The sequence below is a fragment of the Zingiber officinale genome, chromosome 5B, assembly GCF_018446385.1.
Source record: "Zingiber officinale cultivar Zhangliang chromosome 5B, Zo_v1.1, whole genome shotgun sequence".
NCBI classification, from domain to species: Eukaryota; Viridiplantae; Streptophyta; class Magnoliopsida; order Zingiberales; family Zingiberaceae; genus Zingiber; species Zingiber officinale.
The window spans coordinates 81,856,616-82,000,794 of record NC_055995.1 but is presented as its reverse complement, the minus strand read 5'-3'; the positions used below and the strand labels follow the sequence as shown (position 1 = coordinate 82,000,794).

Genomic DNA, 144,179 nt, shown 5'->3' with positions numbered 1-144,179 from the left:
CCAGTTCCTCCTCCACCAGCGGCTAGCTTCGTACAGCTATGCATACAACTAATCAACCTATTTCCTATGCCACTATCCCTGATAGCATATCACCGGGCAGTATTCCGCACTCCTCTAATGGATATGGGATGAGAAGAAAGACCCCAAGTATCATCTTTTGGAGATGCGCCCGCACGGGATTTGCGCAAAGGGAAAGCCCCAATGGGCAATGGCTCTCCTGTATGGATTAGTATGTCATTCTCACAAGAGATATTGGAAGATAAACTGCCAATCATTTTTGACCCTTGACGATCGGAGAATATTGAGGGGACACTGACCTAGAAGACCACTTACTCAAGTTTAAAAATATTGCTATTCTTTATCAATATATAGATGAGATAAAGTGTCAAGTGTTTCTTACTATACTCTTAGGCTCTGCACAGAGATGGTTCAATCGGCTTCCTGCCGATTCCATCTACTACTTCAAGGATTTCCACAAAACTTTCATTCATCATTTCGCTAGCAGTCGCAGGTACCACAAAACTACATTAAGCTTATTTTCACTCAAGCAGGGGCCCAAGGAGACGCTCGGGGCTTATATCAAAAAATTCAACCAGGTGGTCATGAGCGTCCCCTCAACCACCCTAAGATTCTAGTGAGCATCTTTTCTCAAGAGCTCACAGACAGCGAGTTCTTTCATTCCCTGATTAAGAAACCTCTAAGGGAGTTTGATCATCTACTTGATTAGGCAACCAAGTATATTAATGTAGAAGAAGCTCAATTCGCTCAAAAGAAGAAGATCCCCACACCCACTCTAGCGTCTACTCTCGAGCGTCAAGTTCCCCTCCCTCTTCCTCATAATTGTCCCCGGGCAGGGCCCTAGCCGCAATAGCATGAGCCTCGGCCGCAAGTTGTCTAACATGTGGAGGATGAGAGGAGAAGATTCCTTGAGCCCCCTAGATGGGCTCCATCAAAATTATGTACATATCATTGAATGGAGACACACGACACTCAAGATTGTTATCATTACAATCTAGAGAAATGCTAGGTGGGTAACCAAGGGTTCCATCATCGTTTGTCATCGCCTAACTATAGCGCAAATGGACCACCATAAAGAAATTACTAGGGCATCGAGCGACGCCAAAGAATGCCCCAGCAACAAGAGAATTGGGCTCAGACACTCGCCTGAGTGCAGTAGGAGCATCCATCAACGTGGCAAGAGGACAACTATAATAATGTTGCTCTGGGGGATATTGGGATGTTGCTGGAGGCTTGACTGATGGAGATTCCAATCGAATGAGGAAATAACATGCCCGCCGACTGGAGATCCATGTAGTCAGCTGCAGCTAAGAGCGGGCACAAGGGCCCCAAATTAGTTTCGGGCCCAAGGATTTAGAGGGAGTAGAAGTACCCCATGATAATATTTTAATAATTAAGGTTGTTATAACCAATTATAATATATACAGTACCTTTGTTGACATAGGCAACTCAATCAATATCATCTTCAAGGAGGCGTTTGAGCAACTATAGATTGATAACTAAGACCGAACTCCTACCTATGATAACGCCACTATACGACTTCACGAGAAATAAGGTTCAGTCACTCGGCTAGATTAAACTGGTCATATCCTTAGGGGAGGATCCCCTAATGAGGAAGTGTCGATCGACTTTTATTGTGGTCGATGCGCTCTCAGCATACAACATTATTTTGGGTCGACCGATCCTAAATAAAGTATGGACAGTTGTTTCAACTTTCTGTCAGAAAATGAAATTATCTATGGACAACCAGGTAAGGGAAGTTAGAGGAAACCAACTAGTAGCATGCAAGTGCTACATTGATGTCATCAAAATTGAAGCTAACGCCGCCCAAAAAAGCTAGCGACTGGAAGTTAACGCCATTCAGGAGTCACCCCCAACTTTGATCTACGAAGAGAAAGAAGAAGTGCAAATTCGGCCCAATTAATCGAAAGCTACTACTCAAAAAGAAGTTGACATGTCCCTTGAGCTTAAAGTAGAGCTTGTTGCATATTTAACACATAATAATGATATCTTCGCCTGGGAGCCCAAGGAAATCACGGGCATATCACCAACAATTATGGAACATGTGCTTCATGTCCGGTCGAATGCTCATTCGATCAAGAAAAGAAAGAAGGATTTTGATACTGAACAAAATAAGATAATTCGAACAGAGGTAGACAAGCTGCCAGAGGCTAGCTACATCCGTGAAGTATAATCTCTAAGCTAGCTGGCTAACGTGGTCCTGTTATCTAAGATAAGAAATAAGTGGCGAGTCGGCATTGATTTCTGAGATCTAAATAAAGTCTTCCCCAAATATTATTACCCCTTGTCGCGCATCGACCAGGTGGTGGATTCCACCTCTGATTGTGAATTAATATATATGGTGGATGCTTATCAAGGCTATCATCGGGTTTCGCTAGCCAAAGACAACCAGGAAAAGGTTAGTTTCACCACCATGGAAGAGACATATTGCTATAATATTATGTCGTTCATACCAAAAAATATAGGAGCTACGTAACAACTTATGAATAAGGTGTTCCGAAAGTAGATGGGCAAAATATGAAAGTGTATATGGATGACATCCTAATCAAATCACTCCGATTGGCCAGTTTATGTGGTGATATGGATGAAACTTGTCATACCTTATGAGAGTATGAGCTCAAGCTTAATCTCAGTAAATGTTTATTCAAAGCCAAGAGAGGGAAGTTTCTGGGCTACATAGTTACAGAACTAGAGATTGAAGCTAACCTAAGTAAAGTGGAAATTCTACAAAACATGACCAACCCCCCCCCCCCCCTCCGAACAATCTAAGGGAGGCATAATGATTGACTAGGCGGATCACGACATTGTCTCACTTCATATCAAAATAACTTATTAGAGTTTACCATTCTTGAAGATAGATACTTTGTCGGGCTACCAAATTTCAATAGGATGTCGAATGTGATAAGACATTTGAAGAATTGAAAAAGTATTTGTCTGCCCTACTAGTATTCGCTAAAGCAATAGTAAGTGAACCTTTATTAGTATACTTATCTGTTACCAAGAGTGCTGTCAGGTCGGTGTTAGTAAGGAAAGAGGGGAAAGAGTAGCAACTTATATATTTCTTAAGTTATTTATTATAGGGCGTCGAGTGTCATAACACCACACTCGAGAAGTTGGCTTATGGACTGGTTTTAGCTGCTCGAAGGTTATGTCCTTATTTTCTCTCTCATCTAATCACCGTATTAAGAAATAGCACCTTGGGCTGAGTGCTCATCAACATAGAATCTTCAGGATGGTTGATCAAATGGACCATAGAGCTTAGTGCAAGGCATGTGGGGGCCACCCAGGTCTTAATCTACTTAGATTCTCAGTTAGTCGCTTAATAATTATTGAGTAATTTTGAGATTAATAATGAACATCTCAAGTTGTATGTGAAGGCATTTAAGAAATTAAAGGTAAGATTTCAAGAGATTATTTTATAAAAAATTCCCCGATCGGAGAATCAGAAACCAGATGACTTAGCCAAGTTGGGCTCCTCCATAGTTCCATAGATCCTTGACAAGCATTATTGGTAGCCCATATCGAGAGGCAGGCTGACTTGGAATTACAAAGTGATTAGAGAATGCTTTTAATCTCATTTCTTCACCAAGGAATCTTACCAGCCGACCAGGAACATGCACGTGTGATGAAAAAGAAAGCCGATCATTTCACTTTGATTGGGGATAATCTATACAAAAGGAATTTTTCCTGCCCTTTACTTAGTACATTGGACCAAATGACGTGCAGTATATTTTACAAAAAAGTACATCAAGGTTCATGCAGAAGTTATTCGGGCGCTCGATCGCTCACTCAGAAAATCTTACTGGCTAGGTATTTTTGGTCTACATTACAGGTAGCTCCGACCGATTGGTATCAACTTGCTTATCATGTTAGAAGCATGAAAATATTCCTCACCATCCTATAGAGTTATTGAATGGCTCGATTATCTCCTGCTCGTTCGTTCAATGGGGCATGGATATTATGGGGCTCTTTCTTATGGCACCCGCTCAGGAAAAATTTTTGTTGGTAGCCGTAAATTATTTTTCTAAGTGGGTGGAGGCTGAGCCACTAGCCAAAATAATTGATTGGATGATTATCAAGTTCCTCTGGCAGAACATTGTCTGCTGGTTCGGGATTCCATACAAGATCGTCTCTGATAATGGAAGGCATTCTAGGGATGAAAAATTCAAGAATGGTGTTCAAGTTATGACATCACACGAGCCTTTACATTTGTATTATATCCTTAAAGAAATGGTCAAGTTGAGGTCACCAAAATGGGAATCATTAGGGGACTTAAAACTAAGCTTGACTATGTTAGAGGAAGCTGGGTTGAGAAACTATCTAATGTGCTATGGGCTTACTGTAGCACCCCACGAGAAGCAACAGGTATAACTCCTTTTCACCTTGTTTATAGTGGTGAAGTAGTTGTCTCGCTTGAAGTTGGAGTGGAATTCGACTGAAGGTAATATACAACAAAGATAATGTCAGTCGGTGCCTTATGGAGCTGATCTAATAGAGAAGATAAGAGCAAAGGTAGCAGCTTGGCTGACGACATATCACCAAAGGATGAAGTAAAACTATAAGAGAAGGGTTATTTTGAGATTTTTTCAAGTGGGGGGACTTGGTCTAAAAGCGGATCAAGTCAGTCGGGGATGTCAAGAAACTAAAGACATAGTGAAGTGGGTCATAAAAGGTAATGCAAAAGTTCACCTCGGGTTCCTACTACCTCCAAGATGCAGATCGGAAGAACTTGGAGTGATCGTAGAACGTAAATCATCTGTAGTCCTATAGGGCTTAAGAGTATTCTTGTAATGTATTAATGTAGCATGTTGAATATTTGCACTTAATAAAAATGCAGGTGATTTTATCTCAAAAGTCCTATATTTCAGACTCCTGAGTCATTTAGCTTGGTTATAAGCGAGCATGATCTCGCACCCTGTCCTAGACTCCCAAGAAATTCAGTCAAATTATAAGTGAACATGCTCTCGCGACATGTCCTAAACTCCTAAGCAGTTTGGTTGGGTTATCAGTGAGTATGTTCTCATGCCCTGTCGAAGACTCCTAAGTGGTTTGGCCAAATTATAAGTGAGCATGTTCTCGTGCCACGTCTTAAACTCCCAAGCCGTTTAGCTAGGTTATAAGAGGGCATGGTCTCGTGCCCTATACCAGACTCTCGAGCCATTCGGGTGGGTTATAAGTGAGCATGCTCTCGTGCCACATCCCAGACTCTTGAGTCATACAACTGGGTTATAAGTGAGCATACTTTTGAATAATGTCCTAGACTCCAAAGTCGTTCAGTGAAGTTATAAATGAGCATGCTCTCACACCATATCCCAGACTCCTGAGTCGTTCAGCCGGGTTATAAGCGAGCATGTTCTGGCACCACCTTCCAGACTCCTGAGCCATTCAGTAAGGTTATAAGTGAGCATGCTCTCCCGCCCTGCCCCAGACTCCTGAGTTGTTTGGTCGGGTTATAAGCAAGCATGCTCTCATGCTGCGTCCCACACTTCCAAGTCGTTTAGCTGGGTTATAAGAGAGCATGCTCTCATGCTATATCCTAGACTCTCGAGTTGTTTGGCAAGGTTATAAGCGAGTATTCTCTCGTATCACATCTAAGACTCCCGATCCATTCAGCCAAGTTATATGCGTGCATGCTCTCGCGCCCTATCCTAAACTCCTGAGCTGTTCAGACGAGTTATAAGCGAGCATACTCTCGTGCCACATCCCATACTCCCTAGTCATTTGACTGAGTTATAAGTAAGCATGCTCTCATATCCTATCCCAAACTCCCAAGCTGTTTGGCCTGGTTATAAGCGAGCATGCTCTTGTGCTACTTTATAGACTCCCGAGCCGTTTGGTTGAGCTATAAGCGAGCATACTCTCATGCTCTGTCCCAGACTCCCGAGTCATTCGATAGTGTTATAGGAAAGCATGCTCTCAGCTATATCCCAGACTCCCAAGCTATTTGGTCAAGTTATAAGTTTACATGCTCTACCGCCCTATCCTAGACTTTCAAGCCGTACGATCGAGTTATAATCAAGCATACTCTCATGCCACATCACAGATTCCTGAGCCGTTCGGCTGGGTTATAAGCGAGCATGCTCTCGCACTCTATCCCAGACTCCCGAACTATTCGACCGGTTATAAGTGAGCATGCTCTCACACTGTCCTAAACTCCCGAGCCATTCGACCGGGTTATAAGCGAGCATGCTCTCATGTCACGTCCCAAACACTCGAATCATTTAGCTGGGTTATAAGTGAGCGTGCTCTCATACCCTATTCCAGACTCCCGAATCATTCAAATAGGTTATAAGTGAGCATGCTCTCGCACTATGTCTCAGACTCCTAAGCCATTTGGCCGAGTTATAAGTAAGTATACTCTCACACCATGTCCCAGACTCTCAAGCCATTCAGTTAGGTTATAAGTGAGTATGCTCTCGCTCCCTATCCCAAACTCCTAAGTCTTTCGACCGGATTATAAGCGAGCCTGCTCTCACATCCCATCTTGGACGCCCGAGCCGTTCGACCGGATTATAAGCAAGTTTTCTCTCATATTTAAGTATCATATTCACATTCCATCCAGGTTAATTTCTCACCAAGCGCAAGCCACTTGGATGATAGAAGAATTATTTCTCTATTTCGCTAGGTCTAATTATGTTGGTCAGTCAAATCATATGTGTGCTTGCTCACACATTTACATATCAAGTTTTTATGCCGATCGACTTAATTATTCTGCTCATCTTAATTATAGAGGAGATCACTTACGCATCCAAACTCTTAATCTCCTAGTTATTGAACATTTCTTGTGGAATGACATTCACTAAGTCTTTATTTTACAAACCCAAGGGATGCGTCAACAAATTAGAAAAATACACGAAGAGCCAGGTATGATTTAACAAAAGTCAATACATATTTTACATTTTAATTCCATGTCCTTCCCTCAGTGGGCACGGGGCACAAAGATAACCATAGTATACATTTAATCGAGCTTGCTCAGGAGGTCTCTTGGTAGACCATCTAAAATTCTCTGGCGATTTATGAATCACCTCTGTGACTCCGCCGATAGGAAGCCTCCATCACAGAGTTGTTGGACTATTCCTTCAGCTCCATGGGTAAGCATCCTAATGGCGTGCTCGCCAAATTTCATACCAAACTCGTGAGATTCGAGATAGGCTTTCCGTCAGGTCTCAAAACGTTCATCCTCTCCAGCCTAGTATAATGCAGTTCAAACTTAGTAGACTCTAATTCATCCTGCATTGATTCCAATTGGGCTTCTTGTGTATCCAAGTTCTGTTGTTGCTCCAGAAATAACAAATCCTTGGTTGACAATTCTTTAGTTCACTTAGCTGATCCTGAGGTATGAGAAACGTCAGTTCCTCCAACAGGGTAGTTTTTTGTACCATGTCTGATAAGGCTTTGTCTTTTATAGTGGTTTTTACTTGGAGCTTGGATTCACTAGCATTCAACAGGATTTCTAGTTTTTTTCCCGCCTGTTAAAAATCCACTAGCTGTTAGGACTCTCTCAAGGTCCTCTCCATTTCCAATAGTAGCCCAGCTTGGGTGCCCATGCACCTCTTTCTATAAGTTGATCACTTCAGAGTTAGGGATGGTCGCAGGAGAGAATTCCAATTCCTCCACACACTCTCTTAGGATTTTGTTGTCCTGCTCCAAGTCCACCACTAGATGTCTTAGGTTCATCCCGGTAGCATAAAGATGAAAAGAAAAACATTAAGAGGTTTTACTTAATAGAGAGAGTAAAATTGGAAACTTATCATAGTTGCGCTCTGGGCATATTCCCCCACACATACAGAAACAGAGACGTCCCTTGGCCATCTTCTCACACTTGCCCAAGCCTCGACCAACAACCCTTTCAACTTCACCACCCGTAAGATGGCGGGGAAGTGGAAACCATTCTCTATTGGGATAGCAAACCAAAAGTAAAGCAGAATTGATGGTATGGGTCAGAATGGGAGCCTGGCCTTGAAGAAGAGGCACTCGGGGCAAGGCCCCATTGGTGGCGCTAGGTGTGTGGAAGATGAGGGTCTCTAAGTTAGCTCGGTCAGTCAAGGAGGCCGAGCGGATGTTGAAGGCATGGTAATATGCCCAGTGGGTCGTGAGAGAATGGGCTCGACCGAAGGAGGACTAGTTATGAGCAGGTGTTTCCTCGAGTAGGGGGAGCTTGGGGTGTAGTAGCAATGGTCTGCTCGACCCTCTATTTCCCAAATAGAGCCTGTGTGTCCGGTGAACACCTGTTACGCCTAAAGATAAGTGGTGCATTAGAGTTAGGAGACTCGGGGGGTGGGGATAGCCGATACTTGAGGATGGCCGGAGTGTGAGGCTCCCCGCTTAGCTTCCCTCACCTCCAAAATTGCCTTCCCCAGTCAATTCAAGTTAGCTTTATCTATCTTAATGGTTGTCAAGCAAATAGACTTAGATACAATTTCCACTACAAAGAGAAATAGAAGGTTTTAATTATACTTAACATAAAGAGAGAAGTGAGAGTTTCTTACCGAAGAAGCATTCCAACCCCATCGGGGTGGGGCTCAATCCAAAGATATACTGCAAACCCTCCTAGAGTAATCCAGGAATGTTGAACTTCAAGATGGCTAGTTTTCTGGTAGTTGTGATGAAGGTTTGATTAGTGTTGAGGTCACCTATCTTAGGTGTGTTGGATCGTAAAGATGCTAGAGGGGGTGAATAGAGATTATCGCATTTTTGAAATCAAAAGTACGCAGTGAAAATGTAACACGAAAAATCAAATGCTAACACAAGTAGATTTTTACTTGGTTCAGAGACTTCGACAACTTCTACTCCAAGACCTACACATAAGAGTGCTTTCGATAGACAATTACTATCAATTCGAAAATGATTTACAAAGATTATTACAAGAACTGAAACATAAAATTTATCGACAAATAGAAAGGAAATTAGAACTTTAAAGCAGCCTTTCGGTGTCGTCGAAGCCTTTTCGGAGCAGCCTGCAAAAATGAAAGTTGTAGTACTTGATGTTCTGAAACTGCTGGTTGAAGGCCTTTATATACACCCATTTTAGACGCCTCGACCATTGCCGATATGGCAATCTCTCATCGAAATTTGATCCGTCAAGTTTATCCTCCTCCGGGCACCTGGACCCCCTCCGGAGTCCTAGACCGTTGACGTGGGTTCAGCCAATCATCGCGCTCCACCTCATCTTCTTGATGATTTTCTGGTCCAGACACCCAGACCAGCTCCGGGCACCCGAATCCCTTTCGAGTGTCCAGACTCCCCTTTTTTCAGCAGTTTCTTCCCTATAAAGGGGTTAGTCTAGGCAATAAAATAAGTTTATCCTGCAAAACAAAGTTAGCACAATACAACAAGATAATAGTAGTAATTAGATCATGTCTTCCTGAGACCAAGATCAAGTCAAGATCTCAGCTTAGGTTTCCCAAATGAATCTAAGCTGGACCGACGCCTACAGTTCCCTCAACCGGGAATGCGTCCTCACTGGATCTCTCCTCTAATCGCTTACCTTTTACTTATTAACTGCAGTCGCTTGACTTGCCTTTGACCCACCAAGTCTTTCTGCCTGCTGTAGGGCCTGCATACCAAACTAGACTTCAGTCAGTTGTCAGGTTCCATGGACCCAACTGGACTTCCTGTCATATTTTATGTTTCGTCGACCTATCTGAACTTCACACCAGCTATCAAGTCCAGTAGACCTAGGTGGATTTCAGCTTGGTGTCAGGTCCTCTAAAGCCGTCAACTCCTATGCACTTGGTAAAGTAATTAGACTACAAACACTCTAACTTTAATTCACTTGTGTTTCATCAAAAATTGAATTAGATTATTGATACAAATTACACCAACAATTTTTTTCCTTTTTGATGCAATAACAACCTGGGTTAAAGTTAGAAAAAAATAATATTGAAAGATAATATGAAAATGCAAACAAATGATCTAAGTTAGTTTCAAATTTGATTTACTTGATCAAGTTTGTTTATTCTTTTTCTACATTAACCCTTACCCTTCCCCTTTAGCATTTATCAAAAAAAACTAAGGTGAAAGAAAGGCAAGCATAAGTAATGTCAGACATTAATGCAAAAACATAACTGAAAGTAAACACTTTGTATATCTCAGACTTCGGGAAAGATTTGAACAGAAGTTTAGTTTAGCAAAAAAAAGGTTCGCAAATATTTTTAGGAGCATTAAAAATTATTTTCCAAGTAAGGCTTTGTAAAAAAACTTTTTAAGTAAACTTCTTTAAAATTTCTGAATAAAAAAAATCTAAGAAAATATTTACAAAGTAATTTCAAATAAAAATTTTCTAATCAAAATTTTTAAAGTAATTTTAAAAGTATGGATTCAAAATAATTTTTAGATGTTTTCTAGGTAAAGCTTTTTCAAAAAATTGCTTAAGTAAATATTTTAGAATTTTTGATAAATGATTAGATCCTCCCCCGAATCTGATATCGTTATTTAACACAATAAACACATAATAGCTTAAGTGAAAGATAAGAAATATTAAGCATAATGTGATAAGTGAAATAAAACATCTAGTAGCCAAAGTGAATATCAAATAACATCAAGTCAAGAAAACATAGCATAAAATGAATTACTAAGAAGACGGGGAAGAGGCGTCCGAACCCCAAGATTGCAACATGTCCATCAACTCAGTATGATGAGTTTTCTCCTCCTCTCAAAGACTGGAAACATCCTGTTGAAGGATGGAGACCTCCTATCAAAGATTCATCATAGACTCCTCAAGGCCTGTAACTCTGTCGTCTAAAGCAGGAGGGGCTAGAGGTGGGGGAAGCCCAAAAAGAATTCAGTTTAAAATTGGTTTAAAAAGTAATAATAATAAAAACTTAGTTTAAAAATACTCATCTAAAATTGGTTCTTAAATGTTTAATCTTTATTTACTAGCTATCTATACAAAAGATAGTAGTTTTCATTTGGTTAGTCAAGTTAAGTAATATTTTTCACCCAGACTTATGTTAATACACTGATATAAGCATCTGAAGTCTAGACAAAAGACCTACACGTCTCACATTATTCTATGTTTTTGAATACACAATAAATGTAAACCTAGTGTGTTTGTGAGATTCGCAATTCTTAGATCTATAGGATCATACTTTTTATGGGTTCGATCTAGGCTAAGGCCAAAATAATTTTGAAACACTAAGAAAATAAGAATTTTTAGAAAACATAAGTAAATAATTTTCCTAGAATTTAAAAATTATCTGAATAAATATCCTCCCCTTTTACCTAACGTCTTAGTTTTCAAGTAAAAGCAATATACTTATAATTATTTGCAAATATGTTAGATTAATAAGTTTAAAGGAATTAATTATTAAATTTTAGATTGATTAATTAGAATTAATCATTATTTTATTTTATTTATTTTTAATTAATTTAATTTTATTTATTTTGAATTAATTTAACCTTATTCATCTCACCAATCTAAGTTTTCAGACAAAGGGATCCTATGATTTTATGAGATGAGTTAAGTTAAATTTCAAGGTTTGGTTTAACTTATGTTAAATTCAAGTTTAGCTTTAAATTCAATAAACAAATATTTTTTGAATAAAATTCTAAGCTATGGTGAGTCACCTGGACATTATTAGAGTAATCACACCTTCAAAATTTTCTACATAGTCTGATCCACTGAACTTAGTATAAAACTTTAGTCTAACCATGTGGCAAAAGGTGATTCGCTCGCCCCCAACACCCCTGTCAATCCATCCCTAGGCCAACACAGAGGAGGTAAATCATGGGTGGCTACTAGCCATTAGTGCAGGTGGCAAGGCATGGGGTAGCTTCAGTTAGTTCTAACCAGCTAGGATTAGTAAGGGGTAGCTTCAGTTAGTTCTACTAAGCCAAATGCATCAGGTTGAATTCATATCTTCCTAGACATGCATAGACAGAGTTTTCCTAATCTACTATTATCAAAAACTTCTCTAGTGTTGTTTGTCAAGTTAAACTTTTGTCCCTATTTACGCTAGTCTTAATTACCCAGCCAGGTAAACTATTATTTTTGGAGGTGCCAACTAATTTGGTGCCTCCTCCTGAATTATTGAATTTGGGTTTAGGTTTTAGGTTTATGTCAATTATTTTTATAGTTATAATAAACTTGATTGTAACTTGAATTTAAATTAACTTTGTAATTATTTGATTTAATTTTAGTTTTTTTATTTGAGTTTGATTTGTTTGATTTTATTTTACATTTTAGGTTTGAGTTTGAATTAATAGGTTTAGTTAAATTTAGTTTTATGTAATGAATTTTATTTTTGGGTACATAAAATTGATTGAGTCCTACTTGCTTGGTTAGACAAGCTTTCAAAACCCAAGCTTTGATTTGTTTTGAATTTTGACTTATTAACGAGATGAAAGTTTTATTTGTAGAGTTAGACTTATATCTGAGCCCGGACTTATTTATGCAACTTTTTGTGTTTTAAGTATTAGGTCCAATTTTTTTGATCTTGTGGTGAAAGTTTCTAATATTCTTTTGAGTTTATTAATTTCATCTTTAAAATTGTATTTTCCTCCTCAAATTTTATATCTTGATTTGTATTTCTATTTTCAATTTGTTCTTTGAGGTGTTGATTTTCCTTAAGAAGTGTCTCAATTTGTTTTTTAGATTTAATTAATTTTTTATTAAGACATGCAGTTATTCTAAAAAATTTAGCAGTTAAGATGGAAGATACCTAGTCCAAACCTTCGGAAATGAGTGCAGACTTGTGGCTTGATTCGTCTTCGGACTCATTATCTTATTCAATCTCGCTTTTTGATTCTAGTTTGGATGCTATTAGCGCGAGGTAGTTGTGTGCTATCTTCGACATCTGATTCTTCCAAAGACGACTCGTCCCACGTCACTTTAAGTGTCTTCTTTCTTCTGGTTGTTTTGGGTTTGCCCTCTTTCATTTTTGGGCACTCGTTCTTGTAGTGTCCTTTCTTGTTACACCCGTAGCATGTGATCTTCACCTTCACATCATTTGATTTGATTACCTTTTGTAAGTCCTTCTTTGTGAAGTTGTTCTTCCTTTTTGTGAATATTTTTCTGACCATGTTCACGAGTTGTTCTTCTTCATAGGCTTCTGAGTCAGATTCATCTTTTGACTTAGGCTTGACTCGAGCTCTAGTCTTTGTTTATTTTGATGGACCTACAAGAAAAGTCACACCTTTCTCGATGTGCTTTGAGTTAGTCTGTTCGTGAAGTTCAAGTTCACAAAATAGCCCATCTAATTTTAATTTATTCAAACTCCTTGAAACTTTATAGGAATCTACTATAGATGCCCATAGTGCATTTCGAGGAAAAGAGTTTAAGACAAACATGATTACACCCCTGTTCTCTAGTTGGTGACCAATTATGTGGAGCCCATTCAGAATATCTTTGATTCTTGCATGTAGCTAAGTAGCTATTTTTCCATCATACATTTTAATGTTAAACAAATTATTTAATAATAAGTCATGCTTCGTTACCTTTGCATCACTCGTGCCTTTGTGTAGTTCAATCAGTTTATCCCAAAGCTCTTTGGAGTTGTTGAATGGATCAACGTGGTTCAGTTCTTCCTTAGTAAGACCACACTGGATTGTGTTCGTTACCTTCGAGTCGGTCAGGGCTTTTTTCTTGTTTTCTATATTCCATTTTCTTAGTCGACTGGTATTTTTTTTACTTCGTCTACCAACACCCTGTATTCTAGTCGGATGGTGAACCATTGATTGATGTTGGTCTTTAGATACACTTTCATTCACTTCTTCTAATATGTGAAGTCATCCCTGTTGAAAAAGGGGGGATGAACGATATTGTTTCCCTCATTTTGGGCTATTTAAGGATGGAACCTTACGCACAAAGAAGAGAAAGATAGAAATCCCAACACTAGGTCTTGGATTAGCAATGTAGGAGATAATAAATGTATTAAAACTCGATTGGTGTTGTACCAATTCAAAGTATTTTACAATAAAAAAAACTTCTCCAAAGAAATAATTGTACTAATTTAGATTATATCGAAAGACTCAAAATCGAAAAGAAAGAATTAAGATAAAGTTTAAAAGTCACCCCCTTGCCAGATTGGTGGTTGCACCAATTCAGAGCCAACTTGGCTCTAATACCACTTGTTGGATCGTAAAGACGCTAGAGGGGGTGAATAGCTATCGTCACTTTTTAGAAATCGAAAGTACGCAATGGAAAAGAAACATAAAAATTCAAACGCTAACACAAGTAATTTTTTACTTGGTTCGGAGCCTTCGACAACTCCTACTCCAAGGCCCGCACGTGAGAGTGCTTTCGATGGGTAATCACTATCAGTTTGAAAATGATTTACAAAGATTAAGTGCAAGAATTGAAACATAAAAGTTACCAACATACAAAAAGAAAATTTGAACTTCAATGCAACCTTTCAATGTTGTCGGAGCCTTTTCGAAGCAGCGCATATGAATGAAAGTTGTAGTAGTTGATATTCTGAAGTTGCTGGTCGAAGGCCTTTATATAGGCCCATTCCAAACACCTGGAACCCCACCGGGCACTTGGATCATTGCTGATGTGGCGATCTCTCGTTGAAACTTGATCCGTTAAATTTATCCTCCTCTGAGCGCCTAGACCCCCTCCGGGTGCCTAGACTATTGACTTGGGTTCAGCCAATTGTAGCACTTCAACTCAGCTTCTCAATGATTTTTCTGGTCCAGGTGCCTGGACCAACCCCGGGTGCTCGAACCGCGTGGGTGCCTGGCCAGGTCACCCAGGCGAAGTTGGTCCGAGTGCCCAGATACCTTCCAGGCGCCTGGACTCCCCTTTTTTCAATAGCTTCTTCCCTGCAAAAAAGGATTAGTTTAGGCAACAAAAAATAAGCTTATCCTACAAAATAAAGTTAGCACAATACAGAAGGATAGTAGTAGTAATTAGATCCTAACTCCCCGAAACTAAGATCTAGTCAAGGTCTCAGCTTAGGTTTTCCAAATGGACTTAAGTTGGGCCGACACCTATAATTCCCTCAATCAGGAACATGTCCTTACTGGATCTCTCCTCCCGTCGATTACCTTTTACTTACCAACTGCAGTCGCTTGACTCACCTTTGATCCACCAGGTCTTTGTGTCAGTTGTCAGTTCCGTAGATCCAACTGGACTTCGGTTGGCTGTCAAGTCCTGCGGACCCAACTGAACTTTCCACCAGATATCGGGTTTCATATACCTATCTAGACTTCACACTAGCTATCGGGTCTCGCGGACCTAGTTGGATTTTAGTCTGGTGTCAGGTCCTCAAGACTGTCAATTCCTGCACACTTGGTAAAGTAATTAGACCATAAACACTCTAACTTTAACTCACTTATCATTCATCAAAACCTGAGTTAGATCATTAGTGTAAATTGCACCAACAGGGTGGAGGGGGAAGGGACGACTATCACTCGATCGACCAAAATACAAGTGTGGGGAGTCTAATAAAAATATATATATATCTCCACTCTATGTTTTGAAAGGGGATTTTATCAAAGAGGCTAATCTTTGATCGGGCACGGAAATGAAAGAGATTGTTGGTTATTTATTGAGGGTAGAAGAAATAATGAAATACTTGAGGAGTTAAAGAAACTCCGAACAACCGAAATACGATGGTCACTCCACACAGGAGGCGGATAGAGTTGGGGACCAGCTGCTGACGAGGAAGTCGAAAATACTAGGCTTACTTCAATAAAAAAAAAGGGGAAAAATGAGGAATCATAGATAGGCTAAGGCTTGTTCCATGTAAACAGTTACATAACCAGCAGGGGGAAGATGGGGATGATCCTGGTTAATAAGTATGATTATGTGAATGGAGTTGGGAACCTTGTTAGTAAATCGAAAGTCGTCCAAATCTATCCAGTAAAGCTCAAAGTGAGAAAAGTGTACCACACACCAGAGATGTCCATGGTGAGGCTCGAAAGGCATGGTCGAAGGAAAATAAAGAAGAAAAAGATTCACTAGAACCTGTGAAAACAGGGAATCAATTAGCCTCATGGAAGAGAAAGAAGATGAAGAGCTAAAGTCACTAGGGTTTTTAAAGAAGCCCAGCAAGCCCCTTCTCAACGATAGCTGTTGGATCAGGGGTTGTAAAAAGTGAGCTAATTGTAGTGACCATCGAATTGGAAGAAAGGTGAACCGTCTCACGTATGAGAAATTGTATGCTATCAAAGTTATTATACATGTGTCAGAGGTGAGGGAGGCACATTTGTTACAGACACGATGGATAAATCATTATTCTGAAACATCGTCGCTTGCACCAATAACAACCTCTCCCCTCATTTTTAGCAACAAGTATTATTCAAAAGTCGATCAACTTTAACTTCATTTGGATCTCAGGGGCTTCCCCCCCCCCCCCCCCCCCCCCCCATCTAAGCACAATCCTTACCATATGCTTGATCGACTCAAAGCTGATCGGACCTTCACGTTTTTATTACTTGGTTAAGTACCCAGAATAGAGGTCCTTATTATATATCCGATCGACACATGGTCGATCGGTTTGACCTTAGATGATTGTTGCTTAAGTACTTAAGAACGTGCATGGTCTTTCGAGCTACCTAGTATATAAAGTAAGACTAAGATATCATTTAAACATGTGGAATACTTAAAACTACCAAGGAAAATTAGCAGCAAGAAGCGACTAAATGTGGAATAAGATTAAGCATACAACAATAAAAGTCTAATTATGAAAGTTTTCTTAGCACATGAAAGGGGAGAATATAGCAGATAGGTTATATAAGTTTAGGGAAGACATTGGATGGAAGCTCCTTTAAAATCCTCTAGCGATCTAGAAACCGGGCAAGAGGTTCGAACGCTAGGTAGTCCCCACCCCCTCTCACGAAGTTGTGTAATCATCCCTTCTGCTCCAATAAGAAATGCTTTGTTAACAGAGGTGATGACGGGGATATTAAAATCCCGTGATTGAAGGAAGGATATCTTCCTCATCTCAAAGCTCTCGTCCTCCCCTGCCTGGTATCTTGCCAATTTTGCCCGAGAGGCTATCAACTCAGAGATAAGTCCTGTTGGACCGCGGCGGCCGGCTAGAAGGGGGATTGAATAGCCTGACAAAATAAAAATGCAAACCCTTCTCAAACTCTTAAACTAACACTTGCAAAATAAGATTAACAGAAAGTAAATCAGAAAAGTAAAAGGCACAGCGGGATTTACTCGGTTACAACCGGAGAGGTTGTTAATCCAAGGAAAGCGTAGCACTAGTATCTCCTTCAGGCAGAGAAGCCTTTTACAGCAATGAAGCACACAACAGAAGCTAAACTACAGAGAAAGTGTACAAGTGTTGAAAGAATTGCTTGAGTTCTGATTGATGAAAATTTTCTGGACCAAGACTGTATTTATAGCCTTAGTCGGGGCACCCTGAGGGTTCCAGGCACCCTGGAAGGGGATAAACTTTATCCCCCCAACGTTCAGATCGATTCAAAACTTGATCTTGTGTAAGAGTCAACTCTGGGCGCCCTGGAGGGAAAAAGTCAATCTCGTTGACTTTTCCGCCCGGGTCTTCTGCTCCAGCTCCGTTCGCCTCAAACCGAGTCTTCCACTCGCTTAGGTATTCTCTGTCATCCGGAATAGGGCTCACCTGAACCCAACTTCCGATCTTCTCGAGCAAGCTTCCGCTCCGACTTCCGTCCCTCTGAATCGCCGCGTGCTTCCTTCTCGTCCGCCAGCGTACTCATCCGCAGTCTTCATCCCTCGGTCGCACCCCGTGCCGATCTTCTCGCTAGCTACGTCTCTTGCTCCTCGAGCAGTCTTCCGCTCCGGCTTCTCGTCCTTCGGAACCACCGCACGCTTCCTTCTCGTTCGCCGGTGTATTCTTCCGCAGCGCCTCATCCCTCGGACGCACTGCGTGTCATCCTTCTCGCTAGCTGCGTCTTCCACTCGACTACCTGTGTTCCTAAGTTCCTGCACACTTAGATACAAGGTTAAAAACACATAAAACCTAACTTAACTTATTGATCACACCAAAACAACATTGGGGTTCCAACAATCTCCCCCTTTTTGATGTGAGCAACCCAAGTTAAGCTAGGGTAAAATAGACATGAAAATAAACTAACTAAATTTGTAATTAAGTGTAAAAAGATAGAAAATTGTCTAGCTCGCCCTAGACTTATACTTTTTCCTTCTCCCTCTTTGATCACAAAAAAATGGGGTTCCAAAAAAAATCTAAGGGTTTAAAAAAATTTCTAACTTTCTTAAAAAAATTCTAAGTTTGAATAAACTCTAAGTTAGAGAATTTGTAAAAAAAAATATTCTTTGAAAATTTTTATAACTTTAAAAAATTAAAAAAATTCTGAAAAAAAAATTCCTGAGTAAAGATTTTAAGCAGAAATTTAAAAAAACTTCTAACTTTTGTATAAAAGTTTTATGCAAAAAAAATTTCTAAGCATAAATTTCTAATTTCATAGGACTTTTTAACTTAGGCAATGTTGTAAAAATATTTTTGAAAATTCTAAGTAAAAATTTAAGCAGAAATTTTCAATTTCAGAAAACTTTTAACTTAGGCAAAAATATTTATTTATTTATTTAAACAAAATTCGTTCTCAAGTTATTGCTATTTCTTTAATCTCATTATGATATCTAAATTTTCATTTTAGTCTATCATAATTTCTCAAATCATAATTTTTCAGATTTAAAACAAAAAATATTAAGCATGCAGAAAATTCTTTCGACGACGTAAGTGGTAAAAAATCTTTCGATAATGTTTCTAGTTTGCAAGATTCGTTCGACAAAGTATTTTGTAACTCGTAAGAATCTTTTGCCAATGTTTCTAATTTGCAAAATTCTTTCAACAAAATGATTGGTAAACAATCTTTCGGCAATGTTTCTAATTTGTAAGATTCGTTCGACGAAGTATTTTGTAACTCACAAGAATCTTTTGGAAATGCTTCTAATTTGCTAAATTCTTTCAACAAAAGATTTTCTAATCCAAAAAACTCTTTCGACGATTCAATTTCGAATTTGGAAAAATCTTCAAGCAACCTTTCAATTGATTTAACCAATTGTTCAGAAGGTAGAGACCATACCTGACTTACCTTGTCAGCTGTTGATTCTCCCCTTGTTGTGTTGCTTTCTTCCGAAGTCTCTCCCCCTTCATCGATGCTCATCTGGGATGAACTTTCTATGTCCTCGGGATGGAGTTCAGCTGTCTTGCCAATTTCCTCATTCTAAGACTGTTCTGATGGTGACTTGGTGTCCATCGAAGAGTTGGATTAGACTTCAGCTGGTTCTTCGTAGATCTTTAAGAACTTTTCCCAAAATTCTTTTGCGCTTTTGTATTCTCCGACTCTGTCGATATCTTCATCTGGTATTATGCTTAGAAGATGAAATTCAGCCCGAGCGTTTGCCATCGATTCGTTACGTTGCTTATCATTCAAGAGATATTGCTTGATTTCTTCTCTATTCGTTGTCTTTGGTGCTTCATAACCAAATTTCATAATTAATGAAATACCAAAATCTGTGTTTAGATATACCTTCATGTGTTGCTTCCATAAAGCAAACTCCCCCTCGAATGCTGGTGGGTAGATGCTAGCTCCGGCCATCGTTTTGTTGCTTCAGTCGGTGGTTAGTCTTTCTGAGGTGCCTCGGTTCTGATACCACTTGTTGGACCGCGGCGGCTGGCTAGAAGGGGGGTTGAATAGCCTAACAAAATAAAAACGCAAACCCTTCTCGAACTCTTAAACTAACACTTGCAAAATAAGATAAACAGAAAGTAAATCAGAAAAGTAAATCAGAAAAGTAAAAGGCACACCGGGATTTACTTGGTTACAACTGGGGAGGTTGTTAATCCAAGGAAAGTGTAGCACTAGTATCTCCTTCAGGCGAAGGAGCCTTTTACAGCAATGAAGCGCACAACAGAAGCTAAATTATAGAGAAAGCGTACAAGTGTTGAAAGAATTGCTTGAGTTCTGATTGATGAAAAGCTTCTAGACCAAGGCTGTATTTATAGCCTTGGTCGAGGCGCCCTGAGGGTTCCATGCACCCTGTGAGGGATAAACTTTATCCCCCAACGTTCAGATCGAGCCAAAACTCGATCTTGTGAAAAAGTCAACTTCGGGTGCCCCGGAGGGTTCCGGGCACCCCGGAGGGGTCTGGGCGCCCCGGACAGCCCCGGGCGCCCCGGAGGGAAAAAGTCAACCCCGTTGACTTTTTTCGCCTGGGTCTTTCGCTCCAGCTCTGTTCGCCTCAGACCAAGTCTTCCGCTCGCTTAGGTGTTCTCTGCCATCCGGAATAGGGCTCACCCGAACCCAACTTCCGGTCTTCTCGAGCAGGCTTCCGCTCCGGCTTCTCGTCCCTCGGAATCACCGCGTGCTTCCTTCTCGTCCGCTAACGTACTCATCCGCAGTCTTCATCCCTCCGTCGCACCCTGTGCCGACCTTCTCGCTAGCTGCGTCTCTTGCTCCTCGAGCAGTCTTTCTCTTCGGCTTCTCGTCCTTTGAAACCACCGCATGCTTCATTCTCGTCCGCCGGTGTACTCTTCCGCAGCGCCTCGTCCCTCGGACGCATCGCGTGCCATCCTTCTCACTAGCCGCATCTTCCGCTTGACTACCTATGCTCCTAAGTTCCTGCACACTTAGACACAAGGTTAAAAACACACAAGACCTAACTTAACTTGTTGATCACACCAAAATAACCTTGAGGTTCCAACAAGTCCCTCCAGCTCAGATTTAGAGGCAATTAGTGCAGACTTAGTGGCCTCTAATTCCGATCGTAGGGACTCTAGCCTAACTCTTTGAGAATCTATACTTTGCTGTTGTTTAGACTCTAGATGAGTTTTAGTCATCAGCTCAACTTCTTTGGCCTCTATCTCCGAGGTGTGAGCAACCATCATTTCCTCTAATCAGGTAGAGAGTCTCTGGACTTCAGTGATCTTCCCGTCTATATCAGCCATCACTTTGGTTCGCCTGGTTGTCTCAGATCAGAACTTATCTTCAGTTATTTTTAGAGTAGCCTTTGATTTATTTGCCCTCTCTGCCTTAGCCTTCACTGATGCCTGAGCATCTTGGAGTTGTCATTCTAACTCGCTTAGTCGATCTAGGGGAGCCTAACTTTCTCATGGGGATAGAGTGGGGGCATAGATAGAGTTTGCCTCTAATAAATGCTTCTTTAGGGTCTCATTCACCAAGGTCAATTCCACCGCAGATCAAAATAGGTGCATCCCGACTCTCCAAAGCTACAGAAAAAGCATCATTAGCAATATTCTAAGTAAAAGAAGGTAAGTAAGAGAAGGTTAGGAAGAGAAAATTAGAAGGCTAAAACCTATCGTGGTCAAGTCATAAGAATACCCATCCATCATTCCCGCTAGTGTGTGTTCTTCCACCTTGCTCATGGCTAGCTCCCAAGCCTTGGTTAAGGGACCCTTCAATAATATTCTACTGTAAGCCGATGGGGGAGTTGATGGAGAAGATATTGCTTGGACGGACGTATGTCATAAACAGGCAAAAATTGGTAGAGTCATTTTGGCTCATTAGAGGAAGCTTCAGTGGGCAGATCGATGGGAGGGGAGGATGATGAACGTGAGGCAAGAATCAGAGAATCAGTTGGATGAGAAGTGACCTCCTCTTGGGGAGGACTGCTAAAAGGGAGAGCGAACAATGTCCGCTCGGAAGATAGGGCCAGGATCTTTTCCCAAACAAGTTTAAGATGGGGAGAGGGCACATTGAGGGGAAACACCCGCTTCTCAGGGACTTGAGTCACCAGGATGAGTCGGTACCTTTTGTGTCTCCTCTTTAAGGGCGCTTCGAGTTCAAAAGATGGAGAGTCTTCGGGTGTCAGGGAAGGGCGGAGGATAATTCTTCTTCTGTTGCAGGCGTCGCACGAGAATCAACTGCCCGGCTACTAGAAGCCTCGCCTAAAGGATCGACCGATTGTTGTTCTCGCTCAGCTAGAAGCATCTTCTCTTACCGAGTCAGCTCGACCTCTTCCAGTTGAAGACACTCGGTAGCTAATGTTGGAGCAATCACAATGGTCCGTGGGACCATGTGTTTTGGTGTTTGTGCAAAGGCTTTAAGTTAGGTTCACCCTTGTATTTGATATATGTACTTGAGTTGTACAAGACTGCAGGATACACATGTGACTCAGGTTGATGGCTTCGGACCCGGTGAAGGATGGAATTGGGGACGAGCCGCGGGCTTGTATACATCCGAGGGACCGTGGACAAGGCATCAAGGACAAGGGCCGAGGGAAGCGACTTCGAGGCATACGCGAAGGATGACATTGGGGACGAACCGCGGGTTTGTATGCATCCGAGGGATGAGAGCCAAAGAGGAAGTAAACTTGAAGGCAAAAGGTCAAGGCTACGAAGGAAGCGGCAAATGAGTCGTAAGGGTGAGAGTCCGAGTGCTGTGAGAGAATGTACTCGGTACCAATCGACTGAATGTTTTATCAGTCGACTAGTGCAGTCGACTGGGAGCGAACAGAATGCTTCTGTTCGCTCAGCCAGTGTAGAGTAGTCGACTGCTAGTTTTAGCAGTCGACTGGTATCGAGCCGTTGGGATGTAACGGTCGAATTTCCACAAAGGACAGTCGACTACATATTTTGACAGTCAACTGGTAGGTAGGGTTTTCTAACCCGCGGCCTATATAACCAAGCCTTGGAAGCTTGGTTGAGGTTGACAAAATAGAGGTGGAAGCCTTGGAAGCCTCTATTAGTAGTCTACCTGTGCCTTAGCGTCAAAGGAGCACTTGTGAGGGTTGTGGTGAGGTTTCTCCACCCACAAGGAGGTTGAGCTAGCCGGAGTTTGTCGGGGACTGATCCACCGACGGATTGAGGGATCGTCTATCTTACGGACACGCCGTGGAATAGGAGCAAGTTATCTCCGAACCATGTAAATGAACGTGTTAGTGGTTTGCATTTCCTTTCTTAGTTTTAGCCTTTAGCTTGTTTGTTTTATTTGTATTCCGCTGCGCAAGCTAACATCGTAGGAGAAGCGATCGATTTGGGGGCACCGTCTATCCAGCTCCCCCTTCAAGCCGGCCACTGATCCCTTACAAGTGGTATCAAAGCGAGGCCGCTCTCCGTTGGATTAACCGCCAAGGAAGCAAAGATGACCAGCTTAATTGAACCACCAAAGCTTGAAGGTAGAGGCTTATGGGACATCACATATTGGATGATATGGAGGTCTTCTTTGGCACGGATTGGGACACCATGATGGTGGTCAAAAAGACGTTCGAAGTCTCGAAGGACAAGAAAGGGAAGAAGCTCCGACCACGACATTGGACGGAGGAGCAAACCTCACGGTCAAAGGCAAACGACAAGATAATATCTATATTAATTGATATTTTGCCTAATGACATGATGAGCTGTGTAGGTAAATACGAGAACGCCCACGATTTTTGGAACAAGATAAAGAAGGTTCAATGGGAAGAACCTATGCCTACACAAGAAGAAGAGCCCAAGGAGATGAGCTTAATGGCTCAAGATGAGGAGGAGCAACCGGAAGGTGACGAGCACTCAACTTCCGAGGAGGAGAAGGATGAAGAAAGGCCATCCACAAGTGTGGATGAGAAAGATAAAGTAGCATCTACATCCTTAAAGGTTGAAGAAGAATCCAAGACAAGTGAAGAAGAAGAAGAAGTCTTGGAAGTCAACCTAGTGAGCACCTCCACTGAAGCAAAGTCAAAAGATCACATTGTGTGCTTCTGGTGCAATGAGAAGTGACACTACAAGAGTAGGTGTCCAATGGGTAAGAAGAAGGTAAATCCTAAACACATTCAAGTTAATTTAAACACTAATGTGGGTTGTAGGAATGATGGTGCCAAGAAGAAGAAGGAGAAGAAATGGCACATAGTGTGCTTCACGTGTGGTGAACGGGGTCTTTACCACACCAAATGCCCAAGGAAGAAAGAAATAAAAAATTTGGCCATTTGAAGAAGGAGGAGAAGAAGTGGAGGATGAATGGAGGCTCATGTCAAGGGGGAGCTCCAAAGGTAAAGGGTAAGGTAAACCCTAGTTTAAATTTGAAGTCAAATTTAAACTCCTCCATGCATACTAGAAATAATTGTTATTATTTACCCATGCATAATTTTGGATTTAGATATCATGATAGGAATAGGGTAATTGTAGATCATAACCCTAGGAGAATTATTCATGATAAATCTAGAAATGATAGACCTAAGGAGACCCAATGCATTAATCCCAAGAAGGGGAGACATATGCCTAGAAAAATGGGTAGGTCTAGGAATGTCCAATGTGGACATGTTGACTCTAGGGTTATGAACCTAGAAAGGGAAAATCAAGCTTTGAAGGAAAAACTTGATCAATTGGAGAAAATCCTAGATAGATTCAATGTTGGATCTAGAGGGTTAAGTATGGTGTTGGGTAGTCAAAGACCCAACAATGATAGATCGAGTTTGGGATACCGATCTAGTGTCTCCAAAGCTAAGGGAAAGTCTTATGCTAAGGTTGCATATAACTATAGCAAGGAGAATCCAATAAATGACAAGGGAAAGTCATTTAAAGGTAAGAAGAAGTTAACCAAGGACAAGGTGTCCAAGGTTAAAAAGGTTAAGTTTGTAGGCCAAGTGTCACCGGAGGTGCACCGATGTGGCCTAGCTATTGTGGATGAGTCACCTAAGGAGGTGGCTAAGGCTAAGAGCTTTAGGGGGAGCTCTAAGAGTCATGTTGGGACCCATGGACAATGGATCTCAAGTGGGTTTTACTTGGGAGTCTAGATTGGATCATGGAATGTGCCAAGTGGTTTGGAGACGGACTTGAGTCTCAAACCTTGGGATTTGGCACAATTGGGTTGTGTTTCATGCTTAGAAATATGACATAGGGGTCATATTACATGACATTGAGTTTTGGATGTATAGATGTCATATAAACCAATGCTAGGGATGCATTGTGGGTTATTATGAGCAAATACATCAAGAGGAAGTCAAAACTAGGACTTTAGGTCAAGGTTCAATTGAACCATTTAGCTAGTTTTAAGTTTTGTGTCAATCTTGGGATTGGTGATAGATACATTTTTGAATGTATTTTTCCCAAATAGACATGGTAAAACATACCTATCCACAAAATTTGGAGATTTTTGGATGTCTGTGGAATATTTGGTGCATTTTTGAATTTGGGTCAGAAATATTGAAAAGGGTCGAAACAGTGTGCCAGTTGACTGGTACAGTTACCAGTCGACTGGTAACAGTGAAAATCGAACACAGAATGGTTCTGTGTACTGTTTGGATGAGGCCAGTCGACTGGGACAGTCGACTGATACCAGGCTGATTCTATTTTCAGCTTTGGTTTGGGACCGGGTCAGCTCGTATATGTGTATAAGATCTATGGGGGATGAATACATGAGTTTATGGTCAATTTGGATGACAAGTTTTCAACAATTGGGATATTGTTGGAGAACTTTTTGGATGTTAGGCAAAGGGAGAGAAGTAAGGTTTAGTTAGGAAAATCTTAGTGCCTTTGCGTAGGGGAAGTCTTGTAGGTGTTAGGATCGATGATCGCGGCTAGAGAGGGGGGGTGTGAATAGCCGACCCCAAATTGCTCGTTTCTTCCTACGATTAGGGTTAGCGCAGCGGAAATAACTAAATAGAAACGAAAAGAGGAAAGATCAAACCTCAAACTCGAACTCGACGATGTAACAAGGTTCGGAGATGAAACTCCTACTCCTCGGCGTGTCCGTAAGGTGGATGAAGCCTATCAATCCGTCGGTGGATGAGTCCCCGGAAAACCGGCTAATAAGAACTCCTTCTGGGTGGAGAAACCTCGCCACAATAGCTTGCAACAGCAATATGGAAATACAAAGAAGAGCAAGAACAAAATACACAATGAATGTACGAATACTCGCTTGCCTTCTCGTCGACTGAAGTCCCGGATGAAGCACCAACTTCACGGACGAATGCCAACAAGCAACTCAGTCAAAGAAGCTCACATGAAGCTTCGGAGCTCAGCAAAGCTCAAGAGCACAGCAGTGAAGAAGAAGAAGCAGAAGCTTCGGACCAGAAGAAGAGAGATCGAGAGAGTCCACTGTAGAAGCCCTCAGCCCTTTTATAACCTGCACTGTATCTGCTAAGAACAGAAGACAGAAGACTAGCCGTTGTGAGCCAACGGCTAGGGCCAGACCGATCAGGCATCACCCTGATCGGTCCGAGGCCTCCCTGATCGGTCTTGGGGACCGATCAAGACCTATGCTGATCGGTCCCCAGACCGATCAGCACTCTTCTCCCAACTCTCTGATCGTCTCCTGATCGGTCTGTGGACCGATCAGGGTGCATGTGGATCGGTCCACAGACCGATCACCTCCTTTTCTTTTTGCCTTCTGTTCGCTTTCTGATCGGTCTGCAGACCGATCAGATAACCCAGTGTATCACTGGATCGATCCAGCTCTTGGTTTTTGCCCAAACCAAGTCCTACGCCTTCCAAACCAATATCCGGTCAACCTTGACCTATTGGTATCTCATGCTTAGCATCTGGTCACTCTCATGACCTTCTAAGACTCCCTACCAAGTGTCCGGTCAATCCCTTTGACCCACTTGGACTTTTCTCTTCGTGTCAAGTATCCGGTCACTCCCTTGACCTACTTGACCTTCTCAACACCAGATGTCCGATCACCCTTGATCCATCTGGATTTTCCCTTGCCCGGCTTCACTCACCAGGACTTTCACACTGCCTGGCTTCACTCACCAGGACTTTCACCTAGCTTCACTCACTAGGGTTTTCACAACTGCCTGGCTTCACTCACTAGGACTTTCCCACTGCCTGGCTTCACTCACCAGGACTTTCCCACTGCCTGGCTTCACTCACCAGGACTTATCCGTCTGCCTGGCTTCACTCACCAGGACTTTCCACATCCGGTCCAGAGAACGAGCTACCGAGCCCTCTCTGACCACAGTTCGGAGAACGAGCTACCGAGCCCTCTCCGACTTCCATCCGGTCTAGAGAACGAGCTCCCGAGCCCTCTCTGACCACAGTCCGGAGAACGAGCTACCGAGCCCTCTCCGACTTCCCATGTGCCAAGCTTCCATACTTGGACTTCTCCGTGCCAAGTCTCCATACTTGGACTTTTCCCGTGCCAATCTCCCTGCTTGGACTTTTCACCATGCCAAACTCCCTGCTTGGACTTTTCCCATGCCAAGCTCCCTGCTTGGACTTTTCCCGTGTCAGGTCAACTCACCTCGGGTCAACCAGGTCAACCTTGACGATGGATTACACGCACAATCTTCCAAGCTTGTATCCTTGTCAAACATCAAGATACAACTTTTCTGTTCACCTCAAACATTGTCAAACATAACTCGTCAAACATCAAAACACAACTCGAGTCAAGTCAACTCGAGTCTGGTCAACCAGGTCAACCTTGACCTAAGGTTGCACCAACAGTAGGTTCTTAAAAAGCCCTGTGGGAAAATCCTAGTTCAATGGGGAGCATAGGTGTAAGGGGAGCATTATGATAGGTTCCAATGCTTCTTGCATTGTTTCGGCGGTGTAAATCCAAGTGTGTAGCCTTGGCATCGTAAGTCCATTCGGCGGAGTAAGTCCAAGTGTGTAGCCTTGGCATCGTAAGTCCATTCAGCGGAGTAAGTCCAAGTGTGTAGCCTTGGCATCGTAAGTCCATTGTTTTTAGCATATTGTTTTGCTATTATGTTTTCCCTAACTTAAACGTATTGTCAAACATCAAAAAGGGGGAGATTGTTAGAGCAATCCCAATGGTCCGTGGGACTATGTGTTTTGGTGTATGGGTAAAGGGTTTAAGTTAGATTCACCCTTGTATTTGATATGTGTACTTGAGTTGTGCAGGACTGCAGGATACACATGTAACTCAGGTTGATGGCTTCGGGTCCGGTGAAGGATGACATTGGGGACGAGCCGCGGGCTTGTATGTATCCAAGGGACCATGGACAAGGCAGCAAGGACAAGGCCCGAGGGAAGCGATTTCGAGGCATACGCGAAGGATGGCATTGGGGACGAGCCGCGGGCTTGTATGCATCCGAGGGACGAGAGCCAAAGAGGAAGTAGGCTTGAAGGCAAAAGGTCAAGGCTGCGAAGGAAGCGTCAAATGAGTCGTAAGGGTGAGGGTCCGAGTGCTGTGAGAGAATGTACTCGGTACCAGTCGACTGCATGTTTCATCAGTCGACTGGTGCAGTCGACTGGGGCAGTCGACTGAGAGCGAACAGAATATTTTTGTTCGCTCAGCTAGTGTGGAGCAGTCGACTGGTATCGAGCCGTTGGGATGTAACGGCCGAATTTCCATAGAGGACAGTCGACTGTATGTTTTGGCAGTCAACTGGTAGGCGAGGTTTTCTAACCCACGACCTATATAATCAAGCTTGGGAAGCTTGGTTGAGGTTGACGAAATAAAGGTGGTTAATCTTTATTAGTAGTCTACTTGTGCCCTAGCGTCAAAGGAGCTCTTGTGAAGATGGTGGTGAGGTTTCTCCACCCACAAGCAGGCTGAGCTAGCCGGAATTTGCCGGGGACTGATCCACTGATGGATTGAGGGATCGTCCACCTTACGGACATGCCGTGGAGTAGGAGCAAGTTATCTCCGAACTACGTAAACGAACATGTTAGCGGTTTGCATTTCCTTTCTTAGTTTTAGCCTTTAGCTTGTTTGTTTTGTTTGTATTCCGCCGTCAAGCTAACATCGTAGGAGAAGTGATCGATTTGGGAGCGTCATCTATCCAACCCCCCTTCAAGCCAACCATCGATCCCTTACAGCTAAGGCCACATAAAAAGCATCCGCTGTATAAAATAAAAAAGACCTTAGTTAGTGATAACATAATAGGTAAGGTGTTAATGCTTACCGAAAGAGCAAGAAAGGGACACTCGGACAGGACTTAGTTGGAACAAATATAGCAAGCCTTCATGCAACAATTTTGGAGCTTTGAACTTTAAGCTAGCTAGCTTCCCCGAAAAAGAAACAAAGGTCGAATCATGTTTATAGTTTCCTAAGTCAGGAATGAGAGGGAGTTCAGACCACCATTCTGTCGGCCAAGAAAGTGATGCAAGCATCTGAATAAAAAAGAAATGGGATTCGATCCCTTATTAGAGGAGGGTAGGTCATTAAAGAACACTGCTTGGGGCGTGATTGAAACAAGAAGACTCTCGATTATGATTTCTTAGGATAAAAGAAGTAATGGAAACTCCATGGGGTCAAGGGGATGTCATATAGGTGAAACAAGATGACCATGCCACACATTGAGTGGAAGGCGTTTGGTGTAAGTTGTTGTAGTGAAATGCTAAAATAATGGCTTATTTCAGATAGGGTTGGGATAGGAAAGTGTAAACCAGCAGAAAGTTGGTCTTTGAAGAAAGTCACAAAACCATGAGGAGAATGATGAGGATGATCTTGGGCAGTCAGAATACGAATACGAAGGCTTTTAGGTATTTCTAAGGACATATGAATCGTTTCTAAATTGCAGTTGTCAAAATCCGAGCGAGTGAAATATACAGGGAGCAAATGATTCTTGGGCCATGAATGGATGAAGGAAAAACACAGAAAGGTCGAAGGGAGAACTTACTAATATAGGTCGCAAGAAGGAAGGACTCATTGACAAAGATCACCGGAAGAAGGGGTTGAAGAAGATGAAGCACAGATAATTCTTCAATCTCAACCATCTGATCAAATTAAAATGACTTAATCATCAGTAATCATTGGATTAGAAAGGATAGAGCGTCGTTGGTCCATACAAAAAGACATGCATCAATTGTCGTTTTAAAGAATGAGATAGTGGGACATGTGACGCTTACCCATAAATGAGTATTTATGATGGACAAGACAACCGAAATCATTTCTCTAAAAGAGTATCACTAGTACCTTACCTAACGTATCAAGCATCTGACACGCATCTTTTCAATAAAAAATAAAGTTGACTGCTGCATTAATGGGTAAGCTTAAGCACAGCCATCTGGTCGGGCTCGTAAGAAGGGCGGTCGGACGAAAATTAGACTGAGATCTAGTCAGTAGGCTATGAACCTCTTTCGATTAGATTTGAAGGGGAGACTAGTAATACGGGATGTTATGAGTGGACCCAGAGATGATGTGGTAGTTAAAGTCAAAGTGAGATGACTGATAAAGCGTAGCTCTCATCAAGTCTTAGCTCCTCACTCAGTGCCAAAGCCTTTAGTATAAGGGTAAGACTCGAAGGATCTGGTGCTCCGCTTGTAAACAACTGATCGACACAAAGACTAATCGAAATTATGACTCGCACTATATAACTCTGTTATATAGCCAGCCGGCTCAAAGGCTGATCATGCGTATCTAAGTTAAGTATTCGCTCTCAATATATGGTCGAATGGTCCTGGAGTCAGGTAGGCTTGATGGATCTATCTCTTCGTTCAGTGCCAAAACATACAAACTAAACCCGAACGGTCCTAGAGTCAATCGAGCATATGAGATACAACTCTCTATTTCATGTGCACGGAGAGAAAGAAGGCACTCGAAGCCCCTTTTCACTTTAGTTCACAACCTTTTCTCCAGTTCAAGGTCCTCTCCAGATCCACAGTAGTATCACATGTCCAGTGTACTATTTCCATCGCTTTCAGATAAGATCATCAGTCAATAAAAAAACTCTCATGTGGAGAGCAAATACACTTCACATTAAAAGCCTCCGAGGATGCTAGTCGAAAGGATTCTCATTCTGTGAACCCAAAGGCATCAGATCTGCAAAGGATGACTTGGTACGCACAAGCAAATTAACTAAAGATCAAACCTTAAAGAGTTATCCCACATCTAGGGAAAATCTGATGCCAGAGAAGGCTCAGTTCCGTAACTCGCCGATTGTTAATGTGTCATCGGGGAATAATTTCCATGAAGATAATGCCAAACCATATCATTATGCAGGGTATAGCATTTCAGATCTAAGACCTGCATCCGAGTTTGATAATAATCACGATGGGGGCGATGGGTTTCACCGTCTCTATAGATCCTGCATGCTCAAGCACTTGCCACTTGGATTTCTCCGCTTTACCATTATGATAACAGTTAAGTTGATTATTCTGTTGTACATTATGACGACTACAATAGTGATAATGATAATCATTGGAGGCGAAGTGAGAGCAACTTGGATTCATTTTTGCCGCAACAAAGTTATCGACCTTCTAGTCATTTGTCAAACATGGGTTCTTGGAGCCATGAGGAGAATGATGCTCGGAATAGTGAAATCACCTCACAGCCCAACCAAACTGATCATTTAGGGAAGATAGGGAAGGATGAACTTCACTCAGATTCTGATGGCAATGTGCCACCAAAATGTATATTATTTGCCAAAATATCATGACACTGACGAACCAAGTTCTGAGAGCGAAGATGAGATGGAGTACTCCAAATTTTTTGGACATGTGCGATCCAGAAATTTCATAGACACCAACAACAGCTCAAGTAAAAGTTTCCTAGCAGCACTATACCTAGTCATGGAGCACACATCTCATGGATGATACTTTTGCACTTGATGCAAGCAAGCATCAACAAGACTTTTTCCATGATGTGAAAAACCTTGAAGTGGAAAGAGGTTCTAATGTTAAGGATTGGAGATCTGGTCTCAGTGTGCGTATTAACCACCAAACTCGAAGTCTTGGCAAATCTCATTCTAATGGTACAGGGAGAGGATCGACAGAAGAAGAATCAGTGAATGCTTATTTATCAGAAGAAGGATATGAAAGTGGAATCTTGAACATCCGTAGATTGTCTAGTGGAGTTGGAAACAAAGGTTACACTCATCCACCTAATGTAAGAAACTTAATTGCAGCTTCATCCAGGGCATCAATGGATTCAGATGATATTTCTCTCAATGATGAAGAAATTTCCATCAGTACATCTGAATTTTCAACATGTACTGAAGTCACAACTGAGGAAAGAACAGGTGAAAATTTGCATACAGATGCTTTCAGGACGAAATTTAGAACTTCAAGGACACTAGCCTTGGTAGTGAAGAGCAGCTTGCATTAACGAATCTATGTGCTTCTACTAAGGAATCCTCTTTAATCACACGTGTGCTTCAACACGATGATCGTATGTTCTGTGTTTATACTGAGAACCCACAAGTAACGGAATTCTTGACACATCCTAAATTCACTCTCATTATTGATCCGAAGAAGGTTGATATTATCTTGACTAGCATGCAAGTGGATTAATATGTGAAGAAGGCTCTTGAATTAACAATATAAATCAACTTCCTGATGAGATAGAGATGCTATGGAATACAGTTGCTTGCAATAACAAAAAGATTGTTCCAGTCCTTGACTTTTTTATCACTAAAGATATTGAAGATTGTAATTCTAATACATTAACAAAGATAATAGGAGCAATTGTCAAATGATCTTCCTCATGGATTATCATTTGATCCTATTCTAAACTTGAGGACGAGTTCTTTTCAACCTGAGGTGACTGATAAAGGAGGATTCGAGTTTCAATTGACCATAACTTTTAACTCGAGTATCGAACAAGATATTCTATATGTTAAATCAAAACTCATTCATAGATCTATATTTGTTACTAGATGGAACCCAAAACTAACTAGTTTCTAATCCAATAAAGCATTGTTTAGAGTTTTTTTTGGAGACTCCGAATATTTTTTTACTATTTTTACTAATTTTTTATTTTTAGGGTTCAAGGGTATTTTCATCTTTACAAGTTAGGGTTTTAAGTCTATTTAAATAATTGTTTAGTTTTTTTAGAAATCTAAGTATCTAGTTTTTCGAACCGACTAACGTTCTTAGGTTTGTCATTTCACTAGAGGAAAATCCCTACAGTTTGCCACAACTGAGATTCGAATCTTAGATGTCTGGTTAACCACTTGGAGGGTCTAACCGCTAAACCGTAGCCCTTGTTTAGTTTAAGTTAGAGTTAGTTTTTGGATGAATAATATGATCGACTGTGTCGTTTATTTTCCTTTTCCCTATTTTCTAGTATTCTTCTAATTATCAACAAATTTTAGAAGATTATTTCCAGTGTTCAAACCAACAGAATTAATACAGTTCATAGGATAATCTCTATCCTACAAGCATCACATTTATTCGAATCACATTCTACATATGAGTTTAGAAGATACATCCATATGTCTTAAATGCTCAAGATAGACTTTGAAATTGGTTCACAATTTTAATTCTCAAAGATATATACCGTCTATTGTCCCCACAACAAAATTGTTTTAGGTATCCTAACAAATCATTTTATTGTTTGGTTAGCACTCTTCATCACCCTCCAAAAGAAAATTAAGATTCTAATCCAATATTAATTGATTCACTTTCTTTGATGTTAACCATTCAATATTCTCACCCACTCTCCACTAACAACAATGTACCTTGATTTCTTATTTATTAACTAAAGGATCTTACATATTACTACTTTTAATCATTATCGGTAAGACTTCTTGGCTCGAGCGAGTTTTTAAATCTAAGCTCGAGCTCGGCTCGACCATTTAATTATGGGTTTGACCTCAGCTCGAAATAGTGAATTTAAACAAAAAAACAAACTACCTAGACTGAGATTCAAACCTTCAACTTATGCTTATCTAACGAAATACACTAACCACAAACACCTCCTTAACTTATTATTTAATTTTAAAGTATAAATTATTTTAAATATTAAAATACTGAATTAACCTGGCTCAAATAGGCTCGACGAGCCATCGAGCTAGCATTAAATGGGTTCGAGCTCGGCTCGAATATTAAACGAGCCAGCTCGAGCTCAGCTCGAGCTCGGTCAACTCCGAGCTCGGCTCGAGCTCAGTCAACTCCGATCTCGACTCGAGCTCGGTCAACTCCAAGCTCGAGTCAAGCTTTGACTGAGCTGCTCACGAGCAGCTCGGTTCATTTGCACCCGTATGCTTAACTAGAGATTGTTACCTCTCTTGATTCAATTTGGTCATAGAGATTTTTTTTTTTTTTTTTTTTTTTTTGAAATCTCCTTGATGATCAATTTGAATTCCTTCTGGCTACAAATTAACATATACTTGAGCTCCTTTTACTATGAACTTGTATCAGTTTCTTTTATAACTACTTGATTGCATCTGTTAAACAAGTATTCTCCATTGTATTGTCAGGAGCAACATCTTGAAAACCAGAACAGAATCAAAGAAAAGGTGGTGCTAGATTAAATTTTTGTTCTAATTGCAGCTCGATCATTATTCTATTTCCATTAATTTTTGTTCTTTTATGATAAAAAATTACTTGTTTCAGTCTGAAGGAAGTAGCTCTCTTAGACCCATTGAAGGATGCTGCTGGAACTGCAAAGCCATGGTTGATGGAGGTGTTCCCTTACCATTGCGCGCTTGCCCTCTCAACACCAACACCAACACCAAGCCTTCTGAACCATCCTTGCAGATTGGGTACAAACATGAATGACCTTTAAAGTTTTCTCTTAACTGTTCTCCTGGTTCTGATTCATCCTCTTCTCCAACCGATAGGTATTGGAATTTCCCCCCTCCTGAAGCTGCCACAGAAAGGGAGAACACTTCAGGAGAGATCAACTTCACAGCTGTTGGTTGGATTCCCTGAACTAAAATGCATTTATATTTAAATATGTAGGAGGATTTGAATCTATCCCGAGTATCTTTGCATTTGGTCTGACAATATATTAAGTACTTCCTTTATGCATCCTATGTCATAAAATGCAGTAGTAACATGTAGCCAGCTTTTTGCTGGAGAAGATTGGTAAACTAACCTTCAGTAATCATGATATGTCTTATATATTAACTAAAATGGTTGGAGCATATGGCTTGTTATGATCTGAAAGCATACCCAGAGAATAAGGCAATTAAAGCAGCACTGAATGACATGATTGATTTGGCATCAATTGATCTTTCATTCAAATGAGTCTAGCATTACATTTATCACATCACAGGCACAGGCTCAGATATCATCGACAACTTGACATTGCATAAGCTGCTGGAAATGAAATTCAATAAGAGCATTTCACTGGCAGAAGAAGCAGAGAAAGGAATGCAAAACAGAGACGAGAATTCCTTCAAGTGGATGCATTCACATAAAGTGGACGCAAAATTGTTTCATGGACAAAACTAGTACTACTTTGTATGAAAACCCTCTTTCATGGCTATTGGATCCGAGTGCTTTGCGAAGAACCAATTCTAATCCTTGTTCAATTAGTAGTTGAGATCAATTTCATTCGATCTCTAGCTATCAAAGATTCATGTCTCTCTCTCAGTGAGTTTTTTTTCACAAATATAGCATGAGCTATGCTAGAGGAGTATATAATCTACTCTCCACTACATAGGAACTCTTTTTGCAAGATGGCTCTCCTTCCACTACTATTAGTTGGTCTTCCAAGAAACAACGACCTAAGCCACCACAGTTGTTGCATGAACTCTAATTAAGTTCAAAATTTGTTATAAGTCATGATCTAGTTTTCACAACCAAATGAATCAAGTTAAAATTGATTTTTCATTTTGTTGAGTCTCAAGTTCAAGACAAGTAGTTTCTTGATGATTTTCATATCATCTTGTTGGATCGATATTCAAGAATATGTTTATTAATGGAAATGGGTGCAGTACCATACTAAATATATATTTATTTATATATTATTTGTCTATAAATTAAAATGAAACTTGGATCAATCAAACCCCTCTAGTTCATGAGTGTAATTAGTAAAATCAAAACATTCTAAAGAATAGTGTAATTGTAAGAACAGATCAATAACGATACTTCATATTTATAAGAAACATAGGAAAAGTTAGCAAACAGTAGCAACATGTTACTATCGAGCAATCAATGCCAAAGCTTTAAATAATGGAGTAGCAATTAACAAAAACTAAAAGCATCATATCACTTAATTAGCACCATGCATGACATGAATCTCTCTCAAACTGTGTATTAAAGAACTCAAGCACTTTTACTAGCATTAAGCCAAGAGAGGAAAGAGCAGAAGAATAGAGAGAGTAGGAGAGCTCACGTGCTTCTTGATTTTATGCTTCTTTCAGCGATGCAGAGAAAGTTGCAAGAGTTCCGTACGCTGTTGTGAGAATCGCGCGCTGCAAAGAAAGAAAACAGATTGATCACATTTTTATTTTTATTTTTATTTTGTATTTGTTCCTCATTGGGAATTCAATCGCAATGGATTATGGATGTAAGAGATTTAAAAAGTGGTGGTTTAGCAGGCAGATTCATATGTTATTTTGTATTGAGTACGATTGAATCGAATGGTTTAATACAGAATTAATTATGTTGTTTGCATTCAGAAAATCGAATATTAATTTAAGGTTTCATGATCATGATCATGATCATGATCTTCTTCTTCTTCTTCCTTCTTCATCCTTCTCCGGGCACTCCAGATTCACTCCGAAAAGCCTGACGAACTTCCCTCTGGCTTCCGCACCGCCGACGACCACCGGCACCGAGCCGGCGTTGCTGGCTGGGCGTTCTTGCACTCCGACGTACTGCTCGCGGGGGGGAAACACCGGCGGAGCAGCACTGGGCCTCGGGGTATCGAGCCATCCCCAGGATGGCATCCCTATTTGAGGGCCCCGTGCTTCGGCGGCGGAGGAGAAAGGAATTATGAGAGGGTAGAAGTGCCTGCGGTGGCGCAGGTCGATGAAGAGGCGGCGGCCGGGCCCGGCGCCTCCGTCCACAGTAGTGCGGGAGAAGGAGACGGTGTCCCCCGAGTGGAGCTGCTTCTCCTTGACGAAGCGGCTCCATCCCTTGGTCATGACGTAGCTCTGGCTGCTGTGCCAGTAGGAGTACCGGAAGCTCCACTGCTTGCCGCCGGCGTCCTCGAAGCAGAGCACCAGTCCTCTGCCCGCCGACTCCGCCTGATCCAGCAGCGGGAAGAACCGCTCCGCGTACTGCTTGGGGATCACCAGCCGGTTCAGCTTCCCGACGTCGCTCGGCGTCACCACCTTATCGAACATGTGCTCCCGCTCCGCCACCGCCCACTCCGTTCCCACCATCCCTCTCCGAGAAGAAGAAGAAGATGAGGAAGTCGTAGACTGCACAACTCTAAATGCTTCCATTAATTAACCAGATGCAAATTCAACCTACTACTCTTTCTCACAGATTTATGAAAAAGGCACACACACACACAAAACACAAAGAGATCGAAAGGAAGAGGAAGATCGCAAGTGAGTGAAGATCGATCGATCGAAGAAGGGAATATATCGATGGAAGTTTACTGATCAAGGGGTGGAGGAGAAAGATAGAAGGGGGACCATGTCAACTAAGCCTAGCTATGCATGCATCCTTATCATCTTGAGATGAATGTTAGTTCACAATGTAATTAAGCACAATTGACACTCCATTTAAATGTAAAACTAATAGATTAATTAATTAATCCACAAGTTGTTTGCTAGGCTACCAAAAGGATATACATAACTATGATCTGTTATATAACACATGTGAGGTGAAGATATGGGAGGAGATCTTTTTTCCATTGTCATTAATTTGTGTTGTGCAACATGAAAGATGAGTCCATATTTTAAATTCTATCTGTCTTAATATCGTGCTTAATAATCTTAACAATCAGGTTTGAGATAGACAGATATATATATATATATATATATATATATATATATATATATATATATATATATATAGATGATCAGGTGAGATAAGCAGATCATGAATGCATTAATTGGGAGTTGTAGCTTTAGTTGGATTTAGGTTTTGACTTTGTGTCCATGAAAACATAAAGGAGAAGAATTTGCATGTAAGTAATGTTCAAGCAGACACAAAGCTCTCCGTACGTAGAAACAAAGCATCCTCTTATCAAGTGCATGCAGTGCAGTGTTATTAATTCTGTTCTCGCTAGGAAACCAAATATAATGCACTTAAAAGTTGCATCATATCATTATTTTATGTTATATATAATTTAGAAGATTATATATATATCTAGCTATTAAGCTGTGAGTCGATATATAATACGTACAGAACACAATATATATGAGGCATATAATTATGGACTTAGGATGCTGTCCATGCTTTCGTCAAAGTAAAAGCTATAGAAGTACCTATAGCCCTAGGACCACCCTTTCAGCCATGACAAGCTTATCAAGATGCATGCTCGATTAATTAGTGTGGAAGGACCGAGTGATCGTACTGGTTAGCTTATTAAATGAAGCATAAGAACTTGTGGTCCTTTTTACATATCATTATTTTTTTCTAAACAAAAGATATGAGCGTACCATGACTTTATAAAATATCAGACATTGTACAATTGACAGTGTGATTTATACTTATTTTATAAGTTGTGGATGGAAATTGCTTCTTTTTCTTGAGGAAAAAAAGTTGATGATTTTAATTCCAACAACTAGATTTGTTTTTTCCTTCGTCTTTTATGTGTTTTCATAAATATCACAGTGCATTTCCCTCTTTCGCAATCAATTCACCTCCACCACATGCAGCACTCCCTGTTCTTCCTCCTGTTCTTGGTCCTGTTCTTGTTCCTTTCAGGTACCACAGCTCTGATCGATGCCACTTATCTATTGCTCTTTAACAGTGTGCTTCTCGCTAAAATTGGACGTACGAGTTCAAGTAAACAGGAAAGTTGGTTGAGTGACTTGAGTCGTCGTCGAGTACAGAAGCAAATTATGTCCTCAAATCTTTCTCATTCCTGTAAATGCCGACTAGATCATAACGTTTACTTTTTCTCAAATGCAGGATCGATCTAAAACGATCTACTAAATTGATGGGCTTAATCTTCATAAGGTGAACTTACACTTAATTAACACAACTAACTAATTATCATTAAAGAAACTAAATCCTAATTAAGTGATCTAATGCTTTATTACATATAAAAGGGGTTTGGATTAAATGGATGTAAATTAAATATGTAGATCCATTAACCAAGTTCATTAACATTGATAGGTTATTAATGAAGGATAGATTTTATGGTAGATAATCCTTATAGGTTGGGTCGGATATATAAAGGAAGAGATATGGTTCGTTAGGGCATGCTAAATCTTACTCTTCTCTTGCTTCTCCCTCATTGAGAAGAACCCCTGTTTGTCGGCTCAATCTTGAGGAAGAGTACTCGTGACATTGTCATTTTGGTTATATAAGCAAGAAACACATATCTAAATTAAAAGGACTTGCAATTCTGGAATTATTTGAATTAGATTCATTTGATACATGTAAATCATGCTTAAAAGGCAAGATGACTAAGTTGTCTTTTTCTGGAAAAAGTAAACAAGTGGGAGAGTTGCTCGGCCTTATATATAGATCGATGTCAAATCAAGCACGAAGAGGTTATAGCTACTTCATTACCTTTATCGATGATTACTCATGATTTGGGTATACATATTTAATGAAATACAAATCTAAAGCGTTTAAAAAGTTTAAAGAATTCAAAAATGAAATTGAGAAACAACTTGACAAAAGTATTAAAATACTTCAATCTGATCAAGGTAGTGAATACCTAAGTCAAGAGTTTAAAGATTATCTGAGAGACAATGGAATATTATCTCAGTAGACTTCGTCGTATACATGACAACACAATAGTGTATCTAAAAGGTGAAACCAAATCTTGTTGGACATGATTAGGTCAATGATAAATCTGGCAAGTCTTCCCAAAGCCTTTTGGGGTTACGTACTTGAGACAACTGTTTACTTACTAAATAGAGTCCCGACTAAGATAGTCTCTACTAATCCATTTGAGAAATAGACTAGTAAGAAACCGCACCTATCTTATTTGAAGATATGAGGCTACCTTACTTATGTGAAGAAGACAGTATCAGATAAGTTGGATGCTAAGTATGATAAATGTCTATTTATTGGTTATCCTAAGGAAACTAAGGGTTATTAATTCAATCATCCCTTGAAACAAAAGGTATTTATTTCAAAATATACTGCATTTCTAAAGAAATAGTTTCTCTTATAAAAAATAGTGGGAGTAAGGTTGAACTAAGAGTAGTTCAAGTGACTCCAATAGACAAAAGATATGCCTAGTCAAAAATCACAATTGATTATTCATAATGATGAGTCATTGGTTGAACCTACTACGACACTACCTCTTTATAGATCAGGAAGGATACATAATATTCCAAAGAGATATAGATCTCTCATAAGTGAATCAAATGACGTGTTACTTATTGATGATGAAGAGCCTACTGATTATGAAGAAGTTCTGGAAAGTTTAGAAAAAATAAATGGCTAATAGCCATGAAGTCAAAAATGAATTCTATGTACGAAAATCAAGTTTAGAACTTGGTAGACCCGTCTAAAGGCATAACGTCTGATCCTGTTGGGAAGCTAAGAAGACGGACCTGTCGGAATGACGTGTCTGGAAGGTTGAACGCATCCCCATGACCCGGCTGATGAGCTGTCTCCTATGTTGACCAAGTCGTCCGCAGTCTTCTGGTCAACATTGCCTGTATCCAGTGACCGGGTTGCCCCGGTCTCTGGTACCCCGGTGCTCGAGGCGATCCCACAAATATATGAGCAACCAAATAATAGTGGAATAGTGAAATAAATACAATATGAAGGTGATGACGTACCCTAGCCCCGGGGGGCGCCCTCGGATAGGTGGGTGAGCTGATCGCGAAGCTAATCGAGTCGCCGTTACTCGGAGGAGTGGATGCGTCTGAACCGACCGAAGAGGAGCTAGGTCCGGGGGGACGACGCGGAGACGAAAATGGTCTGGCTCTGAAAGGTGACACACAATCGGCATACAACAGCGACACGTTCGGCACATGGCATCGGCACGCAGGCCGGAATATGGCATCGGCGCGCAGGCCGGAATATGACATACAGTCACAGCTCATAGGCAAGTTAGTAACCACAACTCACAATACAATGGTGATACGAAGGACCAAGCACAACGACTCGATGGCCGCGTACGCAACAGATGGATGTCGGAGATGCAGTGGTGGCTCAGATTTATGCCGAAAACAGTGGAGCCAGCCGCCGTAGAGCCATCTAGGGCTACTAGAGACAACTACCATAAAAGGAAGTGTAGCCGGCGCAAAGCTCCACAGGGGGAGCACGGCGACAGCGGCCCAGGGGCCGGAGGTAGCGGTGAGATCTGCCCATGACTATTCACAGCGCTGATAACTCACACACAGGAGAGAAAAAGGGGGTGGCAGCCGTGGCTGGCTGGTGAGCTCAGATGGCGGCCTTGTGGGGAAGAAGAAAACCTCCTCCGGGTTGTAGCGACTACGGCGAGAGAAGGAGAAGGAGGTGGCAGCCGACAACCGGCGCCAGCGAGGAACGTGAGACTAAGAGAGAGGAAGGAAACCCTCTCTACGGCTCCTGTGGACGGCGAAGGAGTCGACCCGGAGCAAAGGAGGGGGTGGCGGCTCGCCGGCGATGAGGGGGCAAACGATGCTGGCAGCTGGGTCGCGGTGGCGTGGAGCCAAGGCTAGATGGCGGCGGAGCTGCGTGATGCACCGACGGCAGCCGCGAGAGGCACCACTGTCGAGAGAGAGAGAAGGGGAGGAGGTGGCCCGAAGACGATCGTCGCCGGCGGATCTTTCCGGCGATGGTGACGATGGACCAAGAAGAAGCTCCTTCTTCTTCTCCTTACGGCGGCGGCGGAACCAAAAACCCCCTCCTTTGCTCTAGGTCAACTCCTTCGCCGTCCACAAGAGTCGTAGAGAGGGGTTTCCTTCCTCTCTCTCAGTCTCACGTTCCTCGCCGGCGCCGGTTGTCGGCTGCCACCTCCTTCTCCTTCTCTCGCCGTAGTCGCTATAGCCAGGAGGAGGTTTTCTTCTTCCCCACAAGGCCGCCATCTGAGCCCACCAGCCAGCCACGGCTACCACCTCCTTTTTCTCTCCCGTGTGTGAGTTATCACCGCCGCGAACAGTCATGGGCAGATCTCACCGCTGCCTCCGGCCCCCGGGCCGCTGTCGCCATGTACCCCCTGTGGAGATTTGCGCCGGCTACGCTTCCTTTTATGGTAGTTGTCTCCAGCAGCCCTAGATAGCTCTACGACGGCTGGCTCCACTGTTTTCGGCACAAATCTGAGCCACCGCTGCATCTCCGGTAGCCATCTGTTGCGTACGCGGCCATCGAGTCGTTGTGCTTGGTCCTTCGTATCACCATTGTATTGTGGGCTGTGGTTACTAACTTGGCTATGAGCTGTGACTGTATGCCATATTCCAGCCTACGCGCCGATGCCTGTTAGAGTGTATACTAAAAGCCTAGCTTTTGTAAACATTTATTTTTGAAATAAAAAGAATCACATTGGTCAATGTCTGCATTTATTTGTTAAATGTAATTGTTCAATTAATTTATATAGTAGATAACATGGAGTGTGATGTCACACTCAAAAGATCATGTTGTCGGTTCTCTATAAATTATAAACAGTTGCTCACGACTAAGATGGAAAGGAACAAACTATCAGAATAGGCGTAGTGTAATTAAGTATTAGTTTATCTTGACTAATAAATTACACTGATACACTCTAAGTGTATTGAGTAGGACCATTTAGGTTAGTTCTTTTTGTACTGACTTAGTAAAAGAACTAGGCCTTAGTTATTATGGAAGTGTGTGCTCTTAATCCTAATATAATAACAAGCACATATATTTAATATTTATTTCTTTGACTTATCAAAGGGTGAGATTTAGCTCGATAAATCAATATGCCCGATAAGTTGGGAAATGATATTACTTATAGTGTGTGTTGTTGATTATAGAAGGAATCTGTGTCCTAGTTATCTAGGTTGAGAATGTCCCCAAGAGAAGCTCATAAGGATTGTCATGTTAAACCCTGCAGGTGGACTTAGTCCGACAGGACAATGAAGTTGAGTGGTACTACTCTTGGAGCTAGATATTAATTAAGTGAGTTGTCAGTAACTTACTTAATTAGTGGGCATTTGTTATCTTAAACACAGGGAGACTAACACACTCATGATAAGAAGGAGCCCATAATGTAATTTGGGATTGGTGCGGTAGTGCGATAATAACTCTCTAGTGGAATGAGTTATTATCGATGAACTTGAGTTGTGTGTTCGGGGCGAGCACGGGATACTCAAGCTCATCGGAAGGCCAAAACCAATTTCTCCTCTAGGTCCCTGTCGTAGCCTCATTATAGCCTCAAGTCCATCCAAATATAAGGCTCTTCTTGATGTCCAAGAAGTGGGCCAGTCCAATGCTTGGTGACCAAGCAAGAGTCGGCCACATCCTCTTCTTTAGGGGTCGACCCTTTGCTTGGTGAACAAGCATGAAGAGGCCGGCCACAATAAATCAAAAAGGGAGGGTCGTTTTGAATTTTTAAAATCTTCTCTTTGTAGAAAACTATAAGTTTTAAAAGAGAGATTTTAATTTTTAAAACTTTCCTTATTTGAATTAGGCCACATGTTTTAATAGAGAGTTTTAAAAGTTTTAAAACTTTCCTTTTTTAACCATCCTCATGGTTTAAGAAAAAAGGAAGATAAGTTTTAAAATTAAAATTTTCTATCATCATGTTAAAAAAGGAAATTTTATAAGAGAAATTTTAAATTTTAAAACATGGTTTTAATTTTTAGAATTTTCCTTTTTTAACTCATACTTTAGGAAAGAGAGCTTGTAAATTTTATAAGAGGATTTCTTCTTGTAAAATTTTAAATATATATATATATTTCCTTTTTCCTTGATGAGGTGGTCGGCCACCTTGCTTGGTGCCCAAGCAAGGGGCCGGCCATAATTAAAATAAAAAACCATCACAAAAATTAATGTTGGTGATTGATTCAATCAAGAGGAAAGAAAAGGAAAAATAAAAAGGAAAAAGGAAAAACTAGAGGATGATTTTATTTTTTGTAAAAGGTTTTTCCTTATTTGCCTTGGGCAAGTAATATAAAAGAAGGGGTGAGGGGGTTTCATGAGACACAACTCTTATTCTCTTACTTGGAGACCCTCTTGGTGTGGCCGACCCTCTCCCTTCTCTTTTCCCTTTTGCTCTCTTCTCCTTGGTGGTGGTGGTGGCCGGATTTTAGAAGAAGAGGAAGAAGCTTTTGGGTGGTGTTCATCTTGGAGGATCGTCTCCCACATGACGTCCAAGGCGAGGCGAGGAATACGGCAGAAGATCTTGAGGTCATTAGCTTACAAAGAGAAGGTATAACTAGTAGTTTTCTTCCGCATCATACTAGTTATTTTCTTTGTGAGAATTCTAAATACAAGAGGCAATTAGATCTAGTTTATCGAATTTATTTTTCGAGTTTGTGTTTTCTTCTTTTTCGAATTTGTGATTCGATTGTTCTTTTTGGTTAACCTAGAGTTATTTAAGGAAATTAAATATTAGCTTTCCTTATAAGGCTTTGTCTAAGCGGTGGTGGTTGCTCCCATATCCAAGAAGGCCATGTGCCTCGCCATGCAGTCCTGGAAGCCAATTTTGGAAATTAATATTTAATGAAATTAATAACATAGGTGGATTTAAATCAATAGTGTTAAGTTCCGCTTGCGATTCAAATCTAAACCATTAAGAACAGATAAGTTAAATTTGGAATCAATGATGTTAAGTTTCGTATGCGATTCCTAATTTAACTTCTAAAGAACACAATAGGTTATTTAAAAAAAGGTTCGACACTTGTACAAAAAATTTTGTACAGTGGAACCGGTACGTTTTCCTAGGACTAACCAACAATGTCATATTCCGGCCTGCGTGCCGATGTCACGTGCCGGTCGTGTCATCGTTGTATGCCGATTGTGTGTCACCTTTCGGAGCCAGGCCGTATTCGGCTCCGCGTCGTCCCCCCGAACCTAGCTCCTCTTCAGTCGGTTCAGACGCATCCACTCCTCCGGGTAACGACGACTCGATTAGCTTCGCGATTAACTCACCCACCTATCCGAGGGCGCCCCCCCCCCCCCCCCCGGGCCAGGGTACGTCATCGCCTTCATATTGTATTTATTTCACTATTCCACTATTATTTGGTTGCTCATATATTTATGGGATCGCCTCGAGCACCGGGGTACCAGAGACCGAGGCAACCCGGTCACTGGATACAGGCACTGTTGACCAGAAGACTGCGGACGACTTGGTCAACACAGGATACAGCTCATCAGTCGGGTCATGGGGATGCGGTCAACCTTCCAGACACGTCATTCCGGCAGGTCCGTCTTCTCAGCTTCCCGACAGGATCAAATTGGTGTCGTCTGTGGGAACACACCTGGTCTGGAACATGGAGATGGACGACGCCGAAACTTTTTGTCATCCTCATGATCTCAGTAGATTCCGAAGAATATATCATATTCTCCTCACTCCACGGGTATTCGGAAGTCGAGAAACTGAGTTAGATCCTCAGCTGGTGGGCAGGTCAGTTTTTCCATTATATTCTTAGTTATTTGATCTACCAATGTTCCTCGATCGAGGAACCTCGAGTCGATCGGCCAGGTGCGTATATTATCTGAGCCACGGGCTCGATGTCGAAGACCCCGTGTCGATCGACCGGGCATATATTATACCCGAGCCACGGGCTCGATGTCGAAGACCCCGTGTCGATCGGCCGGGCGTATATTATACCCGAGCCACGGGCTCGATGTCGAAGACCCCGTGCCGATCGGCCGGGCGTATATTATCCGAGCCATGGGCTCGATGTCGAAGACCCCGTGCCGATCGGCCGGGCGTATATTATACCCGAGCCAAAGGCTCGATGTCGAAGACCCCGTGCCGATCGGCCGGGCGTATATTATCCGAGCCACAGGCTCGATGTCGAAGACCCCGTGCCGATCGGCCGGACGTATATTATACCCGAGTCAAAGGCTCGATGTCGAAGACCCCATGCCGATCGGCCAGGCGTATATTATCCGAGCCACGGGCTCGATGTCCAAGACCCCATGCCGATCGGCCGGGCGTATATTATACCCGAGCCAAAGGCTCGATGTCGAAGACCCCGTGTCAATCGGTCGGGCATATATTATCCGAGCCACGGGCTCGATGTCGAAGACCCCATGCCGATCGGCCGAGCATATATTATCCGAGCCACGGGCTTGATGTCGAACCCCCGCGCTGATCGGCCGGACGTATTTTATCTGAGCTGTGAGCTCATTGTCGAAGACCCCGCGCCGATCGGTCGGGTTTGAGTTATGCTTGAAGACCGTCGAGCGACGACATTAAACGCCAAAGTCGAACAGGAGACTATAAACTTCCCGGCCTGAAGACCGTCGAGCGGCGATGTTAAACTCTAGAGTCTAACCGACGACTATAAAAACCCCGGCTTGAAGACCGTCGAGCGGCGACGTTAAACTCTAGAGTCGAACCGGTGACTATAAACCCCCCGGCCTGAAGACCGTCGAGCGGTGACGTTAAACTCTAGAATCGAAGTGATTATAAACCCCTCGACCTGAAGACCGTCGAGCGGCGACGTTAAACTCTAGAGTCAAACCGGCGACTATAAAACCCCCCGGCCTGAAAATCGTCAAGCGGCGATGTTAAACGCCAGAGTCGAACCGACGACTATAAACCCCCCCGGCTTGAAGACCGTCGAGTGACAACGTTAAACCCCCGTGTTCACGGACTAGTTCATCAGATATTCTTTCTCCCCCGTTCGGGGTCGAGCTTATCAGAGCATCTATCTCCCCCGTTCGAGGTTGAGCAGCCTTCATTAGTCTCGAACCAGCTTCAGATATATTCTATCTCCCCCGTTCGGGGTCGAGTGTCTTCACTGGTCTCGGACCAGCTTATCGGATCTTCTATCTTCCCCGTTCGGAGTCGAGTGTCTTCACTGGTCTTGAACCAGCTTATCGGATCTTCTATCTCCTCCGTTCGGGGTCGAGTGTCTTCACTGGTCTCGGACCAGCTTATCGGATCTTCTATCTTCCCCGTTCGGAATCGAGTGTCTTCACTGGTCTCGGACCAGCTTATCGGATCTTCTATCTCCCCTGTTTAGGGTCAAGTGTCTTCACTGGTCTCAGACCAGCTTATCGGATCTTCTATCTCGCCCGTTCGGGGTCGAGTGTCTTCACTGGTCTCGGACCAGCTTATCGGATCTTCTATCTCCCCCTTTCGTCTCCGTTCGCATTCAATTTCACGAGCTATGCTTCTGCTCAATTTTCAAGATCCACGCCTGCCCAGCGTTGCTTTGCCTCTCGCTCGGTCTCCCGGTCGCATTTTACGGCAATCCGAGCGGCAGTTTATGATCGCTCAGCTGTCTGTTCGGCCACACTAAAATCACTTGGTCCAGCCCTCGACATTCTCGCGATGGTCTAGTCAGTATCTTATGGTCGACCGACCGACACTTTCTCGGTCGCGCGCTTGGCATCGTCAGCTCGGCGTCTACTCACTCGATTGACATCCTTCCGATCGCTCGATCGGCCTCTTCGCGGTGGCGCACTCGACATCACTCATCCGCTCAGCATCCTCCCACTCAGCGCTACTCGATTGTTAGGCCAGCATTTTACGATCACCCGATTGACCATTCTCCAAGCCGCTCGGTCAACACTCGCGTAGCCATCCGACCGGTATCGCTCGGCCATACGTTCGGTCGCACGCTTGAACTAGGTCGCACGCTCGGCATTGCTCGTCCGCTTTGTCTGCTCGTCGCCCCGCGTGTCGTCCGGTCGACTATCATTTTACTTGTCGTTCGCTTATTGTTTTGTCGCTCGCTCAGCATCTGTTGGGTTATCGTCTCGGTGCTATTTTTCGTAGTTCGCTCATCATCGTTACCATCTCATGTGACACTATTATTAATAGCGATTGCTCATGTGGCATTATACTATGGATTCAGCGATTTGATTCGGTTACTGAGAGTGAGTCAGCCTTTGTGATAGACTATCCAGTCAGTCAGACTCACGCCTCCTTCGACTAGACTTGAAGGGGAGGCTCGTAATCCGGATGTAGCATTAGGACACAGGAGTAATTAGTGAAGAAGTGTGGGGTAATTTTGTCATTTGGCATGACTAGGGGTTTTGGTTATAAGTGGGGCCACTGTTCACGATCTAGAGGGGGGTTTTTGGTTCCGCCGCCGCTGCAAGGAGAAGAAGAAGGAGCTTCTTCTTGGTCCATCGTCACCATCGCCGGAAAGATCCGCCGGCGACGATCGTCTTCGGGCCACCTCCTCCCCTTATCTCTCTCGACAGTGGTGCCTCTCGCCGCTGCCGCCGGCGCATCACGCGGCTCCACCGCCATCTAGCCTTGGTTCCACGCCACCGTGACCCAGCCGCCAGCATCGTCTGCCCCCTCGTCGCCGGCGAGCCGCCACCCCCTCCTTTGCTCCAGGTCAACTCCTTCGCCATCCACAGGAGCCATAGAGAGGGGTTTCCTTCCTCTCTCTCAGTCTCACGTTCTTCGCCGGTTGTCGGCTGCCACCTCCTTCTCCTTCTCTCGCCGTAGTCGCTACATCCAGGAGGAGGTTTTCTTCTTCCCCACAAGGCCGCCATCTGAGCCCACCAGCCAACCACGGCTGTCGCCCCCTTTTTCTCTCTCGTGTGTGAGTTATCAGCGCCGCGAACAGTCATGGGCAGATCTCACCGCTGCCTTCAGCCCCTGGGTCGCTGTCACCGTGCACCCCCTGTGGAGCTTTGCGCCGGCTACGCTTCCTTTTATGGTAGTTGTCTCCAACAGCCCTAGATGGCTCTACGGCGGCTAGCTCCACTATTTTCGACACAAATCTGAGCCACCGCTGCATCTCCGGCAGCCATCTATTGCGTACACGGCCATCGAGCCATTGTGCTTGGTCCTTTGTATCACCATTGTATTGTGAGCTGTGGTTACTAACTTGCTTATGAGCTGTGATTGTATACCATATTCCGGCCTGTGCGCCGATGCCATATTCCGGCCTGCGTGCCGATGTCACGTGCCGGCTGTGTCGCCGTTGTATGCCGATTGTGTGTCACCTTTCGAAGTCAGGCCGTATTCGGCTCCACGTCGTCCCCCCGGACCTAGCTCCTCTTCGGTCGGTTCAGACGCATCCACTCCTCCGGGTAACGGCGATTCGATTAGCTTCGCGATCAGTTCACCCACCTATCCGAGGCCCCCCCGCCCCCCAGGGCCAGGGTACATCATCGCCTTCATATTGTATTTATTTCACTGTTCCACTATTATTTGGTTGCTCATATATTTGTGGGATCACCTCGAGCACCGGGGTACCATAAACCGGGGCAACCCGGTCACTGGATACAGGCACTATTGACCAAAAGACTGCGGATGACTTGGTCAACACAGGAGACAGCTCATCAGCTGGGTCATGGGGATGCGGTCAACCTTCCAGACACGTCATTCCAACAGGTCCGTCTTCTCAGCTTCCCGACAGGATCAACGTCTATTGGGTGCAAGTGGATTTTTAAGAAGAAAATTTACATGCATGGTAATGTATTTACTTACAAAGCTAGATTAGTTGTAAAAGGCTATCATCAAAGGTAAGGCATTGACTATGACGAAACTTTCTCACCGGTAGCTATGTTTAAATTCATTCAAATACTCCCACCCTAGCAACTCATTATGATTATGAGATATGGCAGATGGATGTGAAAATGACATTCCTCAATGGAAAACTGTTTGAGGATGTGTATATGATACAACACGAAGGTTTCACATCTGTTGAAAGAAATAAAGTATGTAAGTTTCAACAATGTATTTATGGACTGAAGCAAGCATCTAGGAGTTGAAATATCCATTTTGATGAAGAAATCATATAGTTTGATTTCTCATAAAATCTAAATGAACCCTATGTGTACATGAAGGTTAGTAGGAGTGTTGTCGTTATTCCCATGTTATATGTTGATAACATGTTACTTATAAGGAAACGATGTATCCATTCTAAAGTTAGTTAGAGTTTGGTTGTACAAGACATTTTCCATAAAAAAAAAATGAGAGAAGCAACCTATATCTTGGAATTAAGATATATAGAGATAGATCAAAAATGTTGCTTAGTCTTTCACAATCTACATAATTAATAAAGTGCATGCTAAAATGGTTTAGCATGGAAGAATCCAAGAAAGGTTGTCTTCCCATGTGACATGGGATTTACCTTTCGAAGTCCATGTGCCCGAGCACACAAGATAAGAGGATTCACACGATTTAGATCTTATATGCATTAGATACAAATCAATCATGTATGTTATGTTATGTTATGTTATGTTATGTTATGTTATGTTATGTATGAGGCCCGGTATATCATATACTCTGAGTGGCATGGATTGTTAGGTGGCTATCCAGACAATCCTTAAGTACTTAAGAAGAACTAAAAATTTATTCTTCGTATATGGAAGGGGTGACATGATTATACATGAGTATACTGATGCCAATTTCTAAATTGACAAGGATGATTTTAAGTCCTAGTTTGGACACTTATTCACCTTAAAATGGAAGCACAATTAGTTGGAAAGGTTCCATGCAAGAAACCATTGCAGATTCTACCACCGAGGTAGAATACATTGTAGCTTTTAAAGCAGCAATGAAAGCAGTTTAAATTTTGAAGTTTGTCACTGAACTCAAATGAGGTGCTGAGCATTGTTAAAATAGTACTAATTTACTGAGATAACAATGAGTTACTGACCAGGCTAAGGAACCCAGGTCTTATCAATGATATAAACATGTGATTCATTGTAATCATTTGATCAGAGAGATCATCAGTAGAAAAGAAATATAAATTGAGAAAATTCCCACTAAAAGGAACCTAGCAGATCCTTTTGCGAAACCTCTACTTAAAATGAGTTTGAGAATTATGTAAAGGCTTGTGGTATTAGATATTATGGTGATTAACATTAGACCAAGTGGGAGTATGTTATATTTGAGAGGTATCATAAGGCAATCGCTTTATGGAATATACTTTTTATTAGATAAATAAATATTTACTGTTTAAGTACACATTTTATATATGTTTGATTGGATCTTAAACTCATTTACTGAATGTCCGCAATATGATTCATAGAATTAGAGAACTTGTAATTATATCACAAATAGTGAGCATCTCTATATGTGTAATTATGAATGTATTGAAATCTTGCCTAGTCGACAAATTGATGTGTTCAAACATCATCGATTCTGTGAGACTAGCACGGGTTATACTCCTTGGTCTAACTAAGCAACTACTTCTCACTCGCTGAAGACATTGGGATGTCGAGAGTTAAACATGAATGCTAGTTATGGTAACTAGTTCATTAGAGTGACATGTTGTTATTGGAGTGATATGCTGTTAGACTTCATATGGTTCTCTACATATATGGATATGTCAATGAAGTTCTTACTACAGTTTAAGTGCGAGTTTCCTTTGACTTGAGTTATTCAAGTCATCTTGGTCATGGTAGTGGTTATTGTTACAAATCTACCAGTGGACTAATAAAAGTCGGTAAAGGTACTCTGACGATGATGAAAGAATACAAACTAGCAATAACATCGACCGATTGCTCGGTACTACAGTAGTAAGTGGAGCTGCCACAGTGGAATATGAATAAAAAAAAGCACTCTTGTGGCATATGCGGCTGAGTCATATGAGTGAGTGTGGAATCCTAGAACTTCATAAAAGAAATTTATTTAAGGGTGTCAAGGCATTCAAGCTCGAGTTATAAAGTATTGTGTTCTTGAAAAAACAAAGCAGGGTGCAGTTCAAGATAATCACACACAAGAAGGAGGAAATATGGACTATGTTCATACGAATTTATAGGGACTAGACAATGTAGCATCACATAGAGGATAAATGTATTTTGTGAGTTTCATCGATGATTACTCACAGAAAGTTATGCGTCACAAGTCAAAAACTTTCTCAAAGTTCAAGATGTGAAAAACTAAAGTACAAAACTAGATTGGAAGAAAGATCAAATGTCTTAGATTAGATAATGGTACTGAGTGCACATATTCAAAGTTCCATGGATTTTGTGAGCAGCATGGAATCAAGAGATACTTCATGATTTACAAGACACCACAGCAAAATAGTGTAGTAGAAAGAATGAACATGACAATAATCGAGAGATCTCGATGTCTTAGATTAAATGTAACGATTATGAAGAACTTCTGAGCAGAGGTAGTAAATATGATATGTTTCTTGATCAATCAATCACCAAGGGCAGCACTAGATGCAAAGTTGTAGAGGAGGTGTGGACAGGAAATCTGATTGATTACTCTAGTCTAAGAGTATTTAGATGTCCAGCCTATATGCACGCTTCTATTGAAGGCATATCAAAGTTGGATGAGAAATGTAGATAATGTATTTTTCTGGATTATCAAAAATGGGTGAAAGGCTTCAAGCTTTGGATTTGAAGGCAAACAAGGTGGTGATAAGTAAAGATGTTGTATTTGATGAAAGAGTCATGTTACAGTGTACTTAGGGGGAAGAAAAAAAAATATCGAAAAATAGCAATAGCAAGGATGTTGTGTAGGTGGAGCAAAAAACTCATGAACTTGATAAAGCTAGCTCAAAGCACATGGGCCATCAAACTATAGCTACAGAGAGGATTAAACATACAATCAAACCACCTACTAGGTATGATTTTGAGGATTTGGTATCTTATGCACTTATCACTAGTAGCAAAGATCCTACTACTTTTCAGGAGATAGTACACGACTCAGAGAAGGATAAGTGGATGGATGTTATGGCAGAGGAGATACAATCATTCTATAACAACCAAACATGGAATCTGGTGGAGCTTCCTGAAGGGAAGAGGGTTATTGGATGCAAGTGGTTGTACAAGAAGAAAAAAGCCTTTTTAGAAAAGGAGGTGAAGTTTAAGGCTCGGCTAGTAGCAAAGGATTACTCAGAGAGGAAGGGGATTAACTATGATGAGATATTTTCTCCAATGGTCAGACATACATCTATCGGGGTGGTGTTGGCTATGGTAGCACATCATAACTTGTAGTTGGAGCAAATGGATATGAAAACAGTTTTTCTTTATGGTGATTTGAAGGAGCAAATTTACATATCACGACCACAAAGTTTTAGTTTGCCCGAGCAGTAGCACTTAATATGTAAATTGAAAAAGTCACTTTATGGGCTAAAGCAATCTTCAAGATATTGAAACTATTGGTGCAATCGACCTCCAGAATTTTAATATTAAAAAAATATATTTAATAGAGTTTGGTCAAGATTAGCCCAGTTAAGTGAGAAGTCTAGTCAGGTCAAGGTTGATCAGATGACTGACAAGGGGTGAGTAGTCTACTGAGTAACTAGCAAGTCCAAATAAATCAAGGTGACCTGATGCTTGGCAAGAGGAAAACCTTAGAGGGAGATAAACCTAGGTCTTGGAGGAGTGAACTCCAAGTAAAAATCCTAGTGAGTGAAGTTAGACCCCAAGAAGTGAAACTAGGTGGTGAAAATCCTAGTAAGTAAAGTCAGGCAATGGAAAATCCTAGGAGGAGATAACCCTAGGTAATGTGAAGTCTTGGAAGAGTGAACTCCAAGCATGTATGAACGAATAGTTTTTGATCAACCGTGCATAGTCGACCAGACTAGCAGATTTTGGTAAACCTAAGTATAGTTTTACCAACACTATTTTGTATTATTGTTATTGTTGTTGTACTAATTTAGTATTATAGGAAAAATCTTAATGGATTAGGTGATCATACACTGAGCAAAGAAAGTCTAAACAGGTCTGGAGGATCATATGTTTGGTAGGTAAGTTGAGATAAACTACTGGAGGTGGTGAAGTGAGGTCATGTCTCATTTAGGACAAACATTAGATACTGATCAAATTGAAGAAACCAATGGAGGATTCTAAGTTGAGACCATGACAGTCTTTACTATTTTCATATTACATACTATATTTGTTCTAACTCTCTTTTGCAGGAAAAATATCGTGCTATTATCCAACACTATTTTGCAAAATTTATTGTTCCATCAACGGAACACAGATGTTTAGTCGACGAATCGAAGAAAGATTAGAACCGTGATATTTGATTAGAACGCAAAAGGTAATATTCGGTTCTATCGACTGATTTGGGGAATCAGTTGATGGATCAACTTATTTCATATTTAATGGAGATTAGAATCAAAGCAGAGAATGTAAAAAGTTGTTCAGTCAAAGGAACAGAGTTGACTAGTTGACGGAATGATGAGATTTCCAGGATCGAATGGATCAAATCTCATTAAACAAGGAAGGAGCTATGATACCATCGATGGATAGAAGGTTTAATCGACAGATCGGTTCAATCAACATAATGATTTTCAGTCAACATAACGAAAGCTATGAAAGAAGCCCTCGAGCCCTGAGCCAAGGAGAACTGCTGCCTTTTGATAAGTAAGGTTCAGTCTATGATTTTGTTGTACTGGTGCAAGCTACAACTACTACAACATCGTTGAAGCCATCAACAACCTACACTTATTCTTATACTCTTTCGTTGTTGGTACATCTTATTAGTTGCAATTTGCATACTCATTTGTAATATCATTTAAACATTTAGTGGTTTGCCCAACGAAAGTAGTCGACGATTGCGGGCCTTGGAGTAGGAGTCGTCACAGACTCCGAACCAAATAAAAAAGTACCTCTCTTGTCTTCTTAATTATTATTTTATTTCCGCTACAAAATCATGTTTTAATAAAAGAAAAGAAAGTTTTAAAAGGATGAGATTCACCCCCCCCCCCTCCTCTCACCCTAAAAGATTCTTCAATTGGTATAAGAACAAGGGCTCTTGATTTTGGTGCAACCACCAATCAAGAATTTCTTTTCTTTGTTTTTATTTATTAGGGTGTTATTTTTATTTCTATTGCATTACTTACACCAAGACAAAAGTCATGGAATTTCTATTAAGTTTTCTTTACAAGTAAAATGGCTCAGTCCGAAGGATATTCAACCGTACGTCCTCCACTCTTCAAAGGGAATGACTTTCCCAACTAGAAAAAGAGGATGAAAGTCTTCCTCAAAACGGATATTGAACAATGGTTCTACATTCACCAAAGATACAAAATTCTAGTCGAATCCAGAGAAGTGAAGTACTCCCATTGGAAAAATGGAATGATGAAATAAAGAGGAGAATTCAAGTTGACTCAAAGACACTCAACATACTCTAGTGTGAACTAACAAAGGAAGAGATTAACTGTTGGAATTAAGAAAATGAAAGGGCACCCCTTCCCCTTCATCTTCTAGCCCATTAAATTCCTCTATAAATAGAGAGAGAGGAAGAGTCATCTTCCTCTAATATATATGTGTCTAAGCCAAAGAAGAAAAGGGGGGCTTGCGGGGGCTTGCTATATGCGAGGTTTGTACAAAGTCAGAGAGAAAGTGTTCATCCCATATGTAAAAGGTCTCTGTGCAATGTTCGTCCATGTGCACAAGATTGTAAGAGAAGAACATCCATTAGAGAGGGATTTGGCTCATGGAATATTGAAGAGCTTTCTTATTTGTTCGTGATCGTTCTTTTGACGGCAAGTTATTCTTTGATATCTTCTCTGATCTCCTTCTTAGAACATCACTGTGAGTTTTTTGTTTTGTACGAAAAATGAAGATCAATATCTACTACAGGAGATCACTGTGAGTTTTACAGTTTTGTATTTATTTATTTTTCATGCTTTAGAACAATAAACAATGTTATCAGAGTGTTACCTTAGTTCTAAGAATGCATGATGGATCTTTTTGCTTGCTAAATGATCTGTTATTGTGAAAGCATAAAGATCACAAATATAGATCTGTGCATGTAGGCAGTATATACATAAATCTATTAAATTGAAATGCCTAAAATGATAAGCCAAGATCACAAATATAGATTTGTGCATGTAGGCAGTATACACGTAGATCTGTTAAATTTAAATGCCTAAAATGATAAACCAAGAGATCTATTCAAATATACCTTTAGATTTGTTCGAATAGTATGAACACATGTTCCTCCTCGAAGAAATCACCGACGAAGCTACCATCGTAAGGTAAGATTGTGAATGTGTTGCGATCTATCAGCATCGTTGAACCCCGAGCCCAACAGCATATACCCACGGAGTTTGTCTCTGTTTTTGATCTGTGTATGATAAGAGGGGTTAGTTCTTTGATTATGGGCTGATGAGTGAAATGGAGGTGATGGCGATGAAGAAGAACAGAAAGGGGTGAGGTTTAGCGTAAGTAAATAAAACGAAAAGAATGCTAGCATTTGTTTTTCTATGACTACATGCAAACAAAAAACAAATGATTGTTGGCGTTTCTTTTATGAATGAAGGTAATGCATGTAAGAAAAAAAAATATTAGTTTTTTGTTAATTAACACATGATACAATTAATTGGAAATAAGGTTCAATTAATTGGAATTGAACTTTATACAATAATATTTCAATTAATTAGGCTTTGGGCTTGGATTGAAAGCACAATTGAGTTAAATTTGATCATGGGTAATAATGGGTTCAGTTCACTTGAACCTGATCGAGTTTGGTTTAAACCATTTGTTGGTTTAACCAATGTTTGGTCTAAATCAATCCAATTTGATTTCTGGATTAAATAAAATGGACCGATTTGATTAAATAGGTCTCGCCTAATCAGATTGGAATAAGTTTAAACTTTTTAGTTAGACTTAGATTGGATCTGGTTCACTGAACTAGACTAACCATGTTGGTTTAATTTAATCAGACAATTATAGTTCAAAATAGGCCCAGTTTAGTTCAAATCATTAGTTGGTTTAAACAAACCAGTTTGATCTAAACCAGAATCAATGTGGGTTGATTATTTGGCTTTGACCAAATATGATCAAATGACCAGATTTATTCTATTGGGTCAGATTTGATCAATAGATTAAATTTGATCTAATGGGTCAGACTTAAATCACTAGGCATTGGTTTGATCAAACGGAGCAAAGTTTGATCAATAAGTCTGAGATTGGCTTAAATAGACTTAGATTAAATAATGATAGAATATAGGTAAGATATCCCAGTCCAATTAGATTAGTTCTAATAAAGACAATAGACAAAGCTCAGGATCTGGATTCCCAATCGACCGATCAAATGGGTCAGTTAATTTAGACTCCTGAAAATCAAGAGGATTTATTCTTCTTGATTAATAATGTTGGTTATATGTCTGTATAAATTGAATTAAGTCAGTTTTGTACTGGTTAGTTGGTTTTGTACTGACTTATTTAATTTTAATTTATAGATGGCACGGATGATTACCAGTCCTGGAAACTCAAACAAGAAGAGTTTCCAATCCTGGAAAACTACAGGATCTGGGTGTTTGATTCATTCACTGTTGGAGAATCCAAAAGTGGTAGCACACTAGATATGGAGGATCTCCGAAGGGAGAATCTTATACACATAGTTGTGTACGGAACTACTTCACCATGAGTTCCTAGAGGAAGATCCTGAAGAATTTGAGAACGATCCATAGGAGGATTCTGAAAAAATTTCGATGATAGATCAAATTGAAAATCTTGAAGTTGGTCTATCTGATATTGTCTCAAATAAGTCTAGGTTGAAGGGGATTATATTGGTCACTGCACTAGTATTTGTCCTAGTGGAGTGATGTTTGACTATCTAGTTTGTTAGAGTTCTATTATTGTTACTGTCATTATGTATGAATAGTATTAGTTCATTTAGTTCATGTCAGTTTGTTATATGTTAATAATATAGAGTATGTTTATGTGAAGGATATGTTCATTCATATATTGATTACTCTACATGATATATAATAAATGATTAGTTCATTTTATTAAATGATTAGTTCATTTAATTAAAAAAATCATGATAGAATAATGATTAGTTCATTTGTTGGGATGTATGTAATAGTATTGATCAATGTTGATTTAATTGGAGCATACAAATCATGAGTGGAAACGTAGTTATTACTTGATTTTGTAAGTCAATTCAAATTAACATTGAGTCAATCATAAATTGCATGCATATGAATTATACTGAATACTAAATAATATATTTATTTATGTTAGATTATGGAAAATAAGAACATCATAGTTAGACTCAATAACAAAGAGAAATTATATGAGGATAACTACAAAATCTGGCAGCTCAAGATACAATATGTTCTTGAGGCTATAAAATTAATTATGAAAGAACCTATAGATAGTCCCACTGCATAGAACGAACAAGATCTTGATATTTATAAGGCATGGAAGAAGAAGGACTCCACTGCTAAGGGAATATTGATTAGTTCAATAGTGGATGGCCTAGTTTTTGAATATGAGTCGTATCTTACGGCTCATGCAGTCTGGGTAGCCCTTAAGGAGAAATACACTGGAGTAAGTCTGAGCAAGCTTCGACAGTTAATGATTAAGTTTGATAGCTATAAGAAGCGTATGAATCTTTCAATGGTTTAACACCTCAAGGAGATGTCAAACATGATTCGGGAGCTTAAAACTACTGGTCATGAGTTGACCGATGAACAATAGGTTCAAATAGTTATTCGTTCCCTTCCAGATTCTTAAGAGACCATGAAGCAGACCCTAACTCACGATGAGAATATTAAGACTTTCATTGACATCTCATGCCATGTAGAATTGGAGGTGGAGAGAGTTGAATCTGCAAGGGTTTCTGGACTAGCTTATATTGCTATTGATTCTATTAGATCATCTAGATCCAAGAAAAAGAAATGGTTCAAGAAGGGGAAGGGAAAAAAGAAAGAAGTTGCTGCTGTGGGACAAGGCTCAACCAAGAAGAAAGAAAAGAAGACCAGATTGAAACAATGCAAGTGTGTCTTCTTTTCCTGAGCATTTTGTTGCTAGTTCATTATTATTAGTTGATTCTTATCCTTTGTGGATTATAGATTTGGGAGCAACCAACCATGTAACTCAGGAGTGAGTTACATTTGTAGAGTACCGACGGGTAGTAGCTAGAAACAAATGGATCTATGTAGAAAATAATGCAAGAGTTAAAGTTAAAGGAGTCGACACTTACAAACTCAACCTCCATGGTGGTAGTATTTTGTTTCTACATGATGTCTTATATGCTCCTAAAATTTGACGGAATCTTATTTCCATTATAGGTCTTCTTGATTTAGGGTACTGTATTAATTTTTATAGCCAGAGTGTTGAACTTAAGATTGATTCAGTGTCAATCGGATATGATTTTTTTTATCAAATGGTTTTATAGTTCTTGATATAGAATCAAGTGTCAATTATGCTATCGAGGGTTATTTTTTAAACATTGCTCTAACTAGTAATGCAGATATAACTAATAAGATTTGGCATGATAGATTAGGACACATAAGACAAGAACGTATGAATCGGTTGGCTAGAAAGGGTCTATTAGGCACTCGAGCTAACATTAACTTGTCTATATGTGAGCATTGTCTTGTTGGAAAAGTAACTAGGAAACCATTTGGTAAGGTTATAAGAGCTAAATCATCATTGCAATTAATTCATTCATATATTCGTGGTCCAATGAATTTGAAGGCTAAACATGGAGCTTCCTATTTCATTACATTTATTGATGATTTTTCTCGTGTTGGATATGTGTATTTGATTTCTCATAAATCAGAAGCATTAGATTTCTTTAATCATTATTTGAACGAGATTGAGAATCAATTGAAACATAAGGTTAAAACCTTATGCATTGGCTGTGAAAGAGAATATTTGTCTGATTAGTTTAAGACACTGTGTAATGCTTGAGGGATTATTATACAGCTAACAATCCTAGAAACTCCACAGCAAAATAAGATTGCTGAAATAAGAAATATAACTTGTCAAGACATGGTTAGGTCTATAATGGTGCAAGGTAATTTGCTGATCTCCTATTAGGGAGATGCATTATTAGTTGTAGCTTATATACTTAACAAAGTGCATTCAAAGTCAGTTACATCCACCTCATATGAACATTGGACATGCAGAAAATCATATTTAAGTAATCTGAGACCCTAAGGGTCAGCTACTTATGTTCATGATAGTTCTCACAAGTATGAAAAATTAAGACCTAAGGGTAAGAAATGTATTTTTATTAGATATTATGAGACCTCTAAAGGTTATCTTTTCATAGGTGAGCAACTAGATGAAACCATCTTCGAAACAAATTCGAGAGATGCGACTTTTCTTGAAACAGAGTTCTCAACCAGAGATGATGTTGATAAAAGTGTTCCTTTTTTTAGGAGTATGAGATATTATCAATAAGAGAGGTGTCAAAAGAGATGCATGAGTCTAGTCAACCCAGCGGGAGTGATTTGCCAAGCCATAAGTTGACTTCTCAACAACCCAACTTACAAAGAAGTGTTTGTAAGATTAAATCTCAGAAATGGTTTGATATTGAGAATAATGCATTAATAACACTCTCAGTTGACACAGCGAACCTCGAACGGTTGAGGAAGCATTAAAATGCTCAATTAGAAAAAAAAAAAAAAGGTAAGTTGCAATGGATGAGGAAATGGAGTCAATGAGAAAGAATCAAGTTTGGGATTTAGTCAATATTTCTCTGGGCTGAAAGGCTATTAGGAATAAGTTGATTCTCAAAATCAACTTGTTATAGCTTGACTAGTTATAAAAGGATATACCCAAATAAAGGGTATTATTTTTGAAGAGAAGTTGAGTGCATATTAGGAGTGAAGATCATGAAAGATCGATCAAAAAAGCTTTTAGGTTTGTCTCAAGAGGCTTATATCACTAAGATGATACAATACTTTAATATGTCAAATTGCAATATTGTATCCCAAGACTCCTGAAGAAATAGCCGGAAAAAAATCAGATGCCAGTACTATTGGTAGTTTGATATGCACTATGTTGTGTACTCATCCTGCTATAAGCTATGTTATTGGCTTAGTTAATCATTTTCAGTTAAACCCACTATCGAGACAATGGAAAGCAGTGAAGAGGATATTAAATTACCTCAAAAGGACAACAGATTATGTATTTATTTTTAAGGATCTAAGATAAGCATGAGTGGCTGGATAGATGCAGATTGGGCAGGAGACCTTGTTGACAGAAAATCCACATGTGGCTATCTATACCTTCTTGCCGAATGGTGGCACCATCTCATGGAATAGCAAGAAGCAGGCTTATTAGCCTTATCAACAATGGAAGCTGTGTGGTTTGGCTTGTGTAGCCTTGTCGACAATAGTAGTTATATGGCTAGGCTTATGTAGTCTTGTCGACAATGGAAGTTGTGTGGCTTGCGCATCAGTTGTGCAACAATCTATCTGGTTGAAAAGATTCCTAAATCATTTGAAAATTACTAAGGACAGTGGGAGTCCTGTTATAGTTTACTATGACAGTCAAGTTGAGGATCCTAAATATCACAACAAAGACAAGCATATAGAATTAAGCATAATTTTATAAGAGATATTATGGACAAGAAAATGATAATTCTTGAGTATATCCCTACACATACTATGCTTACAAATCTTTTTACTAAGTCATTGACTAAAGAGTCATTTTAAGGATATGGGAAATTTTTATGAATTCGTAAAATGTAACACGTTGTAAAATGTCATGATCTATTCAATGTATATGTTGTTACATTTTAGATTAAAGTCTCAATGAACATATTGGCAAGTTGAGATTGGTCCACTCACATGAACAATTATCTATATTTGTTAAGTACAAATAGAGGTAAGACCATTACTTATGAGACAACTTATGTATCTGTGAATAGAGACATACCTATAAGTTAAGGTTGTTAGGATCCTTTGTACGGCTAGAGAGGGGGGTGTGAATAGCCGACCCCAATTCGTTCTCGATTCTTTCTACAATGTCGAGTTAGCGCAGCGGAAATAAAACAATAGAAGCGACAAAGAAAGAAATCAAACCTCAAACTCGATGGATGTAACGAGGTTCGGAGATTAGGGCTCCTACTCCTCGGCGTGTCCGTAAGGTGGACGAGTCCGGTCAATCCGTCGGTGGATGAGTCCCCGGAGAACCGGCTAATATAAACTCCTTATGGGTGGAGAAACCTCGCCACACTCTTTTGCAACAGCAAACAAAGGAGTACAACAATGGAGAAAACAAACAAGAACAATAGAAATTGTAATACACTTGCTTGCCTCTTGTTGTCGATGGAACCTTGATGAAGCAGCAGCTTCTCGGATCGAACCACAAAACTCACGCGAAGCTTGAGACCCAACGAGCTCAACAAAGCTCGGCGGGAAGAAGAAGCAAAAGCTTGAGGAAGAGTACTTCGAAAGAAGAAGAAGAAGCCAGAAGCCTCCCCTTTATACTGCGAAGAAGAAACAGTGAAGAAACTAGCCGTTGCGCCATAGCAGCTAGAACTGATCGTCTGCGACCGATCGCCTAAGCGCGTGAAGCTTCATTTGTCACTGATCGGTCCCGGACCGATCGGTGTCGCGATAAGCCCTGATCGGTCCGTGGACCGATCGGGGAACCTCTGATCGGTCCATAGACCGATCGGTCTTAACTCCTCGCCATCTCTTCTGATCGGTGCCGGCCGATCGAAAATGGATCGGTCGTGGCCGATCCACGGTTTCTTCTCGCAAGGTTGCGTTGCCTCTGATCGGTCTCCGGACCGATCGATTCTGTCGATGAGCCATCGATCTAATTCGATCGGTCACCGGACCGTCGGAACGTGATATCCGGATCGGTCACGGATCCAACTCGGTTTAGAGTGCCCTCTCTAACCTAGTTCGGAGAGCGAGCTACCGAGCCCTCTCCGACTCCATATGCCAAGCTTCACTCACTTGGACTTCTCAACACCGGATGTCCGATCACCCTTGATCCATCTGGATTTTCCCTTGCCGGCTTCACTCACGGGACTTTCCACGGCTTCACTCACGAGATTTCACTTGCCTAACATCACCAGGACTTTCACCTAGCTTCACTCACTAGGATTTTCACCTGGCTTCACTCACCAGGATTTCCATCTGCCCGGCTTCACTCACGGGACTTTCCTCTGCCTGGCTTCACTCACGGGACTTTCCTTTGCCTAGCTTCACTCACTAGGACTTTCCATAACTGTCTGGCTTCACTCACGGGACTTTCCAGTCTAACATCCAGTTAGGACTTTCCAAGCTCCCTGCTTGGACTTCTCCGTGCCAAGTCTTCATACTTGGACTTTTCCGTGCCAAGTCTCCATACTTGGACTTTTCTCGTGCCAAGCTCCTGCTTGGACTTTTCCGTGCCAAGTCTCCATACTTGGACTTTTCCGATCAGCTCACTCGTCGGTTCCCAGGTCAATCTTCGTTGCGTCCCAAGCTCCCTGCTTGGATTCTTCCAAGTCTCCATACTTGGACTTTTTCCCGAATCAGTCAACCAGTCAACCTTGACCTACGGTTGCACCAATAATCTCCCAAACATCTATTCTTGTCCCATATCAAGAATAGAACTCTCTCACAGTGTCGAACATCAACATGCAACACAACTAGGTCAACCTTGACCTAAGGTTGCACCGACAATCTTCCCAAGTCAAACATCAAAATACAACTCGAGTCAAGTCAACTCGAGTCGGGTCAACCAGTCAACCTTGACCTAAGGTTGCACCAACAATCTCCCCCCTTTTGATGTTTGACAAAACCATAATCAAGTTAGGTTAACCCGATAACCTAACTTAGATTTTCAACCATCTTCCAATGTCCAATGTTCTTTCCTTGAACATTCTCTAGACATTCTCCCTTAGGTTAACCTGATAACCTAACTTGGGTTCTCTAATAATTCTCCCCCTTTTGACACACATCAAAAGTATTCCAATGTTCTTCCTTGACAATCTTTCCCTAGCTTAGGTTAAACCGATAACCTAACTTGGGTTCTCCAATAATTCTCCAATGAACACTCTCCCTTTTGACACACATCAAAAGAATAAGGAGGGTATCAAGGTCAGAGTTTCTTCCTAATGAAAGTCCCATACCTTTCATTGAAACTCTTATTTTCCCTTGATACTAAGCTCAACGATCCACTTAGTGATAATCCCATATCACTAATCCTCAAGGAGTAAAACTCCCCTAAAAGTCAACTCCCTTGACTAATAGTTAAAACTCCCCTAAAGGCCAACTCCCCTTGACCATTGCACCAACAATGTCTTGGAGTTTCAAACCTTTAGAAATCTAAAACCAACTTTCGGTGAAATTTGAGACATCGGTGAATTTGACATTGCTATCGAGACCTCTGGATCGGTCACGGACCGATCCACAACACTGGATCGGTCCGGTGGCCGATCCAGCCCTTCCTGGATCGGTCCGGTGACCGATCGAACATGCTGAATTTACGATTTTCCTCTCAAATGAAACCCTAATAAATTCAGAAAATTGAAAAATTGTGAAATTTTGAGGATACATTCCTCATATCATACACTACCATGGAAAAATAATTTTCTATGAAAATAGTTTCCATTTTCAAATCTTGATACAAAGTTCAAAAACTTTGAAATAGTTCAAGTTTTAACTCAACTTTGTATCACAATGTTCAATGATGAATGCTATCACTAGGAAAGCTTCATCAAGGTTTTCAAATCAATTTTAAAATGCTTTTAAAACCATTTGAATTTAGGACCATAATCTTAGGGCTAAATGTACATGACTTGTACATAAGCTTTCCTATGATCCTCCATTTCTTGAATTAGGGTCATCTAGGTACAAGAATTATGCACCTTGATCCTAACTCATGATCCTAATATCTCACACACATCTAAAGTGTATCAAACCACATTCAAGTCAATTTGATGTGAGATATGGGTTAAGGTCAACTTAGGCTAAGTTCTCATGCATTTTCTAAACATCAATTTGATCTCAATATCAAAATGTGTTTTTCCTTAAATCAATTACATTGATTATAATGCAAGAGATGATGACATGGCATATAATGATATCATAAGTAAAAACATGTGCCAATGTCATGATGTCATGGCATAAAGTTTGAAAACTTAAATAAAGCATGACATATAAACTAGCCTAGCACTATCATGACATTTCAAATGATGATAAAACTAAACATGATGTCATGGCATGGCATATGGCAACCAATCATGGCAAGTTAGCACAAATAAAATACCTAAATTCCCTATCTAAGTATCCTTAACCACTTGGCTAACTTCAAATTTAATCCTAGATTGCCCCAAAATGCCAAAATCCTAATTTTGACACTTCTTGAACTCTAGATTAATTCATGCCACTTAAAGATCAAATTTATCCTCAAAACTTGGCATGTTTCATTTTTCCTCGAGAGTTCTCTAGATTTTCCCAAATTGTGCCAATTGAGATTAAAAATGAGATTTCCAATCTTTAGGCACATTTAACTCTTCAAAGGAGTAAATGATAATTCATTTCATTTTCAAAGATTCACAAAACCTTGAAAATGCTCCTTGAGTGTCAATTTCCTCAAAGTTGGGTTAACTACCCTTCTTATTGGAGTTGACACTCTCTAACCCATCTATGGGGTAGAGAAGATGCTCCTAGGAACCCAATACCTATTAGAGCTCATTGGGTTCACTAAAAATTCACTAGGGATGACTTCCCTAGCAACCCTCCTAATGACCCTCTTAGGCTTTAAAGCCTTGGTCATTTGGGTCTCATCAAGATCAACTCTAGGGGTGACTCCCCTTGTGACCTTGGTGGTGGTCTTCCTAGCCCTAGGTTTTGTTCCATAATCGAATGGAACATTATGATAGGTGGGCTTGACCATTTGGGACTTAGGTTTGTGACCCAAACCTTTCTTGTCCTTGGGCTTTGGTTTTTGACCCTTAAACCCTAGAGATGACTTCTCCATGTTTTTAAGAGCCTTTTCTAAATTATCAAGTCTTGACCTCAAGACTTGATTTTCCCTCTCTAATACCTCAAGTTTTAATTTGTCCTTTTCTCTTGAGATATTCCTAGGCATGTGTCTAGTCTTTTTGGGATTTCTACCTAGGTTTTCCTTAACTTTAGAAGCGTTAATCCTAGGGTTGGTATTTCTAGTGTTATCCTTACCTAGGCTAACATGTTTAGCTCCTAAGCACATGTATTGGTTCCTAAAGTTAACATGCTTATCATTATTAACAATTGCAACAAAACTACTAGCATGAGTTTTATTAGAATTGCAATAATGAACCTTAGAAGTTACCTTAGGGTTTGCCTTAGCTCCCCCTATCGTTGTGCCCGGTCTCTTGCCCTTGTGCGGTTGTCTACCACTCGGACAATGGCTCCTATAGTGTCCCCTTTGCTTGCATTGGAAGCACACGATGTGCTCCTTGCCCTTGCGTTTTGGGACTCCGGCTTCCTTGAACTTTGGCGCCGGTGGAGTCTTTCTTACCCTCTTTGGACACTTACTCTTGTAATGTCCATGTTCCCTACACTCAAAGCATATTATATGTAACTTATTTGAAATTGAAATGCTTGAGTTACCTAGGTTTGGGGATGGGTGTGAGCTCTCTTCCTCATCCCTTCCGGAGGTAGATGTCTCTTCTTCTTGCTCCGAACTTGAACAGGAGGAACTCTCCTCCTCTTCTTCCTTGGATGTTGAGTAGCCCTCAACTCCAAATTCGCTCCCTCCATGATGTGAGCTACTTGGCTCACTAGGCTCCTCTTCATGGCTTGAAGTGGAACTCTCCTCATGGTACTTGGCCAAGTTATCCCACAACTCCTTGGCATTGTTGTATTCACCTATCTTACGCAAAATATTAGTAGGTAATGAAAATTCAATTGTTTTAGTTACCTCATTGTTGATCGTTGATTGATGGACTTGTTCCTTTGTCCACTTGTTCTTCTCTAGAGGCTCTCCTTCTTTATCCATTGGAGGAGTAAAACCTTCTTGTACACAAAACCAGTTCAACATATTAGTCCTAAGAAAATACATCATCCTTACCTTCCAATATGCGAAGTTGTCGTTGTAGAAGGGTGGAATGGTGATGTCTTCTCCGAATTGATCCATCTCTAGCGCTTGTGCTCCCACGGGTGTGAATCCGATGAAGAGCGACCTCGCTCTGATACCACTTGTTAGGATCCTTTGTACGGCTAGAGAGGGGGGTGTGAATAGCCGACCCCAATTCGTTCTCGATTCTTTCTACAATGTCGAGTTAGCGCAGCGGAAATAAAACAATAGAAGCGACAAAGAAAGAAATCAAACCTCAAACTCGATGGATGTAACGAGGTTCGGAGATTAGGGCTCCTACTCCTCGGCGTGTCCGTAAGGTGGACGAGTCCGGTCAATCCGTCGGTGGATGAGTCCCCGGAGAACCGGCTAATATAAACTCCTTATGGGTGGAGAAACCTCGCCACACTCTTTTGCAACAGCAAACAAAGGAGTACAACAATGGAGAAAACAAACAAGAACAATAGAAATTGTAATACACTTGCTTGCCTCTTGTTGTCGACTGGAACCTTGATGAAGCAGCAGCTTCTCGGATCCAGCAGCTAGAACACCAGCAGGAAACTCACGCAGAGCTTCAGCACCCAACGAGCTCAACAAAGCTCAGCAGGAAGAAGAAGCAAAAGCTTCAGGCAGAAGAGTACTTCCAGAAAGAAGAAGAAGAAGCCCTGTAGAAGCCCTCAGCCCCTTTATACCTGCGAAGAAGAAACAGCGAAGAAACTAGCCGTTGCATAGCAGCTAGAACATCGATCGGTCTGCGACCGATCGGCCTAAGCGTGAAGCTTGTTTGTCACCGATCGGTCCCGCACGATCAGGTGTCGCGATCGAAGCCCTGATCGGTCCGTGACCGATCAGGAACCTCTGATCGGTCCATGACCGATCGGTCTTGACTCCTCGCCATCGATCTCTTCACGATCGATCTGCCGCCGTCGAGGCCATCAAATGGATCGGTCGGACGATCCACGGTTTTCTTCTCGCAAGGTTGCGTTGCCTCGATCGGTCTCGGACCGATCGATTCTGTCGATGAGCCAGATCTAATTCGATCGGTCACGGACCGATCGAGGCAACAACGATATCCGGATCGGTCACGGATCGATCCAACTCCGATTTAGAGTGCCCTCTCTAACCTAGTTCGGAGAACGAGCTACCGAGCCCTCTCCGACTCCATATGCCAAGCTTCACTCACTTGGACTTCTCAACACCGGATGTCCGATCACCCTTGATCCATCTGGATTTTCCCTTGCCTTCACTCACGGGACTTTCCACGGCTTCACTCACCAGATTTCCTGCCTAACATCCCGTTAGGACTTTCTCATTCACCTAGCTTCACTCACTAGGATTTTCACCGCCTGCTTCACGATTTCCAATCTGCGGCTTCACTCACGGGACTTTCCCCTGGCTTCACTCACGGGACTTTCCCTGCTTCACTCACCAGGACTTCCCAACCGCCTAACATCCCGTTAGGACTTTCTTGGCTTCACTCACCAGGACTTTCCAACTGCCTAACATCCCAGTTAGGACTTTCCACTGCCTGGCTTCACTCACCAGGACTTCTCCGTGCCAAGTCTTCATACTTGGACTTTTCCCGTGCCAAGTCTCCATACTTGGACTTTTCCCGTGCCAAGCTCCCTGCTTGGACTTTTCCAGTGCCAAGTCTCCATACTTGGACTTTTCCCGTGCCAAGCTCCCTGCTTGGACTTTTCCAGTGCCAAGTCTCCATACTTGGACTTTTCGCGTGCCAAGCTCCCTGCTTGGACTTTTCCGTTGCCAAGTCTCCATACTTGGACTTTTTCCCGAATCAGGTCAACCAGGTCAACCTTGACCTACGGTTGCACCAATAATCTCCCAAACATCTATTCTTGTCCCATATCAAGAATAGAACTCTCTCACGAGTGTCAAACATCAACATGCAACACAACTAGGTCAACCTTGACCTAAGGTTGCACCGACAATCTTCCCAAGTCAAACATCAAAATACAACTCGAGTCAAGTCAACTCGAGTCGGGTCAACCAGGTCAACCTTGACCTAAGGTTGCACCAACAAAGGTCACCTTGATAATTGTGTTAAAATAAGATCATTTATGTAATGATTGGAATAAATGTACCCGCCATTTACTGAATCTGCTTAAGGCCAGATTGGAATTCATATGTTGAATTCAGGATTAAACATTAGGTATGTCTAGATCTAAATCTGTATGATGTTAAAATTTGAGAAAAACATGCGATATTTTTAGTAAAGAGAATAACATCATAGCATGTGATTCATACCATATATGCTATGACGACAAGAATGGTAGTAGGAGAATGGATCTATACTTCTCTACTATGTGAGACCCTTGAGATTATAAGTTAATCTTAATTTTACCGTAAGTGACTATTTAACTCTCTACTTGAAGTTATAATCAGTGTTTACTACTTTAGCATGTTTCCTATTGGCTATGGATGATTCGGTCTATAGAGCATAATTAGGAAAACGACTTATTAGAATGAATAAATTCTAGCTAAAAAGGAAAATTAAATAGATTTATATCTTTTGATGTTATTCACTGGTCGACCCATTTCTGTTATATATAGAAATGATTGTGAATATTTAATATGGAATATGCTCTTGACATAATAGTCATTATGAGATATTAGAGATGTTCATATTAATGTAAATAAGATTATTTAATCTGAGTAAATAGTAAGACATGGATATCTCCAAGATAATGGTTATGTGTCACTGGGAGATTAGATGTTTCCTGGATAATGGATATATACCACCAGGAAAGAGGCTATGTGTCATTATGAGAATGTCTCTGATTCGTTCTATAAAGCAGCTATGTAAGGTGTAACAATCTTCTTAGCAATAATTGCTCAGTGTACTTGTTATCGCACGAACCATTTTCCCTAAAGTATGGATTGGATGTTATTATTTGGTCTTTGTGGCTAACTAGTTTTTATTTGGTCTTTGTGACTAGCTAGTGTTTTGCTCTAGTTTTTGTGACTTGATTACAATATAGTCTATGTGACATACATGGTTTTTGTGACTAGATGACCTTTATGGAATAACTTGGACGAGTGGGAGATGTTGGAGTTAAGAAGATGAAAGGGCACCCCTTCCCCTTCATCTTCTAGCCCATTTAATTCCTCTATTAATAGAGGGAGAGGAAGAGTCATCTTCCTCTAATATATATGCGTCCAAGCCAAATAAGAAAAGGGGGGCTTACAGGGGCTTGCTATGTGCGAGGTTTGTGCAAAGTCAGAGAGAAAGGGTTCGTTCCATATGTGAAAGGTCTCTGTGCAATGTTCATCCGTGTGCACAAGATTGTAAGAGAAGAACATCCATTAGAGAGGGATTTGGCTCGTGGAATCTTGAAGAGCTTTCTTATTTGTTCGTGATTGTTCTTCTAACGGCAAGTTATTCTTCGATATCTTCTCTGATCTCCTTCTCAGAGTATCACTGTGAGTTTTTCATTTTTTTTTATGAAAAATGAAGATCAAGATCTACTACGGGAGATCACTGTGAGTTTTACAGTTTTCATATTTATGTATTTTTCATGCTTTAGAACAATCAACAACAACGACAAATATTTATGGGACCGATTAGTTGAGCTACATGAGGGCATTAATGAAACCAAGGTAACTAAACGAGATGTCCTATTGAATCAATTACTCAATATCAAAATGAAGGAAGGTGAGACCACAAATCAACTCCATACTAGAATCAAGCACATCCTCAATGATCTACATATCATCGGACATCAAATCAACAATTGTGACTTAATAAGGTATGTACTAAACTCGTTCCCTCAAAACCTTTTATGGGCATCCATGGTAGATGCTTATAAAGTTCAAGGGATCTTTCCAAAAATCATTTAGATGAACTTTTTTGTGAACTTGAACTACACACAATCTAACTCAAATCAAACCGAGAAAAGTATTGCTCTTATGCAGGACCAAGCAAGGAGCCAAAATCAAAAGTCTGATTCGAGCATGAGTTTGAAGATGAATCTAACTCAGACTCAATCGAAGAACAAATAGTAAACATGGTAAGGAAAATGTTTACTAAAAAGAAGAAAAGATTTTCAAAGAACTATCTCAAAAAGATAGTACAATCTACACCAACCAAATCACTATCCAAGGTGGCATGCTATGGATGCAACAAAAAAGGGTACTACAAGTTTGATTTCCCAAATAACAAAGAAGGAAACTTTAAGTCAAGAAGAAAGAAGGCACTAACAACAACCTGGGAAGAATCATCGTCAGAGGAATCTTACACAGACAAACCAAGACAAAATAATTTCTTGGCTCTAATGGCAAGAAAGCAACTCGACGAATCCGAGTTAGAATACAAGTCAGAATCAAGTTAAGAAGACAAGTCTAACGAAGAATCAAGCCACGGATCCGTATTCATTTCCAAAGGTTCCCAAAAGGTAGCATCTAATTTGGAAATCAAATTATTTAAAATTATCACATGCGTAAATAGGAAACTATCTAAATCTGAAAAACAAGTAGAATTGCTCCTTACAGAAGTTAATAGTCTTAAGGAGCTAATTAACCCTAAACTCTCAACTAACCAAGTTCAAAATAGAAACTCAAATCAAGTTGTAAGACTTGAGAAAAATTCCATATCAAAAGGCAAAGTTGAGAGTGTTGGTGCAACATCCCTCAGGTCAAGGTTGACCTGGTTGACCAAGCTGAGTTTTGGTTTGAGTTTAGATGTTTGACAATAAGAAATTGATTGAAGAAGAGTCAAGTAGGTCAAGGTTGACCGGATACTTGACTGGGAAGTTCTAACTGGGATGTTAGGTAGAATGGAAGTCCTGGTGAGTGAAGCCAGGCAGAAGGAAAGTCCTAGTGAGTGAAGCTAGGCAGATTGAAAACCCTAGTGAGTGAAGCTAGGTGAAAGTCCTGGTGAGTGAAGCCAGGTGAAAGCCCTAGTGAGTGAAGCTAGGCAGATGGAAAACCCTAGTGAGTGAAGCTAGGTGAAAGTCCTGGTGAGTGAAGCCAGGCAAGGGAAAATCCAGATGGATCAAGGATGATCGGACATCTGGTGTTGGGAAGTCCAAGTAGGTCAAAGGATTGACTGGATACTTGGCACGAGGAAATCTGATGGGTCGAAGGTTGACCAAACATCCGGTGGAAGTCCAAGTAGGTCAAGGAGTGACGGATACTTGGCATGAATAGAAAAGTCCAAGTGGGTCAAAGGATTGACCGGACACTTGGTGGAAGTCCTAGCAGGTCGAAGGAGTGACCGGATGCTAGGCATGATGTACCAACAGTCAAGGTTGACCGGATGTTGGTTTGGTAGGCTGGGACTTGGTTTTGGGCAAAACCAATCTGGATCGATCGATGGATCGGTCCAGGCCTTTCTAGCGAGCAGAGCCTGCGGATCGATCCGTGGATCGATCCGGATGTCCCAATCGATCGGTGAATCGATTGGGACGCGGCTTCGATGGATAGCCGGATCGATCCGTGGATCGATCCGAGGCGTTGAGAGCAGGTGCTCGGATCGATCCGTGGATCGATCCAAAGCCTCCCGATCGATTGGGAACATTGAATCGATCGGGATCCCACCGTTGGCGTCGATAAAGGCCGCGGCGCACGATTCCTTCGGCATCTCTTCACCGATTCACTCCGGATCTCTCCAGCTCCTCCACGCACTCACAAAGCTCAAATCGCCAGTTCTTGAAGGATCTTGGAAGTTCTCCAAGTCAAGAGGCGGATCAAAGCCAAGAAGAGAAGCTAGGGTTAGGGTTTATACTCATTGTAAGCTTGTAAGCTTGTATTTCTTGTATCCTTTCCCTCTCTTCTTGTATTGAGTCTTGTAGGGCTTCTCCGCCCTTGGTAGTTACCATAAAGGAGAGTTTTACTTAGTGGAGGGTGTGTGTGTTGGTGTGGATCCTTGGATTAGTCACCTCTTGTGAGGTGGATACCAAGTAAACCAACCGTGTTAGCGTTGTGTGATTGTTTCTTTGTATTTCCGCTGCACATCTTTGAAGGAACAAACAACGCCGACCACCAAGCAAACGCGACGAGCTATTCCCCCCCCCCCCCCCTCCTCTAGCTACTTTTGGTCCTAACAGAGAGACTCAAGGGAATGCTTGAACGGTTCATTTTGGGATCCAAGAATCTTGACATGATACTCGGATCACAAAGGACCGTGTATAACAAATCTAGTCTTGAATATCAATCTAAAATCAACAAACAAATCATTTTTATCACTTATTAACCAAAATAAAAAAATATGTTAAAGCATTAGTTCTGAAAGCTTATCTAACAAAGTAAGTAGAACCAAACTAATACTATGTGCCTAAAAATAGTATTCATTACTTAAACATAAAACATAAAATCTATGCTCCAGGAGGAGGCAGCAAATTAGTTATCACCTCAATAACATAATCTACCCATCTGGGTATTTAAGACTAATAATATTAGGGAATATTTTAACTTAGTTCCAAAAAAGACTAAGATGATAGTAGGTTAGGGAAGCTAAGTCGAAAGCTTGTCTAGAAGAATCATATGTGTTCAACCTGGACCAATCGGCTTAGTCTAACTAAAGCTACCCCTATCTAGTCTGAACTAGTTGGACCAAGACTTAGTATTAAGTTCTTTGGATAAGACTATTTTGAGAAATATTCAAAAAGTGGTCCACCGTGATACTTAAGAAGGTCATATGCCTCGCCACTATATGAAAACTTACTCTTAAGAAACTTACTTGATGGACCCAAAGTTAAGCCTGAAGCCAACATCAATTAAAATTATCCCTTGAAAATTAATTAAATTAATTAAAATTAGATTTAAATCCTAATTTAATTTAAAAACTAAAATTAAACTCTAAATTTAAATTAATCAAACTTAACCTTAATTTGATTAATCTTAAATTAGCTAAACTTAATCTAGACTTAAACCATCTATAGTTCCAAAATAAATCTTAAATTACCTAATTAAATTAATTAATCATTAATTAATAATTTAATAGACATGATTAATCCTTAATGAATTTTAAATTAAAATTTAAAATCTTAACTTTAATTAACTAATAAATTACTTTAATTAATATTAAATTAATTTGAAACTAATTAATTAATTAATCTGAAAGTTAATATTTAAAATTAATCCTTAATTGATCCAAAAAAATTAATTACGTTAATCCTAAATAAATTTAATTCAAAATAATAATTAATCAATCGAAAACTAACCTTAATTTATTCAAAATTAAGCTTAACTTAAATAATAGAACTATTTAACTTAAATTAATCTATCAAATATTAATAATAATAAATTTTAAAATTAATACATAATTTACTTAACTAATTAATTTTATTTTTAATCAATTTGAAATTAATCTTAACTTAATTAAAAATTTATTTAACTTAATTTAAAATTAAATTAATTATTTTATTAATCCTAAATTAACAATTAATCAATCTTAGTTCAATCTTAAATTAAACAAACAATAATTTGTAATTAATAATCATCAACTTAATTCAAAATTACCCAGAAGTAAATCTTAAATTAACTAATTAAATTAGTTGATTAATAACTTAATCCACTTAATTAATCCTTAATTAATAACTAACTTAAACTCCATAATTAATTAAAAAGATTTAACTTAATTAAATTTTACTTAATTGATTAAATTCAAAACTAATCTAAAATTTTTAATTTAATAAATCATCTAACATAACTATAAAATTATCATATTTGAAAATCTATAATAGATGAGAAGTCAGGAAAAGTAAATTGAAAATATTTTGTTAATCAATACCTAAGCTTTTAGGTCTTTAAGTTAACCATGAACTCAAAATTCCTTATACACATATGTATGTCTTGGGCAACAAACATATTCTAAAGAATGTTAAGGGGGAGATCATCTTATATTTTAAAAAGTGGTTCAAAATAAAATATTTTTGAAATATATTTTCAAAAATAATTTGAAAAATGTTATCTTCAAATATTCTCTTTGAAAACATAGTTTCAACCTAACTTCTTTTATTTTCAAAATTCTTTTGAAAATATTCTTCAAAATAATACTTTAAAAAATATTTTGAAAAATCATACTTTAAATATTTTTGAAAATACCTTCCAAAATATTTTTTAAATTTCACTTTAAAAATTACTATACAAAATTCCTTGAAAGTTAATTTTTATAACATTTTGAAAATACATATTTTCAACAAAGAAAAGTATCTAGAAATTCTTTTGAAATTTATTTTTCTATTTTAGAAAATATATTTCAAAATTTACTTTTGAAAATTATTTTGCAAAATCCGTTAACCTAAAATAATTTTGAAATTATGCTTGAAATGTAGATCTCAAAAATTAAAAATTTGGAATTATAAATTGTCTTTTAAGAGGATGATAGAGATATTATTGTTGATGCAAAATCTAAAGAGTACCTTAAAAATCAAAACATTTATGTAAGATTTTTTTTATGAATGACAAAAGGGAAAGAAGAAAGGTTTAAGTTAGAAATCTAATTCCTTTGACTTGATAAGTTGGATTAAGTATTAGCATAACTTAAACATATTTATCAAACATCAAAAAGGAAAAAATTATTGGTGCAATCAACCTCCAGGGTTTTAATGTTCGACAAATATATTTACTGGAGCTTAGTCAAGGTTGACCTAATTATGTGAGAAGTCTAGTCAAGTCAAGGTTGATCAGATGACTGATAAAGGGTGAGTAGCCTACCGAGAGACTAGCAAGTCCAAACAGGTTAAGGTGATCTAATGCTTGGCAAGAGGAAAACCCTAGGAGAAGGTAAACCTAGGTCTTGAAGGAGTGAATTCCAAGTAAAAGTTCTAGTGAGTGAACCTTAGCCTTAGTGCGCGAAGCTAAGTGGCGAAAGTTCTAATGAGTGAAGTTAAACAATGGAAAATCCTAGGGGGAGATAACCCTAGGTAATGAGAAGTTTTAGAAGAGTGAACTCTAAGCATGTGTGACCAAATGATTTTCGCTTGACCGCGTGCGGTCGACCAGACCAGTAGATTTTGGTAAACCTAAGTATAATTTTACCAACACTATTTTACATTACTATTATTGTTGTTGTACTAATTTAGTATTGTAGAAAAAGTCTTAATGGATTAGGTGATCAGACACTGAGCAGAGAAAGTCCAAACAGTTTTAGAAGACCAGATGTTTGGTAGGTAAGTTAAGGTAAGCTACTAGAGGTAGTGAAGTGAGGTCGTGCCCCATTTGGGGCAAACCTTAGGTACTGATCAAACTAAAAAAACCAACGAAGATTTTTAAATTGAGATCAAGACAGTCTTTACTGTCTTCATATTGCATATTATATTTGTCCTAACTCTGTTTTGTAGAAAAAATATTGTGTTATTGTCTAACGCTGTTTTGCAAAATTTGTTGTTCCGTCAACGGAACACAGTTGTTCAGTCGACGGATCAAAGAAAGATCAGAACAGTGAGATTCGATCAAAACGCAAAAGGGAATATTCGGTTCCGTCGATGGATCTAGGGGATCAGTCGACGGATCAACTTATTTCTAGATTTAATGAAGATTCGAATCAAAGTAGAGGTAAAAAGTTGTTCAGTTGATGGAACAGAGTTGATCAGTCAAGGAACGACGAGATTTCCTAGATTGAACTGATCAAATCTAAGTAAACAAGGAAGGAGCTGTGGTACCATCGACGGATCGAAGGTTCAGTCGATGGAATAATTTTTTAATCGACTAAACAAAAGTTATAAAAGAAGCCCTCGAGCTCCAAGCCAAGGAGAACTACTACCTTCCGAATTTCTATTACGATTCTGCTATACAGGTGCAAGCTGTGACTACTACGATGTCGTTGAAGCCATCAACAACCTACACTTATTCTTATACTCTTTCATTGTCGGTACATTTTATTACTTGTAATTTTTATACTCATTTGTAATATCATTTGAACATTAAGTGGATTGCCCGATGAAATAGTCGACGATTGTGAAGCTTGGAGTAGGAGTCGTCACAGACTCCAAACTAAGTAAAAAAATTCTTATCTCTTGTCTTCTTAATTGTTATTTTATTTCTAGTAAACTCGTGTTTTAACAAAAGAATAGAAAGTTTTTAAAGGATGAGATTTACCCACCCCCTCTCTCTCTCTCGCTCTAAACGATCCTTCAAGGTCTTTGACTCCTACATGACTGAGAATGGGTACATGAGATGTAAGGATAACTTCTAAATTTATGTGAGGAGCCTTGATGATGATTCACTTATCTTCTTGCTACTTTATGTTGATAATATGTTGATTGCTGTAAAGACTATGACTAAGGTCAATAAATTGAAAAAGTTGTTGAGCCAAGAATTTGACATGAAAAATTTAGGAGCTATCAAGAAAATTCTTAGAATGTAAATACATAGAGACAGAGTCTCTGCGAGATTGTGGCTATCTTAACGAAATTACGTTGAGAATGTGTTGGACTGATTCAACATAAGAAGTGCGAAGTATGTAAGTCCACCTCTGATGCATCATTTCAAATTATCTCTTACACAGTGCCCAAGAATGGATGAGGAGATACTAGACGTGTCAGAAGTTCCTTATATCAGTGCAGTTGGTTGTCTAATGTATATCATGTTTACACAAGACCTAATTTGGCTTAAGCTGCTAGTATAGTGAGCAAGTTTCTTACAAATCCTAGTTAACAACATCAGGATGTGGTTAAGTGGATTTTCAAATATTTGAGGAATACTATAGATTATGACATTGAGTTCAGCAGACAATAGGATGATCCTTTAGTAATAGGATATGTGGATACAGACTATACAGGGATATGGATGGCAAAAGGTCTATTACAGGATATGTGTTCACTGTGATAGAACCTATTTGTTGAAAGTTCATGAGATTGTTATAGTTGCATTGTCTACTACTAAGTCAAGAGTACATGGCAGTAGCTGAAGCAGTCACAGAAGCGTTGTGGCTTTCAAGGTTGATCAGAGAACTAAGTGTTCAACAAAGTAGAGTCAAGATGTATTACGATAACCAAAGTACTATATATTTGGTGAAAAATCAAGTATATCATGCGAGGACCAAACATATTGATGTGAGATTTTATAAGATCAAAGAGTTGATTTCTTCCGGAGAAATACTACTTGAGAACTTTTGAAAACGTTGCAGATATATTGATAAAGCCAATTACTATAAAGAAGTTCAAGCATTGCTCGAAGTTGATTCATTTCTCTAGTTGCTACAGAGAGACGGCTCAGATTCAGCGCTCCAAGTGGAGTTCTTCTCAGATGATCATGATTTTCCAAAAGGGTGAATACTTGTAAAGGTGGAAATTGTAAAAGATGGCTCGTATTTGACCAACACTAGGCACGATCGTGTCGGGAGGCATGACCGAGCCGTGTTAGCAAGCCGTCGTGGGCATGGGCACGATTGTGCTGGGAGGCAAGGCAAGGCTGCGCTGGGAGGCACGGCCTAGCCATATAGGGAGGCACGACCAACCATGCCAAGTTTCTCCGAGGATTGGCACAGCCTAGCCGTGCCACCGGACACAGCATGGCCATGCTCGAGCTTGAGAGAATTGGCACAGTCGTGCCACCAAACACGACCTAGCCATGTCCGAGCCTAGAGGAATAGACATGCCCATGGCATAGGCGTGCCCCATGCTGAAGGCAGCGAGTTAAGTGGGATTTTAGGTTTATTTGGTATTTTTTTTTATCCAAAATACCATGTATTGTTGGGGTCATATATATATTAGATCATTATAACTCTAAACCTAATTCTAATAGAGAGTCTTGGCAGTTTGTGGAGTAGACACATCATCGAATCACAGTAATTTGTTGTTGTCTTCTCTCCCCTCTTAATTATTCTTCCTCTTCGATTTCTTTTTCAACGATACTTCTCGTTTGTTGCGGCACGATCTCAACAATATTCAAAAGCATCATGGTTCTATTCTAGGCTAAAGTATGCGCATACTCTAATTTACAGAAAAATTATGAGAAGCGGTACGAAGTATCAAGTAGAGTCGAACGGTCTCCGTGGTCATGTTTGCGGCCCACAATGCTAATACTCAAGTAGAGTAGAAATTTTCATTAGGCCAGGCAGATCGCCTCCAAAATTAATCGATTTGAGGAATTGAAACATAGATTATCGAACATTTTACCGATTCTTTAAATCCAATAAACAATCGACATAGGCTTATGGAGAAGGGTCTTCTTTCTTTGATCATCTTTTGTTAGCAATCAAACTTCAACATCTAAGTTTAACGAGTTAAAGCCTTTGTATAAACAATTTATCGTCTGATTCTTGCAGAAAAGACTTGTATACAACATAATTCCAAGTAGTTCAATTAAACCCTTAAAGAAAGACAAGCTAGTTCAAAACAAAAGAAATAAGAGGGGCAGTCAGTGCATCCTTCTCCGCGTATGATGAACACCACCGGCGTTCGAGGAAGCCAACGTCGGATTCCTCGCTCTTGCTCTTCCTCTGACAGAGCTAGATGACATTGCTGTAATGAGCTCTGCAGAAGGGCTAGCAATGGCAGTGCCTCCGAGGGGTGCGGCAATAGCATTCGAAGCTGATGATCCTGCACTGTGCCTTGAGGGTTCAGGACTACGAGAAGAAGATGGTAATCCAGCTTGTCCGCCGGGAACAATTACAGTCGGAATAACTGGGTGCGATGATGCATTTACTCGCAAGATGACTCCGGCAGAATTCGACCCGCTCCCCTCTTCCCTCTGCAAATTTTGTGCCGGCCTTCTCCTGACCACCGTTCGTGCAGCTACATACCTTCTCCTTAATGGCCAATTTCCAGCATGTGTTTCCTCATCCACATTATTCCTCCATGAGTTTGCGATACCTTCTTCCAGTCTTTCCCTCGACGACCGCAGTCTCAAATTCTCTACTCTATTAGCCGGCGGCCGAGGAGGTATTTTCAGATTTGATTCCCCAAATCCATGCTGTTTATCATCTTTAGATGCTTCGCCCCCGCGACCATAGATTGGGGTTACATTGACTTCGAGCACCTGACCCTTGCAAACAGGGCATTCAGAGTTTACAGAATGAGCATGGAGCCACTGGTACAAACAAGACCAGCAATACAGGTGGCCACACGGAGTAACCACCGGAGCCTTGGCGAGTTCATAGCAAATATTGCACTCGAAATTAGCAGCAGCGATGCCTTCATTTTTCTTCTCGAGGTCCTCCACGCCATTGCCTTCTGTAACCTTTTTGGCATCCTCCATTGCTCTCTGGGGCTGCATGATATCATGCAGTAACCTTTCTGGGCTGGTCAAGGAATGCCCATCGGAATTGAAACCCTGGGCATTGGCGGCTGGTCTTGGATTTCGCAACAGCTCTATCAGCAACTGGAAGCGGTACTCCGGGTGTTGTCGGAGCTCCTGTTGCACGGAGAGCGCATTACCGTCGGCTGTGAGCTCACTCAGACGAATATGTGCAGAGACTGATTCGACTCGGCCATGTCCGGATCTCGGGAAGGATTGAGGTGGCGGCGAGCTGGGAGTTTGAGAATCACTGTGGCGCGCCGAAGGCCGAGCGAATGGTTCGTGCCCAAGAACATTAGGTACAGTCGAGGGCCCATCAAGTGGCTGCGATTCCGGAGTAGCTGCATTAGGCTCTTGAGAGGAAGAGAAGTTGTACGCGAAGGCGGGATCGGCAGCGTGAAGGGGATCGGCGGGAAGTAGGTCCGGCGTTGACAACGCGTTTGATGGGGAGTAAAGCGCAGAGGCGTGGGCGAAGGGCGACCATGGCGAGCGCACAGAGCTGACGGTCAGTTCGGGGCCAAGATCGCGGTTTTCTAATCGAGGCAAGGAAGGAAGACTGAGATACAGATTTCGATCCACCCCGCCGCCGTTATCGCTTCGCTCGTCAGCCATGCTCTAGCCAATCTTTCACCTTGTCAAAGCTTCCCCCTACTTCCAATCAGGAGGCGCTTCCAAGATCGGATTGGCCCTCAAACATCTTTATCCTTGTCAAAGAATCTCCCGCCGAACAAGTTCGAAAAGCCCTAATTCGAATCAGGAGACACCTCCAAGATCGGATTTTTGTCCCTCGATCATAGAGAACTCGCTTCGCTCGTCAGCCATGCACTAGCCGATCTTTAATCCCCATCGAACAAGGGCGAAAACCCCTAACTTTCTCCAGGAAGCACCTTCGAGGTCGAATTTTTCGCCCTCGATCATAGATAGACAACTACCCCGCGGCATCAATCCGACAGCATGCTCGGCCAACGAGAAGCGGATCCGGATTGGATTTACATCGACTCTAAGCCGAACAAATGGAAGGATCGAATAACAAGAGGATTCGGAAGTACGAGAGGATCATACCTTGAGGAGGGGAGCCAGGAGCGTCAGAGGGCACGAGGAATGCCACCGCCAGGAAGAAGGGCGGAGATGAAGGAGCAGCCACCCTCAAGCGCGTTGGGGATCCCCGTGCTCCCATTCTACGGCCGAGATCTTCTGTATTTAAGGTGGACGGCGACCACGAGAACACGACCCGCACGCAATTTTCACTTCCAAGTAATGAAACACGCAATTATAAATTTTTTTTTCTCCAAGAACAAATTTAGATTATAATTTTAGAAAAAAAATCAAAAATATGAACAAAATGGTGTTTAATCAAATGGACGATTAAGTTATCATCTATAATCCATTGATCATGCATTTTACACTATTTTCTTGGAACAGAACACGTAGTAATCGAGCAGGACATAGACTTCGTAGGATTGTACAGATGTAGATATTTAGGCATAGCAGCCGTCAGCTACTTTGGCGGCGGCGGCGGCGCGGCGGTTTTAGTTGATGTCGTTGAGATAGTAATCGGGCGTCAATGGCCGAAACGCCGGCGGTTGTTCCGCCTCGAGCACCGCCACCACGCTCTTCCGAAGGTGCGCGTAGACGATCCAGTCTCCGTTCCCCCTCGCGCTCGGCATCGGCATCACGTAGCCGGAGGAGCCGCCCCAGGGGAAGTGGTACGACCCGAACGCCGGCTTTCCCCACCCGAACTCCACCTCCTTCACCGGGAAGGCCCTCCCCGACGACACCACGCACGCCAGACCCCCTTCCGCTTCGCCCAAGTATATCCTCGCCACGGCGGGCTCTGGCCGGTGCGCCTCCACCCAGTCGACCAACGCACGGAAGTGGTCCTCCGTCGTCGCCGGCCGCAACCACCCGCGCACCCTCTCCGCCACCTCCCCCAGCCCCATCCCCCCCAGCTCCGCGACCTCCATGCTCCCGAACGGGATCGACAGCACATTGCCGAAGTAATTCCCCATGGAGGCGCTGAGGCGGGTGCGGCCGTCGACCACGGCGCCCATGCGGCACCAGCGCTCGCCCTCTGCCTCGGCGGCCTTGGCCAAGGCGCGCCAGAGGTAGGCGGTGAAGGCCTCCACCTTGGTGCGCCCGCGCGTGGAGGATTGCAGGCTCACGATATCGGCGTTGGTGATGTAGTAGATGCGGTTGACGAAGAGGTCGGCGGGAAGAGGTGGGCTAATGGGTGGCGGCGGGAGGGAGGAGACGGGGACGAAGAGACGATCGATGGAGGCGTGGATGCGGAGGGGTAGACGAGGACAGAGCAGGGTGCGGCAGAAGGAAGGGAGGCGGGTGCCGTGGCCGAAGATGGCGAGATCCGACCAGAAGACGAGGAACATGTTGGCGGAGTAGGCGTCGGCGACGCGGTGGTCGAACTTGCACGCCAAAACGAGGCCGCCGCACTTTAGACCGGTGGCCTGTAATTAATCACTTCATTTACCACTCTACTCTACTAAATATCAATAATTAGAAAATCAAAATTTATCGGTTATGCTTTTAGTAAATATCAATTATAAAGAGTGTCTTTTTAATTATTTAAATTGACTGACCTGGACGCAGAAAACTCCGGCCTTCTTCTTCGGCATGAGTTTGCCCTCTACGGAGTCGTCGGGGTCGCCCAGCGCCAGCTCCCGGAGCTCCACGTCAGCGTAGGCGGCAGCAAAGTCGACGCCGCGGCCGTTACAGAGCACCTCCGGCTCGCCGAGGGAGTTGGCCACGACCTCGCCGCCGAATGGGTAGTACGTGGACAGCGCCTTCGCCAGCGACACGCTGAGCACGGCCACCATCGCCTCCAAGCTCCGCATTGGCTTCTCGTAGCAGAAGAAGACGCCGACGTCCATGGGCGGGAGGAGGAGGTCGAGGTTGGACATCGGGAGGCGGTGCTCCGGCCGCGTCTCCGCCGGAGCGATCGTCTCCGCGGCTCTGATCGTGACGGTGTAGCCTCTGCGTACGCCCATTGTGGATCTGTGACTGGCAAGTCGCGGCCTTGCTCTTCTTACAGAGACGGTGGCGGTGTGGGAATGCCGTGCAGATTCAGATGCAATTTATAAGGCAATGAAATCAATGAAGGTCGCCTGAAACTTACAATTTGTAAGATAATAATAGAGAAACTTTAGACTTTTGCCGATTGATTGATATCGATTTCATTCCAATTCCTTAATTATTTTCTCAAGCAGGTGAAATTTCTATCCGTGACATAGCATGAAATGAATTATAAATGAGATTTAATATGTTGTTTTAATCTGAAACAAATGACGTGCCAACTTGCTCATTTAGTTATAGCTTAGAGCCACCTCACTTGCAATAAATAACTGTAGGGAGTAGTTTAATCTTGGTACGTATTGACAGATCCAACCTACCAATTGCAAGGATTTATTTCCATCTGTTAGTCTGGATTCTATCGGAAAGGATAAGACTAATTACTGTGTTTATCTCGAGGGAATTGAGACTAAAACTATCACGCTCCGGGATATAATTTTTGCATATTGACCGCGACAGCCGCTCAAGCCTAAAGGTACTCACTCAGTGACAGTGACAGTATAATAAAAAAATTAAGAATTAATAAAGAATTTATTAAATTTATTTATTTGTATATTTTTTTCCTTTGTATTAAAAAATTTATGTAAATTGAAATCAGTTATAATAGCAAAAAGATGTCAAAAAAAAAAAAAAAACAAAGGACATTGCATCTACCGTTTAAATTTTAGAAGGAAAGGTTTTCGAAACAATTCTGCAGAAACATATTTGGGCGAAATTCAGTCCAAAGCTAGGTGCAAATATGGTTTGCTTCGAAGTACCGACAGTGAAAAATACAACTTTTCCCTCGAGGACATGGACGAAATTGTCGTCGGTAGGAAGCATGATGATAGTCCAGCAAAGGTTGATCAGCAAATAGGTAGGTAGAGAGGATGGTTGAGAAAGGAGCAATTAAAAGAGGTTGTTTAATGAGCTAGTGGCAAGTGAGGAGATCAAGGGCAATGAAGATGACGAAGAAGGAAGGGCCAAGGGCATCATTGGCATTCCTCTCCTATTCCAAAGCAAAAAATGGGTAGATGGTGATGCCTCTCATTTCATTTCCTAATTTCATTTCATTTTGACAAAAAAAAAAAAAGGTGTCAAGTCTTGTTTGTTTGGCTCGGAAAAATGTTCAGGTCTTTACCCCCACTAAGAAGTTTCTAAAAGTCAGTGCTGCCACTTGAACTGACTCACTTAGATAAGACTTGGATACTCATTTCATACCTACCTTCTAAATCTAAATTATGAGGCAAATCATACTTGACATCCCAACCGTAATGTCTAAAGAACCCACAAACATGAAGTTCCTACACAATGAAGGTAAATAAAGAACTACTCAATTTTGCACACATGACTAATATTTAATCATACAGGGTGATCCTATGTCGACAAAAATGTTACTGAATCACAATCTTCCAGCAAGAGGCTAAGATGCCAAAAAACTGAGTGCAAGGTTTTAGAGCAAAAGCTTCTCGAGTCATGGCTTTCTGTTGAATGTCTGAAAGAAAGTGGAATGGCAAGACCGTGGCCCCCAGAGATCAATACCAGACACAACCTAATTCACCAATCTACCTTATTTTAAGCACAAACCAAAGAAGATTAAAGTCAGCTAAACTAAGTTTCGAGCTTCATATTGGGGCTGAAGCTTCCACCTTTCAACTGCTGCAAAAACTAAATGACTAATTTTTCTAGTTAAAGTTGTTAGCCCTGCAGTTGGAGAGATGAGCACATTTACTAGCTTAACCATTGCCCAGCGCAGTGGGTGGACGAAGACAGATCACAATCTACACATTTCACTGTCCCCCTTCCAGATTTCCACTAGTTCTTGATTCCCCAGAATAAACAAAACTTTCTAATCATCCTGCTGTTGGTATTTACTGTGCAAAAAGGTGTTTTTTTTTTATCAAAATCAACTGCCAGTTGAGAAACAGATGGAGATTAAATTCCAGCATCATTAGACCAAAGACTTGACCATCTGTACATTACTCGACCCTTTCCACCTAAATACTATATATTCTTGTAGTATTGACTCCGACAAGGAATCTTGAAGGATATAAATTAAGTTGGACTTTCTATATTTTTTATCACAACCTAATTTGAGGAGATGGCAAGTCAACTATGCACGCCAAACCATCACAATTTCAAACTAAATAAATACAGAAGAATTGTCGAAAAATAACCCCCAGTAAAATACACTTGCAACATGTGGATGAGAAGGAAATTGCAGTTGATGTTGGATATTATCACAGAAACGATGGGGCGGCTATGTAATACAATGACGATAGAATAGCACCTTGTGTAATCTACCATGTCCACTCTAGTGCAACTTAACAAGGAGACAGTTGCATCAAACTTATATCCAAAAGAAAACATTTGAAACCTTCAAACTACACAAGTAGCAACTCAATCTGGGTAGCAGACCAAGACCAGCATCGTGATCAAATAAGTGAAGCCAAATGATTGCCTGAAAAATAAATTTGATTGATAAATGCATATTGACAACAGATTGCTTAGTCTGCAACATGAGTATAATGATCCAATTTTAATAATATTTTAATGCTGATTATCTAGGCTCCTATCCACCACCTAGGCACTAGGCAGTCGGTTGACTGCCAAGCGCCTGTAACTACCTTTTATTATCAAAAATTTCAAATCCTTGCTTGTATTGGCTGTAAAAGAGTGTCCGTTACAAAATCTCAAAATTTCTCCTTCTCCAATCTACTGCTCTTTTTTAGATCACTATCATCTTCTGAGTAAGAGTCATGCCTTTTACTTTTTCTTTCATTCCGTTTGTTGCTCAAGTCTTCTTTCTTTATGTTCTCAATAGTAGAAGCATGATTGTTAGCTCTTTCCCGATCTATTTTGTGCTGCTTTTGGTTCAAATGATGTTCTTCATCTGAATCATGTTTGTGTGTTCCTGTCCATCCTCGAACAGATTTAATTTTGTGAGATTCATCTTCTGAATCTGACTCTGTGGCATGACCCTTGAGTTTCTTCTTGTGCTTTGCTATCTGTTTCTGACAAAAGTTACCAGAAGAAGAATCACCATCTGAGTCAGAATAATTAATTTCGTTATTATGATTTTGTTTTTCCTTCTCCCATCTCTTGATAGCATCCATTGACTTCTGTCGCTTACTTCTTCGATGCTTCGTTTTCTGTTCATCAATACTTTTGCTGCTTTCACTGTCAGAATCATCATCATATTTTCCCTTGGCATAATACTTTATTCTGTGCTTTGACTTATCAATTCTAGATATCCTACTTTCGTTCTTTGCTTCACCCATCTGCTTTTCCATTTTATTCACTGACTTCCTATCTTGATTTTTATCTTGATGTTCATCAGAAATCATATCTTTTTTCTCTTGTTGAGGTTTATCATCAATGAATTCACCAGGCTCCAAGTCTTCCTCATCCAGCATTTTTTGTTCTTGCTGTTCATCTTTAATGCCAAGAGCTGCTCTCATTGTTTCCATTTGTTTCTCCTTTCGAGCAGCAATCTGATGAGACTGAGTACCCGCAAACCTACCACACAACAATGTTACATTATCTGGCAATGATTACTTCCGATAAAATAAAGCAATCAGTCTTAGCAACAGACACTTTGAAATAACAAGGACACGGCATCTTTAATTTTCTTCCTTATTATGGACATTTAAAAAAATTGTTATATTAACACATCCAAGATGCCGGGTTTGGTTGACTTTTTGGCAAACAACTTGTAGCAGGTGGACAAGTTGCATCGATCTGTTTGCCTAAAAAGCATCCTTACTGTTGCTTCAAATGTATTGACAAGTAGATTTTTTTTTTATAGCTCACATGCAAGGTCACTTTTGCAACTTCCAAGTGACATTGTAAAATAATTAAGCTTCCAAATAAGCAAGTAGAACATTGAGGAAGAGACTTGGACATGACAATAAAGTTCAATCATTGTTTTGAGAGATGTGAATTCAAGTAAAACTGTGAATGGACAGTTAAAACAAGAAGATGATTGTGAAGCACGTTTAGCAAACATAATTATAAAGACACTTAAAAAAAATAGAATAAAAAATTCAAACAGGAGATCTATTTGCATTGGCCATTTGGCCTAATTAGATGAAAGAATTGGATGAAACAAAATTTAAAAAAAAAAAGAATTTGATGAAAGTAAATTCCTTTCTTCTCTTCATGTCAAATAGAGAAATTGACGAATTCATCATTTTGATTTTCTTTTTTATCTATCTTATTTCCAATGAAGTAAACACGCATAATCAAGTTAAGCAGATGGAGACAGACAAAAACTAATTCATTTATTCTTAGCCAAGATTTTGCACTAGTACATGCATGATATGTCACTGATTCCATAACTGAAAAATCTCAAGAAATAGACACAATATTAACATATTGCACGAACGAAGCGCTGTCTAAGAAAAACGCTAATTAGGTTAGGCATGTAGAAACTTATCGACAACCAAAGTCTGATGAAAATCCAATAATGGACAAGAAGGCACGAGATAAAAACCTCTTATTCGGGAGGGGAGGGCGATCCCTCCGACCATCTCCGCTTCCACCATCCTGCGAAGCAGCGGCCGCGAACTCGGCCTCAAGCGTCTTCTTCGCTTCCGCGAGCTTCTCGGCGATCTCGGCCTCAGTGTACCCCTGATCTGTCAGGGTTTCTTGTAGGATCAAAAGCTTCAATCGAACCTTCCGCTTGCGGTCATGTTCTAGGATTTCCTTGTTGGGCTTCCGGACGGCCCTTCCGGCTTGGATCCGGAGATGGCGGCGTCGGGGCGGGCAGTGGACGGGCGTGGTCTGACGAAGAACTTGCTTGTCTGGATGTATCCATTCGTGCCGGAACCCCTCGGCGTCTGGAGCCCTATCCCGTTATACATCTACGGTAACTCGCTCGGCAGGGTCCGATCGGACGAAGAAAAACCTAGCGGAAGGCAGCGAGAGGTCAAAATTAACTTGCGCGTGATTTCTCTTTTGTATGGCAACCGGGCCAACCTTTGGGTGGGCAACGGTACGTTTTTTTGTTTTTTTGTTTTTATTTTTGTTTTATAAACTCTTTCGCTTTGGTATTAAACTATTAATCCACGTTTTGACGAAAAAAATAATAAAAACTTTTTTTTTGAAAAATTCAATCAACGTCTTGTATTACTTTTTTTAAATAAAATATTAATATTAAAATAATTATATTAAATAATTATTATATTATATTATATGTGTAAAGTATTATAGATAAATAATCGATGAAATATATTAAATTGATGAATTAAAAAATATAATTAATTTTATTTAAATATAAAATTAGATATAAATTAATAAAATGATTAAGTGACTCTAAATATTATTTTTTTTTGAAATATTTGATTACGCAATTAGAGATATTTGAGTGTGAGTTATTTAATAGGTGGGATCTATAAATATTTAATTGGTGAAATATTTAATTAGAGCATCTTAATGGAGATATTTGGAGAAAATATTTCTCACCGCTAGCGGCCTCCAGTTATCCATTCCGATCTAAAATATAATTTAAGGGACTGTAAATCCATGAAAGAATTGTAACCAATTACGATCGAATCGTAATTACGATCCAATTGTAATCATAAATGGTTCATTCCCTGATCCAATTTTTTATGGATTAGGGGATCTGACCTTTCAAATATCCCCCATTATAGGGAGATATTTGAAAGACATTAAAAATAACCTAGTATTAATTTGTGCTCAGAGATTTCACTTTTAGTGGCATGCAATCAAGCCCGCCCAAAGGTGGGCAATGGTTATTTGCATTCCATATCATATCTATACTCCACTTTTTCACACTAAATTCCTCATTTGTTCCAAAATATCTTAAGATCCGGATCAAACTAGTACAAAAAAAAATATGTTGGATCGGATGAATGCGATAGAGGGGGTGAATATTGCGCTTTTAAAACTTTTACTTTTACTTTTAGAAACCAAAGTCGTGCAACGGAAAGTAAAATGAAAGACTAGTTGGTTTACTTCGTTCGAAGTCTAGGTCAACTCCTACTTGAAGGTCCGCGATCCTTGACTGCACCAATGGACAATCCACTATAATGCTTCTTTTCGAAATCCTCGGAAAAGAGCAGATCGTACAGATACAAAGATATAAGATAGTAATAATCCTACTATCTTATATGAATTTAAGTGTAATACAAATAAATTATACCGACAATTGTAAGTGAAGGTTGAAGGTCGGTCGGTACTTCCGGACGAAGTAGCTTGAAGAGTCGTAGAGAACTTGTAGCACGGTCCGCTTACAGAGATGAGCTTTTTGATAATCAGAAAACAATATTGTCCAGCCTTAGATCTCGAGCCCCTTTTTATAAGTATCTTTGAGGTTCGCCCAACCGATCCCTCTGTTCGGTCAACTGAACCAGCTCCCTTCCTTCCTGGCTGGAGCCTGACGCTGGCTCGATCTTTTGCATTAACTGGTCATTAAGGGTTCGGCCAACCGATCCCTCTTTTCGATCGACCGAACAGACTCCTTCCCTGTTCGTCGAGATTTGCCAAGATCCTCATTTAATGGTGATTTAATGTTGATTGGTTCGGTCGACCGATCCATGGATTCAGTCGACCGATCAGCTCTTTTTCCTTTTGCTTCTGATCGATGCTGATAAACTGGCCTGTGTTGAGTCATCATGGTTCGGTCGACCGATCTTACTTATCGGTCGACCGATCTTACTTATCGGTCGGCCGATCAAGACTTGATCGGACTCGGTCTATTTTGGTCTGATATGATCACTGCTTTGATCTCTCCTTGTTCGGTCAACCTATTCACTGGTTCGGTTGACCGATCAAGCCGGACCTACAAAACAGTGTTAGACAAAGCATCCTGCAAAACAGATGTTACCACAATAATATTATAATGCATAAGTAATATAAAAGACAGTAGAACTGTCTTGATCTCAACTTGGAAACCTTCCGATTTCTTCAGTTGGATCAGCGACCTAAGGTTTTTCCTTTCGGAAACCCGATCTCACTGTCGCTCCTCCAGTTGTTTACCTCAACTTACCTATCAAACATGGTCCTCCAGACATGTTTGGACTTTGCCTGCTCAGTGTCGGATCGCCTGATCCACTAAAACCTTTCTTGCAATATTATATTAGCCAAGAACAATAGTAATGCAAAATACAATAGTAAACCTAAATCTAGATTTACCGAGATCCGCTCGTCCGGTCGACCACGCGCGGTCGACCGGAAACCATCCGATCAACCTTGCTTGGAGTTCACTCCTCCAAGACTTCTCGTTACCTAAGGTTATCTCCCCCTAGATTTTTCACCAGTTGGCTTCACTCATCAAGACTCAGTATTCGACTACCCAGGGATCAGGTCCTCCAGACCTATCTACCTGGCTTCCACGAGATATAGAGATTTCCCTCAGTATTCGACTACCCAGGGATCAGGTCCTCCAAACCTATCCACCTGGCTTCCACGATATACCGAGATTTCTCTTGCCTAGCCTCCAACTAGGACTTCCCTTGCCTAGCCTACAACTAGAACTTCCCTAAATCAAGCTCCATACTAAAACATATTTGTCTGACATTAAAACCTTGGAGGTCGATTACACCAACAAAATATTCCTGAATACACAATGAGCCATATAATATCAGATTCCGGTGAAATATTATTCATGATGATAGTGCATAAACAACTTAGAGTGACTAAATTCGTGCAAGATTATTATGGGAATACACAAAGAAGATGGTCAATTAACAGAGATTGTGTAGTTGTACATAGGGGTATAATCGAACCGAGTTGAGCCGAACAGTATGAGACTCGAGTTTGGTTCGTTTAACCTTTCTCTAAGCTTGAGCTCGGCTCGAGTTTGATTCGAGCTTTAATTCTTAAGCTCGAGCTCGGCTCATAATGAAATTAAAGAGTTCGCAAACGACTCGAACTCAGCTCAAAAATAGTACGTTTAAAAGTTAAATGAGCTTAGTTCAAGCATGGCTCGTTAACATTAAACAAGCTCGTTAGGCTCGAGCTTGAGCTCGTTAGGCTCGAGCTTGAGCTCGTTAGGCTCGAGCTCATTAGGCATATAATTGAGCTCAAGCTCGTTAGGCACATAATCGCGCTCGAGCTTGTTATGCACATAATCGAGCTCGAAATCGAGCTCGTTAAAATCACCTACAATACATGAAAATCAATTGCAGTAATTGAAAATTACCCGTAGAAATGAATACATAACATGCAAGCCACACAACCCCAACAAACATAAAATTAAACAACTTAACCTGTCAACACATACATAGCCACACGAACCCATCTAACATAAAATTAAACAACTTAACCTGTCAACACATTCATAGCCACACGAACCCAACTAACATAGAATTAAACAACTTAACCTATCAGCACATGCATTATAAATCCTTAACACTTAATAGTTCTTAACACTACATAAAAATTACATCAATAAGCAAAGAAATTAACAGAGTTCAATTGAAGTTTCATCACTTAACTCAATCAGCCTGGCTTTTAATCAGCCTTCTTTTTATCTTCTTGCTGCCAAATAGTCAAAGGTTAAAATAGTTAAATACAACGTATTTGAATGATAAGAAAAATTTTAAAAGGATAAGTGAACAAATTTTCAATGTGTTACATCAAACTAGATAGGAAAATCAAAGATAAATGAAGGTTTTGTCAATACCTCTTCACAGGTGATAATAATGGCAGCATTTAAGTTAATTGAATCTCTTTGATCTCTAGCTTTTCCTTTTCCATACAAATACATAGCATCAAAAACTTAGATAGGAACAAAACAATATGTAGAATATAGCAGCGAGTCAAAAACTAATTAAATATGATGTTTATATGAGTACCTTTGATTTTTTTCTTGATTCCATAATAAGCACGCAACCAATCTGATGCACAGAGCAATATTTGAACTGTATCTATTCCCAAAGAGGCACGATGAGGATCAATTACCCTATCACTGGCACTAAAAGTTGATTCAGAAGAAACTGTAGTTATCGGAATTGATAGTACATCACAAGTCATTTTTGATAAGATCCTAAATTTTAAGTTGTTAATTCTCCACCATGACAATGCATCAAAGTCAGTTTCATCTTCACAAATAACACACCCTTCATCCAAGTACACTTCTAATAATGAGTATATCGTCGACATACACTTCAATGTTTCGTCCGATCTGCTGTCGAAACACCTTATTCATGAGCCTCTGGTAGGTAGCCCCAAAATTCTTTAGTCCGAACGACATCACGTTGTAGCAATAGGTCTCATCCGCTGTGATGAAGCTCACTTTCTCTTGGTCTTCCCGGGCGAGCGGTACTTGGTGATATCCCTGATACGCGTCTAGCATGCATATTAGCTCGCACCCAGCTGTGGAGTCCACCACCTGGTCGATCCTAGGCAGTGGGTAGTGTTGGAGTGTATACTGAAAGCCTAAGCTTTGTAAACATTCATTATGAATAAAGAATCACATTTGGTCTAATTATCTACATTTGTTTGTAGTTGTTCATTTAATTTATATTGTAGATAACATAGTATATGGTGTCACATACAGAAGATGATGTTATCAGTACCTTATAAATTATAAACAGTAGCTCACGACCAGAATGGAAAGGAACAAACCATTAGAAAGTCGTAGTGTAATTAGATATTAGTTTATCTTGACTATATAATTACACTAGTACACTCAGAGTGTATTGAGTAGGACCATTTGAAGTCGTTCCTTTTATACTGACTTTATAAAGGAATAAAGACCTCAGTTATTATGGAAGTGTGTGCTCTTAATCCTAATATAATAACAAGCATATATGTTTGATATTTATTTCTTTAATTTATCAATGGGTGAGATTTAGTTCGATGAATCAATAAACCCGATAAATTGGGAAATGGTATCACTCATAGTGTGTGTTGTTGATTATAGAAGGAAACTGTGTCCTAGTGATACTAGGTTGATAATGTCCTCAAGAGGAGCTCATAAAGATTGTCATGTTAAACCCCGGTGGACTTAGTCCGACATGATAATAAGGTTGAGTGGTACTACTCTTGGACTTAGATATTAATTAAATGAGTTGTCAGTAACTCACTTAATTAGTGGACATTCGATATCTTAAACACAGGGAGACTAACACACTCATAATAAGAAGGAGCCCAAAAATGTAATTTGGGATTGGTGCGGTAGTTCAATGATAGTTCTCTAGTGGAATGAATTATCATTGATAAAATTAAGTTGTGTGTTCGGGGCGAACATGGGATGCTTAATTTTATCAGGAGACCAAAACCAATTCCTCCTTTCGGTCCCTATCGTAGCCTCTTATTTATAGAGTACTATACCCATATATACCCACCTTTTATACCCACCTAAAGGGGGCCGGCCAAGCTAGCTTGGGAACCAAGCTAGGGCCGGCCTAAGCTTGGGTTTAAGGTGGCCGGCCCTAGCTTGAACCCAAGCTAGTAGGGCCGGCCATAATTAATTAAAAAGAAAATTTAATTTTAATGTTTATTATTATGTGGAAGATTTAATTTAAAAGAGAATTAAAATTAAAATATCTCTCTTGTAAAAATTTACAAAAGATTAAAGAAAGAGATTAGATTTCTTTCCTTATTTGTAGATTGGAGAGTTGTTTTATTTTCTCTTTAAAATTATTCACATGTTAATAAAATTAAAATTATAGATATTTCCTTTTATTAACCATGAAGAGATTTTAAAGAGAAATTTTATTTTTTAAAATTTTCGGAAACAAATAAGGAAAGTTTTAATTGTTGATTGAAACTTGTCCAATTTGCTTCCTATTGTTTTGGCCGGCCATCATTGTTTAATTGGGGAAATATTATTTTATTTTTCTCAATTAAATCATGTCAAGGAAATTAAGGAAATTTATTGTAATTAAATTTCCTAATTTACCTAGGCCAAAGAATATAAAAGAAGGGGTGAGGGTGCCTTCATGAGACACAACATCTATTATTCCTCTCCCTCTTTTGTTCCTTGGTGTGGCCGGCCATCATCTCCTTCTCTTCCTCTTGTGGTGGCCGCACCTCTTCCCTCCCTTGGAGTTCTTGTGGTGGCCGGATACTACTCGGAGAAGAAGAAGAAGAAGGAGAGAAAGCTAGCATCTCTTGGAGCTTGGTTAGTATTTTGGTTTTTCTCCTTGGTGAAGCTTTTCTTTTGTGGCCAAACCTTGCTTGGAGGAGAAGAAGGTGGTTGGTGGTTTCTCATCTTGGAAGATCGTTGCCCACACAACGTCCGAGGTTAGAAGAGGAATACGGTAGAAGATCAAGAGGTTTTTTTTTCTACAAGGTATAACTAGTAATTTCTATTTCCGCATCATGCTAGTTATTTATGGAAATAATACCAAATACAAGAGGCTTACGTTCTAGTATTTCGAATATGTTTTTTCGAAGTTGTGTTCTTTTGTTTCTTTCTTTTCCTTGTGATTTGATTGTTCTCTTTGGTTAACCTAAAGTTATTTTAGGAAATTAAATATTAGCTTTCTATTAAAGGTTTTGTCTAGTCGGTGGTGGTTGCTCCCATATCCAAGAAGGTCATGTGCCTCGCCACGTCAGTACTGGGAACCTTTTATGGAAATTAATATTTAATGGAATTAATAACTTAAGGAGACTTGGGTCGAACGTGTTAAGTTCCGCAGGAGATCCAAGTCAAAACCTAAAAGAACAAATAGATTAAGTTTTGGATCAAACGTGTTAAGTTCCGCAGGAGATCCAAAATTTAATTTAAAAGAACACATGGTAGCTAGGAAAAGGTTCAGATCTTTGTACAAAATTTTGTACGGAACCTATAGGCTTTCCGAGTAGCAACCAACAATTGGTATCAGAGCTAGGGTTTTGCCTCTGTGTATTTGGTATTTAGTTTAATTATGCACATGTCATACATAATTTAGGCAGGTTAATAGTAGGATGTGCTAACTCTATGGATGCAGGATCTAACTATTATGGCTTTTAGTTAATTATGTGTGTGATTGGACCCTTGGACATGTCAAGGGCAATTTATATGTGTGTGCATGATTGTATTAAAATACAGAGCTGTATTTAGTTTTATTAGGATTTTATTTTTGATCTAGATACATGTACATTCCTTTTATGGAATATAGGATCAAAATGTAAAATCCTATTTATGTCGCGGATCGAATCTTGCAAAGCGTGGAACCTTCTAAGGACCAGAGGCGCAGCGGAACTCGGAGCAAGATGGATGCGACAGTTAGACCCGGTGGCGGTGGCCAAATATGGCAGCAGCTTCGGATGACAACACACGGAGGACAATTAAAGATAAAAGCCATAATAGTTGAAAATTAGATTTTCTATTTATTGCTTTTATATTGTGCTGTGTGTGCATGTTAGTTTACAAGTTTAGTAGGCTAGCATAGTTAAAATTCCTCATTTATAAATAACTAAGTGGGAGAGGAATTTTTAAGTAAATCCCATGGTCTCCATTACTGGTTTGTAAGTGATGCAAACAAGCTTGCGCGTTGGCTCTGAGTGCCTTCCTCCATAACGGATGAGCTTGTTTGCGGATCACTAGAACAGACTTCCATTTTTGGATGACTATAGGAAGTTAATTAAGAGCGTGTGATCTTCCCCAACGGAAGGGCATAATCTTATTAATGGACTTAGTGTCAAGTCATGGTGTACACTTAGACACCTCTAATCGTCTCCTCCCTAACGGAGTCACTGCTATTATTTATGTGCCCAAATAATACCAACTATTAATTTTATTTGTTCAAAAGTTAGGTTGACAAGATAATAAAATTAATGGGTTAAAATCCTCCTTTTACAAATGTTGAATTTGTATCGTCCACACTAACGTGGCATACAAAATTCACGGTGTTTTAAGGTGTTGGTTAATTTAAAATAGTATTGTTTGAGGAATCAATATTATTCTAAATTTAGAGTTCACCAAAAGTTATTTGTGATTCTTAGGATGACTTTCAACCCACCGTCCATCATACTTCAACAAAATAGACTTATTGGACCAAATTACATAGATTGGAAAAGAAACCTGGATATTGTTCTACTACTGAAAGCTATAAATTTGTATCGACCGAGCATTGCCCTGATGCACCCATCGTGAATCTACCCAAGAGGAGATTGAATATCATAGGAAATGGGTAAAAGCGGATGAGATGGCGCGGTGTTACATTTTGGCTTCAATGTCAAATGTATTGCAACATCAGCATAAAGATTTACCAACAACTTATGATATTATGAACAATCTCAAGGAACTCTTTGGTCATCGGGATAGGGCTTCTAGACAAGAAGCTATGAGAAAGATAATGACACCACCATGCAAGAGGGTACTCTGTAGGGATCATATCCTAAACATGATGGCTTATCCGAACGAAATACTGATCCTTGGAGGAGAAATTGATGGGAAACCCAGATCGATATGATCCTCCAAACCCTACCTAGAAGTTTTGATCAGTTCCACTGAACTATAATATGAATAAAAGGATTTATTCATTAGGGGAACTACTGACGTAACTTCAAGCAGCAGAAGGGTTATTTCGTCACAATGCTCAAATTCACTATGTCGAAAATGGTTCTACTTCTAAACCGAAGGTAAGAAGAAGAAGAAACAAACTGGTTCAAGAAAGAAAGTGAATAAATCTCGTAATACGGGATTTGAATGAAGAAGTCAAGGGCAAGTGCTTCATCTGCAGGCGGGACATTGGAAGGCGGACGCCTCGTAAGAACCAAAACAAAGGTATATCTCATACTCTAGTTGTTGAAACATGTTTAGCGGTGTTATCTACCAAAGACCTGGTGTGTAGATACGGAGCCATGATCATGTCTGCAATTCCTTGCGGGGTTCCAGGAAACCCGACAACTCAAGGGAGATTATCATCTACATGGGCAATGCTACTAAGGTGGCATTTGTTGCAGTGGGAGACGTCTACTTATCTTTTAGTAGAAATAGAAATTTGGTTTTAAGAAATTATCTTTATGTACCCAGTTTTAGAAAGAATTTAATTTCAGTTTTAAACTATTTTTAGATGGATATTCAGTTTCTTTCAGTAACGATGTAGTTATTAAAAGAAATAAAGTGATTATCTATTCCGGTGCATTAGTTGGCAATTTGTATATTTTAAATCCAAATTCTTCCACAAAGCAAAACATGAAAATTTATAATTCATCTTCTAATTCTAATAAGAGAAAAGAACCTTGAAATGAACCAAGCATATCTTTGGCATCTAAGGCTTGGTCATATTAACTTAAGTAGGATTCAGAGGCTTATAGCCGATGGACTTTTAAGTTCATTAGAGTTGGAAAATTTTCCAACTTGTGAATCTTGCTTAGAAGGTAAAATGACCAAGAGGCCGTTCAAGGCCAAGGGGTATAGAGCCAAAGAAGTGTTAGAGTTGGTTCACTCTGATTTGTGTGGTCCTATGTCTGTCCAGGCAAGAGGAGGTTTTGAATATTTTGTCTCTTTCATAGACGATTATTCAAGATATGGATACATTTACCTAATGCGCCGTAAGTCCGAATGCTTTGACAAGTTCAAAGAATACAAGGCTGATGTGGAGAAACGATTAGGTAAAAGTATCAAGACACTACGGTCTGATCGTGGTGGCGAATACCTCTTAGGAGAGTTTAGGAATTACTTATCAGAGGCCGGGATTCAATCCCAATTGTCTGCACCTGGAACACCCCAACAGAATGGTGTAGCAGAACGAAGGAATAGGACTCTTATGGAGATGGTTAGATCGATGATGAGTTATTCAGAATTACCAAATTCGTTTTGGGGATATGCTCTGGAAACAGCAGTATACGTTCTGAACTTAGTACCTTCTAAATCAGTTTCTTCTACTCCCATAGAATTGTGGAATGGGCGAAAACCCAGTCTAAGACATATTCGGATTTGGGGTAGTCCAGCACATGTGCTTAAACCAGATGCTGATAAGTTAGAATCTCGTACAGAAGTTCGCGTGTTTGTAGGATATCCCAAAGGAACGAAAGGTGGTTTATTTTATAGTCCTAAAGACCAGAAGGTCATTGTTAGCACTAATGCCCAGTTTTTCGAAGAAGACTATATAATGGATCACAAGCCAAGTAGTAAAGTCGTTTTAGAAGAACTTAGAGAGGACATGTCTACTTCAGTACCAACAGTACAAGATGAAGTACCACAAGAGACTGCAACACGTGTCACACATGATACACAACCACAGACAGTGCCTCGTCGTAGTGGGAGGGTTGTGAGGCAGCCTGAAAGATTCATGTTTTTGGGAGAGTCTTCGGACTTGATCCCTGGTAAACATGAACCTGATCCCCGGTCATATGACGAAGCACTCCAAGATATAGATGCAGCATCTTGGCAAAAGGCGATGAATTCTGAAATAGAGTCTATGTACTCTAATAAGGTCTGGGAGCTTGTAGAACCACCTGATGGTGTAAAAGCCGTTGGATGCAAGTGGATCTACAAAAGGAAAAGAGGGACAGACGGGAAGGTAGAAACCTTCAAAGCTAGGCTTGTTGCGAAAGGGTATACTCAGAAAGAGGGAATCGATTATGAGGAAACCTTTTCACCGGTAGCCATGCTTAAGTCTATCCGGATACTCTTATCCATTGCTGCTCATATGGATTATGAGATTTGGTAAATGGATGTCAAGACAGCTTTCCTTAATGGAAGTCTTGAAGAGAACATCCATATGAAGCAACCAGAACGATTTATTGAAAAAGGCAAAGAGCATCTAGCATGCAAGCTCAATCGGTCCATTTATGGACTGAAGCAAGCTTCAAGGTCTTGGAACATCCGGTTTAATGAAGTAATCCAGTCATATGGATTTATTCAAAGTCCGGATGAGTCTTGTGTATATAAGAAGTGTAACGGAAACGTGGTGGTATTTCTTGTACTATACGTAGATGATATTTTGTTAATTGGCAACAATGTCAAGGTATTATCAGACGTAAGGGTATGGTTGTCCAAACAATTTGATATGAAGGACTTAGGAGAATGTGCACACATTCTTGGGATCAAAGTTATAAGGGATCGCAAGAAAAGAATGTTGTGTCTATCCCAAGCTTCATATATAGATACAATCCTTGCTCGTTTTAGCATGCAAGACTCCAAGAAAGGTTTCTTACCTTTTAGACATGGAGTAGCTCTATCTAAAGAGATGTCTCCAAAGACATCAAAAGAGATAGAAGACATGAAAGCAGTTCCTTATGCTTCGGCTGTAGGAAGCCTAATGTATGCAATGCTATGTACGAGACCTGATATCTGTTTTGCCGTGGGCATGGTCAGCAGATATCAGAGTAACCCTGGACAAGGACATTGGACTGCGGTAAAGCATATATTAAAGTACTTGAGAAGGACTAGAGATTATATGCTAGTTTACCAAGCAGATGATCTGCTCCCTGTGGGTTACACGGATTCAGATTTCCAATCAGATAGGGATAACAGTAAGTCTACATCAGGCTATGTGTTTACTTTAGGAGGTGGAGCCATTTCATGGAGGAGTGTTAAGCAGAAATGCGTTTCGGACTCAAATGGAAGCAGAAATGCGACCTCTGAGGCAGCTAAAGAAGCAGTATGGCTCAGGAACTTTCTAATGGACTTAGATGTGATTCTGGTTTGCCCAAAATCATCACAATTTATTGTGATAATGGCAATTGCAAACTCAAAGGAACCATGAGCCCATAAGGCAAGTAAACATATAGAGCTAAGTACCCGATACGAGATATCGTGAGCGAGGAGAAGTTGTCATCGCCAAGATTGCATCAGGATAACTGGCGATCCTTTCACTAAGGCCCTTCCGAAAGCTTTCGATCGGCATGTGGAGGAATGGGAATCGGATGTATGGTAGAAGATATGGCGACTTAGTCATTAGTATAAGTGGGAGATTGTTGGAGTGTATCTGAAAGCCTAAGCTTTGTAAACATTCATTATGAATAAAGAATCACATTTGGTCTAATTATCTACATTTGTTTGTAGTTGTTCATTTAATTTATATTGTAGATAACATAGTATGTGGTGTCACATACAGAAGATGATGTTATCAGTACCTTATAAATTATAAACAGTAGCTCACGACCAGAATGGAAAGGAACAAACCATTAGAAAGTCGTAGTGTAATTAGATATTAGTTTATCTTGACTATATAATTACACTAGTACACTCAGAGTGTATTGAGTAGGACCATTTGAAGTCGTTCCTTTTATACTGACTTTATAAAGGAATAAAGACCTCAGTTATTATGGAAGTGTGTGCTCTTAATCCTAATATAATAACAAGCATATATGTTTGATATTTATTTCTTTAATTTATCAATGGGTGAGATTTAGTTCGATGAATCAATAAACCCGATAAATTGGGAAATGGTATCACTCATAGTGTGTGTTGTTGATTAAAGAAGGAAACTGTGTCCTAGTGATACTAGGTTGATAATGTCCTCAAGAGGAGCTCATAAAGATTGTCATGTTAAACCCTGCAGGTGGACTTAGTCCAACATGATAATAAGGTTGAGTGGTACTACTCTTGGACTTAGATATTAATTAAATGAGTTGTCAGTAACTCACTTAATTAGTGGACATTCGATATCTTAAACACAGGAGACTAACACACTCATAATAAGAAGGAGCCCAAAATGTAATTTGGGATTGGTGCGGTAGTTCAATGATAGTTCTCTAGTGGAATGAATTATCATTGATAAAATTAAGTTGTGTGTTCGAGCGAACATGGGATGCTTAATTTTATCAGAGACCAAAATCAATTCCTCCTCTCGTCCCTATCGTAACCTCTTATTTATAGAGTACTATACCCACATATACCCACCTTTATACCCACCTAAAGGGGCCGGCCAAGCTAGCTTGGGGACCAAGCTAGGGCCGGCTTGAGTTTAAGGTGGTCGGCCCTAGCTTGAACCCAAGCTAGTAGGGCCGGCCATAATTAATTAAAAAGAAAATTTAATTTTAATGTTTATTATTATGTGGAAGATTTAATTTAAAGAGAATTAAAATTAAAATATCTCTCTTGTAAAATTTACAAAAGATTAAAGAAAGAGATTAGATTTCTTTCCTTATTTGTAGATTGGAGAGTTGTTTTATTTTCTCTTTAAAATTATTCACATGTTAATAAAATTAAAATTATAGATATTTCCTTTTATTAACCATGAAGAGATTTTAAAGAGAAATTTTATTTTTTAAAATTTTCGGAAACAAATAAGGAAAGTTTTAATTGTTGATTGAAACTTGTCCAATTTGCTTCCTATTGTTTTGGCCGGCCATCATTGTTTAATTGGGGAAATATTATTTTATTTTTCTCAATTAAATCATGTCAAGGAAATTAAGGAAAATTTATTGTAATTAAATTTCCTAATTTACCTAGGCCAAAGAATATAAAAGAAGGGGTGAGGGTGCCTTCATGAGACACAACATCTATTATTCCTCTCCCTCTTTTGTTCCTTGGTGTGGCCGGCCATCATCTCCTTCTCTTCCTCTTGTGGTGGCCGAACCTCTCCCTCTCCCTTGGAGTTCTTGTGGTGGCCGGATACTACTCGGAGAAGAAGAAGAAGAAGGAGAGAAAGCTAGCATCTCTTGGAGCTTGGTTAGTATTTTGGTTTTTCTCCTTGGTGAAGCTTTTCTTTTGTGGCCGAACCTTGCTTGGAGGAGAAGAAGGTGGTTGGTGGTTTCTCATCTTGGAAGATCGTTGCCCACACAACGTCCGAGGTTAGAAGAGGAATACGGTAGAAGATCAAGAGGTTTTTTTTCTACAAGGTATAACTAGTAATTTCTATTTCCGCATCATGCTAGTTATTTATGGAAATAATACCAAATACAAGAGGCTTACGTTCTAGTATTTCGAATATGTTTTTCGAAGTTGTGTTCTTTTGTTTCTTTCTTTTCCTTGTGATTTGATTGTTCTCTTTGGTTAACCTAAAGTTATTTTAGGAAATTAAATATTAGCTTTCTATTAAAGGTTTTGTCTAGTCGGTGGTGGTTGCTCCCATATCCAAGAAGGCCATGTGCCTCGCCACGTCAGTACTGGGAACCTTTTATGGAAATTAATATTTAATGGAATTAATAACTTAAGGAGACTTGGGTCGAACGTGTTAAGTTCCGCAGGAGATCCAAGTCAAAACCTAAAAGAACAAATAGATTAAGTTTTGGATCAAACGTGTTAAGTTCCGCAGGAGATCCAAAATTTAATTTAAAAGAACACATGGTAGCTAGGAAAAGGTTCAGATCTTTGTACAAAATTTTTGTACAGTGGAACCTATAGGCTTTCCGAGTAGCAACCAACAGGTAGAAGTTCTTTGGGCAGGCCTTGTTGAGGTCTCGAAAGTCGATGCAGACTCTCCACTTGTTGCCGAGCTTTGAGACTAGCACTACATTCGCAAGCCAACATGGGAATTGGACCTCTCTGATGTGGTCGACCTCCAATAGCTTTTCTACCTCAACTCGGATGATCTGATTCTACTCGGCACTGAAATCCCTTTTCCTTTGCTTCACCGGCCTTGCATCCGATCGGACGTGAAGCTCATGCTGCGCTATGCTCGGAGAAACGCTGGGTAGTTCATGCGTGGACCAGGCGAAGACATCTGATCAGCTTGGCCTTCTGCTCAGCTTGCAGGTCGGTCGCTACGAAAGTCATTGCCTCCGCCTGGCTAGGGTGTATCTGCACCTCTTCTTTCTCTTCGTAAGCTAGAGTAGGAGGTTTTTCGGTTATGATGTTTACCTCGTGTCGGGGAGCTTTCCGAGCGGACTTAGCCTTCGCCTTCACCATCTCGACATAGCAACGCCGAGCAGCCAGTTGGTCTCCTTTGACTTCCCCGACCCGGTCCTCTACGGGGAACTTGATCTTCTGGCAATAGGTCGAGACTACCGCCTGGAATTCGTTGAGGGTCGGTCGGCCCAGGATGATGTTATAGGCTGATGGGGCATCTACGACGATGAAGGTGGTGGTCCTGGTCCTTCGGAGCGACTCTTCTCCGAGTGATATGGCTAACCTTGTATGATCGATCGGCTGGACCTCATTGTCGGTGAACCCGTACAAAGGGGTTGTCATCGGTAGCAACTCGGCCCAATCGATCTGGAGCTGGTCGAAGGCCTTCTTGAAGATAATGTTGACCGAGCTTCCTGTGTCAATAAATAGGCGATGAATATTGTAGTTGGCAAATACCGCACGGATGATGAGGGTGTCATTGTGTGGTACTTCGATCCCATCGAGATCCTTGGGACCAAAGCTGATTTCGGGCCCGTTCGCCCTATTTTGGCTGCATCCTACAGCATGGATCTCCAGTCGTCTAGCATACGACTTCCGAACTCGGTTGGAGTCTCCGCTGGTCAGTCCACCTGCTATGATGTTGATTTCACCCCGAGCGGCGTTGCTTTCAGTTTTCCTCCTCTCCTCTCGAGTGGAGTGCCCGACTCGCCCGCGCGAGGCTGGGGCTCGATCGTCATTCCTTGCTTGAGGATGGTGTTGTTGGTTGCTACTAGGAATATCGTACCGGTTCCCCTGTACAAAAATTTTGTACAAGTCCTGAACCATTCCTAACAACCTATTGTGTTCATTAGAAATTAAATTTGGAATCACAAACAGAACTTAATATTATTGATTCCAAATTCAACTTGTTTGTTCTTAGAGGTTTAGACTTGGATCGCAAACGATGCATAACATTATTGATCCAAATCCACCCATGATACAAATTCGATTGAATATTTATTTCAGAGATTGGATTCCAGGTTAAACATGGCGAGGCACTAGGCCTTCTTGGGTATGGGATCATCCACCACTTCCTAGACAAAGCCTTTCAACGAAATTCAATATTTAATCTCCTTATAGTAACTCTAGGTTTAACCAAAAAGAACAATCGAATTACAAGTTCGAAAAATAAAAGAAACACAAAATCAAAAACATTAATTCGATAACCTAGATTCATTAGCCTCTTGTGTTTGGTATTTCAAAATCTAAACAAAAGGATTAACTAGTTATGATGCGGAAACTAATAACTAGTTATACCTTTTGTAGCTTATAGACATCACGATCTTTTGTCGTATTCCTCTTCTTATCTCGGGCATCGTGTGGGCGATGATCTACCGAGATGAGAATCCACCCAAGCTTCCTTCTTCTCCAAGCAAGTTTTGGCCACCAACTAAACTCCAAGGGATGCAAAGAAACAAAGTCTCCTATCTCTCCTTCCTTTGACAAGATCCGACCACCAACCAATCTCCTTGAGATGAAGATGTCGCCGACCACACAAGGAAGAAGAATAGGAGAAGAAGAGAAAGAGAGGGTCGGCCACCACCAAGGAATAGAAGAGATGTTATGTTAAGAGGTGAGGCACCTCTACCCTCTCTTTTATATTCCTTGGTATTGGCAAATAAGGAAAGTTTTATTAAAATTTCCTTATATTCCTTGCCAATGTTTAAGAAGGAAAATTTAATTAAAAATTTCCTTTTAATCCTTTAATGGTCGGCCACCACCATCTCCTCCAAACATGGAAAGTTTTAAACACAGAATTAAAACTTCCTAATTTATTTTCGGAAATTTTTTAAAATAAAAATTCCTCTTTTAAAAAATTCACTTCATGGTTGGTTATAAAAGGAAATTTTTATAAATTAAAATCTCTCTATTAAAACATGTGGATGATTACAAAAAGGAAAGTTTCTCCAAAATTAAAATCTTCCTTTTAACTACAAATAAGGAAAGATATCAAACTTTTCTCTTAATCTTTTGTAGAAACTATAAAAGGAAAGATTTAATTTTAAAACTTTCTTTTAAATCATGGCTTCCACATAAGGAAATATTTTAAAATTAAAATCCCTTTTAATTTAATTGTGGCCGGCCACCTAAGCTTGGGCTCCAAGCTAGGCCGGTCACACCTCAACCCATCCAAGCCTTATCTTGGTCGGCCCTTGCTTTGGCTCCAAGCATGTCTTGGTCGGCCACATTGGGATGGGTAACAAGGTGGATTTAGGTGGGTATAAGACTTTATAAAAAAGATGCTACGATAGAGATCGAGAGGAGGAATTGGTTTTGGTCTCCCGATGAACTTAAGCTTCCCGTGTTCGCCCCGAACACCCAACTCGAGTTCATCAATAATAACTCATACCACTAAATAGTTATTATTGAACTACCACACCAATCTCATATTACTATATGGGTTCCTTCTTATCATGAGTGTGTTAGTCTCCTTGTGTTTAAGATATCGAATGTCCACTAATTAAATGAGTTACTAACAACTCATTTAATTAATATCTAATTCCAAGAGTAGTACCACTCAACTTTATTGTCATGTCGGTCTAAGTCCACCTGCAGGGTTTACATGACAATCCTTATGAGCTCCTCTTGGGGACATTATCAACCTAGATTCCTAGGACACAGTTTACTTCTATAATCAACAACACACATTATAAATAATATCATTTCCCAACTTATCGGACCTCTTGATTTAACGAGCTAAATCACACCCATTGATAAGTCAAAGAAATAAATACTAAGTACACGTGCTTGTTATTATATCGGGATTAAGAGCACACACTGTTGATACAATCGATCTAGGATTAAATAGGTGATCTTTGTTTTTGATGTGTGTGTCAAAGGGTTTAAGTTAGACTTTACATTGGTTCTAATATGTACTTAAGTTGTGCAGGACTTGGTAGACTGCACAAGCTTGGAAAGTTTCATGGCTCATGTTCTTGAAGAATTGTGAAGGATGGTGCATCCGATGGACTACGGACAAAAAGCAAACGGAGTGAAGGGAAGTGAATCTCAAGGCAATGTGAAGGATGGCACGAAGATTAGCTGCAGGTTTGAGTGCATCTGAGGGACAAAGGCTTAGGAGAAAGACTTCAAGAGCAACTCCGGACACCAGTCGACTGATGCAGTCGACTGGTATAATGCCATTGGGATGATGAAACACAGGATCTCCGCAGATTTGATTGAAACAGTAGTCGTTGTGATGACGCACAGGATCTCCACAGATTTGATTGAAACAGTAGCCGTTGTGTGATACCAGTCGACTGCATGTTTTAGCAGTCGACTGATGTCGCGAATTCCAGCATACTGTATATACAGTTGAGAGCTTGGAAAGAAAAACTTAACTGATTCAAATTACTGTTTAAGCTTTCCAAGTGATCTTCTAGTCTTACTACTCTTATTCTCTCCTCCCTAAGCTCATCAAAACCTTGTAAAAGGAGGAGATCATCTTGTAAAGGTTTCTCCACCATCACTCTTGGATTGAAAAAGAGAAGATCTTAGTGGAGCTTGCTTGGGTGTGTGTGTGCCTTGGATTAGTCACCTCAAGGAGGTGGAGACCAAGTAAATCGAAGAGTTAGCCGTGTTCTCTTATTGTTTTTCATTTTCATTCTTTTTTGTGCTTCCGCTAACAAATTGTAGGTGAAAAATCAAGAAAGGCTATTCACCCCCCCCCCCCCCCCTCTAGCCATACTCAAGGTTCTATCAATTGGTATCAGAGCGAGGTTCGCATCGGAAGACCTCACCGTCAACCGAAGCATCAAAATGGCATTTCAAGAGGGATATAGCACCGCAAGGCCACCCTTCTTCGATGGAACGACTTTGCATATTGGAAAGGTAGGATGGAGTATTATTTAATGAATGCCATTGAAAATTGGTTTAGTGTTGTAGATGGATTCGAGATGCCGAAGGATGGGTCGGGAGCTCCTCTTTCAACCAAGGATTGGACAAAAGAGATGGCAAAGAAGGCTCAAGCAAATGCAAAGGCTACAACAACCCTACAATGTGGACTCTAAAAGGAGCAACTAAGCAAAGTAGGACCATTCAACTCCGCCAAAGAGCTTTGGGAAAAACTCATTGAGTTGAATGAAGGATCAAGCGAATCAAGGAGAGCCAAGAGAGATCTCTTGTTGGGGTAACTTCAAACTTTCACTATGAAGACAAATGAGACCGTGAGTCAAATGCATGGTAGATTCAAGGAGATAGTGAATGGTCTTCATGTAATAGGTGAGAAAATTGACAATCGAGACTTAGTAAGGTATGTTTTACAATCCTTTCCTAGAACTACCTTATGGGCATCAATGGTTGATGCGTATAAGGTTTCTAGAGATCTTTCCTTAGTTAAGTTGGATGAATTATTTTGTGAATTTGAACTTCATGAACAAGCTAATATGGTTTCAAAAGAGAAAGGTATGGCTCTTATTGTAGAAAAGAAGGAAAATAAAAAGAAGAAAGAAAAGAAGATAGAATCCTCATCATCCTAATCCGAACAAGAGTCATCGGATAGTGATGATGAAATGTCGGCGAGTGAAGTGGCTCACTATGTCAAAAAGATGATGGGAAGATCAAGAAAATTCACAAGAAAGGATGTGAAGAAAATGTTTCAACCCTCAAAAGGTAAAAGTAGTCAAAGTTCAAGTTTTAACACTAATGTGACTTGTTATGGATGTAACAAGAAAGGACACATTAAGCCAAATTGCCCGGAACTAAAGAAGAAAGAAGAAAATGAGAAGAAGAAAAAGGAGAAGAAGAAAAAGGAGAAAAAGAAGAAGGAAGCCATGGTGGCTCAAGCTACATGGGATACACCAAGCATTGACTCATCGGATGAAGATGAGTTATGCCATGTTACTCGACATATGGCATTTATGGCTTTTGAAGATGACAAAGAAGAGTCAAGTCAAGAAGAAGTGTCAAGTGAAGAGGATTCATCAAATGGAGAGTCATCAAGTGAGGAATCATCATCAAGTGATGATGATGAGGTAAAAGAATCTCCCAAAGTAGAATTTCTCTATAAAACCATTGCTCATCTCAAAAATGCTTTTGTCAAATCACAATCTAAGGTAAAAACCTTGAAGGGAAAGCTTAGGACCATTAAAGTTGATGCATGCATGTCTAGTGAGTCAAATATGCTCAAGGAAGAAAATGAGAAATTTAAGAATGATGTGATTGAATTAAGAGCATGTTTAGAAAAATTCACAAATGGATCAAAGTATCTAGATATGATCATTAGAGATCAAAGAGCCGTTTACAACAAAGCCGGAATAGGATATAGACCTAAGGAAAAGGAAGTTGCTTATATGTCTCTAATCAATGGTACTAGGAATGATGCACTTAGGAACAAAGTTACGAAAAATCTTAAAGGGAAGGTAAAACAAGCTTGGGTACCTAAGAAATATTTGAATGATATTTCCGAATCTAGTGCATGGGTACCAAAGAGTTGTGTGTTTTATGTTTCTTAGGTAGAGAAGAAGGATGCAAGTATGTGGATTGTGGATAGCGGTTGCTCAAGACATATGACCGGTGATGTGAGCAAGTTCTCCACAATAAATTATATAAAGAAGGGAACGGTATCATTTGGGAATAGTGGAAAGCTCAAGATTATAGGTAAAGGTACAATTGAGGTATCATCTAAAATTACTATTCATAAAGTCCTATTGGTTAAAAGTATGGGGTTTAATTTGCTTAGTGTTAGCTAATTATGTGATGCCAGATATAATGTTGAGTTTCATCCCGATAAATGTTTAGTTAAGCACAAAAATTTTGAGAATGTTGTGCTAAACGGATTTAGAAAAGCAAATCTTTATTATATTGATCTTTCATATGCTTCTAATCCTCCTATTAAGTGTTTAATATCAAAAGAAGAGGAAGGATGGTTATGGCATAGAAGACTTGGACATATCAACATGAGAAACATAGCCAAGGTAGCCAAGATGGAGCTAGTAAAGGGACTACCAAATATCAACTACATCAAGGACAAATTGTGTGATGCATGTCAAGAGGGTAAGCAATCAAGGTCATCACACAAAGGTAAAACTTTAACTAACACTTCATTGCCATTAGAGTTATTGCATTTGGATCTTTTTGATTGTCATAGAACACCCTCTTTGGTAGGTAACAAATATTGTTTGGTGATAATAGATGATTATTCTAGATATACTTGGGTTTATTTCTTGAAACAAAAGGGGGAAACTTTAGAAACAATTATCGGGTTTACCAAGAGGGTAGAAAATGAAAAGAATCTCAAGATTGATAGAATTCGAAGTGATCATGGTGGAGAATTTGAAAACTTGAACTTTTCTAAATTTTGCTTGGAAAATGGCTATAAGCACGAATTTTCTTGTCCAAGAACACCTCAACAAAATGGTGTAGTGGAGAGGAAAAATAGGGTCTTACAAGAGGCGGCTAGGACCATGCTTAATGCATACTCTTTACCTAGTTACTTGTGGGCCGAAGCGGTTAATACTGCATGTTATATTCAAAATCGTGTCTTGATTCATAAGTTTTTAGGTAAAACACCTTTTGAATTATGGAATGGCAAAACCCCTACAATTCACTATTTTAAAGTCTTTGGTTGTAAGGTTTATATTCTTAATAATAAAGATGACTTAGGAAAATTTGAGGCCAAGTCCAATGAGGGAATTTTAGTTGGATACTCATCTACTAGTCGAGGATATAGAGTATACAACAAAAGGACTCAAACAATTGAGGAATCATCCAATGTTGAGTTTGATGAATCCACTAGTACTTACCCTAAGAAATCCCCTATTGATAAGGATATAAGTGAACCAAATCAAGACGTTACTCAAGGATTACAAAATCTATATTTAGGGGGTATTGATCAAGGGGGAGGAAGAGATGGTTCGGATGATGAAAGAAACAACGTAAACAATGATCCTTCCAAAGATGATGATTCTATAACGTCAAGGATCTTAAGGCATCATCAAGATCATCCTATTAATCAAGTAGTTGGAGATGTTGCACAAGGGGTAAGGACTAGGTCATACTTTAGGGATCACACTAGTCAAATTGCTCTAATACCACAACTTGAACCAAAAACAATTGATGACGCTTTGCTTGATACGGATTGGATTCTAGCAATGCAAGAAGAGTTGAATCAATTTGAAAGAAGTGATGTATGGGAGTTGGTTCCAAGACCAAATGATAGTACAATTGTCACAACTAAATGGGTCTTTAGAAACAAGTTGGATGATCAAGGGAGAGTCACTAGGAATAAGGCTAGGTTGGTAGCTAGGGGTTTCAATCAAGTAGAAGGACTTGATTATGATGAAACATATGCTCCGGTAGCACGATTAGAGTCCATTCGGATACTATTAGGATATGCCGCCTATATGAGGTTCAAACTTCACCAAATGGATGTAAAATCGGCTTGTCTAAATGGGTTCATTAAGGAAGAAGTTTATGTAGAGCAACCACCAGGATTTGAGAATATGGATTATCCAAACCATGTTTATAAACTTAAAAAGACATTATATGGTTTAAAACAAGCTCCCCGGGCTTGGTATGAGAGACTTTCCTCTTTTTCAATCTCTAAAGTCTTTAGGAGGGGAACAATTGATCCAACATTGTTTTTAAAGTCTAAAGATGGAGACATTTTCATTGCCCAAGTCTATGTTGATGGCATCATCTTTGGCTCAACAAATAATGATCTTCTTCATGATTTTATCAAACACATGGAAAGCGAGTTTGAAATGAGTCTAGTTGGAGAATTAAGTTTCTTTTTGGGATTACAAGTCAAACAAACTAATGAGGGAACCTATGTTTACCAATCTAAATTTGCTAAAGAACTTATCAAGAAATTTGGGTTGGAAAATGCTAAAGGAGCAACTACCCCTACGGGGACAAACACCAAGATAGATAGTGATCAAGAAGGAAAGTTAGTGGATCCAAAGCGATATAGGAGCATGATTGGTAGTTTGCTATACCTAACCGCTAGTAGACCGGATATATTATTCACGGTAGGAATGTGTGTAAGATACCAATCATGTGCTAAAGAGTCACATTTAGTAGCGGTAAAAAGAATTTTGAGATACATCAAGAGCACTCTTAATGTGGGGCTTTGGTACCCTAGAACTAGAAATTTTGACTTAATTGGGTATACCGACTCCAATTATGCGGGTTGTAAATTGGATAGAAAGAGTACTAGCGGTGGATGTCAATTTCTTGGACCTTCTCTTGTAAGTTGGAGTAGTCGAAAACAACCTTGTGTGGCATTGTCCACAACCGAGGCCGAGTATGTGGCAATGGGTGGTTGTGTAGCCCAATTACTTTGGATGATGCATACCTTAGAGGATTATGAGCTACATTATTCCAAAGTCAAGGTCTTATGTGATAATGTGAGCGCCATTAATTTAACCAAAAATCCGGTACATCACTCTAGAACAAAGCACATTGAGGTAAAATACCACTTCATTAGAGATCATGTGGCAAGAGGAGACATTGAACTACTTTATGTTGAATCCAAATCTAATCTTGCCGATATTTTTACCAAACCATTACCCGAAGTGGAGTTTATCTCTATTAGAAGAGAGCTTGGTTTGTGCCTTGTAGAATAATAGATTTAGTTTTTCATGATCACATAAATTCAAAAGCTAAATACATACTTGAATGCATCTCACAACGACCTAGGATGACTTGAATGTATTCAAACATGATGTGAGATATTAGGAAGATGCATTTGGCTCATCATGTTAGTTATGATGCATTATTGTGAGCCAAAATGGCGTCTAGAGATATCAATCCTTCATTGGACCAATCATTGGGAAGGCTTATGCACAATCAATGTGCTCTTTGCTCCTAGAATATGATTGAAAATTTTTGAAACAAATATGGCCATGAGGACATTAATTTATAAATTCATTACAAAATTATCATATAAATGACCCCTTGAGATGTACTCAGATTTGGCTATGTAAATCATTCTAAGGAAAAACTCAAACTAGTACTTTGGCTCAAGGTTCTATTTTTGTAATCTTAATGGTTATCAAGTTTGTATCTATTTTATAGGTTGGCTTGTATCCACTTGGATACCTATTTTTTCCAAGTAAATATTCACATAACAGATCACTCCACGAATTTTGGGCATTTTTAAAGGTCTAGAGAATATCTAGTGATTTTTCAAAACTCGATTCCTGATTCTTCCATCTGCGTGCCAGTCCCCTGTCACTGCATCAGTCAACTGGGTCAGTCGACTGATGCAGTCGACTGGTAGCACTATTCGACCATACAGAATGGTTCTGTATGTTTTTATTTTGGGGCGCAGTCGATTGCTAAAACATGCAGTCGACTGCATGTTTTAGCAGTCGACTAACGCCCTCGATTTTATATAAGTCGCCAGATTGGGGCGGCGGCAGAAACCCTAGTTTTTCACCGCCGCCCGCTATTTCTCGCCTCCTACCCCTTCTTTCCGACATCTTCCATCGTTTTGTGGCTCCAAATACTCTTCCAACCTTTCGAATCTGCTCTCCTTTCCGTTCCTTCTCTCATTTGCCGCCTGGAACAAGGTTTAGCCACCCCTTCGAGGTTTGGGTTGCGGTTCCTGCCATCTCTTTGTCGTTTGACGATTCCCCAGCACAATGGAGCGTCGATAATACCTTCTTCCTTGTTTGTTCTATTGTTTTGGGGTTGATTCTTGCCTAAAAGTCTTCTATGTGTTGTTTCTTTGTTGTTTCCCTACATGATTGATTGATACTTGGCATGGTTATTGCATATGCATGGTTTAGAGTTAGGCAAAAGCGTCTGAGTGAAGCGGGTACCTCTCGGCAGCCCACTCGGCAGCCCCCTCTGGCGCCTTCTAGAGGGTGGTTTCCCTCTATGGCTTGCCGTACTCGGTTTGAGAACACCGACTTCAAAATGATGAGTTGTAGCTATCTCAATCGTCCTTATTTCACTAGAATTGCTCCTGAAATCGTTGATATCAATGTGCATTATGGTTTAGAAAAGTTATTTCATTGCACAACTACTGTCAATTTAGACCTATGTAAGGAATTCTATAATAATCTGTGTCCATCTAGTACTGAGGGTCATGCATATGTCACTATGGTTGGCGGGACATCCATTAGTTTCACCCCTGAGATATTGAGGTCATTCTTAGGGTGTAGGCGGTCTACTAGTACCTTTACATGCTTTCCTCAGGTTGAGGAGCCTCTATCTGATACACTCTCTCATGTCTCTGTTGATCTGATTCATCAACATTATTTCCATGTTCCTAGGACTCCACTTAAATGTATTTTTGATGCCACCCGCATGTCAGCCCCCAGTTACGTTCTCTATAAGGTTGTCATTGCATGTCTCCTGCCCATCGTGACCAAAGGGCAAGCCAAAATCCGTCTTCCTCATCTAGTTCTGATGTATTCCCGAGAGCAGCGTCTTGACATTGATATTGCTCTTCAAGTCTATGAGTCTATCATCCACTTTTCTAGACCAGTCCAGGGGAAGCTATACATGCCTTTCTGCATGTCTTAACATCATTTTTTGTGCATAAAGGGATAGATGTCATTAGGGGTGCCTTGCATCAGTTGTCTAAGGACTTTGATTAGTTAGGACCTCGCCAGATGTCTTTAGCCCAGCTTGAGCCACGTGACGGTGTTATGGTGTGACGTCGTCGCCCTGGCCCGGATGATTCTGATGAGGATGAGGATGCAGAGGATGTTCCTGTTCCTGCTGCAGAGCCAGCACGTGCCTCGCTGTGGGAGCGTGTCTACCACTTGGAGGAGTTTGTTCGAGAGGAGTTTCGGAACGTTCGCCAGCAGCAGACAGAGATGTTTGATATGATGCGGCGCTGGGATCTTGCCTACCAGGGCCCCCTCCTCCTCCATCTTCCCATGATGATGCGTCGGCATAGGAGTTTGTTGTGTTGCTATGGTGTCGGGTGATTTTTTTTGGCTTTGTAGTGCCTATCTTTTCTCACCTCGAACACTATTGATGCTGATGTTGATGGATATTATTCACTCTTTTTCCTATGTTGTTTAAGACCTTTTATATTTCTATCTATGCATGCTAGTTATGTTTCTGGTATTATTGTTAATTTATGATTATGTGTTTTTATTTGCAACTATTCATGTACACATATGTTTCGGTTTACTATTGTCATTGTTCGATGAAATTGTTGTTTCTTCTTATTTTTTTGATGTATGTCAAAGGGGGAGGATACAACAAGTTTAAGTTAAAAATCCTTTTGATAGAGCATATGTTAAGGGGGAGTTTTAGATCATAATGTTTTTAATATAGTATGTGTTAAGGGGGAGTGTGTGTGGATCTTGTTATGCCTTATGGTTCATGATTTAAATCATGCTTACAATCTTCAAAGATATGAGTTTATATTTTTCATGAGTTTATGTTTCATGATAACAAATATCAAAGTTATGTGTCATGTCTATATTATGATTGTAACTTTCAAAGTTGGTTTTATGTCTAACTTAAACATATTGTCACACATCAAAAAAGGGGGAGATTGTTGATACAATCGACCTAGGATTAAATAGGTGATCTTTGTTTTTGATGTGTGTGTCAAAGGGTTTAAGTTAGACTTTACATTGGTTCTAATATGTACTTAAGTTGTGCAGGACTTGGTAGACTGCACAAGCTTGGAAAGTTTCATGGCTCATGTTCTTGAAGAATTGTGAAGGATGGTGCATCCGATGGACTACGGACAAAAAGCAAACGGAGTGAAGGGAAGTGAATCTCAAGGCAATGTGAAGGATGGAACGAAGATTAGCTGCAGGTTTGAGTGCATCTGAGGGACAAAGGCTGAGGAGAAAGACTTCAAGAGCAACTCCGGACACCAATCGACTGATGCAGTCGACTGGGAGCGAACAGAGGCATTCTGTTCGCTCGGTCCACAGCCACTAGTCGACTAATGAAACATGCAGTCGACTGGTGCAATCGAATGCATGTTTCAGCAGTCGACTGGTATAATGTCGTTGGGATGATGACGCATAGGATCTCCGCAGATTTGATTGAAACAGTAGTCGTTGTGTGATACCAGTCGACTGCATGTTTTAGCAGTCGACTGATGTCGCGAATTCCAGCATACTGTATATAAAGTTGAGAGTTTGGAAAGAAAAAACTTAACTGATTCAAATTACTGTTTAAGCTTTCCAAGTGATCTTCTAGTCTTACTACTCTTATTCTCTCCTCCCTAAGCTCATCAAAACCTTGTAAAAGGAGGAGATCATCTTGTAAAGGTTTCTCCACCATCACTCTTGGATTGAAAAGGAGAAGATCTTAGTGGAGCTTGCTTGGGTGTGTGTGCCTTGGATTAGTCACCTCAAGGAGGTGGAGACCAAGTAAATCGAAGAGTTAGCCGTGTTCTCTTATTGTTTTTCATTTTCATTCTTTTTTGTGCTTCCGCTAACAAATTGTAGGTGAAAAATCAAGAAAGGCTATTCACTCCCCCCCTCTAGCCATACTCAAGGTTCTATCACACACCTCCATAATAATAAAGGTCTTATTCTTTTATGTAGTTAGTATAAAAAGAAACTATCTTAAATGATACTGCTTAATACACTCAGAGTGTACGAGTGTAATTTTATAGTCAAGATAAACTAATAACAAATTACATTACGACTATTCCAATGGTTTCTTCCTATCTATCTTTGTCGTGAGCTACTGTTTATAATTATAAAGAACTGATAACATGATCTTCTGTGTGTGACACCAAACACCATGTTATCTATAATATAAATTAATTGAGCAACTACACTTAGCATATAAATGTAGACATTTGACCAATATGATTCTACAAAAAGCTAGGCTTTTAGTATACATTCCAACAATCTCCTACTTATACTAAAAGACTATGCTGCCATATACCCTACCATACATCTTATTCCCAACCCCTCAACATGTCCATCAAAAGCTCTTGCCTTAAGGGCCTTAGTGGAAGGATCTTCTAGGTTATCATCTGATGCAATATATGTGACAACAACTTTTCCTCGTTATACGATATCTCGTATTGGGTGGTACTTGCGCTCTATGTGTTTACTAATCTTATGGGCTTGTGGTTCCTTCGAGTTTGCTACTGCACCATTTATCATTACAATAAACTGTAATAATTTTGGGCAAACCAGGAATCACATCTAAGTTCATCATGAAGTTATTGAGTCATACAACTTCTATGACTGCCATATACTCAACTTCCATAGTGGAGTTTGAAAAAGCACCTATGCTTAACATTTCTCCATAGTTATGGCTTCACTTCCTAAAGTAAACACAAGACCCCGAGGTTGATTTACTATTATCCCCATCAGATTGGAAATCCTAATCCGTGTAACCCACAGGGAGCAAATCATCTGCCTTGTAAGCTAGCATATAATCTCTAGTCCCTCTAAGGTACTTTAATATATGCTTTACGATAGTCCAATGTCCCGGTCCTGGGTTACTTTGATATCTGCTAACCATGCCCACGGTAAAACAGATATCCGGTCTCGTTCACAACATAGCATACATTAGGCTTCCTACAGCTGAAACATAAGGAACTACCTTCATTTCTTCTATCTCTTTTGATGTCTTCGGAGACATCTCTTTAGATAAATATACTTCATACCTAAAGGGTAGAAAACCTTTCTTGGAGTCTTGCTTGCTAAAACGAGCTAGGATTGTATCGATATATGAAGCTTGGGACAAGCACAGCATCCTTTTCTTGCGATCCCTTATCACTTTGATCCCAAGAATATGTGCGCATTCTCCTAAGTCCTTAATATCGAATTGCTTGGGCAACCATACACTTACTTCCAACAACACTTTGATATTGTTTCCAACTAACAAAATGTCATCTATGTATAGTAGAAGAAATACCACCACGACTCCATCACACTTCTTGTATACACAAGACTCATCCGGACACTAAATAAATTCATATGACTGGATTACTTCATTAAACCGGATGTTCCAAGATCTTGAAGCTTGCTTCAGTCCATAAATAGACCGATTGAGCTTGTATACTAGATGTTCTTTGCCCTTTGCAATAAATCCCTCTGGTTACTTCATATGGATATTTTCTTCAAGACTTCTGTTAAGGAAAGCTGTCTTGACATCCATTTGTCAAACGTCATAATCCATATAAGCAGCAATAGATAAGAGTATCTGGATAGACTTAAGCATAGCTATTGGTGAAAATGTTTCCTCATAATCGATTTGTTAGAGTGTATACTAAAAGCCTAGCTTTTTGTAAACATTTATTTTGAAATAAAAGAATCACATTGGTCAAATGTCTACATTTATATGCTAAGTGTAGTTGTTCAATTAATTTATATTGTAGATAACATGGTGTGTGGTGTCACACACAGAAGATCATGTTATCAGTTCTTTATAAATTATAAACAGTAGCTCACGACTAAGATAGATAGGAACAAACCATTGGAATAGTCGTAGTGTAATTTGGTATTAGTTTATCTTAACTATAAAATTACACTAGTACACTCTGAGTGTATTGAGTAGGATCATTTAAGGTAAGTTCTTTTTATACTGACTGCATAAAAGAATAAGATCTTTGTTATTATGGAAGTGTGTGCTCTTAATCATGATATAATAACAAGCACATATACTCAATATTCATTTCTTTAATTTATCAAAGGGTGTGATTTAGTTCAAAAAATCAATAGGCCCGATAAGTTGGGAAATTATATTATTTATATGGTGTGTTGTTGATTATAGAATGAAACTGTGTCCTAGTAATCTAGGTTGATAATGTCCCCAAGAGGAGCTCATAAGGATTGTCATATAAACCCTGCAGGTGGACTTAGTCCGGCATGACAATAAGGTTGAGTGGTACTACTCTTAGAATTAGATATTAATTAAGTGAGTTGTCAGTAACTCATTTAATTAGTGGGCATTCAATATCTTAAACACAGGGAGATTAACACACTCATGATAAGAAGGAGCCTATATAGTAATATGAGATTGGTGCGATAGTTCAATAATAACTATTTAGTGGTATGAGTTATTATTGATGAACTCGAGTTGGGTGTTCAGGGCGAACACGGGAAGCTCAAGTTCATCGAGAGACCAAAACCAATTCCTCCTCTCAGTCCCTGTCGTAGCCTCTTAATTATAAAGTATTATACTCACCTATATCCACCTTCTTATCCACCTTAAGGTGGTCGGTCAAGCCTAGCTTGGAGCCCAAGCTAGGGTCGGCCAAACCAAGGTGAGTTGGTTTCAAGAGGTGGCCGGCCCTAGCTTGAACCCAAGCTTAGGTGGCCGGCCACAATAAAATAAAAGGGATTTTATTTTTTAAAATCTTTCCTTATGTGGAAGCCATAATTTAAAAGAGAGTTTAAAAATTAAATTTTTCCTTTTATAGTTTCTACAAAGGATTAAGAGAAAGGTTTGATATCTTTCCTTATTTGTAGTTAAAAGGAAAATTTTAATTTTAAAGAAAACTTTCCCTTTTAGAAATCATCCACATGTTTTAATAGAGAGATTTTAATTTATAAAAGTTTCCTTTTATAACCAACCATGAAGGGAATTTTTAAAGAGAAATTTTATTTTAAAAATTTCTGAAAACAAATTAGGAAGTTTTAATTTTGTGTTTAAAACTTTCCTTTTTTGGAGGATTTGAGGTGGACGACCAATAAAAACAAGAAAAGGAAATTTTAATTAAATTTTCCTTTCATTGGCAAGGAAATTAATGAAGTTTTAATTAAACTTTCCTTATTTGCCAAGACCAAGGAATATAAAAGAGATGGTAGAGGTGCCTCACCTCATAACAATACATCTATTATTTCCTCTCCTCTCTTCCTTGGTGGTGGTCGGCCCTCATCCTCTCCTCCTTTTCTTCTTCTTTGGCCGGCGGCATCAACTCTCTAGGAGACTCTTGGTGGTCGGATTTTGCTTGGAGAAGAAGTAGAGAAAGGAGGCTTTGTTTCTTTACATCCCTTGGAGCTTGGTTGGTGGCCGAAGATCTTCATCTCTAGGAGATTCTTGGTGGCCAAAACTTGCAAGGAGAAGAAGGAAGCTTGGGTGGATTCTCGTCTCAATAGATCGTCGCTCACACAACGTCCGAGATAAGAAGAGGAATACGCCAGAAGATCGTGAGGTCTATAAGCTATAAAAGGTATAACTAGTTACTAGTTTCCGCATCATAACTAGCTCATCCTTTTATTTAGATCTTGAAATACCAAACACAAGAGTCTAATGAATCTAGGTTATCGAATTTATGTTTTTGATTTTGTGTTTCTTTTGCTTTTTCGAATTTGTGATTCGATTGTTCTTTTTGGTTAAACCTAGGGTTACTATAAGGAAATTAAATATTGAATTTCATTGAAATGCTTTGTATAGGAAGTGGTGGATGCTCCCATACCCAAGAAGGCCTAGTGCCTCACCATGTTTAACCTGGAAGTCGATCTCTAAAATTAATATTTAATTAAATTTGTAACATGGGTGGATTTGGATCAATAATGTTAAGCATCGTTTGCGATCCAAGTCTAAACCTCTAAGAACAGATAAGTTGAATTTGGAATCAATAATGTTAAGTTCTATTTGCGATTCCAAATTTAATTTCTAAAGAACACAATAGGTTGTTAGGAATAGTTGAGGACTTGTACAAAATTTTTGTGCAGGGGAATCGGTACGATATTCCCAATAGCAACCAACACGATTCCCTCTTTCTGAGTATACCCCTTCGCAACAAGCCATACTTTGAAGGTTTCCACCTTCCCATCTATCCCTCTTTTCCTTATGTAGATCCACTTACATCCAACGGCTTTTACACCATTTGGTGGTTCTTACAAGCTCCCAGACCTTATTAGAATACATAGATTCTATTTCAGAATTCATCACTCTTTGCCAAGATACTGCATCTTTATCTTGAAGTGCTTCGTCATATGTCCGGGGATCAGGTTCATGTTCACCAGGGATCAAGTCCGAAGACTCTCCCAAAAATATGAATCTTTCAGGTTGCCTCACAACCCTCCCACTACGACAAAGCACTGTCTGTAACTATGCATCATTTGTGACACGTGTTGCAGTTTCTTGTGATATTTCATCTTGTACTATTGGTACTAGATTAGACGTGTCATCTCTAATTTCTTCTAGAACAATTTCACTCATGGGCTTATGTTTCATTACATAATCTTCCTCTAAAAATCAAGCATTGGTGTTAACAATGATCTTCTGACTTTTAGGATTATAAAATAAATCACCTTTCGTTCCCTTAGGATATCCCACAAACAGACAAACTTCTGTACATGATTCCAACTTATCAGTATCTCCCTTCAGCACATGCGCTGGACTACCCCATATCCGAATATGACTCAGACTAGGCTTATGCCCATTCCACAATTCCATGGGAGTAGAGGGTATTGATTTAGAAGGTACCATATTCAGAATGTACACTGTTGTTTCCAGAGCATATCCCCAAAATGAATTTGGTAATTCTGAATAACTCATCATTGATCTAACCATTTCCATAAGAGTCATATTCCTTCGTTCTGCCACACCATTCTGTTGGGGTGTACTAGGTGCAGACAATTGGGATTGAATCCTAACCTCTGATAAGTAATTCCTAAACTCTCCAAAGAGGTATTTGCCACCACGATCAGACCGTAGTATCTTGACACTTTTACCATGGCGTTTCTCCACATCAGCCTTATACTCTTTAAACTTATCAAAGCATTCAAACTTGTGGCACATCAAGTAAATATACCCATATCTTGAATAATCATCTATAAAAGAGACAATATTCGAAACCACCTCTTGCCTGGATAGACATAGGACCACACAAATCAAAATGAACCAGTTCCATCATATCTTTGGCTCTATACCTCTCAACCTTAAAAGGTCTCTTGGTCATTGTACCTTCCAAGCAAGATTCGCAAGTTGGAAAGTTTTCCAACACTAATGAACCCAAGAGTCCATCAGCTATTAGCCTTTGAATCCTATTCAAGTTAATAGGATCAAACCTTAGATGCCAAAGATATGTTTGGTTCATATTCGAAGGTTGCTTTCTCTTATTAGAATTAAAAGATGTGTTATTAATTTCCATTTGTTGCATCGTGGGAGTTATTGGATTTAGAGTATACAAATTGTCAACCAACGTACCAGAACAGATAACTTCCCTATTTTTCTTGATAACACCTTTGTTATCAAAATAGACAGAATATCCATTATTGTTTAGAAACTGAAATCAAGTTCTTTCTAAAACTTTTTACGTAAAGACAATTTCTCAAAACCAATATTTATTCCTATAAACATCTCCCACTGGAACAGCTGCTACTTCTGTAGCATTGCCCATGTAAACAGTGATTTCTCCTTCATGTAGTTATCGGGTTTCCTGGAACCTTTGCAATGATTTGCAGACATGATCAGTGGTTCTCATATCTACATGCCAGGTACCGGTAGATAACACCACTAAACATGTTTCAACTACTAGAGAATAAGATATACCTATATTGTTCTCTTCCTACGAGGACAGTCCGCCTACAAATGTCCAGACTGCTTGCAAATGAAGCACTTGCCTTTCGGCTTCTCCATTCCTGCTTTTAGTCCAGTACCTAGAGATTATACAGTCTTTCCTGTCAACCCGATTCTAGTGTCCGAAGAGTTCCTTGAGATTGTACATCATGTCATGGCTAGTAGACATGGTCTGATGCTGATGTTGCAGCACATTTGATATAAAAGATAAATGTAACTCCGCGTCATCTTATCTACCTAGACCCATTTCCTATGATATTCAATTTCCTCTTCACTAGAATCACTATTAGGCACATTAGGGCAGACCTCCATCAGTACAAACTTATAGCTTTCAGCAGTTAAGACAATGTCCAGGTTTCTTTTACAACCTATGTAATTGGGACCAGTAAGTTTGTTCTCTTTCAGTATAATAGCCAGTGGGTTGAAAGTCATCCTAAGAATCACAAAATAAACTTTTGGTCAAGACTCTAAATTTAGAATAATATTAATTCCTCAAACAATATTATTTAAATTTACCAACACCTCAAAACACTGTGAATTTTGCATGCCACGTTAGTGTGGACGTATATAAATTCAACATTTGTAAGAGGAGATTTTACCCATTAATTTTATTATCTTGTCATCCTAACTTTATGACAAATAAAATTAATAGTTGGTTTTCCTTTGGTCGTACAAATAATAGCAGTGACTCTGTTGGGTAAGATACTATTAAATGCGCCTAAGTGTATACCATTACTTGATACTTAGTCCATTAAATAGAATTGTGCCCCTTCAGTTGGAGAAGATCACACACATCCTAAATAATTTCCTATAATCATCCATAAAGGAAGTTTGATCTAGTGATCCGTAAACAAACTCATCAGTTGTGGAGGGAGGCACTCAGAGCCAACATGCAAGTTTGTTGCATCACTTATAAACCAGTAATGGAGACCGTGAAATTTATTTAAAATGTCTTTCCCACTTAGTTATTTAAGGTGAGGAATTTTTCATGCAAGTACACATCACATGCACACACACATCACAGTAAATAAAACTAATAAATATGAAAATTAATTTTTCAACTATTATGGCTTCTTCCATCACTGTCCTCCGTGTGCTACCAGCCCTAGGGTTCATGTCGTCGGGTCCATCGAGCTTCCTTTTCTGCTGCGCTTCTGGTCCTCCAATAGTACCACGCCTTGCAAGGATACGATCCGCGACAATAATAGAATTTTACATATATCGATCCTATATTCTACAAGGGAATGTACATGAAGTCTAGATCGATCAAAAAAATAAAATCCTAGGGCTAATACAGCTCCTGCTGTATTTAATTAATACAATCATGCACACACAAAAAATGCCCTTGACATGTCCAAGGGTCCAATCACACACAATCACATTAAGTCATAATAGTTGGAGCCTGCAACCACAGAGTTAGCATATCCTACTATTATCCTGCCTAAAATATGTATATCATGTGCATAATTAAACTGAAAACCAAACACATAGAGGTAAACCCTAGCTCTGATACTAATTGTTGGTTACTACTGGGAATATCGTACCGGTTCCCCTGTACAAAAATTTTGTATAAGTCCTGAACCATTTCTAACAACCTATTGTGTTCTTTAGAAATTAAATTTGGAATCGCAAACAGAACTTAACATTATTGATTCCAAATTCAACTTATCTGTTCTTAGAGGTTTAGACTTGGATCGCAAACGATGCTGAACATTATTGATCCAAATCCACCCATGTTACAAATTTGATTAAATATTTATTTCAGAGATTGGCTTCCAGGTTAAACATGGTGAAGCACTAGGCCTTCTTGGGTATGGGATCATCCACCACTTCCTAGATAAAGCCTTTCAACGAAATTCAATATTTAATCTCCTTATAGTAACTCTAGGTTTAACCAAACAATCGAATCACAAGTTCAAAAAATAAAAGAAACATAAAATCAAAAACATTAATTCGATAGCTTAGATTCATTAGCCTCTTATGTTTGGTATTTCAAAATCTAAACAAAAGGATGAACTAGTTATGATGCGAAAACTAATAACTAGTTATACCTTTTGTAGCTTATAGACCTCACGATCTTTTGTCGCATTCCTCTTCTTATCTCGGACGTCGTGTGGGCGACGATCTACCGAGATGAGAATCAACCCAAGCTTCCTTCTTCTCCAAGCAAGTTTCGGCCACCAACTAAGCTCCAAGGGATGCAAAGAAACAAAGTCTCCTATCTCTCCTTCTTCCTTTGACAAGATCCGGCCACCAGCCAATCTCCTTGAGATGAAGATGTCGCCGGCTACACAAGGAAGAAGAATAGGAGAAGAAGAGGAAGAGAGGGCCGACCACCACCAAGGAATAGAAGAGATGTTATGTTGAGAGGTGAGGCACCTCTACCCTCTCTTTTATATTCCTTGGTATTGGCAAATAAGGAAAGTTTTATTAAAATTTCCTTATATTCCTTACCAATGTTTAAGAAGGAAAATTTAATTAAAAATTTCCTTTTAATCCTTTAATGGTCGGCCACCACCATCTCCTCCAAACAAGGAAAGTTTTAAACACAAAATTAAAACTTCCTAATTTATTTTCGGAAATTTTTTAAAATAAAAATTCTTCTTTTAAAAAATTCACTTCATGGTTGGTTATAAAAGGAAATTTTTATAAATTAAAATCTCTCTATTAAAACATGTGGATGATTACAAAAAGAAAAGTTTTTCTCCAAAATTAAAATCTTCCTTTTAACTACAAATAAGGAAAGATATCAATCCTTTCTCTTAATCCTTTGTAGAAACTATAAAAGGAAATATTTAATTTTAAAACTCTCTTTTAAATCATGGCTTCCATATAAGGAAAGATTTTAAAATTAAAATCCCTTTTAATTTAATTGTGGTCAACCACCTAAGCTGGGCTCCAAGCTAGGCCGGCCACACCTCAACCCAGCCAAGCCTTATCTTGGTCGGCCCTTGCTTGGGCTCCAAGCATGTCTTGGTCGGCCACCTTGGGATGGGTAACAAGGTGGATTTAGGTGGGTTTAAGACTTTATAAATAAGAAGCTACGACAGGGACCAAGAGGAGGAATTGGTTTTGGTCTCCCGATGAACTTGAGCTTCCCGTATTCGTCCCGAACACCCAACTTGAGTTCATCAATAATAACTCATACCACTAAAGAGTTATTATTTAACTACCGCACCAATCTCATATAACTATATGGGCTCCTTCTTATCATGAGTGTGTTAGTCTCCTTGTGTTTAAGATATTGAATTTCCACTAATTAAATGAGTTACTGACAACTCATTTAATTAATATCTAATTCCAAAAGTAGTACCACTCAACCTTATTGTCATGTCAGACTAAGTCCACCTGCAGGGTTTACATGACAATCCTTATGAGCTCCTCTTAGGGACATTATCAACCTAGATTCCTAGGACACAGTTTCCTTCTATAATCAACAACACACACTATAAATAATATCATTTCCCAACTTATTGGGCCTCTTGATTTAACGAGCTAAATCTCACCCATTGATAAGTCAAAGAAACAAATACTAAGTACATGTGCTTGTTATTATATCAAGATTAAGAGCACACACTTTCATAATAACAAAGATCTTGTTCTTTTATGCAGTCAGTATAAAAAGAACTTACCTTAAATGATCCTACTCAATACACTCAGAGTGTACTAGTGTAATTTTATAGTCAAGATAAATTAATACCAAATTACACTACGACTATTCCAATGGTTTGTTCCTATCCATCTTTGTCGTGAGCTACTGTTTATAATTTATAAGGAATTGATAACATGATCTTCTGTGTGTGACACCAAACACCATGTTATCTACAATATAAATTAATTGAACAACTACACCTTACATATAAATATAGACATTTGACCAATGTGATTCTACAAAAAGCTAGGTTTTTAGTATACATTCCAACAATCTCCTACTTATACTAAAAGACTAGGCTGTCATATACCCTGCCATACATCTGATTCCCAACCCCTCAAAATGCCCATCAAAAGCTCTTGCCTTAAGGGCCTTAGTGGAAGGATCTTCTATCACGCCCCGGGGGAGTCCCTATCCGAAGAAATTTTGGCAACATCTCCCCTGTATAGCTGACAATCTGAAACTTCTACAATGCCCTCCAGGGCCACATATACATCGGCCAACACGACCGGAACAATAATAATAATAAACATAACACACATCCAAACATCCATGCAATTTAATAGAGAACAACTAAAGATATGATAAGAAGACTCAAAAACAACCCTACTCAACTACACCCATAAAACTCAAAACATATTTCCTACTCCACTACACCCATAAAGCACAAATCCGACGGAATAAATCCACTCACCTCTTCTGTCGTCTAGGCAGGCATGCAGTAAAACAAATCCGAATGAAAGTCATCGACAATATCCATATAGTAAACTGATACAAGTCCAGATGTATCAAAATAGCACAAGTCTAAACATAGTCTAAATAAGAAAAAACTAAAAGATCAACACACGTCCTCGTGGACGGCAGGGGACTAGCGACTGGAACTCTCCGGACAGCATCAACCTGAAAATAGCAATAGAGGAGGGTGTGAGTCCAACACTCAGCGGGTAACAACTGATATGCATAATAAAGAAAATAACAACCAGCACTAATCATGCGTACAGTCTCCTGGTACAAGAAGGGTAAATGCAACTGAAATAAGTAGGAGAAAACTGTACTTACCAGGACCAGTCTATAAGTATAACAGGGTCGTCAGACTGAGAGTGTCATAAATCCTGTATGCATGTCAATCATATGCATCCATATAAATGCAGCAAACACAAGCAATAAATGCATCATGATATGATGCAAATGTCATGGTCACCCGTGACGCCAGTCAGCCATCTCACACACAATGGTGAGACCGAGTGGGTAGGGTTGTGACAACCATACACTCTGCCATCACTGCTCCTGATGAGTGATCGAGTGGACGGGATGCTGTCGGAGTACACCTATCCTCCTACCCCAAATCATAAATGGGGGAGCTCAATGCTCTCATCTCCCGGTACACGATGACGGGGAGGAATCTCTGCCGGCTACCACGCTGCATCACACTACCCATGAGCGGACCAACGGAGCCAACCAAAGTCCAACCACCTGCAGGCTACCACGCTGCTACACTAAACCAGCGGAGCCAAACAGAGCAGAACTGTCTGCCGGTTACCACGCTGAGTCATCAGACCAACGGAACCAAACAGCAGAACTGTCACACACCTGTCTGATATACCACTAACCCATGAGTGGTGGTGTGTACAGATACATGTAACTGGCGATGTGCTCGACAATAATGGAGCAGACTATCGCACAGCATGCAATCATGCGAGATGATGCATGACACTAAATATGGAAATATCATGAGCAGCATAGCAATATCCATATATAAATATAAAATGTGTACTATAGGACAATGAATCAAATCAAAGGTACACATATCAGATAAGGTATCAAAAACCCTAGGTCCTGAACATAATAAATAATATGGTTGTGTCACTACCTCTATAAGTATGTATAATCAGGTAAATACTAACATGATGTGCATAGCAAATAAGCAAACAAGCGTGTAACAGATAGGGTAGTGATCAACTGAATCAGATAAGAAAAACATAATCGTTGCTATTTGTTAAAAACATTACTATGCATATCAAATGACATAAAGTCAAAGTACCCGCCTCCAATAGAAAAGTCCAATCTGGTCCAAATCTGACGTCGAGATACTCGTCTCGCGTCAAAGTCCTGTATCACCAACATAAATATATTTTATTTAGCTAAAATTCTCATAAATAGCTAAATAAAACCTCTAACTCTAAATTACGATAAACCCTAATCATACCATTAGATAAATTCCAAACCTAATCCATTTACTCATAACAACTTAGACTTAAATAGATTTCTGTGTTATTCATTTCTTGTCCTTTCCTACAAATTGGTGCACGTTACAACAAAAGAAACAATTGCACTACACCTTACCTAAATTCTCACAGCACAGATGTTGCTCCACAACCAAAGAAGTTTGCTGCCGGAAAGGATTTGCGCCTGGAAACCACCTCATTGCCTAATCTGTTTTGGTTAGCCACCTTATCAGCACACCAAAACCTAAATCTAGATTTAAGAGAAAAGCCTACCTCAATACTGGCCGTCGGAACCCTAGGTCAACGATGGCAGAGGACTGTGGAGAGGGCGTTGGCTGTAGCAATTGGCCCAGAGTTCACTATGGTGGCTCTATGTCGGCATGACAGAAACCCTCCGGATCAGAAGAGAGCAGAGAGGAGGCGGTCGGTGTTAGGGCAAAGGATGCAGCGGTGCTGCTCGGGTCGAGAGTCGGCGGCGGCGTCGACACTGGATCGGACCTGGTGGCCGGCGCTCGAACTCATCTCGTAGCTGCAACACAACTCGAGTAGGGAGAAGGCGGCGGTGTGCAACGGGTGTGCAGCTCGGAAGGGAAAGAATAAGAAGGTCGGCTCGGAGAAGAGGAGGAGGCGACTGGTATCGGCGCAACGCTAGGGCACAGGGAAGGTCGGCGGCACTGCGGTGGTCGGTGGCGCTGAAAAGAAGATGAAGTGGAGATCGACCGTGGCGAGGAAGAGGAAACGAAACCCTTACCAAGGGGTTAAATCGCGAGGGAGAGGAGGAAACTGTCGCGGCGCCGATTAGGGCAAGGCACGGCTCGCGGGTGAAAGGGAGAAGGGTTCGGCGAAAACAAAGAAAAAAAAAGAAAAGCAAGAAAATAAATAAATTCAACTTTTCCTCGCTTAAATGGGCAGCCTAAACATGCCTTTTTCGAGACCCACTTTTATCCCCGTAAACTTATCCATACGAGCTCCGAAAATTTTTCGAAAAATTTATAAAAATCCAGAAAAATCCCCTTATGATTATTCGCCATTTTTCGGTATTTTACATTCTCCCCCACTAATAAAAATTTGGTCCCCAAATTTCGTTATCTACCATCAACAAATACTAATAATATGTAAAGAGTATAAATGTTGAACGGTAAATTAAATCACATACCTCAAGTGAAAAGATGGGGGTATCGAGCTCATATCGTATCCTCAAGCTCCCAAGTAGCCTACTCGTCCGAATGATGTTGTCATTCGACTTTAACCAGTCAGATAGTCTTGTTCCGCAACTGACGCTCCTTCCGGTCCAGAATTCGTATCGGAATCTCCTCATAAGTGACGCCAGGCTGAACGGAAACTGAGATATTTGTCAGCACATGTGTCAGGTCGGGTACGTATCTCCTCAGCATAGATACGTGGAATACATCATGGACGTCTGCCAAGGACGATGGTAGTGCCAGCCGGTAAGCTACTGCTCCAATTACTACAACAAAAATAGCTTTTCACAGCGCGTAAATTTACTTCCCGCAGCGCGCATTGCATGCTGCATAATTAAAAGCTGTTAAAAGTCCTAAATTATTGACAGCGTACTTTGCACGTTGCGGATAATATTATCTGCGACGTGCTTTGCGCGCCACGGATAATACTTTCCCCGGCATGCTTTGCGCGCCGCGGATAATACTTTCTGCGGTATGCTTTGCGCGCCGTGGATAATACTTTCCGCGACATGCTTTGTGCGCCGCGGATAATACTTTCCACGGCGTGCTTTGCGCGCTGCGGATAACATTATCCGCAGCTCACAAAGCATGCTACAAATAATAGTTTTCGCGACGTACTTTGCGCGCTGCGGATAATATTATCCGTAGCGCGCAAAGCACGCCGCGGAAAGCATTTTTATGCACTAGGGATAATAATCTGCAGCTTATAAATGTACACTGTTGATAGTCTTAACTATATTTAAAAAAATATTAATTTGATGAAAATAATAAACCAAAATTTTACAATAAATTTAGTGCAAATAAATCTATAAAATTAACAAAAGTCATAGTTTTTCATTATACCAAAAAAATTTAAAGATCTTAAACAAGATACAAAATCTCTATCAAACTAGTTATTACATAACAATAATTAAACTTACAATCCACACAAATTAGTATATTATGTATCAATCACACAATACTATAACTTTCGATAACCATGCAACCGTGCTTCCAATTGCATCATCAAGAAACTGCATTTCATCATTTGGTTGAATTAGGTCCACCTTTTCCACCAAAACTTTATCAACCCAAACTTTCCAACATGATCCACCAAGAATAACGTGATGCACTTTTGTATTTGGATCTGTGGATACAATTCGACCTTCTGCAACAACTAATTCATCAGCAGACCAATGAAGCAGCTTACATTTAGTATTAGCACATATATGTCCATGACTCGCATTTCTCGAATTTGACTGTAAATAAACAATACAAAGTTATTAATTCAATCATATATATTTTTGTAACAATTTTGTGATTCAGAAATACATAATTTTATGATAATCACCTGAAAAAATTTTAGTAGACTTGTAATTATATAGTGTGACGACTGCCGACAACTTTGTATAAGCTGTACAACCAGGAAAGAGAGGTGTTTCTGAATCTTTTAATAAATCATCAAACTCATAATCTTTTGCCTCAGACATAGTGTGTTCAACCTTTTCTTCTGGCACCAAAACATCCTTATATAAGTGATATGCCTATCTACATTTATCCTCTTTTTGAACTCCTTTTGAACTACCTTCATCTTAAGATTGTGAGTTATAAGTTTCACCATGGAAGACCCAAGTAGTGTAAGTAGGATTAAACCCCTTAATAATTAAGTGGTCGTACACTTGGTCAAATTTCATATACTTTTTATTTTTACAATGCTTGCAAGGACATAAGATTACTTCAGTGTTTTTGCATAGTTCCTAGCTTGTGCAATAAAATTTTTTACCCCTTCTTCATACTCGGGTACAAGCCTTGAAGGCAGATGCATCCATTCTTTATCCATCTCATGAATAAACTTTTTTCATTTATATGAAATAATTATGAGATTTTATCAAAATATATGTATTTGAAAACACCACATAATAAATAAAAAACTTAAATATAATTAATTGATTCCTACATCATAATATTTTAAACAAATAAATATCATGTGTCATAGTAATATTTACTAGCCATGTCAAAGTATTATTCACACACTTTAAAGACTGATAATTTGTTTTTTTTATTTTTTAGTTTAATAATATATTTAATCATTATTTTTTGTGTCCATTCATTCTTGTTACCCGTATCAATGATTGTCTCTAATGATATACTAGTGTCAAAAGATCAAACAAAATATATCAATGGTGAGAACTAAATAATGTGGATTTCATGTAGAGCAAGGGTGGCATAACTAATAGAATTGTATTAATATATGCATGTAACACACAAGATCAGTTAATTCTAATCTAATTAGCGTGTTCCAAATCAAGATAAGAAAATGGAAGGTGTTAAATTATATCATCAAGATAAGAAAATGGGAGGTGTTGAATTATACCATCGATAACGTGCTTGTAAATTGAAACTAGTAAAATACTTGATCATTTTATAAAGAAGAAAGGCATGACTCTTGGAGTGCAAATATTGCAAGACAAATCGAAGCATTAAGCAATTGAAACTAAAAAATCTTTTATATAAATCGCTCACAAAAAGAGGATGTGAAATTGTAATTATTAATCCAACTCCTCCACTGCACTCTATAGAATTGATCATCCCTAACCAATTCTGTTAAATCAGAATTAATCTATGATGTGGGAAGAATTTAAAAGAAAAATAATAATAACAATTTGAGACACTATACTCCAAAATAATTTCTAAGAAGAATAAGAGGAAAGAAAGGAGGAAGTAGCTAACCTTCTCAGCTACCAAAGAAATACATCTCTCTCGATATATGTCCAAAAAAAAACTTATACAACATTCCACACTCAGTGCATGGCTAGTATCAGGCAACTATAGAGGAATATGAATGTTCCACTGTGATGACTGGTTTAAATTTGAATTATCCAGCGAAATAAATGTGTTTCAACAATGCCATCCAATATGGAATGAGATTTGAATCCTTGTTAATAATACCTTCTGACTCTTAAAAAGGACAGGCAATGATATTCCAAAAGATCACAAGTCAAAAATTTGTCGACTAATAGAAGTGCAATAAATTGCATAGAGATCAGCTCTAGGAAGTATGAAAAGGAATAGTCTAAAATATGAAACCCAAAAGTTTAGCAGGTACATTAGACAGCAGACAAACAGAATCACATAATGCAATTTGCTTGGAGGTGAAACTAAATCCTGGAAACACATCTGATACAGACTAAAACTAGATGTGCATTAAATGTAACTACTAAGTTCTAGCATACATGACCAGAGTGGCATGAAAACTCATGAACTGGGACTGGTCCACAATATAAATACGTCAAACAATTGGAATGGGGATCAAAGAAAAAAATTGATAGAACAATGTTGTGCTGGCAATATGAACATGCAAGATTAAAATCTTCAATGTAAGTAGAATGAACACAATATTGTAAAATATATAAATACACTCGAGCTCCAACTTATGAATAAAACTACTTGTTGTAGAGTGTCGTCCAAATAAGTTTAGGGACTTAGAGATTAGGGTTACCTTTGCTTTGAGCTTTTGGCTTGATGTAGAGTGTGGAGTGGCTATCAAAGGGCTTGCTTATTCTTGCTGTGGTCCTAAGATACGGAGAGATGGAAGGAAGTCTTGCAGTAGACGACGGCGAGTGCGGAGAGGCAGAGTGGAGTCGTGCGGCCGGCGATGGTCAGTGCAAAGAGGCGGAGAGGATTCCTACGGCTGGTGGCGGTGAGTGCCGAGAGGTAGAGAGGAGTCTGGCGACGGCGACGGTAGTGAAGAGAGGCAGAGAGCTATTGCGGAGAGGTTGCGGCGAAGGCTTCGGGCAATGGATAATGCCCTATGCGTTTTTTTTATTTAGCAGGATCTTACTTTTTATTTAACCAAGTTAATTACAATGAACGCAAATAACTAATCGCAAGGAGTTGTTGACTTTTTAACCAAGTTACAAGCTGTTGATTTTTTTAACCAATTAAGTTACGTTTTCGTTTCATATATTTTTTTTAATTTAATTTTGTTTAACATAACTTTATTTCTTTATTACTTTTTCTTTATTATTTCCAAACTAATCATTATATTTTAATCATGTTTTTTTATTTAATTTGTTTAACATAATTTTATTTTATTATTACTTTTCTTTATTATTTCCAAACTAATCGCAGCATATATGTTGCATGCTATTGATAATAAATAAAAGTATTTACGGCATGCCTATTCTTGTACGCTGTTATTGTTATTAAATATTTATAGTATTAATGGCTTGCTTTTAATGTGCGCCGTTAATATTTAGACATAAATTTTTTTCTTATTCAAGTTTATACTATTAACGACGCGCATCAACATGCATGCCATTAATAATACTATTAACAATGTGCTTTTAATGTGTGCTGTTAATAGTAAGCTGCGAAAAGCTATTTTTGTTGTCGTGGATCTGGAAAGGGCCAATGTATCGCGGAGCTAGCTTACCTTTGAGGCCAAATCTCTTCACCCCTTTCGTGGGTGATACTCGCAGAAAAACATGGTCGCCAATAGAGAACTCCAAAGGTCTGCGTCTCCGATCAGTATAACTCTTATGGCGGTCCTGCGCCTCTGACATCCTCCGTCTGATAGTACGAGCCAACTCTGCCTCATGCTGAGCTCTATGAGGTCCCAACAGCTGGGCCTCCCCAACCTCATCCCAGAGGGTGGGTGTCCGACAATGTCTACCATATAACGCTTCAAACGGTGTCATCGGGATAGCCGAATGAAAGCTGTTGTTGTAGGCGAACTCTACCAATGGCAAATGATCCTCCCAACTGCCTCCAAAATCCAGTACACAAGATCTCAGCAAGTCCTCTAGAGTCTGAATAGTCCGCTCTGACTGTCCATCTGTCTGCGGATGGAAAGCTGTACTGAAACGGAGCTGAGTGCCCAAGGCCTGCTGCAGACTCTGCCAGAAACGAGACGTGAACCAGGGGTCTCTATCCGAAATAATACTTAAAGGGAGACCATGTAATCTAATGATCTCCCGACAGTACAGATCTGCCAATAGATCCAGGGGATTAATCCTCCGGATCGCTAAGAAGTGCGCGGATTTGGTAAATCGATCAACGATTACCCAAATCGCGTCATGGCCTCGTCGTGTCCTCGGCAAACCCACCACAAAGTCCATGGTAATATGTTCCCATTTCCACTCGGGAATAGGAATTCACTGAAGTAAGTCGGCAGGTCTCTGGTGCTCGGCCTTCACCTGCTGACAGACAAGACATCTCGCTACAAATTATGTGATGTCTTTCTTCATACCGTTCCACCAGTAAGAACGCCTCAAATCTCGATACATGCGGGTCCCGCCTGGGTGGATCGTAAATCGAGAGTGATGAGCCTCTTGAAGTAGCTCCTGTAAGACCGGATGAGACTGAGGTACGCATAATCTACCTCGGAAGTATGTAATACCCTCCTCGTCTCGTGTGAACTCGGTCTGTTGCCCGGAAGCTATCTGGCTACAAATAAACTGCAAATGTTGATCACTGGCCTGGGCCTCTCGGATCCTCGTCTTGATCGACGACTGAGCAACCATGGTAACAAGAATACCCTGCTCTGTCGGTCCCTACTCCTCAAGGCCTAACTCAGAGAAACCCTCAACCAAGTCTGTAACTGAAACTCGGTGGCAAGCCAAAGTCCCTCTGGACTTCCTGCCAAGTGCATTGGCAACCACATTAGTTTTCCCCGGGTGGTAGCTAATGGTACAATCGTAATCCTTCAGGAACTACATCCATCTCCTCTGTCGGAGATTAAGTTCCTTCTGGGTGAAAATATATTTGAGACTCTTATGATCAGTGAGAATCTCAAATGTAATGTCGTATAAATGATGTCACCAAAGCTTCAAAGCAAAGATGATGGCAGCTAACTCCAGATCATGTACTGGGTAGTTCTTCTCATGCTCCTTCAACTGTCGAGAAGCATAGGAGACTACCCTGCCATGCTGCATCAGAACAGCTCCCAAACTCTGAAGAGACGCGTCGGTATAGAGCACGAATCTGTCCTCTCCAGAAGGTAAAACCAAAACTAGAGCCAACACTAATCTCCACTTCAGCTCCTGAAAGCTGGTCTCGCAATCCTCTTACCACGAGAACTTCACGCCTTTCCTGGTAAGGCGTGTCAGTGGCATAGAAATTCGGGAGAAACCCTCGACGAACCGTCTATAATATCCTGCTAGTCCCAGAAAACTGCGGATCTCCTGAACTGATTTCGGCTGCTCCCAACTGGTGACAGCCTCGATCTTCTGAGGGTCTACTGAAATACCTCTGCTTGAGACCACATGTCCCAGAAAACCGACTGAGGATAGCCAGAATGCACACTTGCTGAACTTCATGTACAGCTGATGTCGTCGAAGAGTCTCCAAAACTGTGCGAAGATGCTGCGCATGTTCCTCTTCGGAACACGAGTAAACCAATATGTCATCAATGAAAACGATAACAAACTGATCAAGATACTCTAGAAAGACGCGGTTCATCAGATCCATAAATACCACTGGAACGTTGGTAAGCCCAAATGGCATTACCAAAAACTCATAATGATCGTACCTGGTACGGAAAGTTGTCTTCTGAATATCAGATTCTCTGACTCTCAGCTGATGATACCCGGACCCCAGATCAATCTTAGAATACACTGATGTACCTCTGAGCTGATCAAGCAAATCCTCGATCCGTGGTAAGGGGTACTTATTTCTGACAGTCACTGCATTCAGCTGTCTATAGTCAATGCATAATCTCAGTGTACCATCCTTCTTCTTAACAAATAACACCGGAGAACCCCATGGAGGAACACTAGGATGAATAAATCCCCTATCCAAAAGCTCCTGGAGTTGAACCTTCAGTTCGTTCAACTCTTTTGGTGTCATACGATAAGGAGCTTTCGATGTCGGCGTGGTTCTCGGAATCAACTCAATAGCAAACTCGACTTGCCTTCTGGGAGACAAACCTGGTAGCTCCTCTGGAAATACATCCGGATACTCTCGGACTACTGGAACGTCGGAGAGTTGAGAACTATTTCTATCTTCAGTATGAATCAAGGATAACAGAAAACCCTGACAGCCATGTGACAGTAGCTTCTGAACCTAAATCGCTGAAATGATCGATATGCTGTCGTCTCTGATGCCAGTGAAATCCCACGAGAGTTTGTTCAGATGTCGGAATGTGACCACCCTCGTCTGGCAATCAACAGTGGCATGGTATGCTGACAAACAGTCCATGCCAAGAATAATATCAAAATCGACCATTTACAGTCTTAAAAGATCTATTGTGAGTATCCTGTTGCCAAAATCTAACGGGCAACCTCTGACCTCCTGAGTGACGTTCAAAGTATCACCGGACTGTAGAGAGACGGTCAGTTGCTATAGTCTAAGAGTAGATAGTCTACATATGTTCCTTATATACAGTCAATCGACGCGGTCTAAAAGTAGGGAGTCTACATATATATATCCACCAATCAACATTCACATCCCTATTGTCTTTGCTAAGCAATTCTCATATTCTACTCGTAAGCTTAATTTATAACTAAACATTCATCTCAATTATAACTATGGCATTAAATATTATTTGTATGGTAACTTTTATTAACCAAAATCAATTATGATGGATAATATGGCCGGCCAGCAACACTACAGGTAAGAATTTGTCAATGACAACTCTTACAAATTATTCTCAAGTGGCACTAGAGTGCATCACGGCACCTCTTGTTTTATCATTCTCTATATGGCTATTGTTCAGTTCAGTATAACTAAAAGCAGTCTAAGCAAAGGTCCTAGGACCATATTCACCAACCATGTAGCACACATGGCAACAGATAGGAAGATTTAAAATTCAATACTTGTTATACAACAATGAATGACATAGTTATTTCCATATGGTCATAATAATGATTATATAGTTGTTTCCTAAATTTCCATCAACCTATTTCAGTATCTCAATTTATCTTCAATACCAAGTCTATTATTGATGTCAAGTCCCTGTTGTCCTTTTGCATGAAACAACGTATAGGTCAATTGAAAACAAATCATTGCACAATGAAGGACTCTCACAGTTCTTTAAGCATGAAATCGTGGTGCTTTTAGAACTACCCTTTAAATAAGCAAATAATTAAGCATTCCATAGAGGTTTCACATTAAGTCAAGGAATTGTAAGAGGTCGGATTATATGGCTACCTTTCCAAAGAGCATCCAAAGAGCACCCCCAGACAGTACTGTGCACAAATGATAAAATCCCAAGCAGTCTAGTCTCCCTTCTGATACCTTGTATTACTACAGGTACCAAATTTATAAAATTAACATTTTACCTATTTGCTGTCTGGAGATGTTCCGTCACTATCCAGTCCCGAATTGACCTCAAAATTCCGAACAAGAAAATCACCGGAAATCCATATAAATCCGAAACGGAAGTCTGAAACATAAATATAATGGAAATCCATGCTAATCCAAAATAAATACCCAGTTTGACTCGCAACCTTGGGCTAACCCAAATATCCAGAACACCAAAAGCAGTTATCATAACCCGCTCTGATACCAATAAATTGGTATCAGATAAATCTCGAAAATCTGTAACACGAAAATCAAAACAAGTATCGCTTCAACTTGGCTCTGATATCAAATAAATTTCGACAACATCTTCCCTGTACAGCTGACAATCTGAAACATCTACAATGCCCTCCAGGGCCACATATACATCGGCCAATGTGGTCAGAACAATAATAATAAACATAACACACATCCAAACATCCACGCAGTTTAATAGTGAACAACTAAAGCAATGATAAGAAGACTCAAAAACAACTCTACTCAACTACACCCATAAAGCTCAAAACATATTTCCTACTCCACTACACCCATAAAGCACAAATCCGACGGAATAAATCCACTCACCTCTTCTGCCGTCTAGGCAGGCATGTAGTAAAACAAATCCGAATGAAAGTCATCGACAATATCCATATAGTAAACTGATACAAGTCCAGATGTATCAAAACAACACAAGTCTAAACATAGTCTAAATAAGAAAAAACTAAAAGATCAACACACGTCCTCGTAGACTGCAGGGGACTAGCGACTGGAACTCTCCAGACAGCATCAACCTGAAAATAGCAACGGAGGAGGGTGTGAGTCCAACACTCAACGGGTAACAACTGATATGCATAATAAAGAAAACAACAACCAGCACTAATCATGCGTACAGTCTCCTGATACAAGAAGGGTAAATGCAACTGAAATAAGCAGGAGAAAACTGTACTAACCAGGACCAGGGTATAAGTATAACAGGGTCGTCAGACCGAGAGTGTCATAAATCCTGTATGCATGTCAATCATATGCATCCATATAAATGCAGCAAGTAAATGCAGCAAACACAAGTAATAAATGCATCATGATATGATGCAAATGTCATGGTCACCCCTGACGCCAGTTAGCCATCTCACACACAATGGTGAGACCGAGTGGGTAGGGCTGTGACAACCGTGCACTCTGCCATCACTGCTCCTGATGAGTGACCGAGTGGACGGGATGCTGTCAGAGTACACCTATCCTCCTACCCCAAATCATAAATAGAGGAGCTCAATGCTCTCATCTCCCGGTACACGATGACGAGGAGGAATCTCTGCCGGCTACCATGCTACGTCACACTAACCATGAGCGAACCAACGGAGCCAAACAAAGTCCAACCACCTGTCGGCTACCACGCTGCTACACTAAACCAGCGGAGCCAAACAGAGCAGAACTGTCTGCCGACTACCGCGCTAAGTCACCAGACCAACGGAGCCAAACAGCAGAACTACCACACACCTGTCTGATATACTACTAATTCATGAGTGGTGCTGTGTGCAGATACATGTAACTGGCGATGTGCTCAACAATAATGGAGCAGACTATCGCACAGCATACAATCATGCGAGATGATGCATGACACTAAACAAAGCAATATCCTGAACAGCATAGCAATATCTATATATAAATATAAAATGTGTACCATAGGACAATGAATCAAATCAAAGGTACATAGATCAGATAAGGTATCAAAAACCGTAGGTCCTGAACATAATAAATAATATGGTTGTGTCACTACCTCTATAAGTATGTATAATCAAGTAAATACTAACAGGATGTGCATAGCAAATAAACAAACAAGCATGTAACAGATAGGGTAGTGATCAACTGAATCAGATAAGAAAAACATAATCGTTGCTATTTGTTAAAAACATTACTATGCATATCAAATGACATAAAGTCAAAGTACCCGCCTCCAATAGAAAAGTCCAATCTGGTCCAAATCTGACGTCGAGATACTCATCTCGCGTCAAAGTCCTGTATCACCAACATAAATATATTTTATTTAGCTAAAATTCTCATAAATAGATAAATAAAACCTTTAACTCTAAATTAGGATAAACCCTAATCATACCCATTAGATAAATTCCAAACCTAATCCATTTACTCATAACAACTTAGACTTAAATAGATTTCTGTGTTATTCATTTCTTGTCCTTTCCTACAAATTGGTGCACGTTACAACAAAAGAAACAATTGCACTACACCTTACCTAAATTCTCACAGCACAGATGTTGCTCCACAACCAAAGAAGTTTGCTGCCGGAAAGGATTTGCGCCTGGAAACCACCTCATTGCCTAATCTGTTTTGGTTAGCCACCTTATCAGCACACCAAAACCTAAATCTAGATTTAAGAGAAAAGCCTACCTCAATACTGGCCGCCGGAACCCTAGGTCAACGATGGCAGAGAACTGTGGAGAGGGCGTTGGCTGTAGCAATCGGCCCAGAGTTCACTATGGTGGCTCTATGTCGGCATGACAAAAACCCTCCGGATCAGAAGAGAGCAGAGAGGAGGCGGTCGGTGTTAGGGCAAAGGATGCGGTGGTGCTGCTCGGGTCGAGAGTCGGCGGCGGCGTCGACACTGGATCGGACCTGGTGGCCGGCGCTCGAACTCGTCTCGTAGCTGCAACACAACTCGAGTGGGGAGAAGGCGGCGGTGTGCAACGAGTGTGCGGCTCAGAAGGGAAAGAATAAGAAGGTCAGCTCGAAGAAGAGGAGGAGGCGACTGGTATCGGCGCAACGCTAGGGCACAGGGAAGGTCAGCGGCACTGCGGTGGTCGGTGGCGCTGAAAAGAAGATGAGTGGAGATCGACCGTGGCGAGGAAGAGGAAATGAAACCCTTACCGAGGGGTTAAATCGCGAGGGAGAGGAGGAAACTGTCGCGGCGCCGGTTAGGGCAAGGAACGGCTCGCGGGTGAAAGGGAGAAGGGTTCGGCGAAAACAAAGAAAAAAAAAAAGAAAATCAAGGAAATAAATAAATTCAACTTTTCCTCGCTTAAATGGGCAGCCTAAACTGACCTTTTTCGGGACCCACTTTTATCCCCGTAAACTCGTCCATATGAGCTCCGAAAAATTCCCGAAAAATTCTAAAAATCCCAGAAAATCCCCTTATGATTATTCACCATTTTTCGGTATTTTACATCTTCCAGGTTATCATCTGATGCAATCTAGGCGACAACAACTTTTCCTCGTTATACGATATCTCATATTGGGTGGTACTTGCGCTCTATGTGTTTACTAGCCTTATGGTCTCGTGGTTCCTTCGAGTTTGCTACTATGCCATTTATCATTACAATAAACTATAATAATTTTGGGTAAACCAGGAATCACATCTATGTTCATCATGAAGTTATTGAGTCATACAGCTTCTATGGCTGCCTCAGCTTCCATATGAAGCTTCCATAGTGGAGTCCGAAAAAACACCTATGCTTAACATTCCTCCATAGTTATGGTTTCACTTCCTAAAGTAAACACAAGACCCCGAGGTTGACTTACTATTGTCCCCATCAGATTGGAAATCCTAATCCGTGTAACACACAAAGAGAAAATCATCTACCTTGTAAGCTAGCATATAATCTCTAGTCCCTTTAAGGTACTTTAATATATGTTTTACGGCAGTCCAGTGTCCCGGTCCTGGGTTACTTTGATATCTGCTAACCATGTCCACGGTAAAACAGATATCCGGTCTCGTTCACAACATAACATACATTAGGCTTCCTACAGCTGAAGCATAAGGAACTGCCTTCATTTCTTCTATCTCTTTTGATGTCTTCGGAGACATCTCTTTAGATAAAGATACTCCATACCTAAAGGGTAGAAAACCTTTCTTGGATTCTTGCATGCTAAAATGAGCTAGGATTGTATCGATATATGAAGCTTGGGATAAGCACAACATCCTTTTCTTGCAATCCCTTATCACTTTGATCCCAAGAATATGTGTGTATTCTCCTAAGTCCTTCATACCGAATTGCTTGGACAACTATACCCTTACTTCCGATAATACTTTGATATTGTTTCCAACTAACAAATGTCATCTACATATAGTACAAGAAATACCACCACGATTCCATCACACTTCTTGTATACACTGTTGGTTGCTACTGGGAATATTTTATCGGTTCCCCTATACAAAAAATTTGTACAAGTCCTGAATCATTCCTAACAACCTATTGTGTTCTTTAGAAATTAAATTTGGAGTCGCAAACAGAACTTAACATTATTGATTCCAAATTCAACTTATTTGTTCTTAGAAGTTTAGACTTGGATCACAAACGATGCTTAACATTATTGATCCAAATCCACCCATGTTACAAATTCGATTAAATATTTATTTTAGAGATTGGCTTCTAGGTTAAACATGGCGAGGCACTAGGCCTTCTTGGGTATGGGATCATCCACCACTTCCTAGACAAAGTCTTTTAATGAAATTAAATATTTAATCTCCTTATAGTAACTCTAGCTTTAACCAAACAATCGAATCACAAGTTTGAAAAACAAAAGAAACACAAAAATCGAAAACATTAATTAGATAGCCTAGATTCATTAGCCTTTTATGTTTGGTATTTCAAGATCTAAACAAAAGGATAACTAGTTATGTTGTGGAAACTAATAACTAGTTATACCTTTTGTAGCTTATAGACCTCACGATCTTCTGCCGTATTCCTCTTCTTATCTCGGACGTCATGTGGGCGACGATCTACCGAGACGAGAATCCTCCCAAGCTTCCTTCTTCTCCAAGCAAGTTTCGGCCAATCAACAAACTCCTTGAGATGAAGAACTTCTGCCACCAACCAAGCTCCAAGGGATACTAAGAAACAAAACCTCCTATCTCTAATTCTTCCTCTAACAAGATCCGGCCACCGCCAATCTCCTTGAGATGAAGATGTCGCCGGCCACACAAGGAAGAAGAATAGGAGAAGAAGAGGAAGAGAGGGCCGGCCACCACCAAGGAATAGAAGAGATGTTATGTTATAAGGTGAGGCACCTCTATCCCCTCTTTTATATTCCTTGGTCTTGGCAAATAAGGTAAGTTTTATAATTAAAACTTCCTTATATTCCTTGCCAATGTTTAAGAAGGAAAATTTTATTTTAATCCTTTAATGGTCGGCCACCACCATCTCCTCCAAATAAGGAAAGTTTTAAACACAAAATTAAAACTTCCTAATTTGTTTCCAAAAATTTTTAAAATAAAAATTTCTCTTTTAAAAATTCACTTCATGGTTGGTTATTGATCCTGTCCGAAAGCTGAGTCAACGGACGCTGGGCACGTGGCGCTCTCCGAATGGCTGACGTAGATCTTCGACCGGTCGTACGGACCTCCGGCGAACCTGCAAGGAAGTCGAGCCGGGATGGAGTTCTCGGCGACGACCCTCCGACGCTCAAGTCAGGCAAGTGGACAACCAAGAAGTGGCTCTCGATATCAGAGAATGTGTACCTCAGGCGAAATGTGAGGTCCTTTTGTTGGTTGCTACTCGGAAAACTTATAGGTTTCACTGTACAAAAATTTTGTACAAAGGTCTGAACCTTTTCCTAGCTACCATGTGTTCTTTTAAATTAAATTTTGGATCGCCTGCAGAACTTAACACGTTTGATCCAAAACTTAATCTATTTGTTCTTTTAGGTTTTGACTTGGATCTCCTGCGGAACTTAACACGTTCGACCCAAGTCTCCTTAAGTTATTAATTCCGTTAAATATTAATTTCCATAAAAGGTTCCCAGTACTGACGTGGCGAGGCACATGGCCTTCTTGGATATGGGAGCAACCACCACCGACTAGACAAAACCTTTAATAGAAAGCTAATATTTAATTTCCTAAAATAACTTTAGGTTAACCAAAAAGAACAATCAAATCACAAGGAAAAGAAAGAAACAAAAGAACACAACTTCGAAAAACATATTCGGAATTCTAGAACGTAAGCCTCTTGTATTTGGTATTATTTCCATAAATAACTAGCATGATGCGGAAAAGGAAAAACTACTAGTTATACCTTCTAGAAAGACCTCTTGATCTTCTACCGTATTCCTCTTCTAACCTCGAACGTTGTGTGGGCAACGATCTTCCGAGACGAGAAACCACCAATCACCTTCTTCTCCTCCTAGCTAGGTTCGGCCAACAAAGAGGAAGCTTCACCAAGGAAGAAAATCAAAACACTAACCAAGCTCCAAGAGATGCTAGCTTTTTCTCCTTCTTCTTCTTCTTCTCCGAGTAGTATCCGGCCACCACAAGAGCTCCAAGGGAGAGGGAGAGGTTCGGCCACCACAAGAAGAAGAGAGGGAAAGGTTGGCCGGCCACACCAAAGAATAAGAGAGGAAGAGAAATAATAAGGGTTATCCCATGAAGGCACCCTCACCCCTTCTTTTATATTCCTTGGCCTAGGCAAATTAGGAAATTTAATTACAATAAAATTTCCTCAATTTCCTTGACATGATTTAATTTAGAAAAATAAAATAAATTTTCCAAATCAAACTTCAATGGCCGGCCACATCATTGGAGAACAAATTGGACAAGTTTTAATCAACAATTAAAACTTCCTAATTTGTTTCCAGAAATTTTAAAAAATAAAATTTCTCTTTAAAATCTCTTCATGGTTGATAAAAGGAAATTTCTATAATTTTAATTTTATCAACATGTGAATAATTTTAAAGAAAATAAAACATCTCTCCAATCTACAAATAAGGAAAGAGATCTAATCTCTTTCTTTAATCTTTTGTAGATCTTTTACAAGAGAGATATTTTATTTTTAATTCTCTTTAAATTATATCTTCCACATAATAATAAAAATTAAAATTAAATTTCTTTTTAATTTAATTTGGCCGGCCCTACTAGCTTGGGTTCAAGCTAGGGCCGGCCACCCAATTTTATACCTAGGCCGGCCCTAGCTTGTTCCCAAGCTAGCTTGGCCGGCCCCTATTGGGTGGGTATAGAAGGTGGGTATAGGTGGGTATATAACTCTATAAATAAGAGGCTACGATAGGGACCGAGAGGAGGAATTGGTTTTGGTCTCCCGATAAAATTAAGCATCCCGTGTTCGCCCCGAACACATAACTTAATTTTATCAATGATAATTCATTCTACTAGAGAACTATCATTGAACTACCGCACCAATCCCAAATTACATTTTTGGGCTCCTTCTTATTATGAGTGTGTTAGTCTCCCTGTGTTTAAGATATCGAATGTCCACTAATTAAGTGAGTTACTGACAACTCATTTAATTAATGTCTAAGTCCAAGAGTAGTACCACTCAACCTTATCGTCATGTTGGACTAAGTCCACCTGCAGGGTTTAACATGACAATCCTTATGAGCTCTTCTTGGGGACATTATCAACCTAGTATCTCTAGGACACAGTTTCCTTCTATAATCAACAACACACACTATAAGTGATATCATTTCCCAATTTATCGGGCTTATTGATTCATCGAACTAAATCTCACCCATTGATAAATTAAAGAAATAAATATCAAATATATGTGCTTGTTATTATATTAGGATTAAGAGCACACACTTCCATAATAACCGAGGTCTTTGTTCCTTTATAAAGTCAGTATAAAAGAAACGACCTCAAATGGTCCTACTCAATACACTCTGAGTGTACTAGTGTAATTATATAGTCAAGATAAACTAATACCTAATTACACTACGACCTTCTAATGGTTTGTTCCTTTCCATTCTGGTCGTGAGCTACTGTTTATAATTTATAAGGTACTGATAACATCATCTTCTGTATGTGACACCACATACTATGTTATCTACAATATAAATTAAATGAACAACTACAAACAAATGTAGATAATTAAACCAAATGTGATTCTTTATTCATAATGAATGTTTACAAAGCTTAGGCTTTCAGATACACCCAACAATCTCCACTAATGACTAAGTGTCATATCTTCTACCATACATCTGATTCCCATTCCTCCACATGCCGATCGGAAGGGCCTTAGTGAAAGGATCTGCCAGGTTATCCGCTGATGCAATCTTGGCGATGACAACTTCTCCTCGCTTCACAATATCTCGTATCAGGTGGTACTTGCGCTCTATATGTTTACTTGCCTTATGAGCTCGTGGTTCCTTC

The 144,179-nt window shown here is 40.1% G+C and overlaps 3 protein-coding genes and 1 pseudogene across 3 annotated transcripts; all 4 read right to left on the bottom strand.

Moving 5' to 3' along the window:
• Positions 1 to 34,032: 34,032 nt before the first annotated feature.
• On the bottom strand, positions 34,033 to 37,099 carry LOC121987553 (putative B3 domain-containing protein Os10g0537100). Its single transcript, XM_042541306.1, has 2 exons — positions 35,848 to 37,099; positions 34,033 to 34,371 (listed from the first exon to the last, which is right to left on the bottom strand). Exon 1 carries the CDS (start codon positions 36,902 to 36,904, stop codon positions 36,176 to 36,178), a length of 729 nt encoding a protein of 242 aa, XP_042397240.1. The 5' UTR covers positions 36,905 to 37,099; the 3' UTR covers positions 34,033 to 34,371; positions 35,848 to 36,175.
• A 41,434-nt stretch (positions 37,100 to 78,533) lies between these two features.
• LOC121984699 lies at positions 78,534 to 80,744 on the bottom strand. The gene has a single exon (XM_042537784.1). The coding sequence runs from the start codon at positions 80,169 to 80,171 to the stop codon at positions 78,681 to 78,683; it is 1,491 nt and encodes a 496-aa protein (XP_042393718.1). The 5' UTR covers positions 80,172 to 80,744; the 3' UTR covers positions 78,534 to 78,680.
• A 163-nt stretch (positions 80,745 to 80,907) lies between these two features.
• On the bottom strand, positions 80,908 to 82,622 carry LOC121987552 (coniferyl alcohol acyltransferase-like). The gene is made up of 2 exons (XM_042541305.1): positions 82,154 to 82,622; positions 80,908 to 82,021 (listed from the first exon to the last, which is right to left on the bottom strand). The coding sequence occupies exons 1-2, from the start codon at positions 82,559 to 82,561 to the stop codon at positions 81,089 to 81,091; spliced, it is 1,341 nt and encodes a 446-aa protein (XP_042397239.1). The 5' UTR covers positions 82,562 to 82,622; the 3' UTR covers positions 80,908 to 81,088.
• Positions 82,623 to 84,853: 2,231 nt separating this feature from the next.
• LOC121984698 lies at positions 84,854 to 87,548 on the bottom strand (annotated as a pseudogene).
• Between the last annotated feature and the right edge of the window lie 56,631 nt (positions 87,549 to 144,179).

Bases quoted from the DNA above. Each gene is read 5' to 3' on its own strand.
- LOC121987553 (XM_042541306.1), bottom strand. From the start codon at position 36,904: ATGGAAGCATTTAGAGTTGTGCAGTCTACGACTTCCTCATCTTCTTCT.
- LOC121984699 (XM_042537784.1), bottom strand. From the start codon at position 80,171: ATGGCTGACGAGCGAAGCGATAACGGCGGCGGGGTGGATCGAAATCTG.
- LOC121987552 (XM_042541305.1), bottom strand. From the start codon at position 82,561: ATGGGCGTACGCAGAGGCTACACCGTCACGATCAGAGCCGCGGAGACG. The intron at 82,022-82,153 runs GTCAGTCAATTT...GATTAATTACAG, and splicing joins CCGGAGTTTTCTGCGTCCAG to GCCACCGGTCTAAAGTGCGG.